Source organism: Typha angustifolia, chromosome 7 (assembly GCF_048772165.1).
Source record: "Typha angustifolia cultivar Huaian chromosome 7, ASM4877216v1, whole genome shotgun sequence".
Classification (NCBI taxonomy): Eukaryota; Viridiplantae; Streptophyta; class Magnoliopsida; order Poales; family Typhaceae; genus Typha; species Typha angustifolia.
The window spans coordinates 13,456,043-13,574,064 of NC_133245.1; the positions used below are offsets into that span (position 1 = coordinate 13,456,043).

The 118,022-nt window shown below is 34.8% G+C and overlaps 10 protein-coding genes across 13 annotated transcripts; 6 read left to right on the forward strand and 4 right to left on the reverse strand.

Moving 5' to 3' along the window:
- The first annotated feature begins 8,809 nt into the window (after nucleotides 1-8,809).
- On the forward strand, nucleotides 8,810-10,762 carry LOC140763359 (cytochrome P450 76A1). Its single transcript, XM_073101515.1, has 2 exons — nucleotides 8,810-9,773; nucleotides 9,976-10,762. The coding sequence occupies exons 1-2, from the start codon at nucleotides 8,877-8,879 to the stop codon at nucleotides 10,615-10,617; spliced, it is 1,539 nt and encodes a 512-aa protein (XP_072957616.1). The 5' UTR covers nucleotides 8,810-8,876; the 3' UTR covers nucleotides 10,618-10,762.
- A 31,483-nt stretch (nucleotides 10,763-42,245) lies between these two features.
- On the reverse strand, nucleotides 42,246-45,138 carry LOC140763613 (uncharacterized). Its single transcript, XM_073101887.1, has 2 exons — nucleotides 44,864-45,138; nucleotides 42,246-44,416 (listed from the first exon to the last, which is right to left on the reverse strand). The coding sequence occupies exon 2, from the start codon at nucleotides 44,212-44,214 to the stop codon at nucleotides 42,433-42,435; it is 1,782 nt and encodes a 593-aa protein (XP_072957988.1). The 5' UTR covers nucleotides 44,215-44,416; nucleotides 44,864-45,138; the 3' UTR covers nucleotides 42,246-42,432.
- Nucleotides 45,139-46,189: 1,051 nt separating this feature from the next.
- LOC140762579 (subtilisin-like protease 4) lies at nucleotides 46,190-48,157 on the forward strand. The gene has a single exon (XM_073100453.1). It carries the CDS (start codon nucleotides 46,190-46,192, stop codon nucleotides 48,155-48,157), a length of 1,968 nt encoding a protein of 655 aa, XP_072956554.1.
- Nucleotides 48,158-52,515: 4,358 nt separating this feature from the next.
- On the reverse strand, nucleotides 52,516-81,412 carry LOC140764011 (UDP-glucose:glycoprotein glucosyltransferase). Its single transcript, XM_073102421.1, has 37 exons — nucleotides 81,041-81,412; nucleotides 80,025-80,438; nucleotides 79,755-79,908; nucleotides 76,332-76,503; nucleotides 74,524-74,597; nucleotides 74,317-74,413; nucleotides 74,058-74,170; nucleotides 73,852-73,967; nucleotides 73,403-73,460; nucleotides 72,966-73,118; nucleotides 72,708-72,806; nucleotides 72,416-72,580; nucleotides 71,346-71,414; nucleotides 69,078-69,166; nucleotides 68,815-68,977; nucleotides 68,116-68,250; nucleotides 67,935-68,040; nucleotides 67,750-67,844; nucleotides 67,550-67,662; nucleotides 67,207-67,417; nucleotides 66,280-66,348; nucleotides 65,973-66,118; nucleotides 61,120-61,221; nucleotides 60,190-60,337; nucleotides 59,774-59,830; nucleotides 59,570-59,700; nucleotides 59,379-59,467; nucleotides 58,961-59,304; nucleotides 58,779-58,874; nucleotides 58,363-58,424; nucleotides 57,250-57,352; nucleotides 56,990-57,148; nucleotides 56,713-56,853; nucleotides 56,546-56,589; nucleotides 55,937-56,051; nucleotides 53,152-53,304; nucleotides 52,516-53,076 (listed from the first exon to the last, which is right to left on the reverse strand). The coding sequence occupies exons 1-37, from the start codon at nucleotides 81,205-81,207 to the stop codon at nucleotides 52,897-52,899; spliced, it is 4,902 nt and encodes a 1,633-aa protein (XP_072958522.1). The 5' UTR covers nucleotides 81,208-81,412; the 3' UTR covers nucleotides 52,516-52,896.
- Nucleotides 81,413-83,449: 2,037 nt separating this feature from the next.
- Nucleotides 83,450-94,104, forward strand: LOC140761917 (pentatricopeptide repeat-containing protein At3g09040, mitochondrial). 3 transcript variants are annotated; one of them, XM_073099450.1, is made up of 7 exons: nucleotides 83,450-86,666; nucleotides 87,292-87,363; nucleotides 87,467-87,641; nucleotides 87,738-87,850; nucleotides 88,052-88,182; nucleotides 88,330-88,452; nucleotides 94,063-94,104. In XM_073099450.1, the coding sequence occupies exon 1, from the start codon at nucleotides 83,492-83,494 to the stop codon at nucleotides 86,636-86,638; it is 3,147 nt and encodes a 1,048-aa protein (XP_072955551.1). In that variant the 5' UTR covers nucleotides 83,450-83,491; the 3' UTR covers nucleotides 86,639-86,666; nucleotides 87,292-87,363; nucleotides 87,467-87,641; nucleotides 87,738-87,850; nucleotides 88,052-88,182; nucleotides 88,330-88,452; nucleotides 94,063-94,104. The 3 variants fall into 3 exon arrangements, with proteins under 3 accessions (XP_072955551.1, XP_072955550.1, XP_072955552.1); XM_073099449.1 differs by lacking the exon at nucleotides 94,063-94,104 and having other exon boundaries at nucleotides 88,330-88,493; XM_073099451.1 differs by lacking the exon at nucleotides 94,063-94,104 and having other exon boundaries at nucleotides 88,052-88,107; nucleotides 88,330-88,493.
- LOC140762580 (succinate--CoA ligase [ADP-forming] subunit beta, mitochondrial-like) lies at nucleotides 87,604-88,482 on the forward strand. Its single transcript, XM_073100454.1, has 4 exons — nucleotides 87,604-87,627; nucleotides 87,738-87,897; nucleotides 88,052-88,107; nucleotides 88,330-88,482. The coding sequence occupies exons 1-4, from the start codon at nucleotides 87,604-87,606 to the stop codon at nucleotides 88,480-88,482; spliced, it is 393 nt and encodes a 130-aa protein (XP_072956555.1).
- Nucleotides 88,643-93,457, reverse strand: LOC140761918 (beta-glucosidase 18-like). Its single transcript, XM_073099452.1, has 12 exons — nucleotides 92,990-93,457; nucleotides 92,812-92,878; nucleotides 91,089-91,147; nucleotides 90,933-91,008; nucleotides 90,756-90,830; nucleotides 90,576-90,663; nucleotides 90,192-90,444; nucleotides 89,985-90,100; nucleotides 89,634-89,886; nucleotides 89,439-89,541; nucleotides 89,249-89,357; nucleotides 88,643-89,087 (listed from the first exon to the last, which is right to left on the reverse strand). Exons 1-12 carry the CDS (start codon nucleotides 93,113-93,115, stop codon nucleotides 88,868-88,870), a joined length of 1,545 nt encoding a protein of 514 aa, XP_072955553.1. The 5' UTR covers nucleotides 93,116-93,457; the 3' UTR covers nucleotides 88,643-88,867.
- Nucleotides 94,105-94,137: 33 nt separating the features above from the next.
- Nucleotides 94,138-99,422, forward strand: LOC140761919 (protein disulfide isomerase pTAC5, chloroplastic). Of its 2 annotated transcripts, none has more exons than XM_073099453.1 (6): nucleotides 94,138-94,760; nucleotides 96,872-96,967; nucleotides 97,117-97,209; nucleotides 97,978-98,218; nucleotides 99,060-99,097; nucleotides 99,190-99,422. In XM_073099453.1, exons 1-6 carry the CDS (start codon nucleotides 94,209-94,211, stop codon nucleotides 99,301-99,303), a joined length of 1,134 nt encoding a protein of 377 aa, XP_072955554.1. In that variant the 5' UTR covers nucleotides 94,138-94,208; the 3' UTR covers nucleotides 99,304-99,422. The 2 variants fall into 2 exon arrangements, with proteins under 2 accessions (XP_072955554.1, XP_072955555.1); XM_073099454.1 differs by having other exon boundaries at nucleotides 94,141-94,760; nucleotides 99,199-99,422.
- Nucleotides 99,423-101,809: 2,387 nt separating this feature from the next.
- LOC140763286 (succinate--CoA ligase [ADP-forming] subunit beta, mitochondrial) lies at nucleotides 101,810-108,247 on the forward strand. Its single transcript, XM_073101406.1, has 12 exons — nucleotides 101,810-102,074; nucleotides 102,311-102,421; nucleotides 103,228-103,339; nucleotides 104,198-104,262; nucleotides 104,851-104,928; nucleotides 105,380-105,454; nucleotides 105,591-105,743; nucleotides 105,862-105,996; nucleotides 106,154-106,318; nucleotides 106,531-106,653; nucleotides 107,793-107,864; nucleotides 107,970-108,247. The coding sequence occupies exons 1-12, from the start codon at nucleotides 101,973-101,975 to the stop codon at nucleotides 108,045-108,047; spliced, it is 1,269 nt and encodes a 422-aa protein (XP_072957507.1). The 5' UTR covers nucleotides 101,810-101,972; the 3' UTR covers nucleotides 108,048-108,247.
- A 2,804-nt stretch (nucleotides 108,248-111,051) lies between these two features.
- Nucleotides 111,052-115,112, reverse strand: LOC140761872 (long-chain-alcohol oxidase FAO2-like). Its single transcript, XM_073099385.1, has 3 exons — nucleotides 114,797-115,112; nucleotides 114,179-114,451; nucleotides 111,052-113,014 (listed from the first exon to the last, which is right to left on the reverse strand). The coding sequence occupies exons 1-3, from the start codon at nucleotides 115,052-115,054 to the stop codon at nucleotides 111,245-111,247; spliced, it is 2,301 nt and encodes a 766-aa protein (XP_072955486.1). The 5' UTR covers nucleotides 115,055-115,112; the 3' UTR covers nucleotides 111,052-111,244.
- Nucleotides 115,113-118,022: the final 2,910 nt, after the last annotated feature.

The window sequence follows — 118,022 nt, forward strand, 5'->3', positions numbered from 1 at the left end:
ACTATAGATGATAGAATTATTTTTGAAGTGCTCCACCATAGTTGTGTATATCCCACCAAATCCTCTTTGGCCGGTGAGGTGGTGCAATAACGAGTGATTGTGGTCTGATAAGCATTCAATTAAATCACTTATTAGCCACCTTTATGACCAAGCTACTAGTATTTTTTATTTTCTTTTGAGATCACTTGCCTTCTATTGTTTGTGCCCTTCCAATTAATTAATTAGGTCTTTAGTTGTGCGGGTTAACTAAGGGAATTAGACTTGTCACAATGGCGTGCTGTCATTGATCATGGAAACAATTATGGTATTTAGGTCCATCTCTCTCGGACCAAATCTGATCTTTTATTGGGTGGATTAAGGGGTCATTAGAAATTTCTATCTTGAATTATCGCAGCATTAAATATGATTCTCACGGATCCGATGATGTAGATTGGATTTTGGGCATGACTTGTTTGGTCGGCCAAAGTTGGCTAGTTCAAGAACTCGGATTTGACTTGGGCTCTTTGTTTGGATTCGGATCTATTTATCGGATCCAAATCTTACAAAAAAAAACTAGTTAGATTTGGGGGATAAATGGAAACCAAATAACCTCCTTAAAGGAGGAAGAAGAAGAAGAAGAAGACAAATGTGATCTCATGAGGTGATCTCTGTCTCTATCTACTTGTTCTTGCTTCAGTTATCATAGAATTCTTTTTGGTATTTTATTCAATGGTACTTTTGACATTTTCATCATTGAAACTAAAGGTCATGATCTAAACAGGCCGAAATGGGCCGACCTAGGGTTTTATTCGGCAGCCGTCTACTAATAATCACTTGGGCCGAGCTAAAATATTTGAGCTTGTTACCATTCGATAACCCTAGAGATATCGAGATGTACTACTCTCAAGCTAATTTGGTGATTACTAAATAAGTTTTTCTTTCTATATCTAAGGTGTGTTGTTTAGTTATAAAATAAATACATTTCCTGTATGTTTTGGTATATAGATAGATTCGAAAGGAAGATAATGAAAAGTTCTACAAATAATGGTCAGTTGAGAAATTGCTTTAGATTTGATGCAATAATTTGCTGCGGCCCCATAACTATGATCCTGAGCTTTTTAGTTGCCAAACGCATGAACTGTGTTTTGAGCTGTTTTTAATTGGAGTGAACTCTCAGAACTTTTCAGTTAGAGTTCTTAATCATGTAAGTAAGATGATAAATAGGATAACATCATCTTCTCCTTTTTTCCACCATATGATCTGCACCCGTTTCCTGGACTTCATTATGATTTGTAGAAAATGGCTCAAGCTTAGACGATTCCTGCATCATATTTCAACATATATTATCAACCCAGTTTCAGAAGGAATTAATGTATGACTTTATTATGATTGTAGAAAATGGCTCAAGCTTGTACTCCCCTAGTTACGGTAGGCATTAGAGATATCTATATATATATAGTTGGAGGGTTCCATTGACTATCAAAGTATCACGTCGAGCTGCAGGTCTTAACTGTGGAATGATACATAATCTCAGTAGGCTTGCCATTTATATTAAAGGAAAAAAGGAAACTGTAGTCATTGCTCATTGCAGTTTTAGTCTTGCAGACAAACTACCTGAAGATGTAATTAATTAATTAATTAACGCTTAATCCTCGACAATTGGGACTTAGTTGATAATTTCACAGATAATATACCAAGAATCTGTTATTAAGAAACAGAAAAATTAAAAATATTTTCTCTACACCTTCTCCTAACGAGAAACGAAACCTGAACTAAAACAACTTTGTAAAGACATTAGGGGTCACTCTATATCAAAGAAGACTAACTCTCGTGATACTTAGTATAAATTTAGCTTACAACCTCATAAACTATTAAAAATATTATCGTACAAATTTGGCAGCCTTGAAATGGGTCTAGAGTAAACACTTTTCGAATTGAAACTCTTATATTCTTGTCTTTTGGTTTTCCATAAGAAGCACATCAATTCAAACGTAGGAATATATATTAGCACTTATGATAATGGAGCTTCTAATTTTTAATAAGAAATTAGGTGTTTAATTTTTTATTACTACTGTTTTTTAGGAGTAAGATCGGATGAGAAAGTAGTGTGATTGGATATTCTGACTTCTCGAGTGTAGGCTTTTATAATTTAATTGTATTTAATTATTTAAATTAATATGGAAAACTGAGTGTATATTTTGAGATAGTTGACGTAGATTTTATTATATAAAAATACAAATAATTTATATTTACAATACATATTAAAGTTTATAATTATAAATAAAAAAAATTAAATGCAACTGAAAATAGAAAAGCAACCCTTATGTGTTTTGAGATTCCCAGCATTTTACAGCCTACTAAATGATGTATTATGTGTGGTAAGTACTTCAAGCTTGATCATCTGTACTCAATAACTAATACAAAAACGTGTGGTTAGTAAATCAAATTGTACCTTTATATCTATCACTGAGTTTTTGACCAAACTTGTCATTTAAGTGTTTTATTTTTTATTTTAAAGAAAAAGATAATTTTATAGATTAGCAACTATTAAAAAAAAATTATGTTAAAATCAGAGACTAAAATAGACATAGATCAGGAGAAAAACTCCCATCCCATCTACACTCATACCCTAAATATATACCCATATTGGCGAGCCACTTAGCAGCGAAATTAGCCTCGTCAAAAATTATGATATAATTGATAGTTAAATTTAAGACATCATCACTGATGGATTCCATCATCTAGAGGCTTAGAGAAATACCCTTGATAATATTGATTACAACTAAAGAATTAGACTCCAAGTAAATATGGTTCAAATATGGTGAAATTTGTATCCTTCAAAAATAAGAGTGTCTCTTTTACAGTAGCAGTCCTAGCTATCAAAATCGACTCGTACTTGTCAAATTTAACCCCTACAAGAATAGGGGGCAGTTAGCATGTGTAATTAATAAATCTCCTCCCCCACCCTTCAAGTTTTGATCGATCTATAAAGGATCCATCCGAATTGAATTTAATCCGGTCCGAGGGCAAAAACTCTCATGGGATAAGAATACCTAACATGGGGCATTTATGGAACCAACAAAAAGATTTTGAAAATAATCATTAGTTAGAGATAAGGAGTAACTCCAAACCTTTCTAATATATTTTGGCTTATTTTTGAAAACCATATTATTACGATATTTTTAGAGGGTAACCGTAATAAGAGCTCTCGACCAAGATTTAGTCTTATATTATCACCTCAAGAAGCCAAGAAATCATTGAGCCACTCATTCGAAAAGTTGAGATTAATGCCTGGATTTACTCTCAAAAGATCCAATAAGATAATGACCACTCTACAGAAGAAAAATAAGTGAGGAATGATGTTATATATCAAATTGGATGCAACTCAAACTTTAACCCTAAGAATAATCTATTTTATTATAATCATCAATAAAATGATAAATTTGTTAACATTTTATTTTAAAAGAATACTAATAAATTCAGCATCTTCTTAGGATCTAAAATTACTGAGCATCTCATCTATTAATATTGTATAAAATTTTTAAAAATAAAACACTAATAACTTTAGTGATTTACATATATAAACTACAATAAGATTAGCATTTAATTTCTACCACTTACATATGTAAACGATGGTCCGCCGAACTTTTACAATGAGATTTTATTTTTGGACGACTTCTAATTTCGAGTTAAAGCATTCAAACGGCCTCAACACATTGCAGGCCGAGAACAACCTCTATATCTTATCATCTCTATTGATTCCCTACCTAACCACCCACCCCATTATCTTAATTACACCAGAGGGTCAAATCTTATAAAGAACATGACAAAAAATTAAGATATCATAAAAATATTGCATAGTAAAAAAGATATGAGCTAGGATTTAGATATTATATGAGGTTGAATTATAACACCCTTATATATATATATATATATATGTATATGCATCTCATTTTATTACTGTAATTTGTGTTAAAAAATACTATATATATTTAGATTTATTTTAATTTATGTTTAATTATAAATTCAATGGTTTCTCGTTATTTATATAAATGCTATTATTGCTCGGTGATATATATAAAGAAAAAGAGCCTCCAATACTTTATTATGGTTATATTTATTTTAGAAATAATTAGGATTAATTTTAGAATAGATATTTTTTTATTATTTTTAAAATAAGATATTTATTTTAGGAATGATTATTTTTATGTTCATTTATATTCTAAAATAAAAATGTAATAATTACCTTTGATGTAATATAAAATGAAGAAAATATGTTTTATTTTTTGTGAAAGTATTATGAATGTTTTTTAATTTGATATGAAGTTGGTTGATGGGAAGGGTAATGAGTTAATATGTAGGATAATATATAATTTTAATGAATCATATTTTTAAAGACTAACCTTATCACGTGCGTGCGTTGGTGTCACAGCGTGCTACATTTAATATTTGAACACGTGGACGGTAGGTGTTCATTATGCAGACCATGACCACTAACCCTTTTTCTCTAGGGGGACACGTGTGAGGATTCGAGCAGCAAAACCTCATTTGCATTATTTCCTCAAACATCCAGAAAGAAGGAAGAAGGACCGAAGTCACGGCGTCTTCCATTTAGCTGAGGGCTTAATAATAATAATCCTGAAGAAGAGGGGGAAAAGAAGAAAGTCTGACAAAAAAATACTGAACTGCTATCGACTAGGAAGCAGCCCACATGCATCATCGTACTTAGCGAATCCTAACCTGACAGAACCAATTAATTTGTATATTGAATTACAAATCAAGAATGAACAACCAACCAACTCTACTAGTGTTGATAGTATCTTGTGAGTTTAACTCTAACCCTAAATAATATTATAAAAAAATTATTTAGTGGTTGGTGGTCTGGTGACTTGGCTCGATTCGGTTGATGGCTCGGTAGTGCGGTTAGCTTGGAAGAACAGCTTAACAACGCAGCGGCTTGGAGCAGGTCTCAACGGCATTTGGTTCGAAGTAATTATTCGGCGACGCATATGGCTTGAAGCCTAGACTAGACAACTAAAAACTCGGTGGAGCTTAAAAATACCTCTATATTTAGGGAGGGTTGGCACGGTCATCCAATCCAAACGACTTTCTCCAATAACTGGACTACATCTTGGAGTTTCCTTTTACCAATTTACTATGTTTTTTCTTTTAATTTTAATTCAATTTTTAGGATAATGTCTCACAAAAAAAATGCGGTTATTTTTTTTATACCTATGCACATAACGATTATAGTAAATAATTAAAAACTATAAAAGAAAGGATAAATAATTATTAAATTAATAAAGTCTAGACTTTTGAATTATTTTTTATAAAAGTCATCTTAGTTATTTGTTACACCTTAACCCCGTTTACTTTAGTAATAATTTATTCTTATTTTAAAATATAATTTTTTATTTTAGAAAAATACTGAACATTATAATAATCTCGTTCTAGAATATAAATACTATTATTACATCTGGTTCAATTACTAAATTACTTTTGATATCAATCACATCGGTCGCTATAGATTAGATTTTGGAGATCACCGGTTGGTAGAAAAGATACTCTAGCAGTACAACGCCAACCATTACTACCAAAGCTATTGTTCGATTCACAGGTTAGAGCTTGAGAGGATCGTTATATAAAATCAAATAGCATTCATAGTAATTTTATTAAAAACATGCAAACACCTTTTTCACATCTTTTTCTTCGTTTTATATTACATTAAAAGTAATTATTACACTTCTATTTTAGAATAGAAGCGAATATAAGAATAGTTATTCTTAGAATAAAGATCTCATTCTCGAAATAACAAAGATAAACGGATCTTAACTCCTAATACTTCTCACCTATAACGATATTAACTAAAATATTAAAATGATCTCTAATGGACTTTAAATTAATCGTGTGACTGACGTTCACATAGTATTTTTTTCCAATAAAATTTTTAATAGACACTCAATGAAATAAGTATTCAGAAATTTTAAATAGCTAAAGAGGTAAACGTGCGATAAAAACAATAAGGGGAATCTGAAAATAGATAACGGTGGATGATATGCTGAGTTCTATTTTTATCTCCTAACAACTAGGACTCCAGTATTCCATAGAGAATCTATTCGATTTCCAAAGTATCCCCCACACATAGCATAAATAAAATGCATATTTTTATTTAAATATTACGAAAGATTATATCCACATATTCATCTGGGCCCCTCTCCCCTAATAATAAATTCGGGCCAATTGCCCCCAATTAACTCTATAAGTGATTTAAAAGAAGAAAAAAAACTCTATAAATGATTTTAAGTGCAACTGCAATTAGACTAACTGTAACCCAACAGATTTCGTACTTACAACCAACTATCTATTATGCTTATTAATCTTTTTTTTTTTTTTATATCATGTCTTACCTCTTTCACATAAAGTTCTTATAACATGAGATAAATAGAACTGCATTATTAAAAAATAAATAAATCCTGCAGTGGTTGAAGGCCACTCCTCTTAGTTTTATACTAATAATGCAACACTATAAATAAATAATACTATATTTTATTAATATCACTATTGCGGCTCCCCACTTTGATGTAACATTTATTTCACATATTATTAGTTTCCATAAAAAAATCTATTTAAATTTCGAAAAATAGGGCCCATATAGTATAAACTAAATTCACATTTTACTAATGTTATATTTATTTGGTCCCTCTTCCCTGTTAATAAATACTGGCCAATTTCCCCCAACCAACTCTATAAGTTGCAATTGGACCCGTTGGCCCCAAAATAAGAGTAGCAACACATGCCAATATATATGTTAGGTACACATTTATGTTCTCAAGAACTTCCACAACAAATGTGAGACATTAATGAGACTATATATTAGGATTTTAGTTTTAAAGTACTAGTCCAGCTTTAACCATTGGTTTAGGGTTACACTATCTTCTCAATGTGTGGGTAATACAGGAGCTTAGGAGCTAAATCGGCGTTAAAACTTCTATCAAAACACCAAAATAATTCCCCTGCAAAACAAAAGTGTTACAGTGTATTAGGATTGCTGGACTTGAATAACTATCATTGTCTTAGATATTTGCCAAAATTTCAATGTCACGCTTATATGCCGACTTCATATTATAAAGAGTTAAATATATATATTTTATCCTGTGTATTTATGCTTATAATTATTTTATTCTCCTATATAATATTTTTACTAAAGAAATTCCTCTAGACTAAAATGAAATGGTTAGTTTTTTGTCATCATTTATTGGAGCGTCACTCAAACCATCAAACAGCCCATATTATATTTGACAAATAACCCGGACGGAGAGAAGAATAATTTAGGCATTTTAATAATTTTTTATATTTTATTATAACAATATATTTTTACTACCGTCATAAGTATAATACAAGGTTTTATTTATAATGAAATTTGGTAGTCACACCCTATACCTTTTCAACTTTATTATTCATATTGTCTTTAAGGATTTTATAACAAGACCTCTCATTGTTTTTCCTATGAGAGAGGATGAGCTAGTTATGGCAAAGGATTAGATTGGAGAGGAAAGAGAGGGAAGAGGAAGATGAGGGAATGGCGCTGCAAAACTAGTTGGATCTAAGAGGGATGGATGGGGTTGATAAATTTGCTGGGGATGAGGGAAAGCTCAGTGCGGGCAAAAAACGGCTAGGTTGAGCTGACCGATGAGTCTTGCTAATCCCCCACATGGGTTCTAAAGGTTGATATCATGATAGTGCCAACTAGATGGGAATAGAGGATGAGAGGGGGCAGTTTAGGTATTCTAGTAGTTTGAAAAGTAGAGCTCTATAAACCATATTACAGAGAGTTAATGTTTGTTAATCAAAGTAACATCATGATATTAAATAAAAATTATAGCAAAAAAGAAAGGATTAGTTATAAAATTTTCACCTATATATTATATTTTTGAGCTAAGTCAATGTGAGCTTATTATCTATTCATATTAAACTAAGAAAAAGACAATCAAAATTAATTTGATATAGTTGAAGTCATGCGGGCTTTGCTCGCATCTTTGCCAACTGTAACTCCTATTTGTTAAGGGTTAGCAAAACTGGAGCGGTTGATGAGGATCTTTCGATCTGTTCGATGGGATGCTCAATATAAATAAAATGTTAGCCTTAAAGGAAGGTTTGGCGAAAGAAAGATGGGGACAAGTCGTTACCACTAGCATAGCAATGACTTCCTCCCATTTTCATCCTCTATTCCAACTATCATAATAAATATCATATTAACTTCTATTTTCTTTATAAAAAAAAATAATAATAATCTTTATTTCAGCACCTATCATTGTTTTTACAACAAAACACTAAAGTATAACTAGAAAAATCATCAACGCGACCTACCCAAGTTGGCGAGCTTCTTTGAACCGTCATGGTGGAGCAATGCTCCATTGATCTTGAATGACCAAAAATGAGTCTTGACGATGAAGGAGGAGGAGGAGGAGGAGAACACAGCGGGCTAAGAGTTTGATTTGTACATTGAATGTTACATTAGAAACTTAGGATTTGGAACCTTAAATTGATAAATATATTGAGCCTATAAGCCGAGCCTGAACTTGCCGGCTACATCTTAGGATTAGCTCGAAATGCAAATGGAGCCTAAAATTAAGGCTTAGGCTTGGCTCAATTTTAGCACGCGTATATATATCTATATAAAACCTAACATGAGCGAGGCAAGTCTTGCAAGTGTGTGAATAAATTATTTATGATTTTGATGAAAGGGAAATAAAAAAAACCATGTGCACATTCAATTAGCAGAGACAGCTGTTGTATCGCCCCCTTTAAATCCATGTATCTTTCTCGTAGAACCAAGAAGTAGCTAGTAACATCTCACTCACGCTTAAGTGTTGAGAGTGAGGGAGAGCTAAAAGAGAATGGAGTTTATACTAGTAGCTTTGCTAGTTGCACTAATGCTCTGCACCTTCTCACTACTCCACAGGCGTCTTCTCCACCTCACAAACCAATCCACTCACTTCCGCCTCCCTCCCGGACCTAAACCATTACCCATCCTAGGCAACCTCCTACAACTCGGCTACCGCCCCCACTGGACGCTAGCCCAAATGGCACGGTCCTACGGCCCCGTCATGTTGGTCAGCCTCGGCAACATGCGGACCGTCGTCGTCTCCTCCAGCGCGGCCGCGCGGGAGATGTTCAGGGACCACGACGCCGCCCTCGCCGGTCGCATGGTCTACGAGGCTATGCGGTTCGAGTCTACCAACGAGGGCTCCATCATCACGGCCCAGCTCGGCGTCGAGTGGCGCATGCTGAGGCGCCTCTGCACCACCGGCTTCTTCGCCACCGCGCGCCTCGACGCCATGGCTAACGTGCGTTGCCGGTGCGTCGAAGGGCTCGTGCGCCGCGTGGCGGACGCGCCGCACGTGGACCTCGGGCGGCTGCTGTTCCTCACGTCGTTCAACCACACGGGCAACCTCGTGATGTCGAGGGATTTGTTAGATTCCAAGGAGGGGACGTTGCTCTTCCACCACGCGGGTCGGATAATGGAGCTTGTCGGGAAACCTAACGTGTCGGATTTCATCCCCGCTTTGAGGAGATTCGACCCGCAAGGGGTAAGGAAGGGGATGGATCATCACATCCAGAGCGCGTTGAACGTCGTGTCCGGGTTTTTAAAGGAGAGGGTGGCGAGGAGGGAGAGAGAAGGGAGTGGAGAGGATAAGAAGAAGGATCTCTTGGACGTGTTGTTGGATTTCGAAGGTGATGGCGTGGAGGAGCCTAAAAAGTTGTCTTCCGAGACAATTGTCAAAGTCATTCTGGTAGGTTTAATTCCAGTACATTATTGGTTTATTATCGAAGCACTATATATAGTAAGTTACGTTTAATTTTCTTCTAGTCCAATACAAGCAAATAAATATCTAGACGTCTATATATATATATATATATATGTTTGTGAAATAATTACTCGTTTTACTAATGAAATGTACTACTCATCATCATCATCATCATCATCATCAACAGGAGATATTTATCGCGGGAATCGACACGACGGCCGGCACAATGGAGTGGGCAATGGCGGAGCTCATCAACCACCCGGAAGTGATGAGGAAAGCGCAAGCCGAGCTAAGGGGAAGCATAGCAACGAACAAGGAGCATCTCGAGGAGAGAGACGTCCTCAATCTACCATATTTAAAAGGAGTCATCAACGAGACCTTAAGACTTCACCCACCCCTCCCATTCTTAGTCCCACACAAGGCACTCAAGCCATGCACGCTGCTCGGCTACCACGTGCCACAAGATACCCAAATCTTCGTCAACGTGTGGGGGATCGGAAGAGACCCCAACTCGTGGGTAAACCCGGACGAGTTCAAACCCGAGAGGTTCGTGGAAATGGAAGGGAATAACCAGGTGGAGTACAAGGGCCACCACTTCGAGTTCTTGCCATTTGGGTCCGGGAGACGAAAATGCCCCGCGATCCCGCTCGTGTCTCGCTTGCTTCCTCTGGTGATAGGCTCGCTCTTGTACTTCTTTGACTGGGAGTTGCCTAATGGACAGGATCCGACTCGGATGGACATGAGGGAAAGTATGGGGATTTCACTCAGGAAGGATGTTTCGTTGAGTGTTGTGGCAGTGCCTCATGGAGATCTTATGTCTGGTAAATAAATGTTCTCAGGAATTTGGATGTATTATTATTAGGCATGTGTCTTGATATTACGTAGAAGTTTCCATCTAGTATGCACGGTTGGTGTTACTTCGCATCTTTTGTGTACTTACTAAATATGAATAAAGAGCTCAGACTCAGCTTACCTAATAACTCTCATAAATCTTGTAGATCTTGTTTCTTTTTTCTCTCTCTCTAAAAGAAAATATTATTACGGTTCTCTATACTCTTGAATTTCGATCAAAAACTAATAATATCTAGACATTTTTAATTTGAAAATTTATCACTAGGTTGAATAATTTTTTTTTTCGGGTAAGGTGATAGTCCCAAAAATAATTTCATCCTATTTAATTGGAAAGCTTTGGTGGGGAATCTAATTTTATAACCTAAAAAATAAACTTGAATAAATTTAACTATTTTTTGCCCGATAATCTATTTATGATCATGTGATCTATTTAATAAGTGGATCGTATTAATCTTTAGAATTTTGACACGTTTAATAAAACATGCCGTGTTCATATTTGTATTATCATGACTCAGTCCGAATTTAACTAATCGTCAAGCTGTCCTCTATCTCTATCGCCCTCCTTTAGTGAGTGTTCGCGATCTATATCTCAATCGCTATTGGTCACTTTAATCAACTGTGCAATCAATCAATCTCTATGTGGTGCGCCATATCTGTAGTTAATCTTTTTCTGTATTTTATCATCTTTTTGTCCCGATTAAAGAGTAGATCTTGTGCTTCTTCTTTTCTTTCCCGAACCTGAAGATCGAAGTCCTCAGATCGAAGTTTTCTGACCTTATTGCCATCCCTACATCTATGACAATTATTGTTATACAAGTCTAGCAATCCTAATACGCTGTTAACATGTTTTGCTTAATTTGCAAGGTAATTAAACTTTATATTAGAGTTTTGGTAAATGTTTGAACACCGATAGCTTTAGCTCTATTAAACCTATGCGTTAAAGCGAGACTAATACTCTCATAAATGCCTCAAAATATATATATATATATATATATATATATATATATATATTCTAAGTTGGTGAGTATAGTGGCCAAAGTTGTGCCACCGAACTTAGTAGTTAAACATCACGTGTAGACTGGGAGATCTGACCACGTACAATAACTATGGTCTGGGATAATGTCTGCTACACTGCAATTGGAGATTCAGGGAAGAAGGCTCCATAAAATTGTATTAAGAGAAATCACGTGATGGAGTATATATAAAGAGATATAATAAAATTATGTCTATTTTTTAAGTAAATTTTTTTTATTACAGTTAATATATTTATTCATAGTTTAGCGATATATATATATATATATATATATATATATATATATATATATATATATATATATATATATATTTAAGAAAATTATTACTATTCAAGACTAAATAATAAAATATAAATAGAATTATATTTGAAAAATGTGCATAATAAAAATGTACAATAACTGTACATTGAGATCTGGGATCTTGTGTATGCCACATTTAAATTCAATGATAGGAGTTGTTGGCGGACAATTGATTGGCTCCTGGCATGGCTAGATGGACGTTTTAAGTTTTTGAAATCACAGAACAAAACTAATGCCTAAGCTCAAATATTTTTCCTGCTTAATAGTTTCAAAGATATCAAAACGATCAGCTCAAGGGAAAATTTAGTGAATAACAAATGATTTCTCTAAAATAGCAATCAAATAAAATTATCTTACTATATTATATATTCTTTATAGAACTAAAGTGTTTAATGGCCTCTGGAATACTTTGAGTATCTCCACAAAGGTGGTTGTTGTGAAGACAAAATTTTAATTTGATTGATGGAGACAGACTCAACTCTAAATGACAAACATCCAAACTCTAAACCAGCCAAGCGCTTAAGGGTATCGTAGATTGGCAGCCAAGGAGCTTGGTCGTCGCCACTGGTTCTCAATCACTGCACTATCGCCTTCTCAATCCCTGCACTATCGCCACGAATAATATTTGAGTGATTACTTTGCCAAGTGCTTAGCTATATATTTTTTTCAATTGTGCAAGTGATAAAGAATTGGAAGTTCATCCGTAACATCCCTTAAAAAAAGATTTTTTGGGCGCGCATATCCTGAACACAAGGGAGATGAGAAGTCTAGGTTGAGCTTGGAGAGAAAAAAGATTGACGAAGAAAAAGAAATGGATCGAGGGAGAATGAAGTCGGCTTAGGCTAGGAGGACAATGATGAGGTGGACATTAGTGAGGACAAAACAAGTATTGAGGAGATAGACGACAGAGTAAGCAAGGTAGATGAGGGAGAGGACAACAACCGAAGAAGGAGAGATGGATGTGTAACCAGCGAGGCTGAAAAAGGGTGAAAGGAGAGGTTTTCGAAGGGAGGCATAAATATAAACTCTTTATTCCAGAATAACAGCTAAACATCATACTATTTTTATTCTAGAAAAACTTTAGGTTCAGAAACTATATATATATATATATATATATATATAGTCATAGCTTGGTGTTCAATCATGCCTATTTGGTGTAAGAGTAGAACATGTTCAGTGAAATAGCAACAATATCTCATATAATTGAATAACTAATATACCATTACAACATATTGCTATAGTTATATTAATTATATATATTCAAAATAAAACGGTAGTGTCGCCCATGAACATGCAGAAACAAAATTTAAGGGTATTCATAACACCAACTCCTAATCGGAATATGTCGAGCAATTTTGGCTTCTACTGTTGTGCAAAATAAGGTGCATCGCAAAGAACGTGTGAGGAAAAAAATTAATTCAAACTAAGGGATCTTAAAAAGCTAACCCTTAAAAAATTGATGAAGGCATCTCTACTATTATATGTGTAAGGTATATGTAATTGATAATATGTTTCTCTCTCTCTATATATATCATATTTACACCAGATTATTTAAATGAACTACGTCCAAGAGTTATTGAGACGAGAGGATTAACCTAAAGAATTAGATGTTAGAAAATTGCTCACAGGAAATAGTATCACGGAGTCCAATACATTACAAAATGAGTTATAGAGATTGATGAATGATCCAAGTCTCAAAGTTTCAATCCGTAAATTTTTTTACTAGTTTGAAGTTTCCTCCATGATAAGTTTGTTTGTGTCTGAGTTTACCTATTTATACTTTTAATTTCCGCATTTTATTACATCGATATAGCACGTCGTATTCAATCTATCTCCTTCCCCCAATAATGTCGTGATTGATATGCAGATTGATCTGACATTAATTAAACATACTCAAAATAAACTGCTCGTGTCACACATGAGCATGCAGAAAATAAAAAAATATGTATGATGGTACTCATAACAGCAACTCCTACTCAGGACGTGTCGATCAATTTTGGCTTCTAGTGGTGTACAAAATAAGGTATAAGAACGTGGTAGGCGAAAACTTATTCAAACTAAGAGATCCTCTGAAGTTGACTAACCCTTAAAAAAAATTAAAGATAATTTTGTATGCAAACAGCAGATCGGATCTAACTATAAATAACGTTGTGATCGATCCAATGTATCACTCAGTCTTACATTAATCGTACCACCCGGTGACCGATAAACTTGGAAATTCCAACCACCTGAACAGCTCAGGAGGTTAATATCTCTCTCTCATTCACTTAATTAAACCACTAGTTGTTACCTAATTAATACAAAGTTTCTTTAATCACCCGAACAAACAAATTAACGGCCACTATTAGCCTAGTTGAATCTATAACTGCACAAGTTCTGATGATATAACCTTTTATATCCTTGCCAATCTTCTTTGGGTTGGAAGATACATATAAGTAAGGGGAGAGTCAAAACACTGTCAACCGAGGGCACAGTTGGACCAGTCAATCCAATATAATTTAATCCTATAATATTAACAGCTTACCCCTAGGGCACCCTTGAATATTAGTTTAGCTTTCCCCATTACTCTTCATGAATCCGAGGCGTCGAAATCTTAAACGATGACGACGACTTCTACTGTAGACTCTTGCGCTCCATGGATAGTTCCACGTAGCTTGCTTTCCACGAGTTCTTGCAGGGCTTGTCACTCGTGAGTCACGACCATGAGAGTCGGTGAGATCTCTCTTGGAGTTTGTAGCTTTCTTTATAATAGTGCGGGTCGTACATAACTCTTTATCTTTTCCGTTTCTATATATATATATATATATATATGCATTAAATACATTGTATGTTGTTTTTTAAGAACCTAATAAATGACTTCAGTTAGGAAGTAAACAACCCAAGGAAAGAGTATGGAAACCCTGGATGCCTGAGTAGCAGGATATGGTCGAGAAGATGAACTTGCAGAGCTTTTCAAGTGAGCATGCACGTGGTCGCAGGAACATGGAATTGCAAAACCCTCGTTAAATATGACGTACTAGAAAAATTGCTCAAACTCAATATTTTACTAAACAACTGACAAGTAGCAAAAGATGGTGAAGTTTATTGTGTGATGCAAATTGGATCAGATCGAATCATATTAAAAAGATATTAGATTTAATAGATCGACTCTATTTATTTTATTTGATTTCATAGCTTAGTTATAGTAGATTAGAATTTTATTAGTTAAATTCAACTCTGCGTAATTTTTAAAAAATATTCACAGGATATTTAACAAACGTTTAAATAATATGAAACCAATTGGAGAAGATTAAGTGACATCCGAACTTTCTTATTAAACGTTTCCTCATATTTAGAATCTATCAGTATCCTTAAGAAGCACTAATCCAAGCTAGATAATTAAGACTAATTTAGCCAAGTCATATTTATCTCTATTTTATGTATATCTCTAATATAAGCTCTTAAGGCATATCCTTGTATGAGTCAATCCTAGTATGAGTCAATTTTAGACTACCCTTTAGAATATATGTTGAGTGCAACCCTAATTAAAGAAATCAATGAGTTAAGTAAGAAGGATTAATAAAGGATTATTTGTTTAGTGCCCCTTATCTCTTTTTATCTCTCTAGGCCATGGGCCACCATCTTCCTCCTCCCTCATAGCCAACTGCACTACCATTTTTTGTTGGATCAGTCTCTACTAGCCTCTAGTCTCTCTTTTCTTATTTTCAACTTCTCCTTCAATCTATATCCCCTAGTATCCATTAAATAGAGAATTAATCTTTGCTCTAATCTAGCCATTAAGGGCTAAGGGCAACCAAGGCGCAATAGATCCAAGTAGATACAATCTTGATTAATCAGGTTGTATTACCCTTCGACTTTCATCCATATTATTGAAGATATCTTCTAATCTAGCTATCTGATTAGTGTGAAATTAGATTCATTGGAAATCTCTATTTGAAGGCCATAATATTTCAAGATTTCATGTCGATCCAACAGCTAGATTCTATGAAATTTTTTGTCCAAAACCGATTACGAGACGGATCAAATATTTTCAAGTGCAGATTGTATCAATTTAGTATCAAAGTAGTTGAACCTCAGACCATCCATGGGTGGGCTGGACCAGTCAAGGCGAGGTTAGTCTCCATGGACTTGCTCCGCTTGATTGAGGAGATGTAGGCGGATCGAGAAAAAATACTAGCTGATTTAGAAAAGTGTGGGCTGATCAAGAAGCAGCTATGACATCATAAGAGAGGATGATGACAATCCTAGCCAATGCTATGAGAGCAAAGATCACTACACCGAGCCTCTACCTACATCCATCACGGTGGAAACATCAACCAAGTCCAAGTGAACCTACCGAACTAGATCTAGTCACTACATCAACGGCTGAACCGACACTAGCGATGGCTCGTGGAATGCCATCACCACCTCCAACCTATCCACACCGACGACCACCGCCACTTGTCATCCAACCATAGGCCAAAAAATGGCCACCACTAGCAAAGCCTGCCCATCACAAGCCACATCCCGAGCCACCAATCATTGAAGATCTAAAAGATTTTGATGATCCAATGCCTCGATTTTTCGATCCTATGGTCATGGTTGCCTACCATGTTCTCTGCCGATCTGATTGGTAGACTCCTTTGACACTAGACATGCCAAAGACCCTACGAGACAACCTGCATGGGTGGCTTGTGCCAAACCCGAGTCCACCTGGACTATAGGTGAGTCTAGTCATAGTGTTGGGCTAATTGGTTGAGCACCAAGCATCGGAATACATTGGGCTATACTTGGCCGAGCCATAGCCTCCTCCACAACTCTTGCACTCTTGGATTCATCTTAGACATCGGAGAAAATGATTTGACAAATAAGGAAAGTTTGGAAACCACCATTGACACATCTTGAGGATAAGGTGGTTGGAAACGTGATTGGTTGATGCGAATCAGGTCAGTCAAGGGGCCATTGTGCTCAATGGATTAAGTCTATTTAATTTATCTATATTTATAGTTTAGTTAGAATTTTAGTATGTTAGAATTTTATTAGCTAAATCCAACTCTATGCAGTTTTCAAAAAGTATTTGTAGGACATTCAACAAACAATTCCATAATATGAAACAAATTGGAAAAGATTGGTGACATCCTAATATAATACTTTAATATTTAGTGTTTCCTCAGATTCATAATCTGTCTACTACCTTACGAAGCACTAATCCAAGCTATATAGATAATGAAGACCAACTTAGATTAGTCATGTTTACCTCTATTTTATATTTATCTCAAATGTAAACCCTAGTATGAGTTAATTTAAAACTAGCCTCTCTATATATACGTGGAGTGTACCCGTATTTAAAGAAATCAATGAATTAAGTATGAAGAATTAATGAAGGATTATTTGTTTGTCGCCCCTTATCTCTGTTTATCTTTAGGTTGCCGGCCACCATCTTCCTCTTCCCTCATTGCCAACTGCATCACCATCTTTTGTTGGATCAATCTCTACTAGCTTCTAGTCTCCATCTTCTTATCCTCTATTTTTTGTTTAATTTTATATTCCTTAATATCCATTACAAAGCAAGTTAATTTCTACACTAATCCAACTATTAAGGGCAACCAAGGTATAATAGGTCCAAGTAGATACAATCTTGATTAAATAGGGTTGTACCACCCTCCTACCTTCATCCAAAGTCTTCGAAGATTCATCGGAAAGCTCTAAGGGCTACAACATACTAAAATTTTATAGATTCGCCGTAAATTCTCTCAAAAATTCGGTCCAAATTTATATGCAGAACCGGTTACTAGATGGATCAAATTTTTTCGAGGAGAAATCATATTACTCTGGTTGTATTATTATCTTCTTCTTTTTTTTCTTTGTTTTTTTCGAGGGGAGTTAGTAAGATTCATCTAGATTAATCATTTTTTAAGCAGATACCCTTACAGGCGTTTGATGTGACTGGGCTATTAAAATAACTCATAGTCTTAAAGATTGCCTCTGAAATGAGCTGACTCATAAAATAGACTTAAAAATAATTTCGAGCCAAACTTAATTATAAGCTAGCTCTATCAAATCAGTTGAATAAAACTCGAACTATTAATAATATATATTATATGAGTAATTTGAATGGTTAAATCAAAGATCTATTAGTTTTATGTTTTTACAGTTGAATCAACTCAAACTTGATCGTACTTGAAATTAATTAAAACTTAAGATTATTTGTTAATCAGCTTGTTGATCTGATATTTGGGTTTGAAAAATGCCTATTGATTAGCTTATTTAGACTCGTTCAACTCAATCTCAAAATTAGCTTAATTAATTCATACTTGATGGATTATCTAGATTCAAAATTAATTTCAATTCCGATCCAAGCGATCAAGCTATGCTCGATTACGCCCCCTATCTTATTTTTCAGCGAAGTATGTATTGCATACCTACGAGTATACGAGTTAATTTTTATTTATTATTTTTTACTTTTATCTACTCTTATATTACATCAAAAATAATTACTATATTCTTACTTTAGTTTATAAATAAACGCTCTACTACGCTAGACTAGAGATATAATTTTAATAATAAGAAATAAGAATAGCTAGAGTAGTGAAACCAAATGGGGGCGTAAAGAAAAAAAATTGCATTATACATTTATGCTTCTTACTCTCCCTAACTTTATTATCTACATGAAAAAAGCTTTAATATCTACATGGCAGTAGCGATTCTCTTGAAATAATATAATTAAGGGCAAGTTATAATTTATCCCTTGCAGTTTGGCCTTATTTAATTTACCTTGTTTAGTTCAAACTTAAGCATTTGACTCCCCATATTCATACTAAATTGCTAAATTTTAGGATTTTTTTTTATTATAATTGCCATGAAAAACTTTTAAAATATCATAATTAGAAATTATTGTGCTCTTCTAAAATATCATTTTGAAAGTTTAATCCGACTAATCATAATTAAAATGAAAGTTAGATTAAAAGACTATTTTATACTTATATAAATTATTTAAAAGTTTATCCAATATCATAGTACATAAAAAATATATCTTTTTTCATACGAGACAAAAGTCATTCATAACATTTTAACACTCTAAACTTTAAAAAACATATATATATATTTTAGTCATTTATAAACTATTTGCTAATTTTAATAATAATATATTATATTTTTGAGTTAATCCACCCGTTATCGAGTCAGACGGGTTATTGGTTCAACTTCTAGCTCAGCCAGCTGAACCACTGATATATCTAGAAATACTTTGGAATATTTAAATAATATATAGATAACTCTAAATAAAAACCAAAAAACTATAGAAGCAATATAGTTATATCTCTTCTATTATTTAGCCATTCTTTTTAACCGGCCTTTATTGCATTAAGTACACAAGATAGTGCGTTTATCGAAGTGAACTAAATTGTTTCAAGTAAAGTCGCTTCTAAAAAGTAATAGTGATTTATTAGTATTTAATAAAAATTGAAAGTGGATAGGTATGATAATTACTGGTCACAAGCATAATATAAAAAATAATAGCGAAGGTCTCTCTATTCTAGGGTTGTAGAAAACCTTACTAATGCAAGGCTTGTGAGGTCGACTTAAACTCTAACACGAGCCGAGCCAAGCTAAAGCCGGCTCGTACAAACTCAACTCGAACCATAAATAAGCTGAGCCAAATTAGAGCCAGCTCATTGCTCGGCCGGAATTAGTTTATATATATATATATATAATATTTAATCTAAGTATTTTATCTAAAAGTTATTCTAACACAATTGATGAAAGTACTTTTCTATGAAGTGGTCTTTATAGCTAGCTCTTAAGCACGCTAAAATTCTTCTCTTATTCAGTCATTATAGCTGCCTCTTAAATTAAGTTATATATAATATTCTAATCGCGAGCCACACGAGTCGAATTGAGCTAAGTTAACTCAGTACTTGGGCGAGCCGTGCTGAGCTGAGCTCAGGTTGTTCGAACTCGCCAATTCACACTCTTAAAGAAAAAAATATTTCCTTTGTGTTTTTGTCTATCAACTAAACACACCCAAACCTTAACTTCATTTTCTACCCTTTAACATAATTTTGAGTTAGTAAAAAAGCAGTATTAACTCATACAACTGTCTAGCTTATTTATTAAACTTTAATAAATATGGTAGCTTAAATCAGTTTTGACTAATATCGGTGTTTGATTGTAAACTATTTAATGATGTCATAACTATACTTAAAATTGCTTTGGCAATTGATAAGTATATTTTGCCAATTGACCATAATACCATTTTGCGGATAGATGAACTACATCTACGTAACAATAATTATATTGCCCTTTGACTTGTATTAGCACTTAACTTGGTGGTCTGAAGTAAATTTAAGTAAACATGTTATTAAACTAATTTTGAGATAAAATACTGTTTAAAATATTAAACCAATTTGGCACTCACTAAACTGATTCGAAGTTATGCCTATCCCACACCCAAACAAGGGTTTGGCCGTAAGTTTGCACTCTTTGTTAGTGATAAGATAGGTTGTGAATATTAAATCCGAATAATAGAGGACAATTTCTTTGTTACAAAATAGAAAGTTTAAACTTTCAAACAAGTAAAATTGATGTTGATTGTTTTCCACCTTTTAGTTAAGGATATATAAAAAGAATCCAAATTCTAATGAGTAGACGACATATGTAAATCGAGAAACACACATTCAATTTTAAACTTAATTGCACCTTTGAGGCTTTGACACAAGGTAGATACTAATTAGAATCAAAGAATATACATGCATTATGACTGTATAAAGATAAATCACAAAGCATTCAGGTACTATTAGATATGTAAATGTAAATTGAGTATTTACACTTGCATATCTTTTAGTACTACTAGATATGCAAATGTAAATTGAATATTTACATCATACATATCTAGAAATTTTCACACATTCACTTTGAATCATATTAAAATTTGACACAACATCAACATTGAAGTAGACATACATCCACATTCTAATAGTCACTCACATGCAAATTGAGTATTTATATATTTTAAGGAGTATTTATTCACCAATTACTAATAAGCTATTATAGCACGGTAATTTTATACTTTATAGTTTAAGACTCCTCATTGCTAAGCTTGAGACATATTGATAGACCAGCAAAGTATATTTGACTTGAATGTCTGGAGGTTAATTATTTTAAACAGCACATAAGCTTGAAATAAATCGAACTTAAAACATGTTCTTCGATAACATATTAATCCATCAACTGCTTTAAAGGCTTCAGCGGTTAGAGAATGGTGAGTTTTATATTCTATATTCTAATTAAAAGAGTATTCACACATTCATTTTTTAAGTTAATTCTACATTGGACACAACAATATACAATGAAGTAGGGACAAATAATTCTATTCAAACTCAAGCCTTAGGGAGTAGCTTGATAGCAGTAATTGAGCTGAATTTAAATTATCTTTTATTATTTTAAATTGACCTAGACTGACATGTCAAGCTTGAATTGGCCTTACTAAGTCAAGCTAATTCATCAAGCTTGTATGAAAACCAAGTTTGATTTTTATCAAGCAAAAATATGGTCCCTAATTCAAATTTTATGGTGGCATAATATGTTAGATAGTATGGACTAATGTACACCCATCTCTAAAACACAAACATATCCACGGATATGGCTCGGATAAGCGCCTGATATATATTGAAAGCATATCTCTAAATAACAGATACTGCATAGGCACCCCTTGAAATACCTCACTTAGCCATTTAAGATAATTGTTTAAGAACTTAAAACCAACTAGAATTTACCTCGTGTGGTGAGCAATAAGATTTCACTTGATCTAATAACTGATTCATTGAAGATGATAATAACCTATCTAAGTCCTTAATCAAAATCAAACACTTGACAAAAAGAGATAACTCTTACTAGAAAACTCAAACTGATGTACAAGAAGTGAATTCATACCGTGTAATGTGCAAGATGACATCCTGGAGAGTATGGCAGTGCCCAGCATGTTCTCATTAAAGTTCCTATGATCTCATATGAGCATACATCATCTTTCAAGGATGCACCAAAGGTCAATGTAACCACAGCAAGCAAAGTTTAAGATAATTGTTTAGGAACCTCATAGGCACAAGTTAAAGTACCTTAGCCATTAAGATAATCGTTAAGAAGTTAAAATTAACTATAATTTTACCACCTGTGGTGAAGAATACGATTTCAATCCATCTATTAACTTCAGAATTAAACCATTGAAGACCATAATAACCTAACTAAGCCCTTAATCGAAATCAAACACTTGACAAAAAAAGATAGCTTTTGCTAGAAAACTCAAACTGATCAAGATAAGTGAATTCATACCGTATGATGCACAAGATGGCATCCTGGATAGTCTGAAAGTGCGTTGCATGTTTCCGTTTTCTTTGATCTCATATGGACATACATCACCTTTTGAGGATGCACCAACCAATAAATGGCCTGATGAAATACTTCTATGCAAAAGGTCAATGTAATCATAAAAATAAAAATTGTTATAATATAACAAAGAGGTCAGTAGCGGCAAACAAGAGTTTTATTGAACGTAAAAGATTTTGAATGATAATAGCTGACACATATTGTACCAAATCTCAATAAAGAACACCAAAATATTGTATCACATACGAACCAAAGCTAAGGAACGCATGCTTCAGTTCATAGGACACCATCTATACATAAAAATAACGACTACATCAAGTTATTAACAAAGATCTTTAATTTTCATAACTTTCTGACTGAATTTAAACAATTGTCACTAGAAAACAATGACAAATCACCTCATTGGACAAAGTCACCTCTCAAAAACAAACTTTTAGCTAATAATGAAGACTATTTGACAAAGCTAACTTCATTTAAACATCCCTTATCCTTCTTATCATTTTGTTATTCAATTTGGCAGTTCAAATCTGGAAAAACATTGCCAAATGACTACATCAAAAAGATAAAACGGACCAGAGTAAAATCACCTATTTATAGTATGTAGGAAATCTTTAATACTAAATCTAAAATAGTTCCACTATGACTCTATGAGACAAACACAATCAATAGAAAGTTCATATTTTTGGAGTTAGTATCCTATAAATTTATTCAAAAGATCAGGATGACCTTTTATCATCTGATCACTTAATTCTGGAAAAAGAAAGTTTCTTGCTAACCCATTTTTGTTTCCACCATTTGCTAGTACTTGACTTTACCATCAGGAAATCCATTACAATTAAAGATTGTATATACAAATATAATTCATGCGAGTCGCAGGGAAAACAGTTGAACCTAACACAGTGCTGAGAAATGAATTCTCAGACTTGAGAAGCAGAGGTTTATCCCATCCTAATTATCAGGAGTTAAGCAGGTCATCCAGTGCTGCATGGCATCCAGCATTTAATTACTTTAAGAGGAAAAAGATACAATAAGTTACCAACGGAATGCATAAACAAGACAAGAAGCTCTATTTCACCTGCAAAGTCACCAGCTTCCCACAAATAAAATAGACAGATAATCTTCTTTTCTTTTTTTGTTTCTGAGATAGCAGTAAAGATCAGCATAGTTTTGGAAACATCAAAATCGGCTATGAACATTATAAATCTTTGAAAGGAAGGCAATGAATCATAACAAATTACATAATGTATTTGGTGCCATTTACTTGAAGTTTACTAGTGTAAAAATATAATGTGATAAACACAGACCTTTTGCATCACATGGCAACATATGACAAGTAGTAAGATGGAAGGAAGTTTTGGTCATATAAAGACACCTAAAAAGCACATTCACACACACACACAAAATTAAAAATATGCTTTAAGAAGACAAACAGGAAATCATAACCAAAAGAGAATCCAAAAGAAAGTAATTGATAGACAACAGGAAGACAAACATAAAAAAGTTTAAAAATCATAAGATGCAAAGTAATAATTGAATAGAACATTTGAACTAGAAAACAAAAGCTTTAAGAAGAGACCAAAAGAGAAAATAATGCTAACAAAGTGAATGGAATATACTTAAAATGAGCTCAGCAAAGGCACGTAAAGAAGTAAAATTGCAGAAAGAGAATGCACAAATATAAAACTTCATACAAAGAGCAAAAGAACCATACATAATGAGACAAGGGCCATTTTGATTTCATGTATTTATAGATGCTGCATCTGCAGCTCTAAATGACTAAGCTGAGCATAATACTTATATATTCTTCCTTCTTTTGATCTTGCTAAAGGTTGAGAAATCATGTCTCGACACCCACTTAATTTGAATGGGCGTCAAGAGGCACATATGAACCCAACTTAGCACTTGGAAACTGATTTTTCATATATCACATATGAAGAATACGTGCAGTTTTTCGAGATACATGAAACCAAACATCTCCAAAGTGGAAGATGAATAGAACATTGAAATAGAAGTTTCAAGAATTTTTGAAAGTGAAATCGTACATTTGACATAAAATATAACATAGAAATAGAAGAGAAATGCAAAAAAGAAAGAATTCAAAAGAAGGAACAAAGGTACAAATAGAAAAATAAGAAACAAATAAAAAGAAAAGACGAGTGGAAGCAAATAAACAAAATAAAAGAAGAAAATGTTAAAATGATTAAAAGATGGCAGCCAAAATAATGAGAGAAGCTCAATAGCATAAGAAAATAAAGAGATAAAAGAAAGATATTGCTTTTTACTAAATTCAAGCATTAAAAAAGTCAATCAATTGGCATTGCCAAAAGACTGTACTAAGATAATAATTCCTTAAAATAACAGCACTCCGTAATTTGGATGACATAAGAACAAGTATAATCAATGAAATTCCATCAAAGATTGAAATTAAACATGAATGGAAAAATTCTCATATAAAAATAATAAAATATTAGAATGATGGAATAAAAATGATAAAAAGAGGAAGGTAAGTTCCAGTAGAAAAGAAAATATGATAACAAAAGGTTGGAAAAATAATACATCAGCACCAAAGAAATAAGAAAGAGAAGAAAATATGAAACTTAAAAAGAGAATAAATATGTTCATGAAGAGAGAAATAAAGAAATCAAATAAAATTTTGACGTTAGAGTGTTTGATTTTCTTTGTTCAAACCAACTATTGATGTTCATAATAATAAGTTAAAAAAACCAATTATTAACATCCATATAAGAGTAGCCACCAAGATGATGACAAGAAGAGGTATAGCCCTATGCACAATAAAAAGTGAGACTAATATTCAGCGTCAACCGATGGCATAAGATATCACATGTAAAAAAGGTAAATTATCAAAGTACTACCCAATATAGGCATCACGTCTCACAACAAATGTTTGAGTAGCATGGCTAGTGTTGCTCGATACAAAATTCAAGTTTCAAAATAAAACATTAATAAATATATAAGTAGAAACATAAGAGGACAATATATACATGTACCAAACATGAAATTAAAATATAAAATAAATCAAAAAGGTAATAATAGGACAATAAATTAGTAAAAATCAGGTAAAGCAAGAAATGATATAGCAAGGAAAAAATCTTAAAAAAATCTAGATAGCAATGCCATTAAATATATACAAAAGGTAGATGTGAATAGAACAAAGAAACCACAAAATGTAATACTAAATAATATAAAGAATTAAATTTGTACAATTGTTATGAACACATGCACAACTAAAAAACGAAAAAGATAAAAATAAGGAAAATCATAAAGAAAAAAGGAACAAAAAGTTAGAAAGAAATAAACAAGATTTACAAAATAATAAATAGAAAAAAACCAACTACGTCTCAATATGAACAGCCACCAAAATGAGTGGCAAAAAGAGGTATAATTTAATACACAATAAAATGTTGGATTAGCACTGAGCGCTAATAGATGACACGATAAAACATACGTTTAAAAGTTAAATTGTCGAGATACTACCCAATATAGGCATCACAATTTACAACGAGTGTTGAATAGCAAAGCTAGTGCTGCTCGATACAATGCTATTGCTGCTCGATACAAATTCTAGTTTTAAAATATAACATCAATAAATATAAAAACAGAAACATAAAAAGAAAATATATACATATATCAAACATGGCATTGAAATATAAATTAAAATAAAAAAATATAAAAATTGGGCAACAAATTAGTGAAAAGTTAGATAAACTAAGAAAATGATAAACTAAGAAAATGATAAATCAAGAAATTTTTTTGAACAAAACTAGATAAACATAGCCATAAAATAAATACGAAAAAGTAGATATGAAATAGATAAAAGAAACCACAAAATCTAGTACTAAATAATATAAGCAATTAAATTTATATGAGAACCAAAAAAAAAAGGTTAGAGAGAGAAGGGTGCACGTGCAACCCCTTTCCCTCTCCGGCATGCGATGAGGCGCATCGGATATCTCGCCGAATCCAAATCAAATTAGATTTGAATTTTTAAGCTATAAATTAAACCATAATTCTCTCTCCCTCTCCTTAACACCCCCCCCCTAAGCCTCCTTCTCCCTTTTCTTCTTCTTCTCCTTCATTTTTCTTTCTCACCGTCAGAGTCACGCCGTGAAATCAGCCTGCCAGAGTGTTGCCGGAGCCATCGGAGACTACCACGTGACTCCTTGGTAAGACCTCTCCCACCCCTTAATCTTAATTTTAGTTTAATAGGTTAAAATAAAAATACCTAATTTGTGAGATTTCGGCTTCGCCGGCAAGTCGCGCCGGCTGGCGGCTTTGGGTCGCTGCCTCTCCACCACTAAAAGCCTCTTACCGTTGGCCTCGTGTCGTGGGTGTTTGCCTCTGGAGCCCTCATGGCTCCAGTAGCCGTCGGCTATTGAGTTGATTGTCCATTGTGGGTTCTCTTCCACCTCGTGAGGATGACGACGTCGAGGGGATTGAGGTGTGGTCGTTGAACCGTCGGCGACATTGAGACAAATGATAGTATAAATATTGGAAAGATATTAATATGTTGAAACTATGCAAGGTTACAAGTTATGACTCTCTATTGTTATCATTGTCATTATTTAAAAGCATGCCTATTGCAAATTGTTATGTATATCGTTGATCTTAGATTTTATTCAACACTAATAAATTTTAGAATTTATTTAGTTTTCGAGTGGATTCCACTCACTGAGTTATAGTGGTTGGCTCATGGATTTCTTTTTTTTTTTATCTCAAGTAATAGTCAGCGTGGCGACTGAGCGAGACGTACCCGGACTCCATCTCCACTTAGGATCCACCTATCTACCTTTCTGCTCTCTTGGATTTTATGCTTTAGATTAAATGTTAGATTTATTTCGTTTAGAGACTCAAAAATAATGACATTTTTTTATATTTATTGTAATTAGTTTAAATTTAATAAAGCAGATCTTCATTTATTTATTCTTGCCATTGTACACTTAGGAAGTATTAGTAAGGCTTCGTGTATTTCAAGTATATTGAGGTGTATGGCCGGTTATAATTTCTATCTCAGGTCGTGACAATGTTGGTATCAGAGCCTAAATTTTACTCATCCTAAATCACTCTTAGAGTTGTGTGGAGGTCTGGTGGCATAAGCTCAAGTTCGTTACGAAATTTTTGTTATATTCAGTAAAATTATTCTTATCTCATTTATAAATCTTGAAGGGGCAATATGTATACATGTCGTCTTCGACGAGGAGCTGCAGCCCAGAGTTTATCTCCTGACGTGAGTAGGGAGCAAGAGCCGGCTCCTGCTTAAGCACTAGCTCTTGCACCAACTGCTATTCCTGGTTTGGGATCGAAAACTGCTCCTACTCCTATCCAAACTCCTACCCTTGCCCAGATCCCCACTCCTGCCTCAGTTCCTATTACCCATAAAGTGATATTAGTGCTACAGACCCTTCTTCAGGCCATTGGAGGACAGTCATCGCAGGCTCTGGCTATATCAGAGTCAAGGACCCTTAGTTTAGATAGGGGTACAGTGTTTAAGAAATTTTTGAAGGCATCTCCACCTGCCTTTAGAGGGACTACTGATCCGATCGAAGCAGAGGCATGGCTGCTACGGATCGAGAAGATATTGCGAGTATTGGATTATTCAGATGATCAAAGGGTTGCTTTGACGACCTATATGTTTGAGGATCGGGCAGAGCATTGGTGGCAGATGATTGAGCACCAATTCATTGGATGGGAGAAGGAGTTGACTTGGGGAAACCTTAAGAGGATTTTCTTCGAGAAATACTATCCTTGGGCCTTAAAGAAGAAGAATTATGATGAGTTCTTTGAGCTGAGACAGGGAGGGATGTCTGTGGTGGACTTTGAGGCGAGGTTCACTGAGCTGTTGCAATTTGTTCCACATATAACAGCGAGCGAGGATGAGAAAGCTAGCTTCTTCGAGGGTAAGTTGCGGCTAGCCATCAGAGATAGGATATCACTATTCCAGTGCCAGACACTTTCAGAAATGGTATCTAAGGCACTCCTCGCCGAGAGAAACATTAAGAAGCTTCGCCAAGAACGAGACAGTAGCATCCACAGAAGAAGTAGAGGAGATACCAGGAGCAAAAAAGAGGAGATGGTTAGTCGATTGGACAGCCTTTGAGGGTCGGGAGCGGACCAAACCCTTCTGGGGGTGGTCCCAAATAGAGTCAACTCAAAAATTGTACGAGGTGTGGATGCTCCCATTCGTCTAGTGTTGGGTGCAATGGAGTACCGCGAAGCTAATACAACTGTAGAAGATCCGACCACTTGGCAAGAGACTGCAGAGCACCTCTTGGGGGATGGCATCCAACCTCTCAGCAGGATCAACAGCATCGACCATCTCAGTCTGGCACAGCGAACGATAGACCTCCAGCAAGTAGCGGGAATCCAGGAACGAGGCTAGAGAATAAAAGAAATATTTATACTTTGACACAGGAAGAGGCTGAGCACTCACCATCCGTGATGCAAGGTACATTATCTATTTCTTTTATACCAGCTAAAGTCCTTATAGACTCTGAAGCCTCACACTCTTTTGATTCACCTAATTTTTTTTTCTTATTACCTATTGCACCTGAGACTATGAAATCATATTTAGCAGTGACTGCACCCATAGGGAGGACCATATTTTTAAATCTTATTTGCAGATCTTATTTAGTAAAGATAGATGATCAGAAACTTCTAGTAGATCTTATTTGTCTAGACATGCATGATTTTGACGTTATACTAGGTATGGATTGGCTATTCACATATCATGCTATAGAAGATTGTAGAATAAAAAGGGTTATATTTTCTATGCCGGAGAAGCCTATCTCAGCACTTCAAACAAACCGATTAATGAAGAAATGATGCCTAGGCTTTTTCGCATCTGTAGTGAGCGTGGAGCGTGTAGTGCAGGAGATTTATGAACTTCAAATGGTAAATGAATTTCCAGATGTTTTTCCTGAAAATCTACCTGGTCTTCCACCTGATAGAGAGATAGACTTCACCATAAACCTGCTCCTTGGCACTAAACCAATATCGAAGGCACCCTACAGGATGGCACCAGCAGAACTTAGAGAGTTGTAGACCCAACTTCAAGAGTTGCTGGATTTGAGTTTTATTCGTCTGAATGTATCACCTTGGGGAGCACCAGTTTTATTTGTAAAGAAGGAAGATGGATCGATGCGTCTTTACATTGATTATCAGGAGTTAAAAAAAGTCACAGTGAAGAACAGGTATCCACCACCCCGGATCGATGATCTTTTTTATCAGTTGCAACGCTCTCAGGTCTTCTCAAAAATCGATTTAAGATATGGCTATCACCAATTGAAGATAAAAAATGAAGACATTGCAAAGACAACATTTAGGACTCGTTATAACCATTAGGAGTTCTTAGTAATGTCTTTCGGCCTCACAAATGCACTTGCAGCTTTTATGGACTTAATAAACCGGGTCTTCAAAACCTTCTTGGACCGGTTTGTTGTGATATTCATTGACGATATATTGATCTATTCCAAGAGCAGAGAAAAGCATAAGGAACATTTAAGGACAATACTTCAAACTCTTCGTGAGAAAATACTTTATGCAAAGTTTAAGAAGTGTGAGTTTTGGTTGGATGAGGTGGCTTTCTTAGGACATAGCAAGGATGGAGTCAAGGTGGATCAAAAGAAGATTAAGGCTATTAGCAAATGGCCGAGGCCTACTTCAGTATTTGAAGTACGCAATTTCCTTGGATTGGCAGGCTACTATAGAAGGTTTGTGGAGGGATTTTCACGAATTGCCTTGCCACTTACTCACCTCACCAAAAAAGGGGTGGGATTTGAGTGGTCAGATGATTGTGAAAATAGCTTCTAAGAGCTCAAGCAGAGATTGATCTCAGAGCCTTGCCACTTTATAATTTATAGTGATACATCCCGACAAGGTCTTGGTTGTGTTTTGATGCAGCATGGAAATGTGATAGCTTATGCATCTAGACAACTTAAGATTCATGAGAAGAACTATCGACTTTGAGTTGGCTGCGGTGGTTTTTGCACTAAAGATTTGACGTCACTATCTTTATGGAGAATCTTGTAAAATTTTCACTGATCACAAGAGCCTCAAATACATCTTCACTCAGAAAAAACTTAACTTGGGGCAGCGCAGGTGGCTAGAATTAATCAAGAATTATGATGTTATTATCAATTACCATCCTGGGAAGGCAAATGTGGCAGTCGATGCTTTGAGGAGAAAATCATTAGAGGGGCACTTATTAGCACTTACTTGTCAGCAGTGTATTATTGAAGAATTCAGACGCTTGAAGATTGAAGTAACGTCAAATTCAGAGAGAGAAACGTCAGAGTAATTCTTCGTGTCAATGAGCGGCATGAGACAGCATACGCTTAAAATGTAAATTATCGAGATATTACTCATTATTAGCATTACAATTTATAACGAGTGTTGGGCAATATTGCTAGTGCCACTCAGAATAAAATTTTAATTTCAAAATAAAACATCAACCAACATAAAATTAGAAATATAAAAAGGCAATATATATATTCATCAAACATGACATTGAATTATAAAATAAAATAAAAAGGTAATAATAAGAAAATAAATTATTAAAAAATCACGTAAAATAACAACATTATAAATCATAGAAAATGTTGAATAAAACTAGATAGTAAACCTATAAAATATATACATAAATGTAGATATAAAATAAAACAAATAAACCACAAAATCTTGTAATAACTAATATAAGCAATTAAATTTATAAAATAGTTACAAAAATATCTACCACTTAATTTTTTTCTTAAAAATAAAAAAAATAGAAAAAATTAATTGAGATAATACCTAGGATAAGCATTCACAATTAATAACTAGTGTTGGGCAATATAGCTAGTGCCACTCGTTATAAAATTCTGATTACAAAATAAAACGTTAACAAATATAGAATTAGAAATATAAAAAGGCAATACATATATATATCAAACATGACATTGAAATATAAAATAAAATAAAAAAGGTAATAATAAAGTAAATTTATAAATGAAAGAAAATTTTGAATAAAACTAGTACATAAATGTAGATATGAAATAAAAACAAAATTTTGTACTAAATAATATAAGCAATTATCTTTTATTTTCTTAAAATTATCAAAAAAATAGGAAAAATCATCGAGGTAATACCCAGTATAAGCATTTACAATTTGTAACTAACGTTGGGCAATATAGCTAGTGCCACTCGGTATAAAATTCTAATTTCAAAATAAAATATCAACAAACATATCTGTATTTGAAAAAAAAAATATTTCAAAATGATCAAGTAAATAGAAATATCATAAAGAAAAACTAAGAAACAATACATTGCAAAAAGAAATAAAAAATATTTATAAAATATTAAATTAAAAAAACTACAATGTCTCATTTTGACGAGCCATTAGAATAGGCGGTAAGGCAAGGCATAACCTTATGCACAATAAAAACTCGGAGTAGAGCTTCACGCCAATGAGCGACATTAGGCAACACACGCGTAAAATATAAATTATCGAGATATTACTCAGTATAAGCATTATAATTTATAATGAGTTTTGGGCAATATTGCTAGTGCCACTCAAAATAAAATTTTAATTTCAAAATAAAACATCGGCCAACATAAAACTAGAAACACCAAAGGGCAATATATACATATATATCAAACATTGCATTAAAATATAAAATAAAATAAAAAAGGTAATAAAAACAAAATAAATTATTTAAAAATCACATAAAGTAAGAACATTATAAATAATAGAAAAATGTTAAATAAAACTAAATAGTAAAGCTATAAAATATATACATAAATGTAGATATAAAATAAAACAAAAAATAAAATTTATAATGAGTGTTGGGCAATATTGCTAGTGCCACTCGTAATAAAATTTTAATTTCAAAATAAAACGTCAATCAACATAAAAAGACAATATATACATATATCAAACATTTCATTGAAATATAAAATAAAAAAAGTAATAATAAGAAAATAAATTATTAAAAAATCACATAAAGTAAGAACACTATAAATGGTAGAAAAATGTTGAATAAAACTAGATAGTAAAACTATAAAATATATACAAATGTAGATATAAAATAAAACAAATAAATCATAGAATTTTATACTAAATAATATAAGCAATTAGATTTATAAAATGATTATATCAACCAATAAAATTTTTCTTAAAAATATCAAAAAAATAAAAAAACATCGAGATAATACCTAGTAAATTCATAATTTATTACTATCTTTGGGCAATATAGCTAGTGCTACTCGGAATAAAATTCTGATCTCAAACATATCTGTATCTGAAAAAAAAAATTTGAAATTTATTAAATAAATAGAAATATCATAAAGAAAATTGAGAAATAATAAATTGCAGAAAGAAATAAAAATATTTAAAAATATTAAACAACACACTCTTAAAATTTAAATTATCGAAATATTATTTAGTATAAGCATTAAATTTATAATGAGTGTTGGACAATATTGTTAGTGCCACTCGGAATAAAATTTTAATTTCAAAATAAAACGTCAACCAACATAAAATTACAAACATAAAAAAGATATATATACATATATCACATTGCACTGAAATATAAAATAAAAAAATAATAATAAGAAAATAAATTATTGAAAAATCAAATAAAGTAAGAACAGATAAATGATAGAAAAATTTTAAATAAAACTAGATAGTAAAACTATAAAATATATACATAAATGTAGATATAAAATAAAACAAATAAGCCACAAAATCCTGTAGTAAATAATATAAGCAATTAGATTTATAAAATAGTTATGAACATATTTACGACTTAAAATTTTTTCTTTAAAATATTAAAAAAATAGAAAAAATCATCGAGATAATACTCATTATAAGCATTCACAATTAATAACTAGTGTTGGAAAATATAGTTAGTGCCGCTCGATATAAAATTCTAATTTTAAAATAAAACATTAACAAATATAGAATTAGAAATATAAAAAAGCAATAAATACATATATCAAACATGTCATTGAAATATAAAATAAAATAAAAAAGGTAATAATAAGAAAATAAATTATTGAAAAATCACGTAAAGTAATAATATTATAAATCAAAGAAAAATATTGAATAAAACTAGATAGTAAAACTATAAAATTTATACATAAATGTAGATATAAAATAAAACAAATAAATCACAGAATTTTGTACTAAATAATATAAGCAATTAGATTTATAAAATAAATATATCTACCAATAAAAAATTTCTTAAAAATTTCAAGAAAATAAGAAAAAGCATCGAGATAATAACCAGTATGAGAATTTAAAATTTATTACTAACGTTGGGCAATATAGCTAGTGCCACCCGGAATAAAATTTGGATTTCAAAATAAAATATCAACAAACATATTTGTATCTGAAAAAAAAAATATTTCAAAATCATCAAGTAAATAGAAATGTCATAATGAAAAATTGAGAAATAATAAATTGCAAAAACAAATAAAAATATTTACAAAATATTAAATTAAAAAAAACCTACTAATGTCTCATTTTGATGAGCTATTAAAATAGGCGGCAAGGCGAGGCACAGCCTTATGCACAATAAAAGGTCGGAATAGTGCTTTGGGCAATATTACTAGTGCCACTCGAAATAAAATTTTAATTTCAAAATAAAACATCAACCAACATAAAATTAAAAACATAAAAGTGCAATACATACATATATAAACATGACACTGAGATATAAAATAAAATAAAAAAGGTAATAATAAGAAAATAAATTATTAAAAAATCACATAAAATAAGAACATTAAAAATCAAAGAAAAATGTTGAATAAAACTAGATAATAAAGCTATAAAATATATACATAAATGTAGATATGAAATAAAACAAATAAATCACAAAATCTTGAACTGAATAATATAAGCAATTAGATTTATAAAATGAACATATCTACCAATAAATTTTTTCTTAAAAATATCAATTAAATAGGAAAAATTATCGAGATAATACCCAGTATAAGCATTCACAATTTATAACTAATGTTGGGTAATATAACTAGTGCCACTCGATATAAAATTTTGATTTCAAAAAAAAAATATTAACAAACATATCTGTATTTGAAAAACAAAAATTTTTTTTAAAAGAAAAAATAAATAGAAATATTATAAAGAAAAACTAAGAAACGATAAGTTGTAAAAGCATTACAATTTATAATGAGTGTTGGGCAATATTATTAGTGCCACTCGGAATAAAATTTTAGTTTCAAAATAAAACATCAACCAACATAAAATTAGAAACATAAAAGGGCAATACATACATATATCAAACATGACATTGAAATATAAAATAAAATAAAAAAGGTGGTAATAAGAAAATAAATTATTGAAAAATCATATAAAGTAAGAATATTATAAATCTAATAAAAATGTTGAATAAAACTAGATAGTAATGCTATAAAAAATATAAATAAATGTAGATATGAAATAAAATAGAGAAACCACAAAATATTATACTAAATAATATAAGCAATTAGATTTATAAAATAGTTATAAATAATATAAGCATTCACAATTTATAATGAGTATTGGGCAATATAACTAGTGCCACTCAATATAAAATTCTGATTTCAAAATAAAACATCAACAAAATATATCTGTATTTGAAAAACAAAAATATTTCAAAAAAGATAAAGAAAAATTATTATAAAAAAATCTAAGAAACAATAAATTACAATAAGAAATAAAAAATATTACAAATATTGAGTTAAAAAAAATTACTAATGTCTCATTTTGAGTAGCTATCAAAATAAGCTGCAATGAGAGACACAATAAAATGTCGGAATAGTGCTTAGCGTCAATGAGCGGCATTAGATAACAGATGTTTAAAATATAAATTATTGAAATACTATCTAGTATAAATATCACAACTAGTGTTAGGTAATATGGCTAGTGCCACTCGGTATAAAATTATAATTTTAAAATAAAATATTAACAAATATTGACATAGAAATATATAAGGGCAATACATACATATATAAAACATAATATTGAAATATAAAATAAAATAAAAAAGGTAACAATAAGACAACAAATTATTGAAAAATCATGTAAAGTAAGAACATTATAAATAAAAGGAAAATGTTGAATAAAACTAGATAGTAAAGCCATAAACTATACATAAATGTTGGTATAAAATGAAACAAATAAACCACAAAATCTTGTACTAAATAATATAACAATTAAATTTATACAATAGTAATGAACATATTCACCACTAAATTTTTTAAATATCAAGAAAATAAGAAAAATCAACGAGATACTACCTAATATAAGCATTCACAATTTATAACTACTATTGGGCAATATGGCTAGTGTCACTCGATATAAAATTCTAATTTCAAAATAAAACATCAACAGATATATCTGTATTTGAAAAACAAAAAATATTTCAAAAAGATCAAATAAATAGATATATCATAAAGAAAAACTAAGAAACAATAAGTTGCAATAAAAAATAAAAAATATTTATAAAATATTGAGTTAAAAAAATAACTACTAATATCTCATTTTGAGGAGCCATCAATATAGGCCGCAAGGAGAGGCATAGCCCTATGCACAATAAAAGATCCGAGTAGTGCTTAGCACCAATGAGCGGCATTAGACAACACACGTTTAAAATGTAAATAATCGAGATATTGCCAAGTATAAGCATCACAATTGATAACTAGTGTTGGGTAATATGGCTAATGCCACTCTGTATAAAATTTTAATTTCAAAATAAAACATCAACAAACATAGAATTAAACATAAAACGACAATATATACATATATCAAACATGACATTGAAATATAAAATAAAATAAAAAAGGTAATAATATGACAACAAATTATTGAAAAATCACGTAAAGTAAGAACTTAAAATATATACCTAAATGTAGATATGAACTAGAACCAAGAAACCACAAAATCTTGTATTAAATATCATACTTATGAAAGTCAAAAGAAATAATGAACTTGAAACAGACCTAACAAATGAATTGCATGAAAACTATATAAGTAGTGAAGTTTTACCTCATTTCATTAGCATGGGAAGAACGGCTCATTCTTGATTCTTTCCAAATTCTTGTAATGTAATTTTAACCAGCATTTGAGGATACTTATAAAAAAACAAATAAACAAGTGCAAAAAATTCATACCAGGTAGTTGTATTTTCCAAGGTTAAAAAAATTGGGATCGGAATCGGGGTCGGCCTTCCAAAAAAACGATACATATCAACCGAATCGGCTATATCGACCGTATCGGTCACCTAGATCGGATCAGACTTTTTAATTACATAAGATTCTAAATATTATTTAAAAATGTAGGAAAACTTCTTAAAATTTAGAAAAAAAAAAAGCTTACCAAAATAAGAAAAGAAAAAAGAAAAACTATGGTGCAATAAAAATTGAAAAAAATAAGAGATTAGAAAGAGTGTGATTGGAAGAAAATCAAACAAAAAAAAACCATGATGCAGTAAAGAAGAAGAAAAAGAAGAAGAAAAGAGAAAAAAAAGGGAGAGAGCAGAAGAAATGAAAAAAATGAGAGAAAAATAAAAAAATTAATTAAAAACTTATATACCAAAGTTTGTCGGAGTCTATCGGAGTTCGTTGGAGTTTAGCAGAGTTAGATCTCTCCATAAGGTCTATTCCACTAATATGTGGGAAACAAGTTCTACCGATCCAAAGGTATATTTAGTTATTTACTCCAAGGCTAGCAAAAAGAGTAAAAGCTTATAGAAGTTTTAAAGCTTCAAGAACTTTTAGATAATGTGATCTCGACTCAACCATTTGTTAGCCATAGACCTTCCCGTAAGCAACCCCACTACAACATTCTAACATTAGGGAAGCAAAGTTATTCTCATTTTTGTAAAAGTCAAAAGCAAAAGTGAACTTGAAATAGACCAACAAATAATATATGCAGACTATGTATGCAGTGAAACTTTACGTTACAGTAGTTAGCGTGAGTAGAACTACTCATTCTTGGTTCCTTCCAAATTCTTGCAATGGAAAATTATCCAGTAACTCAGGATTCTCAGAAAGAAAACACAAATCTAATACAAGAGAAAATAAACAAGCACAAGAATTTCTTACCAGGTGATTGCACAGTTCAGGGACACTTCATTTCAACTATGATTCAATAACTTCTTCAGAGGAAGACTTTCTTATAGTATCTCATAATTTATACTGGATAAACTGTAAAGTAGTGAAATTCCCAGAGCAGAAAACACTAACTATATAACTACTTTTCTTAAATTAGAAAAGTAACCTAGGAAGAAATTATTTCAAACTTAGAGATACTTGTTATTTAACTTCAATTTGATAACTTACAGTTGCTCAATGGTCGCGGGAGCAGTCACGTCTACAGTTGTTACCAAGATGGCATCACTTGGACAAGCAGCTTGTGCAGAAGCAGCAACCATTATTGTTTCGACGTTCTTCTGTTTTCTCTGTGATCATCAATTCACTTGAGATATCTTAACCTTCATAAAGATTTAGTTTACTGGATCAATCTGAGAACCCTTTGCATGCGATATATATGAGAGCTACTGATGTTTTTGATGTTTAGATTTTACCATGTAGTAGAGGAAAATATTTACAACAACATCAGCATTCAGATCCATAAGCAACTAAAAATCTTAGAAGCAATGATAGAGAATAATATGCATTTGAACCAAAGTTTGCCAACAGTAGTCGCCTATAAACCATCCTTTTTCATATGTCCTGAATCATGTTTCAATACAAAGTTATTTGACTATGCAGCTGCAAATGACCTTTTACGAACTTAGTTGTCTTCTAATTTTGATGTAACTCTAGAGATTGCAATGAAGAGATTTGCTTCCCCAAAATATTTCACAATAAATAACCGAACAAAACCAAGAGATATTGATGGATGGAAATATGGATTTCAGCCCTCTACTTTTCTTTTTGATTGTGAAAAATAAATATGATAGAGAAGTAGGGTTTAGCCATTCTCTTTTCATTCAATCTTCATATAGAGATTTTTTTTATTACTATTGTTGATAGAGTAGAAACAAGCCTCCCCCTATTAGGGTTTTTAGCCATCAAGTTTACTTTTCCCACTTAATACATGAGTAACTAATCAAATAATCTAGCATGTATAAAAATAAGTGATCTATCAAATCACATATATGGGCTGTAAGTATTTGAAAAGCACCTAGGTAAATGTAGAAAGAAATCTCTCTTCTACTCTGTCATGCATTAGGTTCAAAACTTCAAATATTAGCAGCATTACTTCAAGTAGAGCAAGAGAGAAAGAGAGATCAATGTGAATCCACCGATCATGATATGATTGCAAAATAAAAAATCATATGAGTTGTCTAATTTCTGATCAACAAGATGGCATATGCCTGATGTTAAGAAGAGTAACTAGAATTGCACTACGATATCATGGTAAAAGTTTCAGTGGTTCTGTGTAAGATCAGACCATCTGAATGCTCTCATTTCCCCTTTTGTGTCAAGACAAAGCCCTAGACTTATCCCATGGTCATCATCATGCATTCCCTTCTCTTACTATTTTATACCACCTTTACCCAATGCGACCACTTAACCCACGAGCAACAATCTATCATTACAAGGCCATGGTGACGATAATAATAGCAACAAAGAGCATTTAAGCAAGTAATAGATGCAAAAAACAAGAGGTGAGAAACTTTTAACTTGGGTATATGGTTTGGTGCAAAGATATAGAGCATCTCTTAAGATATGGGGCTTTGGAATATTCTAGCATTTATGATATTGGGAATATGGTTTGGTGTTTGATATTAAGAAGAAATAAAAGAAGAATGGAGGAGTTGAAAAGAAAACGACTGTAATGCAGAGATCAAGAAGGTGGTGATATCTATGTGAAGAAGTGGTATCACCTCTTCTGACATTTCCGAAAAAAAAATGATTTCTAAGGGAGTGGTCTTCTGTTCATTGTTTATGTCTCTTTGTTCTCTTTCTGATTTCACTAAGAGAGCACAAATAACATAATTACCTTGAGAGCGAGAGGCTTTGTCCACTTAGGTGAAAGATAACATTTTGCTTTCAAGATTAATGACAATTGGGCCATTATGTATCACAACATGGCAGGAACAGTAAAGAAAAAACACATTAACAAAATTGGTTCCTCTGTCCCCATTTCTGTCCTGGGTGGCTGGGCATCAACAAAGAAGATGATCCAGATGCTTATTAAATCAGCCTTTTGCGAAGTATAACTAAGTTTTTTCTACCCTCAAATTTGAAATTATAAGGATCTAGTAAGGAATCCAATTTAAGTAGGATATCAAGTAAGAGAGTTCCAAGAAAGATATCAAGTAAAAGAAGGTCGGGAAGGTGGATAACCAGAACAGCAAAACGTTTTAAAAGGTAACGATAAAAATTTCCTTTTGGTCAGAGAAGTATAGAAGGCAACAAATTCATATCCCCCATCATTGCACCAATCAAACGACAACAGAACAGCACAAACTAGAACTCCTATTCAAGAACAAACTAGTAAATATATTGTAATTGCAAAAATGTTATTGAGGGGATAAACAACATTGATCAAACAGCAGAAGAAAAAAAAAAAATCACCAAATTAAACAAGAAAATGCATAACCATTTCAGGGCATTGTTTTATCTAAGAGCAAAATGACGTTAAAAAAACTTGATGATAAACAGAAATTTTAATGTGAAATCATTCCCAGATCGATGCCAGAGATAAAGAATTCACGCACAAAAGCCCAAGAAAACTATTAAAGGAAGAAAAGAGTAGTATGATCTAGAATTGTAACCTTATATAGTGATCAGATGAGTATCCAAGCCTCGATCACACCTATATAAGCAAGGAGAAGAAGATTGCTCGCAGTTCTTGAAGGTGGATGAGGGTTTCCCTTGGATTCCGGAAAGGAACGAGAACGCTCTTCTCATCCATGGAAGGAATCCTTAGGGTTTCAGGAGAGCAGAGGAGAGAAGAGAAGGAAAGAGAAGAAGAGCTCGTTTCAAGAATGCCGTTGCAAAAAATGAAAGCCGGGGCGCGGGCGTAAGGTTATATATAGAGATCGGTTAAGCTGGAAGGTTAAAATCGTAATAACAAGACAGCTGCTGGCCACACTATTACGGTTTTACCCCTCTTCAAATGAAAATGGAAATTCTAAAGCATCCACGTAATGTTTTAGGTACGTTGCGTCCGACTGGTATCAAAGGTTAAGATTGTAATACGCAGAAGAGATGTTCCAAAGGTACGATCTTACCCCTACTAAATGCTAAAAGAGCAAATCATACAACCTATAGCTTGTAGCAAATCCAATGCCCCTTGCTTATTAAATCTATAAAACGAGAGCAGTGCATTCTGTTACTTTCCAAGAAGTTCCTTCTAGCTAGCTTTCCATTGCCAAGAACTGCCATTAAATTTTCAACTATGATTCTGTAACTTCTTGGGAAAATATAAGAGACCAAACGAACTCCATAAGAAGTTCATAGGTCAGAAGAGGAAGAATTTGCATCTAGTCCCAAGATGCTCTTAATAATCATGGATGAGTGTGAGACCATACCTATTGCAGCACTGATGCTATAATGCTTGCTAAAATATAATCAGAGGAAAAGATTAGGAACCAATCTAAGCCCTCAATTCATCCACTGTTTGAAAGCCCAAATCTTATGCTATTTCCCTCACCCTAAATTCCCTTGCGACATCCTTCTCGAGATGACGGCGGAGGACAGCGAAGACAGAGGAGGATGAAGATGACGGAGGCTGGCAATGGCGAAAGGTGGCAGCTTTTTCCTCTCTCTCTCTCTGCTTGGTTCGTGCGTTTGTGTTTAAGAGTGAATGCGAATATGTGTAAATTATTTATATGCTAGTGCTTGGATGTGCCGTATGTTGAGAAGTGGAAGTGCCATGTGTTTGAGTGCTACAAAATCGCTGTGGCTTTGGATATATATATTGAGCTGTGGTTTAGATATATATTGAGCGATGATTCCATACTAACCGGTTAGCTATTGAAAATAATTTTCATCCCTCAAAAAATTAAAGGGTATATAAGATATTTTACATATGTGATTAAATTAATTAATAAAAAATTATAATTTAAGTATTTTTTATTACTTATTTTTATAACTGTTTCCTTAATAATAAAACTGTAAACTTCTACTAATTTATTATTAATTTTATTTTTTATAAAGAAAAAATGGATAGCTAGTGGAGAAATAAAATATAACTAATTCACTTTTACAATTTAGAAAAGTGACCCATACTTCTTGTTAATATGACGGATATTTCCGATTAATTTTATTTGGTATCATTTAATCTCAACCATCCGATTAGAAAAAAAAATTAATAGTTCTTATTGAATCATTTAGTATATATATTAGCAATTTATCATCTTACATATATCAATACACTATATATATATATATATTTTAATTAATCGTATCATATCGTACTTCGGTATATTGTCATATTACTATATTAGCATCCCATAGCTGATTGTGTATCATCTTTGCTGCTTCCAATAGAAGTTTTCTAGAAAACCCTAAATGCTTTCCTATATCACAGTTCATGATTTTCACTGAATTTCTACTCCTATAAAAAAGAAATTACAATTAATAGGGAAGAAAACGAACTGTTGTGATATATACAGTTTGTACATAAGGCTCTTTTTAGAGAAGAAGTTATTTTTAGGTACTTCAAGAAACTAAAAGTTATTTGAGATATAATAACATCCAATAATATAACAAATGTAATAGTTTACAGCAGTACGTACTTGAGCGACGGATATACTAGCCACAACTGAAGTTTGGCAGGCATCAGTTTACAGCATATCAAACATAGAGATAACCTGCTTCTTGGAGAATGTCGTTATTGTAGCTAGTACTTCCTCAAGGAAAACTAACACTGAAGCAGGAAGAAGAAGCACACATGGAATTAGTTCTATAATCCATTTTCTAGATGTAAAAAGCGCTTCAGTTCATCAGCCATCTAAAAATGAAGACCTCAGTCTTACACTCTTAGACAGAACAGACAAAGTATCAGCCAGAAAAACAGAGAAAAACTTCCATTCGCGATACAACACCCTTATGCTTTTCTTGCATATATAAGCACAGAAAAAGTGTCAGATCTGCAAAGTGCATTTCTTTTGAGAATGTCCTAATAAATGACAGCGGCCACACTGAACAACTCTTTTTGGCCGTTTTAAACTTTCAATGCGAAGAACCTTCTTTTTGGGACGGCCAGGTGGCCTTCGAATTTTAGGTGGGCGTACTATGATATCCGCTTTGCCACCTCCGCCTTCCATCCCAGAAGCTGATTCCTTCCAAATATTTCTATCTGGAATTGGATATATTATTTCTGAATAGGCCTCTCTGTACTTCCTAATGCTGAAGCATTCCTGTGCATAGAGACGGACATCTTCGCCACAAGACAAGAGTGCAGCAGCAGCATGTGCACATGGAATGCCATACATTTGCCACCGACGACATGAACAGCACCTTGTTTGTATATCTACAATATTTGTTCGCTCAGATGATACAATCTCGAACTCCACTTTATTTGCACGAAGAACTTGATAACAGCGCGAATCAGCAATAGCTTCTGAAATAACCTTCTCTGCAGAGGGAACAAGAACTGAGGTCCATGACATTGCCATATTGCGACGATCAGTAAACCAATAGGTTAGTTCATGCCGGATATGTTCCATCATTTGCACTATAGGAAGCTCATGGCAATCAAGTGCCCACTTATACAACACCTCTGTGATTCCTAGACTAAAATGACCGTATCGCACGCCCTCAAAGTATGCAACAGCCCAAAGGTTTGGTGGAAAGAGATGAAACCATGGCATGACATCTTGAACTTCCATCATCTCAGCTACTTTTGAATCAAATTCAGCTGGTGTGAGAGCATAAACAGCATTCCAGAAGAGGTTGACTAATTTTGAATTCTTAAATTCATCACGGAAATTCTCGCTCACATAACGCAAGCAAAATCCATGAAAAGCAGTCGGGAAATGGGTTTCAACTGCCTCTACAATTCCTTTTTGTCTTTCAGACAATATTGTCAAGATGGGCATTTTGTCTGTATTAACTCCAAGAAGCTTCCGCAATTCTGATAGAAACCATATCCAATTATCATCACTCTCAGCATCCACAATGCCAAATGCCAATGGAAACAAAGTGTGATCTGCATCAACAGCTGAGGCACAAAGTAAAGTTCCAAGATATTTTCCTTTAAGTTGTGCTCTATCAAGTTCCAAAAGCGGTCTGCAAGCATGCAGGAAACCATAAATTGATGCACGATAGGAAATAAACAGACGGTGAAAACAGTTCTCTGGCCCAGTTGCATAAACTAATGCAATGCTCCCAGGATTTGTTCTCCTAATTTGCTCACAATATGCTGGAAGAAGGCGGTATCCATCCTCAAGAGTGCCATGTACTGCAGCCATACTTCGCTCTTTCCCACGCCATGCTTGCATATAGGATACGGCAACACCATGCTGTTCTCGGATGTCTTGCAATATCTCCTTTGGTTTGTACTGTGGATTGTCTCTAAGACGAGACTCCACAGACCTGGCAACCCAGCCAACACTAGCTTGCTGGTGGTGAAGATTACGAACTCCCTCGCAGGTATGCTCTCCGTGCAACGTCCTGATTGAGAAGGTAGGTACACCAGGACACTTTGCCACATGGACACGCCAGGGACATCCTTCCTTTGAACACTTGGCTATGAACCGGCTGCGGTCAGATTTCACAATTCTAAGCTCGAAATGCAAAGCAATAGCAATATCTTTAAGTGTCCTTCTGCAAGCCTCCACATCTGGGAACTCTTGTCCAATGACCAGAGAATGGTCTGACAGAACAAGATTCTGTTCTTGCTGAACTAAGGCTTGGCTAGCCATAAAACAGCTAAAAATAAGCTTATTCTTCGTATCTCATCCAGATCAGGAAGCACAAAAAAATGAGCTCAAACTTCACGAATCAGCCGTTTCGTGAGCAAATCCCAACAGTATTGCATGCAAAGAAAGCTAGTCATATTTGTCGAGGCATCTTATATATTAGAATTACCCGCTAATTGCAGTCATCAACTTTAAACCAAGCCACCTGCCAAAATGGCAAAACGTAAGGTATGAGAAAGAACTTGAGAACTGAGAAGTATACTTAGAGCCTAAAGCAGTAAGGAAGAGAGAATAATTTATATTGATAATTTCCTGAGTTCATTTTTGCAGCAATCCGTGTCCAAAAATTATTTTTACGACAAGCTTAAATTTTTTCTTTTTTGTTCGAATACAAGCTTAGAGCTTCACAACAAGAACCTAATCAGAACAATGACAAACAGGATAAAAGTACAAAATTAGCTAAAGATTTCACCTTTGAGAAACATATCACCTAAACCCAGCTCAAATATAGAAAATGATAAATCTATTACTGTATATTATCGCAAGGCGACCACAGAACGTAAGTACAACCGCCACAGATACGGACACCAACAAGATTTTGAGTTCACGGAAAATAACCAAAAGCTTAAACGAAAGCTAGAAAAAGACATACCTAGAAAGAGGACCGCCTAACTAAGGCGAGATCGACGCAGAGAGAATCCACCAAGAGGAAATCTTTCGCGGAAAACTTGACCTGCAATTGAAGCGCTTACCAAGATGGGAAATTTCGCTTAATTGAGGGTTGAAGTCTTCAATTTGGGGTCGTTTCTCTTAAGTTTTATCGTCGCCGCCGAGCGATCGAGGACGGCTCGAGAGAGATGGGAGAAGGGAAGGGGAAAGGGGAGGGAGGAAACGGGTGGAGAGGGGGAGACCCGATCACGTTAATTACAGGAATGCCCTTTGCTTCCAGTATTTACTATTTACTACAGTCCGGATCAGGATGTGTACCCATTAACTCGCCTAGAGGAAAAGCGAACTGGAAAACCCGATGCGACCCATTTGAGAAACGGGTTCAAATAGAAGATGGATAATGACAACGAATTTGGATAATAAATGGAAAAGCCCCTATTCTTCTTAGATTCCATTCCAGTACGAATCCTAGGAACCCAATTAATTAATAGAAAATTCTCAAATAACTAGTTCAACATTTCACTGATTTTGTGATTAGGACTCATCTTTGAGCTATTTGTAATCCAACCTTTTTTTTTCTATAATTTTTATATCGCACCTTGAATTAATAGTTGGATATTAAATTTATATCTTAAAATACTTAAAATGCACTTGTCTTCTTTTTTTATGGGTACAAGTATTTTAACATAATTATGGCCAGTTATGACGTTGTTAATTAATAATTTTGCTTTCATCCAGCTGCTCCATTATTTGTTGTAACTAGTGGCAGTGTACTCACTCTATTAGTCCACTTGAGTACTAATTTCCCTGCTAAAAGGAAATTTCCTCTCCCAAATTATAGAGAAGTCCTGGAAGAGAATTTGCAGTGTCTCGATGTCAATGATAGCTGCATGCTTTCATCATTTCTCTCAATCCTTCCTAACTATATCTTACCTCATCTATCCTCCCATCCTTTCCATCACTCTTGATCAATAGAATTCTAATGAAGATCACCAACTTCTTCTTCTTCTTCTTCTCCTTCTTTCTCTTCTTCTTCTCCTTCCAATCTTCTCTTCCCACAACCAACTGCCAACTCTTGCCCATTCCTATCGATATTAGTGGCCATGGGAACACCCAACAAGATACGTACATCGTCCACGTCCAAAAGCCCAAGAATACGGAACTCCAAAGCACCGAAGACCATCTTAGATTATACCAATCCTTCCTCCCATCCACAATTCTAGCCTCAGGCGAGCCAAGGATTGTATACTCCTACCAAAACGCCATCACTGGATTCGCCGCCAAACTAACCCACGAAGAGCTGAAAGCCATGCAAAAGATCGATGGATTCATGCACGCCTACCCCGACAAGAGACTCGACCTACACTCGACTCACATCTCCGACTTCTTGGGCATGAACAGCGGTTATAATTGTCTGCTGAAGGATACCAATTTGGGTAAGGGGGTGATCATAGGATTACTCGACACTGGGATTTTACCAGAACACCCTTCGTTCAAAGACGAGGGGATGCCGCACCCCCCGGCCAAATGGAAGGGCCATTGCGACTTTAAGCCGTCCGTGTGCAGTGGTAAGGTGATCGGAGCTAAGGCTTTCAGGAAAGGGTGCAAGGATATGCCGGTCGACATCGACGGCCACGGCACACACGTGGCGAGCGTCGCCGCGGGGAGCGTAGTCAAGAACGCCGACGTTCTTGGGAATGCGCGGGGCACGGCTACCGGGATCGCGGCTGGCGCGCACGTGGCGGTTTACAAGGTCTGCCACGGCGGCGGGTGCTTCGCGAGCGACGTGCTGGCCGGGATCGACCAAGCGATTGGCGACGGCGTCGACGTGCTGTCGGTGTCGCTCGGCGGCGGGGCGGGGCCGTTCTACGAGGATAGCGTGGCTATCGGAGCAATGGCGGCAGTGGAGAAGGGGATATTTGTCAGTTGCTCGGCGGGAAACGGTGGGCCGGCGAGGGGAACGGTGGAGAACGACGCGCCGTGGGTCATGACGGTCGGCGCGAGCGGGATGGATCGGGCGATGAGGGCGACGGTGAGGTTAGGGAGCGGCGATGAGTTCAATGGGGAGTCGGCGTACCAGCCCGGTGGGTTTACTGCCCTCCTCCTCCCAGTGGTGTACCCCGGCATGAGGGGCGGCGTACGCGTGAAGGCTTGCAGCGATGGATCCTTGAAAAGGATCAACGTTAAAGGGAAGGTGGTGGTTTGCCACAACGGTGGATCGAATAGTACCGTCGAGAAAGGCGTCGTCGTTAAGGCCGCCGGCGGCGCCGCCATGATAGTCGTGAACGATGAGAAGGAGGGCTTCACAGCAGCCGCCGGAGCGCACGTCCTCCCGACGTCTCACGTCAGCTACTCCGATGGGGCCAAGATCATCGCCTATGTTAAATCATCGTCGAACCCCACGGCGGCGATCGACTTCAAAGGTACGTTATACCGCGCCTCGCCGTCTCCGGCGGTGGCCGCGTTCTCCTCGAGAGGCCCGAGCGTCGTAAACGACGGCATCCTAAAGCCCGACGTCATCGCCCCCGGCGTAAACGTGTTAGGCGCGTGGCCGTCCCCGGTCGGGCCGCTGTCGCTCGACGCGACGATTAATACAACCTCGTGGTTTAACGTCATCTCCGGCACGTCGACGTCTGCCTCTCTACTAGCCGGAATTGCCTCACTAGTAAAGCTCTCGCACCCCGACTGGTCACCCGCCGCAATTAAATCAGCGATCATGACTTCGTCCGATATCCTAGACGGCGACGGTAAGCCAATCACCGACGAAACATGGAACGCCGCCGGATTCTTCAGCATGGGAGCCGGGCATGTGAATCCATCGAGAGCCAACGATCCAGGCCTAGTCTATGATATCCAACCAAGTGACTACTTAGGTTACCTTTGTGGTTTAGGCTACACTGACAAGCAAGTCTCCGCCGTCGCTCGCCATTGGACGGAGTGTTCGACAGTCGACCCCACAACTGCTGAGGAGTTGAACTATCCGTCCATCTCAGTGACATTGGAGACGAACTCAGAGAAGACCATCACACGTATAGTGAGGAACGTAGGGGACGAGGACTCCATCTACGCAGTGCAGGTGAATGCACCAGAAGGAGTTGAGGTGAAAGTTTATCCTGAGAAGCTGGAGTTCAGTGAGATGAATCAGAACATGAGCTTCAACGTCTATTTTAGTGCCAAAGATACTGGTGGAAAGCAAGGGGGCATATCTGAAGGGCAACTGAGGTGGGTCTCAAACAGGTACGTTGTTAGAAGTCCCATATCTGTGACCTTCGTCTGAGCTTTTAAAAGTTTTGGTTGAGGAATTACCGATAGTTACATTGTTTTGTTTGCTTGTAAGTTTTGTTAACTATTTGCGTCGTAAAAATGTGAGTAATAAAGTTGGATGTATGTTTCCCTTCCGCCCTGCATAGATGGGAACCCATACAATTGATAATTTTTATTTTTATTTGGGATCCATCAAAAGGGAGCAACAACTAATAATAACATACATAGATTATAGATTGGTCATTTGAAGTATAATAGAACTCTTCAAAATCTAGCAACAAATGAAGGGGATACCAAAGGAAATAACAGGGCAGAATTGTATTTGCGAATTTAGCCTTTCTCAGAGGACAAATAACAGCGCAGGCAAAATATCATTACATGACTAAAATATCATCACGTAAATATTCATGGGAAGATGAAAGAGAAGTCTTACCAAACAAAAACAAAATTTCCTTCTCGTACGATATACTTCAACTCCGATATTCTACAGGAGCTGCCAAAAATTCTCAAGTAGCGAAGCTATTTATCTCTAGCACAAATCCCTACATCATAAAATTATTATAAATTTCACTAGCTCCACAGGGGCGCACCAAAATATTTTAACTGAGATAGACTTTTATGAGGGATTGACAGGAGGATTCAGATTTATCTTTGCTTTGTAAATTCAGCACGGAATAAAGCATATATAGTAAATAAGTATTGATACAACTAACTAAGAGCATCTCCAATGCTTCCAAATATGGAACCAAAAATGGAGCAAGAGCCCGGTGCACTCCAATGCACCGGGCTCCATATATATTATAATAATAATATAATATATATTATTATATTAGTTATTTTAAATTGCTTAATAGATCATCTTAGCATTATTATTTTTTATTAAAAAATATATGGTTAGAAAACTCTCATCGAGATCTTTAAAATAAGATTAATATTCAATAGTTTTAGAAGTAATTTTAAATTACTAATTTTTTAATTAAACGCATCGAAATTACATTACAAGAAATAAACATTGAAATAAGCATTACATGTCATTAACTAAAAATATCAAAATTACATTACCTAAAATAAGCAGAAATTAACCAAACATAATAAAAGCAATAAATGTTTAATATTCTGGTAAGTCATCTCCGTAGCGACCGGTTTCGGTTCCGTAGCCACCGGTTCCGGTTTCGTAGCCACCTTCTCTTTCTTGACTATGTCCACCTTCTTGCGATAAACCTCCGACTTGAAAATGAATATTGCTTCTTCTACAAATTTCTTGTCTATAAATTTTAATGTAATTTTTATTTAATGTATTTCATTTTTAATGTATTTCATGTTTGATGTATTTCATATCTAATGTATTTTAATTTTTAATATTTACATTGGGGATAATTTTGAGTAATTATATTTTAGGATACATAATTTATTAGACTCATTTTTATAAATAATAAAAAAATTTAAATTTAAATTAACTCAAAAATAATTTAATATTAGACTCATTTTTATAAATAATAAAAAAATTAAAATTAAAATTAACTCAAAAGTAATTTAATATTAGACTCATTTTAAAGGTCTCGATGAGACCTTTCCAATAGTATTATTTTTGTTAAAAACCGATTAGTAAAACTAATTATATACTTAGTTTAACTAACTAAATTATTTAACAAAGGATACAAATAGAATTAAAATTATTGAATATAACACTTATTGGGCAGTTTTGGTATTTTCAAAAAATTGATGTGACAAATGGAGCCCGGCTCCATTTTCATGGTGGGGCTCCAAATTTGGAGCCCCACTATTCATGGCTCCAAATTTGGAGCCCCATATAGAGCCCGGTTGGAGCTCCACCGGGCCCCAAATTTGGAGTTTTGAAGTTTTGGAGCCCGGTTGGAGATACTCTAATTGACAAAATCCATCAGTGACTAGGGGTGGCAATCAGGTCGGGTTAAGCGGGTTCGGGTCGGGTCAACATCTCCCTAACACGAACACGACCCAATTATTAAACGGGTTGTATTTAGTAAACACGAACACGACCCGTTTATTAAACGGGTAACACGACAACCCGTGTAACCCGTTTATTAAATGGGTCAGGTTAAAACAACACAACCCGTGTAACCCGTTTAAAAAATGGGTCGTATTAACACGACCCGAATAATACAATAATATTTAATTATTTACTATTTAACCCCATATAAAAATTAATATTTACTAATTTACACTATATAAATAATACATTATACAATAATATCTTTTCAACTCAAAATTTATACAACATAAAAATAATAATTATAAGTATTAAGCCATTAACCGTGCATTCAAACAGAATTTATCATACAATTGACTGGGCTAACACAAATAGAATCTTTTATACAATAAACTCTCAGTTATACAAGCCATTAACCCACAAATCCTAACACAAATCCTTAATTACAACTATAAGTCGGTAACAAATCCAACTCCTCAATGATAGAGATCGGAGACTGACGGCGATGGCGTGGTAGATCAATCGACCGACAGTGACGGCGATGGGGCGGGCGGGCAGGCGTGCAAGAAGGATGGTGATCCGTCGGAGATCTAAGGAGAGAAGGGTGACGGTGGAGGCAAGGCCTCGAGAAGGAGGATCGGAGAAGATCGGGCCTTAGGATTTCCGTCGAAAGTCTGAGGAGAGGCAAGGCTGCAAGAGAGCGGGAGACCCGTCGGAGATGAGGAGAGAAGGCTGCGGTGGCGACGAGAGCTTACCATTGGCGACGGTGGAGGTGAGAGGGAGGAGGGGAAGAGATGATGGGATTTCGAAGAAGAAGGGATCTAATGGAAGAAGACCATTAAGCCAATCTAATGGAAGCAAGAGCTTACCGTTGTCTCCACCACCGCCGCGGCCATCATTGCCCTCTCGGTCGCTGCACCATTAAGCCGATCTAATGGAAGAAGACGACGAGGAGACGGTTGCGAGCATGGGTAAGGGCCAATGGGCGACGACTGCGAGCATGGGTAAGGGCCAAGGGGCAACAGTTACGGGCATGGGTAAGGGCCAAGGGGCGATGGTTGCGGGCATGGGTAAAGGCCGAGGTGCGACGGCTGCGGGATCGGGATTTGGCCGATTTGGGGACTCACTCAACTAGTGTTGAGTATTAGGGTTAGGGTTAAAAACTTATATATATATATATATATATATATGGCGGGTTTGCGGGTCGACCCGACCCAACCCGACCCGTTTACTTAAACAGGTTAAACGGGTCAAGCGGGTCAGTGGTATAAACCCGAACACGACCCGATTAATAATCGGGTTAGGCGGGTTAACCCGTTTATGACCCGAACCCGATTAGACTAAACCCAAATCCGATTAACAGTCGGGTTGTCGTGTCGGGTTATCGGGTCGGGTCAATTTTTGCCACCCCTACTGTCGACCGTATTTTCTCTCAAAGACTAGATGCGAAGTTGTTTCCTGCTATCCTCACTATCTCCTGAAAAATTCTCTTCTTCCTCCTCTCTGTAACATTTTCTTGTGTATTTCTAACTTTTAGTAATTAAAACTGGGCTTCTCAGAAAAGGGATAGACGTGTTATCATACGTACAAGAATCAACTGGCAAAATTCTTCAGGTTTTTATCACAAAGGCATTTATGTTTCTTGTGGACAGTAATCAGATCGCAGCAACAATGTCAATTGCAACAAGAAACCACATGCCTTTGCTCCCGAAAACTGAACTTTTAACCAAAAAAACTGACAACCTCAATTTGCTAAAACCCTTGCACTTCTTATTATAATTAATGTCCAATCTGCTTGTTCTATGGAAGATAGAGATAAATATCAATTGTACAACAGACTTAATGGGATTCAGAATACCAAGGAAATCTAACCAACAGATAAATGAGTGATCATATTAAAGTATCTATTCTTACAAAGATTAAAAATTTCAAAAGTAAGCAGCATGAAGAAATTCCAATGGCCAAAGAGGACTTAATGTGATTCTAGAAATCTATCATAGGAATAGTGTATGGCCATGCATTGCTAGTGCCAGAGCTGCAAATTTGTGAGTAAAATAACATCAGTTTAAAAGATCACAGCATAAGGATTTTACAGATTTCCAGAACCAATGATGCACCAGCATCATGTCTACTACAAATTGGTTCATGTAAGTGTTATTAAAGTCTTAAGTCTCTAGCCAAAGTCTTTATACCTAACATCTTTTTTTTTTCTTTGCTAACACTGCCAAGAATGGTGTGAGAAGTCCATGATGTACCCTATCACATCCAGGGGACAATACATGGAACTATCCTACCTTTTGCTTGTTGCTATGCAGATGCAAACCTGTCACATGTTTAAGTCACCTAATGAAACCTTCCTTTCTTGGTCTTGGAGTTGCACAACACAGCATGGACAACCAGAGTTTGTTAATTGCTTTATGTTATATTTCAATAATAAAAAAGCACCGTTACAGAAGAAAAATAAAAAATAAGAGGGAAAAAAGGTACCCAGCATTCAGATTTAGACGTTAAACATGGACCAAAATTTTCTTATACATAGTCAGAAAATTCTTATACAGAAACAGTCACAAAAGAAGAATGAAATGTTTACTGGGCATTCTGCCAAGAAATTGGTCACAAATAGATAGATAAGTAAAACTTGCCGAGACTGATAATTATACCTGCACTTTAGCTCTCCCAATCCATTTAAATTAGAAGAAGCGCCACATTTCTATGACCTTGAAGAAACCCAAGGAACAGAATTTTCAGTAGATCTATTCAACTTGAGCAAAAGTGTGTGAAGCTCATAACTCAGACAGGGATTCTGTATCTTCATTTTTATGATCACTCGATGAACTAGCAGGCTCTGATAATGTAGGAGGAGCTGATTCTGGGGATTCTAGCTGCTCCCCTAATATTCTTCCTGTCACTTGTCTAGCTTCCGCATCAAGATCAACCCACTCCGATACAATTCTTTTAGCACCCTTATAAATAGAAAGAAAACACAATCATTATGCTCTATAGGTTAATGTAAATATAATGGTTCCAGAAAGAAATACCTGTAGCTTTGGTTCCTTTGTCATTGGATTGTTGCAGAGATCAATGGTCTTTGCTTTTGACTTTGTGGCATTTCCGCACCAAGATTCACACCATAACCATTCTTGGGGAAGAGAGAATATAGGCACTGTGTGTTGAGCATAGTTTGGAAGATCCTGCATATGACAGAAGTAATATCATCATTAATGAATCAATCATAAATCTTCATCACTGTTGTCATTGTGTAAGAATTATCTATCGAATTCACATCTCATTGCATTGCAGGTTGTTTGCAGTTCATTCCAGGCAAAGCCACTCCTTCACTATTTCAGTAACCTAAGGGTTTTATTAGTTGATATAGAGGAAAGAAAGTAACGAATGTTTCTAATAGAGTCACTTTTAATCATGGTTCCTAAAATCAGTCAATCCCTTTGGTCTGGGATCGGCCAGTTTCAGCCATATCAGCCGAAACTATTTTTTTTTAATATTTAGGTCGAATCTAAAATAGATCTAACTAGGAAATATTAGTAATTAGTATCCCTATTTTTTTTTTTTTTGAAGTTTTAGTTTTTACCTTCTATCTCTCACACGCTCTCCTGCCACCCCTCACAATTCACCAAGCTCATCTGATGAGTCCCTCCAGTTATTATGCACTCTGGTGAACTAGGGTAAGTTCTTTTTTCTTTTTTGTTTTCTTTTCCTCATTCTCTTATATTTCCTGCCCACCTTTTAACTCTTATTTTTTTATTGCTATGGAACACAAATGAAAGAGAGAGAGATCTTTATTTTATTTCTTCAGTAGTAATTTACAAACAATTTACCAAATGCAGTTTAGAATTCATCATGATTTTGAGTGAGTTTTTCTTTAATTTTAGGCTTTATATATTAATATTTTTTATTTTTTATTTTTTTATTATTTTTCTAAAGTTTTATAAATTTTCATGCATTTTAATATTTAAAATTTTAGATAATTAAAAAATAATTTGATCTGATACGGATAGCAAATACGACCGATACAACTGATATGACCAATATAACCAATACATATCATTTATTAAGAAAAGAAGATACATATAAAATGCTTAAAAGTTAAGTGTTTTATTGTAAAAAATACTAAATTATTCAACGTTGAACTACTCATTTTCGTAGATTATAACTTCCTAACCGATAGCCCATTTTGGGCATATGATATGTCGTTATAAAGATGAAAGAAAAAGAATGTAATTATTTTGATCTAAGCTTAATCGAACCTCAAACAAAAAAAATATAGATAAAAATATAAAGATAAAATATAGATAAAACTATCCATTTTAGTCATAAAATATATCATTGTGGAGATAAAGAAAAAATCTATAAGTTAATAGGGTTCAGTTAATAGGCCTTAGGATCTGATTTAGATTTTTTTCATACTCAAATTCCAATTTAATCTTTTCATTCTTCCCCCTCCAAGGAGCCTAAGCTTCCTGCCCTCCTTCTCTCCCTAGATTTGGTTTCATTGGTATAGCAGCACTGCAAGATTCTAATGTAACACCGTCAGTACATGATGTGCTACCTGGTAGAACAATATCGTGCAACATTTAAGATCCTTGATGCCCAGCCAGATTATGTGTGTACATTTCTTTCCCAGAGAGCATGTCTTGTTATGGGATTCATTTCAGGTTCAGCAGATCCAGCTTAGTCAACAAGTTGCCCATCTCTAAGTCGAATTATAGTTTATGAAAACATTTAAGCAAAATCAATAAGTTACTTTGACAATTTCCCAATGAATTCCAGACTTCCTATTTTTCACTCATATATTCATAAGACAATACATTCGATGCATTAGGTAAATAAACAAAACAACCCTTTCTCTTTCGCTGCCTTGAAGAAAACCCTCATTAGACATGATCAAATGGCCCAGCCCGCCCGTGCCCGGCCCGACCCGGCCCGGTTTGGACCGGGCTAAGCCCGGCCCGGACCCGGTTTAGGCCCGGCCCGGCCCGAGCCCGAACTACCCATGGGCGGCACGGGCCAGCTCTTTGCCCGCCCGACCCGGCCCGAAAGCCCGCCCGTTTGGCCCGCAACTAGGCCCGCCCGTCTGCTACAGTACTTTGCCCTTCTGCTACAGTAATGTTACCACTGCTACAGTAAAAATATTTTGGTATTATACCGTTTTGCATTATTTTAAGCACACATTTAAAAAATTAATTTTTTTTAATTTTTTTAAAATAGAGGAATATAAATATATATTTTTTAAAATAAGCTAATAGTTAAAAAAATTCTAAAAATAGCTAAAATATGGGTTGGGCTGAGTGATTGGTGGGTCGGGCCGGCCCGGCCCGACCGGTTAGCCCGATCTCTCACGGGCCAACGGGCGGTAACGGGCTAGACTATTCTAGCCCGGCCCGAACCCGGCCCGGCCCGAGTGATTGGTGGGTCGGGCCATGGACAAATACTTAAGCCCGGTTGGCCCGAAAAGCTCGGCCCGAACCCGGCCCGGCCCGCCCGATGATCCTGTCTAACCCTCATAAGTTTCCAGTTGACTAATGTCATGGAATAATACCAACCTAGGCAGTTCAACATCTGTACCCCAGTTTGACAGGTCATAAAATTAATATCCTTCACTTTTTAAATAAGATATAAGAAATATAATTCTACAGTTTTTGCAATAAAACTAGCATTCACAAATGGAATACATTTTGGCCACAACTGATGTATTAATGTATCTATCCATTATCTCTTCTTTGTAATTCAAATTGAAGACTGAAAAAGAAAAACAGGTGACATTTACTTCTATTTGAAAAGCAAATCATCAGTGAAGAGCATCACCTGATCAAGATTGGAGAGACTGTTGGGATCCTTGCTAAGAGTTTCATAATAAACTCTAAGTGTATCTCCAGCAGCAGTTTGCCGAAATTTGGCCAAATCAACAACATACAAAGCACTGCAAGAGTGTCCAATAGACAAAATATTAGAATACTGACAATGAGCGAGCTGGCTTGTTTTTTTTTTTTTTTTTTAAATTATATATTTACTTTTTAGCTATAATATTTTGAGGGTTAGATACATATAAAGATGATTCCTAACCCTTCATTTCCTGATGTGGGACTAAATGTCATCCAACCAATTTATAAAAATTAATATTTTACATGTAAAATCTAGGATCGGAACCCATATCATCCAATTTGAGATTAAAGTGCATTACCAACTGTGCTATAACATATTACTATAGATATTTAGACGGATAATAGATATTACAATATATTAAAAAATATATATATATATCAAGCTAATTCAAGCAAAACTCGAGCAAGCTAACTTTAGCTCGGCTCGGCTCGACTCATTTAGAGCTCGAGCCGAGTTTGAGCTAAGCTCACAAGCCTCGCGAGCTGACAAACATTTTTGACAGCCCTTGCTATAAGACAGAACAGTGCCTACCTGATATGGTAAGGCTTTCCTCGTAAATGATCCTTCCAGAAACCCTTCAACGAGAATATAGAAAATTAGAAATTCATTATGCAGCTCTATAACCAAATTGAATGAAAATATTCGACATATTGGTACCAAAATCTCCAAAAGTCCAATATTAGGAAAAGGGCACTAACTTGTCTCCAAAACCGATAGCCATCCATCTCCTTATTGTTGTCACAAAATGGTGTATATGCAAGAGGTCTTCCCTTTAGATCCATGTCATAGAGTTCTCCCATGTCTGCTCTAACAATTTGATCTGCATCAACAAAAATTACCTGCACGATGTTTCAAAAGAAAATCATATAAAAAATCATCAATGTTTATGTAAGGAGATGAGTTAGTCCCCTGAGATTTTCAGAAAAAAGGAAAATGAATAACAAAGAACGATGATATGAGAGATCATGAAAAAACCTTCTTGAGTGAAAGCGGAAAAATAACATCAAGGAACAATATTTTGTAAGCCCAGATTATACGCTGCTTCTCTTTCTGCTTGTGCAACCATGTAGGCCACTTGTAGGTAATAAGCTCATATTCAAATCCATACTCTTGTGCCATAAACGGTACAACATCCTGCAAATCAGGTTTAAAATTTATAAATACAAGTATTCAACATGAGAAAGGCACAACATTTGACTGCAAAAGTGAATGCACTGGAAAGATTAAAAATATACCTTGAACTGCGGAGAAAGATAATTTTTAATAAACCAAAATTTTACTGGTCTTTGAGTGTTCTTGAGAACACTCAGTATCATGATCTTGAGGAAGCGCTCATACCTAAAAACAAATAAATTCATGAAGTCCAAATCATAAACCTTTTCTTTTTTAAATATATTCAAAACATTTATTGTACTGTTGTACATACAAGAATTCACAGACATTGTTGTGCATTCACTTTCTTGACAGTGATAATTGCATGAAATTTTGTGCTGCAACTTTTGTAGTACATGAACCGAAAAACTATGGGTAAAGAGTTACAAAAAATTCTAATTCCAAGACTGCAAAGGTAAAGATAGTACAGGTGATTCTAAATGACTGTACAGAAAAAGAAAATGTACAGATTTGAGATTATGCAGTTGCTCAAATATATCATCATCAGTCATTTTTCTGAGTGAAGCATAGAAGAGAACTATCAACCTTATATTCAATACAATAATTGTATGCAGTTTCTAGAGTTGCTTGTGTACACATGTAGAGCATGCCAGTACAATGCCAATTATGTGACAACCACATGAGAGGGCCTTACTTCAGATAGTGATGTACTCTTAACTGCATTGTTAGTTCTTATACTCTACCGAGTGGCATAAACTTGTACAACTATACAAGTTACCAAGTTGACCTCTGACCTGTAGTACCAGCATGATATGTACAAACTGCTATGTCAAGCAGATACTATTCAGCTTTTCTCATTGCAAGCTGATATAAAATGATTATCATGAAAGAAAAAGGGTGTTTCAAAAATTGTGATGGTTTCTTGACATCCACAGCATTACATCACAATTGTGGGAATGATATATCATAACAATTGTAGACCCTTGGGCCCCAAAAATTTGAAGTTAGTAGTGAGTTAGTTACACACCTCATCATTACAGGAAAAATCAAGGGAAGCTTTTACTAATTTAGAACAAATGTGGTAGCATCCAAAGCTTGATATTCTTCAAGTTGGTATAGTAATTACGAGTATGCCCCTTGAAATGATCATTCGGTACAAAAACAGATCAAAGAGATATATGCTCAACTGATTTTGAGAATATAGAACCTTAGAGTAAATGTGCTTATTCACTTACAGGTGTCCAGAAGCAACAGAAAAGATATTTATCATTTCTCCATGTCTTCCACCCTTTTGATCCTGAAATGCAAGTTCATAAAGTATCATTGGCAACAAGAGTTTGATAAGATAAAATACGTCCAAATATCTCCACTACTACATATTAATGAAGTGCAATCGCTGCACCTAAAAGAAACGCTAATGGGGAACAGCCAAGGGTATGGAGCAGGGTAGGAAATACCAGCAAGCATCTCTTCAGAGCATACTATATTGTAATGATAATGTCCAATTTAGTAGCTATAAGACAATGGCAAACAAGTGTGGCACTTCAGACACAAGTTTGGTCTCTCTAAATTGTAACATAGGCAACAAATGATATATTACATTAGAAGCAGTTATTCACTAAGGATAAAAGAAAAGGGAAAAAAGCCTTACCTGTGTTGTCCTGGCTTGATTTCTTGACAAGCCATTACCGCCAATAAAACCAGATGCCCACTTAAATATTTTTGTATTCCAGTGGTTATGGTTATCCTGTGGAAAGGCTATGCCCATGAAAAAGGCACAAAATGTATATATCTTAAAATTTGGTTTAACATAAAGTACACAGAATAACATACTCTCTTCTCTTCCTGCAATTGTGTATCATCAGAAGTGTTCAATAATTCCTCATGCTCTTTTCCCCTTCTCTTTTCTACTTGTAAGTGTATAAGCTTACCCCTCAAGTCATCTATAGTAATAAGTTTGGAAGAAGGATAATCTATACTTCCACTTTCCTTCAAAACATACAGATCTGAGCTTCGACCAGAAGCAAGCTGTAGGTACCACACCCCAGGAGAAACTTTCATTTGCCAGTAACCCAAATTGGCCATGACAAGTGTATCCACCAGGTGAGGCCTTTGTTTGGTACCAAGAATAAACTGAAGTCCTCGTGGTGGATCATGATCCTTTTCCGAACAATGACCTGAAAGGTAGTAATTTCTTTCAATACAAACTACCAGAAAGAACCAGCATATGCCTCAGAAAACAATTATTCACCTGTCAATAGCAGTGCTTCCAGCTCAAACACTGCCTGCAATGTTCTCTCATCACCAAGATTCTCCAACAGCATATTGTCCAGGTCATGGCTAAAAGAAGTCAAACGACCATATCCAGTTATTTCTATGGAATGATGTCTGATTTTGGCATACTTAAATAATAAAAAATTATTCAAGCAGAAAGCAACTTACATGGCAACAACTGGCTCGACAAGCCATGGCTCAGGGACATCAAGATTCATAGTTAGGGTTTTCGACAATGGCATGTTTGAAAAAAATGCTTTAGGGCCATTTATTGAATAATCAATGCTGCTGAAATCATCCTACAAATTGACATTTTGTTAAAATGATAGCATAATACAAGAGTTTGTAATTCTCAAAAATATGCTGTTATACCACTGTGGGAAGAACAAATCTATAGTAGTTTTTCAGTGGAAGATCCGCAAGAGAGCTCTGCAAAATATTATAGAAACAGTTAAATACAGAAGTTTATAAGCATCTAAATTCTTCATTTGGAACTTTAAACTTATAAAGTTCTCCTGAACTTCCAATTTGCGCGACTAGAAAAACAAAATGATTTCATCTCTACAAAATGAAAAAGATAATTGAAAAATAATTTGAATAACATATTTTAAATGTTTAAAGATGGATGGTACTGCTAAGGTAGCATAGAACTCTACCAGTTTATAATATGTTGTAGTCAACCATAACAAGTAGTCTGGTGGTTTACCAATAAGTGGTGTCCTTCAATTGGATAAATATGTGAATCTTATATAATAAAAAGCATGATTGAGATCACAGTAATAACTTACAATTGGATTCAGTACAATTCTCATGCTTGGCTGAACACGCTTCCAGAGTATACGAAGAAGTGGAGATAGCTTTTGTCCCACGGGGCTCAGCGGATCAATAACAGCATCAATATGTATACTTGAATTCACATTATCCAGAATGACGGCGCTAACGAATAAAAGGACTATGAGAAGAACTAAAAAGATCATGGATTTGTATCCAAAACGAGGACAGTATAGCTCTAGCTATTACAATTCAAAACTAAAGCCAAATAAACTAGCAACTGTAGGTATTGTTCTGAAATTGGTAATGCAGGTTGCCATGATGTTTTAGGCCTCCTTGTTACAGCATGTACTTTCTTCTTTAAATGTTGACCAAGCTCCTGTCTTTTGACTGGTGAATCAAATCTTTTTTTGCTCTAGAGTTTAGACTAAAGAGGGTTATGCAAGTCATAGCAGTTAATAATTTAAGTGCAACTTAATATAACAAAATATACTATATTGGAAGGAATTAAGGAAGAGTTTATCATACCATATCAAATATACAACCTTGGTTCTTCCCAAAATAGAGTATCATGACACTTGTCACCCAAAAGACGAAGACAGTGGAAAGGAACCATAGCCCTTAATTCTCAACTATTACATTAGAAGAACTACAGAATCAGATATCAGGTTAGGCATATTCCCGCAATACTACCGATGACTAAATTATGCTTAATTATCCCATTAATGTTATCCTAATCAATAAACTATACATAACAGAAGCCGCATAAATACCAAGATATATCCCAAACCTAGACCAATATTCAATGGAAGATATCAGGAAACAAAACATGAAGGTAGAACTGCAAATTTCATCCGTTAGCGCGGAGTAGCATCTGACAAGTTCAAAGAGCATCAATCTAGAACAAGGATGCACTGATTCTCTACTCAATTTAAGTAAATATTTACCTGTGTTTTGCATTCAAAATTTCAAAATTGGCTCTATCAGAACTGCGTTCACGCGTCGACATTGAAGATGAAACCAGCATGACGAGATCACTAAAAAATGTGCTGCAAACAGTACATCAAAGTCAACTGTGCTGCCATACAAGTGAATATAAGTAATAGATCTCTGGAAATATGGAGCATAATAATGATATCACAAAGCTACAAGGGTAGGTAAACAGAAATCTTCTTACCAAATAACTCCAAAATAGAGAACATTCTAGTCATGCAATTTGAATTAAACTCTTCTATATTTATTTTTTTAAATGTAAACTGCAATTTTCAAAATCGTACGGACGGTATATTATAGTCATGCAACATGAAAGATAAGAGTATCTCAAAGGAATGGGGCTGACGGTATGTACAGAATTTATGAGATAATTAATCATACAATGCAGATCTCACATTATAGAAAAAGAGAGGCTTTCCAGATTTATAAGCATATAAATGATAAACATACAAACATATGTTACTTACAACAGAACATGTACTGGGGTAAAAGGGCACCAATTAAGTTCAATATACCTCAAATAAGTAAATAAATAATTAGACCGATTGTTCACATGGATTTGTTCGTCAAGAAGTAGAATAAAAGGAAAAAAGGGCTGGATCTATATGGAAGCCTGGGCATAAAGTGTGAAAAAGGGAGTAAATTAATAAAATTGAATCCCAACTTAAAAAGGCAATTCAACTCATCGCCATTGTTGGAATAAGAGTTCAAGCCATGCAAACAACGTGGAAAAAGTAACTCTGAAAGGATAAAACATCCTATAATAATAATACCATCAGCAAGGAACAAGACATACTAACTCAATATCTTAAAACAATTGATACCAAAAGAACATAGCATGCTAGTAAATAGTAATACAATACATAGCAAGAAAATTACTCTATATAGAAGGCATGAACTAATTTTTTACTTCAATAGCATACTTACATGCTGGTGTATAAGATAGCTCTGTTGAGAACATCTATATATACCTATAAAAAAAAAGAAATCTTTTGGATGCGCAAGTTCTCATCCTTCACACCCCCCACCCACCCCCCCCTCCTCCTCCTCGTAGATATGCAATGAGAGAGTAGCCGTAGGATTGGCCACTCCAAATCCAAGTCAGATAAAACCTACCCTATAAATCAAAAACCTAACTCTATTATTTTTCCCATTACGTCATTCTCTCTCTTTTTAAACCTATCAAAATTTATGGAGTGAAATTGGACTGCTAGAGCATCATTGGAGCAATCAGAGACCACCTCACGACTCACTAATCAGCCATCTCCCACCTCTCAAATTTAATTTAAGTTTAATAAGTTAAAATAGAAGTACCTAATTTTGTGGGGTTGCAGCTTAGTTGAGGAATCGCGCCGAACAGTGGCTTCAAGTCACTATCGCTCCTTCATCGAAAGCTTCGTGTCGTCGGCCTCGTGTTGTGAATGCTCTTTTTAGAGCCATTGTGGCTCAGATCACCGTCGGCCATGAAGAGAGAAAGGTCATTGGTAGCTGCTACTCTTGACAACTTTCCTCCACCTTGTGAGGTTGGCCGTGCCGGTAGCTGATGATTGTCGATGGCTCTCTCTCTCTCTCCATCTCCTCGATGAAGAAGATGAAGTTAAGCTCGAGCTTAGCGCGAGCCAATCAACTTAAATTTGGGTGGATTTGGATTTCGAATCCAACAGACCTGACACAAATAGTATTAATTGATTTTAGCCCAATCCATTTAAGTGGATTTATGAGGTGGTTATGTGCCAACTGCAACTTAGCCCAATCCTTTTCGGGTTAAATTAGTCAATTTAGCCCTTTTATTAGTTTTAAATTTTAGAAATTATGATATGGGTTAAATTAAATTTATTTTTATTTTGTTATTTATTTTTTTATTAAAGATGATGATTTTTAACACATGGACTAGAGATTTCGGTCATTTCACTTAGATTTTGGTGAATGGGTTCATTCACATATTTATTCGTTTTATACTTCATGTTATTTATCAGATCACGTATTTCTTTGTATGCAAATAAAACATCATATTTCTGTGTGTAATTTAATTATTAAATTTCAACATACAAAAATATATGACTCAGTGTATTGTTATACTTTGTGCAAATTAGCAATTTTAATAATCATTAACATAAACGGAAAAACATAATTGATGTGTGGTATAAATTACTTGTGATTTTCCATGGTGACTTAAGTCTACCTAAAATCTAGGAGAAAGTTTTATTTTAAACGGTGACTTAGGGAACAGTCTTATATTAGATTAAAAGACTTCCAGTAGTGACTCTAATATCTCGTAACAGTTAGTGAAAAAGATATGGTGAGTTTATCACATAGTAACACCTCCTAGTAACTCTTAAGAGAAGAGACGGGGTGTGTTTATCACACAACAACACCTCCTGATGATCCTAACCAGATCAGCAATGAGAAAAAGATTCGAGCATCATCTCGATGTGACTTCTAGTTAATATGAATCCACAGGGTGTTGACCTAATTGAGATATATGTCATTATTAATATTGAGAGAATTTCAACATATTGACACGAAGCATGACATGAGTTATGATTTATGTCATTATTATCTGTGCTATTATTATTACTGTTGTTATAAACATGCTTAGTAAAATTGTTATTTTTATATCGTTGGAATTGGATTTATTTAAAATTATAAATTATAAATTTATTTAGCTTTTGAATGGATCCCACTCACTGAGCTATAGTTATTAGCTCATAGGATTCTCTTTCTAACATTTCAAATATTAGTCAACATGGCAACTGAGCGAGATGCACCAGGATTTTACCTCCACTTAGGATCTACGTCTATTATCTTTCAGTTCTATTGGTCTTTATATTTTAAACTATTTGTTAATTCAGTTCGGTTAGAGACACATTAGCAGTAACATTGGTTATTTTCATTTGACTAAATTTATTACAGTCATATTTTCATATTGATTCTTGTCATTGTGGGCTTAGATATTTATTTTTAAGCTTCATGTATTTCAAGTATATTGAAGTCCACGGTCGGTCAAGATTCTAATTTTGGCTCATGACAAAAACACAATGTTATAATGTTAGTGTATAGTTGGAAATAGATAAATCACCTAGATATTATGGTAATTACTTTCATAGAGTTTCACAAAGTATTTCAAAATCGCATATCATCATCTCTATAGTTAATTTCTAACATTAGGGTATGTATAAACCCCAAAACAAGATTTGTGTACAATTCTGCATGTGTGTGTATCTATGGCTGACTTTCTCTACAATGGTCAAAGATTCACCCAATGCAGGATAGTAGTTGTGAAAACTAAGCCAATAACTCATTGATCAAGACTAAAATTTGCAAGCAAGGATTTCTTTGCCTCCGGCAAAGGGCGTGACAATTGGTGATTGGCATGGCATAACCCCATGCCAATGGCGAAGGAAGAACAAAAAGGAGCAGACATGGACAGATTGAGAGAGAGGGAATGAAAGACAGGAAGCCTAATCGTGTGTTGGCGGTGATACTCCCACTTCGGATGATGCCCTAGCCACCTGCATGCACGGAAGAAGATGATACTTCAATAGGATCATGAAAGATCCAATTCAATGAATCCTTTATTAAGCAAATCCTCTTTCAGCGGATTGTCTTATGAAAGAAGATCCTCAAAAGCATGACTGTTTTTCTTCCTCGATTGATCCCCCACCAGCAATATCTCCCTCACATTGTTCACCACCACCACTAGAGATGATTCCTCGCATCTGCTGCCTTAAATCAAGAAGGTGTACCACTGCTAGGGGTCCCCACTAAGAGGCGATCCAACCAACAGACAGCGGTTATAAAGAGAATTTGGGGGTACCATCGACACCCCCATGCAACGTGCAGGTACTAAGTCAGCACAACTATCCTTGATTGCAAGATTGTGGACTTTGACACTATCGGCTGAAACCAATCCTTTTTTTTTTCATTTTCTTCCTAGGGCTCGAATCCGAAACGAACTTCAAAACATTATTGCATAAATGCCATACAATACTAAAAGAATGTACTATTAAAATAACTAATGTAGTTATTTTAATATAGAGAACTAATATAGTTAAAAAAAAATAAAGCAGGAAAAATCGAGCTGCAAGGTCAAATAAGATGTTGGCAGATGTTCCCTAAGATATGAAAAGCTTCCAAGGATACATTGCTTGAAAATATAGAGATGAATCCAAAAGGAGCAAGATTAGATGGAAGGAACAGGACGGTATTAGCAAAGTCATCTAGATAGGCAGTAGTAAGAATCTAAGTAGTATAAGAACATAACTAAAGATAATGGCAAGTTAAACTATGCTTGATAGCAATGTTCTTGTGGTCCACTTGAAAAGTTCCCTTTTTAATCGAAATTTTTTGAAGGTAAGCATAATAAACAACCTTAAAAAGATGAATATGTTATTCCCATGGGGTTGGTGATAGGGCATAGAATGACAATATTGAATTTTAGAAACAGTAACAGAGTAACTTGTATTCTAGATTCCAAAAGGTAGGCAGATCAGAAAGAAGTACTAGGACAACATACTGACAGAGAAAGAAGAATTACTCAACATACTCCAATAGTTTGCATGACTTGATCAATTAAAGGTTACTCATTAGCTGAAAAATATATGAATCGCCTTTTCAATTATTTATTCATGCATTATGAAATCACTTGCTTAAAGCACTTCCTAATCAAAGATAAGTACATACAAATTAATTCTTAAAGAAGAAAAGTGTACATAACAAGGAACATGTGAAAAGAAAAGAGTTATTATTGCACAAAGGCCATAAGAGCAAGCTTGTCTACGTAGACAGAAAGAACTGAGATGCTTGCCTTGTCAAGCCATCAGGATCGATGCCTACCCACTCCACTTCTTCAATAATTTCTAAAACATATTTTGTTCTTCGATCATACTCGACGGTTTCTAGAAGGCCAAGATCGTCACTTAGAAATGAATCCCCATCTTTCAAGATAAAAATCTGTGGAGAGTCTAAAAAGATTTAAATCTATATGCATATTTCTCAAGAAAACCAATAATAAACTTTTATAACTACATGGAAGGTGCTCAAGAGCTTTCAAATTGACAGAAAACATGGTTGCAGTAAAGGTCTAAGCTGGATTCCTGAATCACATAACTCACCCGACCATTGGTAATCACAGCATTATTGCCAAATTCAAGACCAATTTGCCCAAACAGAAAGTTTAAAACCTGCATAATGACATAGACAAATAAAATATATATTTAAAAATTTAGAGAAGTGTTACATAATTTTTTGCAAGAAGTAATGGACCACTTCACGATCATAATTACAATTAACCATTTCAAAGAAAACTCATTTCCATATAACGGTCGTGCAGCATTCACACAAGAATGCAACAGACTACGATGAACAAAGAAATGGCGAACACTATCAGTGACATATACGAGAGTAATAGTGTTATTTAGCTGTGTCATCTGATTATCCTAAGTCTAGAACACAATATGACATAAACAAATCAACATTTCCTGGAAAAAAACTAAAAAATATTAACATCTATTACCTGAAAAGGTAAAGATAACTTGAAACTTGAAAGTTGAAACCTTTATAAGTATTATTCATTTTAACTAATTTAAGACTAGATTCTAGCATAGAAATACTGTAGTAGAATGCAGACTTTAGAATATCAAAACAGAAGATATTCAGTGTCTCACCATTTCTGAACTCTCGGATCATTTAGGGTCAAAGAAGACAAGAAAAGCCAAATAATTCTATATAACACAGATATTTGAACTTTGGACTTATGTCAAGGATCTAAATAGTTAAAATTTATAAGATGAACAAAAGCACAGTAAATCTATTCTAGCATTGAGCATTTGTTACTTCAAGAAACTGCTTGACAAGAAGTATCCAAGACCATATAATTATAAAAGAAAGAGTCATTAGAAGGAAACTACTCATGATGCAAATTGAGATAATAAAATAAAAAAATAAATTAAGATCCAAGAAAAAAAAGAAAATGACAAACAAAAAAAATGAAGGGAAACACCAAATGAAGAGCTTGAAAGGAGTTAGAATCATGTAAGTACCTTATCCATTCTTTTCTGAACCTTATCAACAGAAAAGCAAGTAAATATTGCTCTATAATCATCAGTTGGCAGGCCATATTCCCCAGAAAGTTCATAAACTTTGTCCATAATTATGGTTAACTTGTCAGAATCCATCGATGATGTAGACATGTATAGGCTTTCATAGAATGTGCACAGTTCATACAGAAAGTCCAAGAATTTCTCCTTGTTACTTGAACCAAATGATCGATTGAGCAGGCCACAAAAAAGTTGAACCAATGTTAATCTCTATATGTAATGGAGTATAAAACATAGTTATAACAAATTATTCGCATTCATAAAGAATTACGTAGATGCAACACACCTAAATGATGAAGCAGTCTTTTCAAAAATCTCCTCTAAAAGCAAAGCAGGTGAAGAAGAATTACTGCTGGTGTAGAGTAGCAAACCAATACGAGCTCTTTCAGAACCTTCCATCTAAATCAAGCCAAGGAAAGAAATAATTATAGTCATGTAACAACAAATGTAGGCAAAAGGAAATATTAATTCAGGAAGAGATTATACTAGGTAGCGTAATCCTTCTTGTAGCAATTTCATTCCAGCCCTTGAAGCTGTGTTAACAGCAAGAAAATGCGTCACTGGCTTCAATTTATCCACAGCTGCAATAGATTGTGAAGGCATGAGTTACATAATTTGCATTGGAACTGAAAGTACAACAGAGTTGCAATCCAGTATGAAAAAGAACTTACTTCCACGAGGGTGTAAGTAGCTAATATCACGAAGTATGGATTCTTTATCAGTATATGATGCAAAGAGTGAGGCAAACTTTTTCTTGCCTTTACCTTCTTCAACAATCTGTACATGACATTTGTTAGATTATCTGATGAAGTATATTGAAGATCAGATTCTTGATATGTATAGTTTACTCACAGAAGGATTATAGCGTTTATAACCACCCTCTGAAAGAAATTTTTCCAGTACATCTGTACGAGAGTTGATATGCCCATAGTAAACTTGTTCTTGAATTCTGGGGAGCTCCCCATTCATAGCGTTCATAGTTGAATCCTAAACAAGAGCATGTAAATAATATGCATTAGCTGATTTAGTATAGCCGGTGGCACTATAATACTAAGCATCAAACCTTAGCATTAAGACATAAACCATCAAAATAAAGTCATAAAACCATGATACATATCATGTTTAGAATACCAATGTCTTGGGTTTTCGTTTTCAGAATTCTTTTGCAACTTAATTTTCAAAGTTAATATAGGCAGAGGTCGGCTCCATCAGCAAGGGTCACCAATTAAATGTTCACTCACATTGACAATTGGCTACTACCCAATATCAATTAAAAATTGACACCAGAAACCAGAACAATGACAATTGAAACTTAAAATTATTACCAGACAATTGAAAACTCAAATTATCACCGGCCAATTGAAACTTCAAATTATCACCAGATAAATGAAACTTCAAATTCAAACAGATTCCAAATTTCCAACTGCATATCACCATGCAACATCTGATCTTTTTAGCTAAGATATAAATAACAATACAATGGAAATATTGATGGCTGCATGATTTTACATGAAAATACAAAATGCGAAATTCAACCATATAAAATTTTACCTCACTTGATTCATGCACAAGGCCATTCATCAAAAGACAACACTGAAGCTTAGACAACCCAAGCTTAAAAACAAAAAGTGAGCTCCCTTCAGCCGCCTCCTTATATTTTGATTCCTTTTCTAGCTTTAGTAACACATCTTGAGGAGGAGATTTAGCCTTTGATCTGCAAAATATCATATTCAGCAATACACTATCGAAATGCCTAATCTGGATTAAAAGTAAGCAGCTCCAATTGAGATAAAGTGTCATGCCTGCCTACTTACAATAAAGAATCCACAAATGCTCCTTCAACATGATGTGCTTCAAGGGTCTCGTCATTAAAATCATCAGTAGCACTCCACAATTTGTTTATCTTTCACAAATAAGAATTCAAAGGGTAAGTTTCACTAAAATTTTGTGACAATCTCAACAATAAAATCTGCAACACATTTGAACATACAATTAGAAAGTTGCATTGCACTAAAACTAATGGTTCATATACATACTTAATTTTTAATATTTTCTTCTCAAGAGTTCATGCCAGAGGACAAAAAATTAGGCATGCAACATATAAAATCTGATATATCTTTATACTAAAGGACAGTAAAGAAAAAAATATATATAAGCGGCTGATAATCAAACATTCCAAAATTAACAACTGATGAACCTGAATATCTCCTAGGCAATCATCCTTCTCTACATATGAAGCTTAACATGGAGATAAAAATCTAACTTTGAGACGAAAATGACAGTTCCCAGTATAAGTTCTAAAACGAAATATCACTTTTAGATTCTTTTCCTTTTTCCCATACTACACCTGTATATTTCAGAATCTTAGATGATACGCCCAGTAATCTAGTATTAAGTGGCACCATTCCACAAAAGGAAAAAGCAAATGCAGATATGAAGCACCATGACACAATTGAAAATAAAAAATGTAAAAGATAAGACAATTAGAACTTTACAAACTAGCATAATACTTTAAGTCGCTAACAGTAAGTAGATAACTAAATAATATCTGGTCTGGAGAATGTAAATAATTGCTATCCAATATGATTGTGACTACTCTGTCCAAATAGAATTTCCAAAAAAAAGCATCAACATATAATACTATAATCTAACATGAAAGGTGTCTTACATATGAAAGAAGACCTAATTTCAATTCTTTTATGTGTAGATAAGAGATTCATTTCTTAAACAATGAGAATGTTTGTTAAATATATTAGGCATTCTCTCTTCTCTGCAGTGAAATGTAAGATTAAAAGAAAACGATCAAGTGCTTCCGTTGATACCTACTCAAATTAGACCAATCAAACAAGTAGCGTTATATGCAGTTGGCAAGATTCCTTCCTCCTATATTTGCCCTTTTTAGGAAGATTACCTTTCCATAATCATTTAGGACCTAAAGAAAGTAATTAGTAAATTAAAGAACTAGAATCCAGGAAAAATATTTTCCACTGTGGAACACCAAACAAGCTCGTATGTCTACTTTTTTGTTTGCTAAATTCTCAACTTACTATGGTCCTACAGATGCCCCCACCAGATGAACCACAAAAACAAAGGAACATCTGAATCCTTGCAATCTGTATCTTAAAATTAGCCCCATACACCTATATGATATTACATGTATATTTTTGTGAGAAATGTATCTTTTCAATATTACTTCCCGAAATTTAGAATTTCCCCTATAACTAAAATGTGAATTGGAAGAATGTATGATATCCTGGAAGGAGAACAAAGGCCTGATAAGCATTCCCAAAAAAACAAATTATTTCTTGAAAGAGGCAAAGACACCTTGCTGCTTTGAATACAGTGATAGAAAGAAACTATCTAATGTATATCTTGCTGCATTGTAACAACATGCTGCAGAATGTTAGTAATTTCATTATGAAGCCAATACTAATTGCATCCATGAAGTGTTTAGTAAAGCTCATGTACACAGAATCAAACTTCTGTTACTTGCACAATAAAATTCGTTATGAAGCCGATACTTTTGCATCCATAATATTTTTAATGAAGCTCACATACATGGTGTCAAATTTCTGTTAATTATGTCATATCGAAACTCTACCACGCACAGAAAGAAAAAAAAGTAATATCGTACTGATGCGATAGTATCATCAGAACACAGTTGATTGGCTTGGTTGCTCAGATGAATAAAACATGTTATGCTAATATAAGAAAATTGGACAACAGAAATGTCATTAGCCGCAGAAGAAAAAATTTTACAAATATGTAATATGACATTTGACATGCAAGCAAGAGAATTCAATTTTGTCAATTGTCAATTATCCATTATGAGAGAAATGCTTCTTTTGCATGTGAAAGAAAAAAGATAATAGAAGTTCCTTAATTAAAATGCAAACAGAAGTCATACCATTTAGTTCTAATGATCAATAACAAGACATCAGGGAAAAGACCTAAATGGACCAAAAAGTAATGAAAATAATAAGACGTAAAGGTGCATCCTTCTTATTTGATGGAACTTAGCAGTTACCCCATGTTAAAAATAATAAGAATTCATAATTGTTCAACTCTCTAAGAAGACGTACATTGCTTAGAAACTGGAAAGCCAACTGAGTAGTGTATTCTTCCTTGATGTAGAGGAATAACCGTAGTATCTGCAGAACAAAGAAAAACAAAGACTGCTCACTGGAAAACATGAAGTCACAATTCCCAGAGCATATTAAAAAAAAAAAATAGGACACCAAGAAAATAACATATTTCAATTTTGAAGCCTAGTTTCATATAGATAAAGACGTGAATCGAAAGTCCTTTTCCCAACAACATTCCAGTTGCAATTCAAAACATCAAACACTTTATAATCATAGAAATCCAGAAGGACCAAAACCCTAAGGTGGACCTCACATGGAAGGGTATACTTAGCTTAGTCAGCAAAACAGAGTTAGAATAATTGCATTGCTTCTATTCTAAGAAGTCAAACCGACAAGATGTCAAATGTTAAATAATTTCCTGATGACGCTCTAAGTCGCTGTTTAAACTTTATTAAAAAATATGAAAGCTTCAGAATAGTCAAACATATATAAACAGTTTATACTTTATATTTTTGACAAAAGAATTATTAGGTTACCCTCATCCCAGGGTGATTATTACTAGGAAACTAGTCATGGTTATAAAATATAATACCAATCATAGCCCTATTAGAATAAAGCAATTCCACCTTTCTTTCACTTATACTGGGTGAGGGCCCTCCAACATTTAAAATCTCAACCTAGCCTCCAAAGTTCTGAAAAATGTAGCTCCATTTGGTGGAAAGTATTATAAAGGTCACTTTTTTAATATTCGTTTTACAACAAGAAAATTTTTTAGACTCAATTATATGTTGAAAAGTTCAAATAGTGTACCAACTGGTGTTCCTGAATATTCTTCACATCCAATAAATTTCAACTTCTAGTTCATGTCCAACTACCTCCAGTTTCAAGTATTGCATTCCGTTAGATAATATAGAGCAGAAAACACATAATATCTGCTGTGCATCAGAGATGACACCTTTGGCATCCGACATATGCCAAGTTGTCAATCATTAGCTTATATGAATTACACATTCTAACTACAGTCCAACACAACAAACTCAAAAAGTATTGGTAAGAAAGAGAGATACCAAACTGGAAATATCTTCACCACTTTTAGTGTGACTGCCCACTGAAGATGAGGGAAGATTGCCATCATTTTCTTTGATAACATCAACAAGCCTTGAAGAATAGAGTATCACCCCAAATCTCATTGGAACACTATTTTGATAGAGAGACAGAATCATGTCGATGGTCTACAAAGTTGAGGAAGAAGAAAGCCAACAAAAACATATCAGCATTCTCAGGGCCAACACAAATTAATAATGCATGAAACTTGAAAGCAGAAACTAAGAAGAATATTGAAGTCAGCAAGAGCCACACCTCAGCACCACAAATTGTAGCAGGATCCAGTACATAAACAGCATGAAATAAATTTTTCCGTATGTAACGAAGTTGACCAGGAAAGACTGGCATTAATATCTAAACAGGAGAAAAAAAAAGAGTCAAATGAAAGGATGACAAGAGAAATGAACAATGCATGCAGAGTACATTGAATACAACTATATGCTTACTATTGCAGCATTTCAATTTAACCAAAGAGGATAAGATATAAATAATAAACATAGAACTATATAAAACCTCATTAATGTTGCTTCGCCACCGTTTGTACATGGCATCTTCCTCCAAGTTATTAAGATAATGAACATAAGAAGAACGGAAGTCGACACGAAATGCATTAGATTCGGTTGGTGGTGGTGCTGACAACAGCTTCCGAATGGCATTTTGAGGAAGCTGAAATAGATAGAGAATTGGTCAGCACTGGACTTACAAGCTCAATTATAGATGAATATCCATAAAGCACAAACAACAATATATATAGGTACGAATATATGATCCAAAACTGATACACTTATACAACACCTCGAACTCAGAGAATAAGATACAACAAGAATATGACAAGAAAAACAAGCCGCTAATCCCAACAAACAGGTACAAGATCGCTTTATAAAAATCTCATCAAGAAACTGGCTATCATGAGGGTTTCATAGAGAAAACTTTCAAAAAGAATAGATCACCTTCAGTTTTGAAAACTGATCAGCCATTGATAACTCTTCATGAACCAGATCCACTAGCCTACAATCATGAAAGTCAAGTGGATAATGCATATATTAACAGTACAAATTCCTGACAAAATGGCACATATAACAAATATATAAAGGACTTTTTGGAGGACTACAGAATCCTTGACAAACAATTTACACAAGGCAAAACCAGCATCTCGTTAGAAAGAGATTGGCTGCAAAAGTAAAAAAATGAGACCTTTTTGCTTGCATGCTGTTTCAGAACTATAAATAACAATATAGAAATTTGCCTTGCTGAAAAAAGTAGTGTCCATAGAAGCACCAAGGATGCTATCCTAATTTGCAATTAGGCTTGATAACCCTAAAAATATAGAAAGCCATGCTTTGACTATCTCCAAATTAAGATATGGATATATCACAAGCAGATAATTTTGGAGTATTACAGGTAAAGATCAATATCCTCGATATTGATTAATGCGCCATTCAAAGCCATTAAAGACTTGCCAGGAGGAACCATCCGCTGGTTTGCAAGTATTTCATCCTTAATAGGGTCATCAAGCTGCACAAAAAGCAAAGCATCTGAGCTGCAAAATCCGACACCAATATCATCTAATAAGACTTACAGAGATTTCTAGCAGAAGCCTTTCACCTTCATGCGAGATAGCGAAGAAACTACACTCGGAAAGTTTTGACTGATTTCCTGCATTGACTGCAATGGGTCTGATGCATGAACTATTCTCTGTGCAGTTTGATGACCCAAATCTGCAAAGAGAGGAAGTTGTATGAATTTTATAACAATGGAATGAACTTCACCCTTAAAGTTGCATAAAGTTAGCAACAGGAAAGATGATAAGATAGTTGATATCCTGGATAAATCAGAAGTTCAGAACATTCCAGTGCATAAGTACCCTTTAGTTCCCAAACTTCTAGTGCATCTGATATTGTTGATGACAACAAATAATCCCGGAAAGCCATTATCTCTGTTGTCAGCTCTGGTTTGCGTTCCTACACATCAAGATTAAAAGAGAATGGAGCATAAGGTTCAGTTCGTTTCACCATATATCCCTATTAACTAAACCTCAGTATTTAAGCTCATTGGGACCGTTGGAACAAACCAATATTTTGGAAAATATGAATCCTCTAACTTCTTGACTGAGGTCTTCAACCCTAGGATCTTCGAGTGTAACACCTGCAGTTTGCATGTTGTGAGTATCTCCACGACACATATCTGTAAAAACTGATGACAATGGCAAATAATAGATAAAAACTAAAACCTTTGGTATAATCAATTTCAAACTACTTAATCTGGTGGGAGATACACAGCTCAATAAGTGATGAAAGAGTCATGCTTGACAAATCACAAAAGTAAACTAGCACCATCAAATCATAAACTAATATGAAACTTACCATGATACCTGGAGTGGCTCTACATAAAGATGACACAGCTGCAAAACCTTTTTATATCCATTATTTTCAACATATAGACCAAAAAAGGAAAAACATATGTCGGAAACATATCAGAGAGTTCAACTGCAAGACTCCCAACTTTACTTAAAAACTAGCTCAATGAAGACTGTTTGGACTTTCTATAGTAGTCCATAGAGCACGATATTTTCTAAACTTGACCTTGCATGTTTCCAAGTTAATGCTTCTAGTAGCTTAAGTCATATACAAATTTTTAGAGAGATATGAAAAAAGAACAGCACAGCCAACTTCCAAGCTTGTAGTGGCCAACCATTTGATTAGATATATGAATACTTTCCTCTTTTCAACTCTACCTACTGCAAGGTTCTCTATCAGATCAAGTGCTAACTTGCTTTTCTTGGTAGTTGCTTACTTCCTCCCATGTTGTCTTTGGTCTTCTCCTCCCTCTCCAAGAACCTTCTACTTGAATAATGTTATTATTAGATAAATAATGCTTATGTCAAGTAAGAATTTTAGCATGTATCAAGGTTTTATGTGCCACTTGGAACTATGTGTGCACAACAGTCACGGTGCAAACAAAAAAAGGGAGGAGGCCCAAATAAAGAAGAGGCAACCAATGGAGGCGAAAAAGCTATAGAGAGGCGGGAGAGCACAAGCAAGGTCTGCAGTGAAGGGTTCACTACTCATATGATATAGGGTTGAGAGGAAGAAGAAAGGCCTCTATTGTTGATTTTCGGACTTGAAAAGGCTCAGAACCCGACCAAGAAGCCCCTTTAATTTAAGTTGACTCAAGTATATGGTTTCAGATTCGAATCCCAAGTTGGGTCAGTCATAAATCCTCCTACAAAACCTTTTTCCTCCTCCCTAACCTATATCCTATGAATCGACACCCCTGCATCGCCACCTTTTGGCCTCTTCTCCTCATTGACCCTCTCACCCTCCCTATCCCTTCTCGACCTCCCACCAATGTCCTTGGTTGGCGCGTCACTTCCCGGACAGCAGGACAGCACATTCCAGCAAGCTTGCACACGAGATTGAGCTAGAAGTAAAAACCGGGCATGTATTACATCATTATCAGCACAATTACAATTTAAGATAGTCTAGTATCACAGCAACTAAGATGCTTCCGAACTAAATTGTCATATTGCATAAGAGTAACATACCAGAAGATAATTCATCATATTACACAAATCATGAATGCGTGAGGGTCTTCAAATAACTTGAAATAGAATTTCACTTAGCAACCCATAATTATCAGCTAAATGTGCATGCAACTAATGATGCCTGATGAATGTGAAATCTAACTTTAATAAATTTAATCAAACTAAGCATGATGAAACTGGAACATGATGTACACTTGTAGAGAATCAAGTAAAATTGGTGAAGATCAACTCTAACATTAAAATAACATCATCACAACGACTGAAAGAAGACATAGGTTAGTAAGATGATATTGAAGGAAGAGAAAAAAAAAACAAATCAGGGATCAGTGAATAACCTTTCTTTACTGCACTATCATCCATAGCCTTGTACTCCATGTTCTTTAACGCAAGTTCTACCCCATAACCACCCAAAGTTACTGCATCTACAGAACCAACAATGCTACAATAGCTGCTTGTAGGATGGCATGCAGATGGCAACACAGGTCGCACCGCATATCTAACTTTTCCCTAATAAAAACAGATATTCATTTAGATAAGTTAGATCAAAATAAAGGTATATATGTGTGTGTGGCTATATATAACGACTAGTGGAGCAAATGGCAAAGTTGTGTAAAAGCATAGTTGAATGCTACGACTACTATTAGGCTTAATTACTTGGTTAAAGCTTTGCGTAATTTTATTTTTAAAACTATTTTGATTGATTTTGGTTTTAACAGTTTAGTTTATACTTGGTGTAACAATAGACATGGTAATGATAATTCCAGTTAACCCGGATCATGTTTTCGACAATGATGCCTTAATTTCTATGTTATCTAAAAGTGCATGTTCTTTATTTTTCCCGTGTAGCTTCTGATCATGCTCCTTTAGTCATATCCTTCAATAATGAGATTCAGAGCCATAGACCTCCCTTTAGGTTTGAATGGTTTTGATTTAATTATCCTGAGGTAAGGGATATTATTTTGGTCTGCTCCTGACCCTAGTTTGAATTCAAACCCCCCCCCCCCCCCCCTCCGCTTTCCAAAAATCCTCTCCCAGATTATAAAATTCTTGTTTATACTCGAACAAGCATTATTTGGTAGATTGGAAGCTAATTTGACTAACGGCAAATCCCTCATTTCTAATCTTGAGCGCAAAGAGTTTTCCAACCCTCTCTGTGCTGAGGATAGTTGACACCTTGTTGTTCTTATCCGCAAGTCTCGGTCCTTGCTTAGGCAAATTAGTATAAAGTGGCATAGCAAATCTAGGGTTAGTTGGCTTAAGGGACGGAATGAAAATTTTGCCTTTTTCCATTTGACCACTAAGATCTATCGCCATAAGAATTGCATTACCTCGTTACTGGCCAAAGTGGTAGCATGATCACTAGTTGCTAGGGTATTGAATTTGTTTTTGTGGTCTTTTAGAGGGATCTTTGGTGCAATCATAATGAGGGGACAAACTCCTTAGCTGGCTGGCCAACCACCCTTGTTTGATAGCTGTCTGCAATGATGATTTTCTCAAAGTTATTAGCTTGTGTAAGATGAAAGACATCATTTGCTCTATGTCGATTAGGAAAGCTCCCGGTCATATGATTTCCATCATAGTTCATCAGATCGGCCGATCCCAATCCAAGCCTAAACTGAACTCTCTCTTTCTCTTTCTGTTTCACTCTTTTCTTCTCACTCTTTCTCTTACTCTCTTTCTCTTTTTCACTCTTTTTTCTCTCCTTATCATATAATCATTATTTCTCTTACGGAGGGATTCTCCGGCAAACTCCGACAAACTTCGACAAACTCCGACAAACTCATGTATATAATTTTTTTATTTTTTTATTTCTCTCTCAACTTTTTCATTTCTTCCACTCTCTCCTTTTTTCTTCTCTTTTCTTCTTCTTCTTCTACTTCTTCTCCTTCTTCACTACACCTTGGTTTTTCTTTCATTTGTTTAATTTTCTTTCACTCACTCTCTTCCTATTCTCTTTTTCCTTTCAATATTTATTGCACCATAATTTTTCTTTTTTTATTTTCTTAATTTTGGTAAACTATTTTCTAAATTTTTAGAAGTTTTCCTGTAATTTTAAATATTATTTAGAATTTTACCTAATTAAAAAGTCTGATTCGATCTAAGCGACCAATCATGAAAAAGACCGATCCTGATTTTTCAAACTTTGGTTTCCATGCCAGATTTTATAGCAAATATTGGGATATTCTTGGTAAGTTCCTTAGTTCATTTTCAACACTCCTCTACCATTCAATGGACATAGGGGTAGACTTTAGTCACCTTTATTCCTAAGAAGAATAATCGTGCCAAGGTTATAGACTTTAGGCCTATTTTCCTCTACAATATTAATTACAGAATTTTGGCTAAGATCCTTGCTAACAAGATTAAGCTAGTCCTAACCTCACTAGTTGGGTATGAGCAAATAGCTTTCATCACTAGTAGGCACATTCATGATAACATATATTTAACCGAGGAAATTACTCACTCCATCAATTCCCCTAACTTTGGAGACAATATGATTATGATTAAAATTAGGGGTGACAAAAATTGACCTAACTCAATAACCCAACACGGTAACCCGACTTTTAAACAAGGTTTAGGTTTAATCTAATCGAGCTTGGGTCATAAATTAGTTGTATTCATATTTATTACATCAATCCAATTAACCCATTTATGACTTGACTCACCAACCCATTTATGACTCGCCAACCCATTTATAAGACAATGACACGTTTATGACCTGACTAATCCAATTATAACCTAGATCCTTCCAGTCCGATTTTGACCAATATCGACTTGTATCAACTGGTTTCAGCCAATTTCGGCCGATCCGTCTTGGCCGTGCCGGCTAAAAATAACAATATCGATTGAAATTAATTTTTGTTAAGATTTAGGTCAAATCTAAAATGTATCTAACCTAAGAGACATTAATAGTTAATGTGAATTGTGGATGTGTACGGTTTACCAGTCATTTGCAAGGGTTAGAAACTAATAAACTTATAATGAAAAATTCTTCTCCTGTTTCACTTCGTAACATAATCATAATAGTTGGTTAGGTCTATCATGGCTTACTATTGGCATTCTTTACGATGCACATATACATACAAACAATGAGGACACTATGATACTACTTCTAAAATTAACGAAGGTTCATGACTATCTAAAAGAATTTGGTTATAATATAGTCATGTAAAAGGAATGGAAACTTATAGTTAAATAAGTTTACCTTTGTATTGAATTTAGTTTGATACTATTTACTCACCAAAACTGATCAATGGTATTGGATTACTTACTAGTTTTTAGGTTTTTTAGGAACAATAAGTAGGGTGTACAATACCATAATCCTAATGTACAAATTTAAGGATTAAACCATAAAGTACATCAAAAACAAATGTTATCCTCAAGTTCCACAGATACATAGCACTTTTGCGCCCATTTAGCTAAGTTAGCTCATTAGCTACATAAATTAGCAGTGATAAACAGAACAAAATCAATCTACATAAGATGTAACTTCAACATTAGTAGTACTACATAACATTCATAAAATGAAACTAAAATGAAATAAGAAGAAACTTCGCAAGTCAAGATTGTAATATCATATCATCTATACTTCCTTTAACTACCATAAAATTTATACCAGAACAGGTCAAATCTATAATTCAAGGACATGATATTATTTATAAGTTAATGACACATAGAAATGTTATATTTTTCCAATCGATAAAAATCTCAATTTGCGGTTTGTAAAGTATGACAAAACATTTGTATAATTACTATGAAACCTTTTCAGATGCCTCAGCCAAGACAACATGAAGTTCTTTGAAGCAGTCCGTCCCAAGAGCCCCATACAGTATAGCAACTGGACCAGAAATACTTGAACTAGGATATATGTGGTCAAATTCAAAAAGCTCAGGCTGCTCAGAAGAGTCAACAGCTCTGTCCATGCATGCAACATTTGTTTCAAGTTACATTGGCTCATTCAAAAAGATATTAAAAAAGTTACAGAAATAGGCACAAAGGCATAATACTTTAACAAAAAAGGAGGCACTTACTGTTTGGCTGAGTTGTTAATCCAAAAGAGAAGTTCAGTAACATTAACAAGCAATGCACTACCCGTATCTACCCAACAACAAATTCCTCCAGAACTCTTGGGATCCATGGCTTTGAGAGAAATCTCCCTATTAGCTTCACTAGTACCTAGTACTGATATGTCATCATCTAAAGGAAATGCAGATAAAGAGTCTTCAGCCAACTGCCTGTAAAGCACTAATCTAGGTGATGCAGATCGAAGAGTAAGAGAAAATTCAAAAATTGATCCCAGGTGTTCGCTTAGAAATGAACGGCCATCCTCAACAATTCTCTGAAGGCAACATTTGGCTGTCTGACACTCAGAACCCTTATCTGGTTGTAGCCAAAGATCAGTGAAGTCCCAAAATAAGTTCTTCCATTCTCTAGAGAGCAATTCACTGTTGGGCAATAATGAAATAACTTCTAGTTATGATCAATGTTCATTCTTTACATAGATAAATGTATATATCAAAAAGTAAAGTTACTCAGCAAGTAATCCTGAGTGAAAACAAGAGACACCATAATTAGCTCATGCTGTGCAGCTATAAATTGCATTGAAAGTAATCTCATCAAATGCAGAGGAACAGAAGAAAATAGCAGTAGTTTGTGTACAAAATACTTATTCTTGAGGTATGTATTTGGAAGGCCATTTCAAAATCATAGCTTTTAACTTTACAAAGCAAAACACAAACTAAATATCCCTCCTAACAGAATCTCCACTTTTATATAAAACACAAGCAACCAATGCATCATTGTCTGCATGCACTGAAGGTAATATATTGCAGTAAATAAGAAACATTTTCTTCTTCCAATAGTACCATGAATAAGGTCAAAACATCTTCTGTATTTCAAGAAGAGATCTCTCCGTTCTATTCTACACATAGAAACACAACTACACAACCAATACGGAGGAGCGAGTTTCGATTCAAAAATTTTCACACTAAAGTAGTGTCACGTTACACTTTAGGATCTAACAAAGGAAGCACAAAACCAAACACACCTGGCTTCCTGCAACAATGGAGTTCCAGGCCACTTCGCTCGAAGCGAGACTTGCACGTTCTTAGGCCGCGAGGTCCCGGCAACGCACAATATCTCAGCAGAGCTCAAGAGTAGCAGCGAGATCAATAACCTTAAAGAAACCCTAGATCGGAGGCGGAGCTCCTCCATCGGAGGATCCTTGACTGAAACTTTCGGTTACTAGCGCGATCGATCCAAGATTCAATGGAAAATATTATGAGATTCCATTCAGGATTCCGGACAGGCCTACGGTTTCGATCTCCGCTCGCCGATCCCGGAAGGATCCAACAGTAGTGGACTTCACCGTCGACTTGGTGGCCGCGCTAAGCCCAGGCGAAGGGGGGTATTTAAGCGAATTGGAATATAGAAGGAATCAAAGTTTATCTGAAGTAATTAATGCTTTGGATCGGTGTACACATTCTAATTGCGAATGCTATCACACGGCTTAGATTGGTTACGTGCTTTGTGAACGACCAAGATCACTCGAAAGCACGTGGCTGTTACTTAGTGGAGCACTTATATGTGCCGCAATGTTACCAAGTACGGTCGCTTAGACTCACTACGTCTTTAAAAATATAAAAATAAAAATAAAAATAAAAATATATATTTTAAAGTAAATTCACTTTGACTAATATGGAAAATTTGTCGCTTAAACTATTTATAACTATCAGACATATATCAAGTTAGCTATTGTTCAAACTCATAAAATGCCACTATATATGCATGCACATGTTTCATATACATACTTTCTTATGAATATGTCTAATGTCATCATGTTTTGAGACAAATAACATGATGTATGTACATATATATTTCCATCTTAGCTAGAAAGTTGATAGTCCCATTTTCAAATAGTTGTTCATCTTCTGCAATTTACCCCGACCTCCAAGAAACTATCTTGGAGTTCTCTTTTACGTCTCATAATTTCCAAATCCAAAATGTGGCCTTATAATGACTAGAAATTGTCAATAAAGTTTTGTTTGTTTTGAATTTAAGATTTTTTTTTAAATTAATTCAGTGATCAAATATTCTTTTATCTTTTTTATATCCATTTAAGGTTACTCTTAAAAAAATTAAGATTAAAAATTAAGATAAACTAATCTGAGTTCGGGAACCAAACAAGGTCTAAGTGATCATGCATAGTAAGTAACCCCTCACATCAGCACATTGCCTATGAGCTCTTCAAAATTTAGCATTCCATTATTATCATCTTGAAAGAGGCTAATGAAGTTTGTATTTTATATTTTATAGTGAAACTTTTAACTATTTTGGTTGTCAAACTTTGTGTTTACCTTCTTCTATCCTATCCTTATCATCAAGCCAATCCTTCACTTTTGAGTGTATGTCTCACCTCCTTGTGCATAACCTTACTTCAGTTCAAATAATTAATTTGTGCATCACTAGATTATGCACCGTGATTTAATTATCACTTACCATTCTCATCGGTGAACATAGGAAGACTGTTATATCTTTGCATGATGTGGGAAACCGTCTTCTCAATGCCATCAGGAGCAACATAAAAGGTTGGCATTGCAGTCTATAAACAAAGAACTAAGATGATGAATAATTTTGCACAATGTTATTTTGAGTTCATATGAAAATTATGCATATTGAATTCTATGTATATTAATAGGATAATTGGATTTGATTCATATCTCACCATGTTTAATATGTATCTATGAAATCTTAATTCTTTTAGATAACTCTAGGGTTGTTATTAGAAATTGAAAGTTACTTTTTTCTTAAATCCATTGGAATTAATGAAGCACGACAGAGCAACAAAATTGTGAGCAGATTGCTTCTAGTAAAATGAGTAAATTAATTGCCAGCAATGTGATGAGGTGCCAGATTTACTATTGTTATTTTTAAATCAAGCAGAGTCTACTCATTTCCTAAGTTAAAATTTAGGAATAATTGTAATCAGAGTCAGTGAACTATTACTATTTTCTGTACACAATTTTTAAATTTTTTTTTTACCACATATATCCCTTAGATTCATAATTTGTTTGTTTAGTTCGGTATAGTTATTTTTTGTCTAGTCTAAGGAGGTACAAGTAAATATTTATAGTAAAGCGGGTATACATGGGTAATAAAAAAGTTTATGTGTATATATGAAAAACGCCAACAGTTCAAAATTTATAAGACAAATATAAATTAAAAAAAATCAAATCAAAACTAATTTTTTTGTCTAATAAACACGAAGGATATTTGTGTTATTTAAGCACGCTCCATTAATTTTCATAGAAAAATTAATAGTTTTAATTTAGTAGTAAGTATATAGATTAATTTAAGACTTTTTAAATTGTATAGATTAATTTTAAGAATAAATATAGGGGAAAAATATATTTAACAACTTATATGGATAAAATGTTTGTTCAGCTCTGCTCTTTGTTGTCATTTGCAGTTCCTTAGTAGCATGTAAAAGGCACGTCAAATGTCCACGACCCATCATTTGAAGCGATTTCTTGGATCCAAACTAAAGCCCGGAAACGGGCCAACAACCTTCTCCCTTCTCTCCTCCTCTTCCGCTTCCTCTCTTACCACTTCCTCCCCATTACTTCAACAAGAACCACTCCCTCAATACCATTTGCACACTATTCCTTCTGATCCTTACATCTATACTAATATACTAATCTCATACTCAAAACAGTGCCTTCAAGATCTCGCCCACTACCCGTTTGACGAAAAGCCCGACAGAGCACAAACCTCCCAAAGTTGCAGGACATTGCACGCCAGAACACTGAGGCTCGGCTTCCATTTGTCCATCAAGCTTGGGCACGCCCTTATAGACCTGTATGCCAAGTCTGGCGATTTGGGTTATGCCCAGAAGGCCTTCGACCACCTCGAGGAACGCAATGGAACTGTTTGTAATTCAATCCTGTCTGGCCACTCAAGGTGGGGTTCTCCAATTGAGGTCGTATGTGCTTTCCGATCCATCCGGTGTTCTGGTGATTGGCCTGACCAGTTTGGCTTTGCCATGGTTCTCTCTGGGTCTGCAAGATTGGTTTCTCTTGATTTTGGCAGGCAGGTTCATTGCGATGTTATCAAAACTGGGTTTGATTCCAATTCATTCTGTGAGGCATCTCTGATTGATATGTACTTCAAATGCGGTCATGTTTTTGATGCTCGTCGTGTTTTTGCTGGGATAAGTAATCCTGATACAATCTCTTGGACTAATATGATTGCTGGTTACACGCGGCTTGGCATGTTTGATGAAGCATTGGAGTTATTTTCAATAATGGAGGAAACAGGTGGAAAGCCAGACCAAGTGACCTATGGGACTGTCATTTCTGCTTGCATTAGTTTGAAAAGACTTGAGGATGCAAAAACTTTCTTTTTGAAGATGCCTTCCCCAAATACTGTTGCCTGGAATGCCATTATTTCAGGGCATGCTCAGAATGGCCTTGATGCTGATGCTCTTTGTTTCTATAAGGAAATGAAAAGCAGGGGTCTGAGGCCCACTCGGTCTACTCTAGGAAGTCTGCTGAGTGCTGTCGCCAATCTAGCAGCCATTGATGAAGGCCGGCAAGTACATTCTGAAGCAATTAGGCTTGGGCTGGATTCAAATGTTTTTGTGGGGAGTTCCTTAATTAACATGTATGCTAAATGCAGCGAGATAAGAGATGCTAGTAAAGTGTTCTACTTTTGTTGTGAACGGAATATTGTTACATGGAATGCGATGCTTGGCTGTCTTGTTCAGAATGAACAACCAGAATACGCCATCGAATTGTTCCTGGAGATGAAGCGACTTGGGCTTGAGATGGATGAGTTCACTTATGTTAGTGTTTTTGGTGCATGTGCTTCCTTGGAGAGTCTAGATTTGGGAAGGCAGTTGCATTCTGTCATAATACGGATTAATTATGATTCGAGTTTGTTTGTTGGAAACGCAGTATTGGATATGTATGCCAAGTCCGGTGAGTTGAATGATGCCAAGGCACAGTTGGAGCTCATTCCCAATAGGGATTGTGTTACCTGGAATGCCATCATAGTTGGACTTGTACATAATGAAGATGAGTTGGAAGCATTGAATATGCTGAAGAAGATGCGGTTGGAAGCAACAGATCCCGATGAGATATCCTTTGCTAGTCTTGTTAGTGCTTGTTCTAACATACATGCAATTGAGTTAGGAAAGCAAATTCACTGCTTGGCCCTCAAGTTCGATTTGAGTTCAAATCACTTTGTTGGTAGCTCCTTAATTGATTTATATGCAAAATTTGGGGATATGGAGGCTGCCAAGAAGGTTTTCTTAAAGATGCCTGAAAGGGGTGTAGTCCCAAGAAATGCTCTGATTGCAGGTCATGTCCAAAATGATAGTGAAGTTGATGCTTTTCGCTTGTTTAGACAAATGCAAGCAGATGGCATATGCCCATCTAACTTCACTTTTGCAAGCATTCTTCCTGCTTGTACTGGGCATCTTGGATTCGTGATAGGAAAACAAGTACATTGTTACACAGTAAAATCTTGTCTTTTATATGCTGATGCCTTCTTAATGGTCTCACTTCTAGGCATGTATATGAAGTCTGAAATGCTTGAGGATGCTAATAAGCTTTTCGTTGAGATGCCCGAGAACAAGGGCTTGGTTTTATGGACAGCCTTCATTTCAGGACATGCTCAGATTGGTTGCAGTAATGAAGCATTGTTGTTGTTCTGGAAAATGCGCAGTTGTAATCTCCACCCAGATGAGGCCACTTTTGCCAGTGTTCTAAAAGCTTGTGCTGACTTAGCTGCTTTAAGTGATGGCAAAGAGATTCACAGCCTCATCACAAAGGCTGGCTTTAGTTCTTATGAAGCCGCAAGCACTGCGCTCATGGACATGTATTCGAAATGTGGGGACATTAGTTGTTCTTTTGAAGTCTTCAAAGGATTGAAGAATAAAGAAAATGTAATCTCATGGAATTCTATGATCTCTGGGTTTGCGCAAAATGGTTATGCAGAGGAAGCACTTTCTACATTTCAAAAGATGCAAGAGTCACCGGTAAAGCCTGATGATATTACTTTCCTTGGTGTTCTCACTGCTTGTACTCATGCAGGTTTAGTCCTTGAAGGTCATCATTTTTTTGACTCCATGACCAGAGAATATAGAATAACTCCTAGGGTGGATCATTATGCTTGTCTCATTGATCTCCTTGGTCGTGTTGGCTATCTTAAAGAGGCTCAGAAACTCATTGATGGACTACCCTTTGAACCCGACAGTGTGATCTGGTCTACATTTCTTGCAGCTTGCAGAATGCACAGGGATGAAATAAGGGGGAAGCTTGCAGCAGCAAAGCTCATTGAGCTGGAACCAGATAACTCTTCACATTATGTATTGCTTTCTAATTTATATGCTGCATCTGGTAATTGGGTTGAGGCTAAGATTGTCAGGGAAGCAATGCGAGAAAGAGGGGTCAAGAAGTCACCAGGTCGTAGTTGGATTACAGTGGAGAATAAAACTAGCTCATTCATAGCAGGAGACAAATTCCATGATGATGCCAATGACATCTATGAAGTTCTGAAGGATTTGACTGGCACAATGAAAAAATGTGGCCATATTGTTGAACATGATTTAGTCTTGCTGGATGAACTTGTTTTAGATCTTTGATAGTTCCATTGCCTACCCATTTTAGAAGGTGCGCTTGGAAAAACTGTTCTGAAGAACTTCCTCTGATAGAAAATATTTATTTGAATGAATAGAAGTATTAATACGGCATTTCGGATATTTGATGTTCAACTCATTTCTTATATCAATTTGTTTTCTAGTTGAACTAGTCATTTCTTTTTAGGTCAAGAGCCTAGCCTTTTTGGTTTCATGCAGTTTCTTTATTTCTTGAAGATTCACTTGCTCATATTTTTGGTTTCTTCTAGCATGAGATATATGTTAATGTTGTCGGTTATAAGTATATGCAATTTTACCATAACAATGGAAAAGAAAGCTGATGCTGTCTTAGTCATTTTTTTATGAACTTTTGGTAAACTTGGATATTGTTGCAGTGTACATTAATTGCTTTTTTTTGCTTCTGTCTATGTTCACCTTGTTTCTTATTGTAGTTAATGTTGATTTTGCCAAGTATTCACCTTGTTAGTGTTACTATGTTGTATGAAGCATGCACATTATGAAATTAATCACTTATTGTTAACCATGAGATCATTTAAAATTTTAAATACTCATTTTGTTTTCCTCAAATTATGAAATTAATCACTCATTGTGCGTTCCTTTTTATTTTCGTTTAGCTTAGTACTCTGCCTTTTTTTCAGCTCATAATAGCTTGTAGAAAGGGGAGAGCTAGCATCGAAGACCTTGAGAAGTTACCAAATATGATTTTTAAGGTAATATGTACATAGTTTCTTCATTTCTTAGGGAAATATCTTCATGACATGATTATCTGGTTAAGTTGATTCTGAAAATTCCATTATTTGTATAATTTCGTAGGTGACATCTTGACCTTCAGAATCCTTCAGAACTTCATAGATGTTTTCAATCACGAAGAAGATGCAGCATAAGTTGTCGATGGCTTTGCACTGAAGTAGCAGACAGAAATTCTTCAATGTAACAAGTGAAGAAGTTATATGAACTTTATTGCAAATGTGACTGTACACTATTAGAGGTAATCCACTTAGAAACTTATTCAACTTGCAATTCTTTCTATTGGCTGTCTAAGATAAATCTGCTAATTCTCCTGCTTGCCTTCCTAACCTATTAGATAAAGCCAATTGCTGAGATATCTGATAAGCAGCTAGTACTGGCTGATGCAAAGTTCAACTTTGACAATAATGCTGCTTTTAGGCGGAAGGAAATATTTGCTCTCTGTGAGAGGTACAACATTGATTATGGTCTTTCTAATGAACTTGTTGACTTAATTTGTACTTTTGTTGGTTGAATGTTTGTGAGCAAAACAATATCCTCTTTTTTTTTTCACTGTATGACTTAGAAGCTTTCACTTCTGATTTTCCCGCTTTTCAATTTTACCAAATATTTCATTGATATTTAATATTTACTTCCTGTTTTCTTTTGCAGATTCCTGCTGCCAAAGCAGTTTTCTTGATGTTGGTCAGGATGCATCAGAAGGCCAGGTATATATTGCATTTGAACATCTAGGTGCTCTTTGCTGTATGGTTGCCTAATCAAGGTTTCCGTCAAATGACCATGTGAGTACAGGCATGAAAAATTGGAGTTGTGACGGTGAAAAATCGTCTACGGAAACATCTTGATTTGAGATTTCTTCATATATTTGTCCCTTATAACATCCAAGATTTCTTGTGAATGCTAACTTCTATTATATGATTCTTGCTCAGGTCGTGGAAGCATTTAAAACATTAACATCTGATGACAGAGTGAAGGCTATTTTGGTTAACATTTTTGGAGGAATCGTGAAATGTGATGTGATAGCAAGTGGAATTATCAATGCAGCTAAACAGGTTTATAGTTTATATTATGCTTATTTCTAGTTCAACATGCAACCACTATTATCACTTTTACTAATTATATCTATCAGAAAATTTCTAAAGTTTTCTTGTTATTTAAAGTATTAAAGTAAATTCACTTTGACTAATATAGGAAATTTGCCATTTAAACTATTTATTACTATTAGATATATGTCAAGTTAGCTACTGCTCAAACTCATATACATACATAATTTCTTAAGAATGTGTTACATATACAGATTGGAAAGAAAAGAAAATGCCACTATATATACATATACATGTTTCATACTTTCATAAACATGTTTCATACTTTCATAAACATACTTTCTTATGAATATGTCTCACATACGGAGTGCATCATGTTATGAGATAGTAACATGATGTGTATATATATATAATTCCATCTTAGCTAGAATGTCGATCGCCCCATTTTCATATAATTGCTCATCTTCTGCAATTTATTCTTACCTCCAAGAAACTTTTTGTACCATTTTGCAGATAATTTTGGAGTCCTTTCTAGCGTCTCATAATTCACATGATAGAGCCCAAATCTTAGAGTGTAGCCATATAACCACTCAAAATTGTCGATGAGAGACCATATGAAGTAGCCCCTCACATCAGCACCTTGCCTACAAGCCGATCAAATTTAGCATTCCGTTATTATCATCATCAATATTTCCTCCATCCATATTAGATGATACTCTCTCTTGAAAGAGACAACTAATGAAATATAAATCTTATAATTTATAGTGAAAATTTTAAATACTTTCATATCAAACTTTCCATTTACCTCATGGCAGTAGCCAAAGATGTGAGGTAGCTACTAAGGAATTCTATCCTATCCTTATCATCAAGCCAATCCTTCACTGAAGTGTATCTCTCACCTCCTTGCGCATAACCTAATTCAGTTCAAATAAGCATTTTAAGCACAATAATTTGTACATCGCTAGAGTTTACACCATGATTTAATTATCACTTACCATTCTCAGTGATGAACATAGGAAGATTGTTATATCTTTGCATGATGTAGGAAACCATCTTCTCCATGCCATCGGGAGCAACATAAAAGGTTGGCATTGCAGTCTACAAACAAAGATCTAAGATAATGAATAATTTTGCACAATATTATTTTCAGTTCCTATGAAAGTTATGCATGTAATATTTTTTTTCTGTACCGGTGTGCCGATGGGAAGCCCATTTCGTTCTCCAGTGGTGAAAACAAACGCACTCCCTTGATTAGAATCTCCTATTCTGCATGGGGAAAACATGCAGTCTTTTGCATACAAAGTGGTATAGTGATTAACTCCAATGAAGTCCAACTTATACTTCAACTTCCTTCGATCCTCAAAAGAGAACGTTGGTAAATTTGAGCCCAATACCTGACGCATTTCTGGGGGATAGTCTCCGTAAATTATGGGATCAAGAAACCTGCAATTCAAGCAATATTATCATGTAAACGAGCAATTCTTAACCTCTTACAAACTATATCTGTAAATCCAAATACAGAAACGCTACATAGTATTTACCATGGACAATCAAATGACAGAGCTCGCTGAGCTGCTAATCGATCATTTGGTATATCTCGAAGGGGCTCGAACCACACAGCTGACAGTACAATGCCGATTGAGCCTCCTTGTTTCACCTACGAAGCCAAAGATTCATAGTCTAAGAGCTATAGATAGATGTTAGATGTTAAAAATACTGATACATTCTCTTGCAGTGTAGTTATCTACCTGATATTTCTCTTTATATATTTCAGCAGCAGTTGCATGAGATAATATTACATTGTGCGCAGCAACATATGGCTCTGTATCGGAATCGCCATTAGGGCAAGTGCCAAATGGCTTTGAGCAATGGTTCGGAGGAAAGTTTCCCCTTAAATAGCCACGTTTCACGAAAACATTTGGCTCGTTAAATGTGCTCCAATATTTTACTCTGTCACCAAATGCTTTGAAGCACACTTCTGCATAGTATCCAAAGTCTTCCCTGCATAAGAAAAGAATGAAATGAGGATGTCAAGCTCTTGTACGAGTCTTTCTCAAATTATGATACTAACTTAGCATGCATGAATATATAGGTCGATACAACATGTGTGAGGTGAAGTAAAGAAAATATACTGTATCTCTGAATTCAGCCATGCGCCATATCGAACTTCGAGTTCTTGCGGAATATCATAGTGATTTAGTGTAACAAATGGTTGTATTCCTGATCGAATTAAACAGCAACACAAAAATATTTAGTAACTTAGTTTCTACATATTTATTTTTATGCAGTGATAGCTAGAAGATAGGTGGTACCTTTGAGCACTAATGCATCAATTAGTTTATCGTAAAATCGGATGCCTATTGAATTTATCTCCCCAAACCTACCTCCTGTTCATTCCATATAATTTCCTCCATAAATCTGAATCAAAATTTGCACGAATAATATAAAAGATAGCATATATTATTACCACATCATGAGCAATAACTCACTTGGTAGAACTCTAGACCATGATATGGAGAACCTATAGGAGTTCACCCCAAGGGAATGCATCAATTCAATGTCTTCCTGTTAGTGAATCAGATAAAGTCAATTTTCCACCTATATTCATGCCAGTAGTACAACTCTAACATGAATAATTTGCTCACCATGTAACGATGATAATGGTCATCGGCAATATCTCCATTGTCACCTTCCTCGATGTTACCTTTAGTTTTTTTATAAAAAAAATGAAAAAGAAAAAAAAAGAGAAGATAATTGAAAAAGAAATGATTTAACTTTATAACCTTGCAAAAAGAATATAATTAAAGTCGGGAGTTATAAAAGAAACGAGAGAAATCAACAGAGGTAGGGGTGAAAATGGATCGGATACGGATCGGATGGTGTTCAACCCATATTCGGATCCGTATTTTTAGTTGATATTGGACGGATAGCAAAATTTAAAACCATATCCTAACTAAACGGATACGGATAATTTTCGGATAAAAGATTGGATCTTAAACGGATATTAATTAAATTTAAAATAATTATAATTTTTTATTTAAATATAATTAACATAAATTTATTAAGAGTTTTACAACAAATAAATTTTTTGTACGTCAAATATATAAAATTAGAGAAATTAATCTCTATAAATAATATATAATGTATTATTAGTAATAATATTAATACTTACTATTTAAATAAGCAAACTAAAAATTGTAAATCATTTAAAAAAATATGCGAGTAAACGGATATCCGATATCCGTATCCGAATCCGAAAAATTTATCCGACCCGTATCCGAATTCCTATCCGAATTTTTTTTAAAAATTCTATCCGTATCCGTATCCGAATCCGAGTCGGATAGAAATTTGTTATCCAAATCCGATCCGAGTCGGATCGGATAGTGGGTCGGGTCGGAGTTAATCCGACCGTTTTCACCCCTAAACAGAGGGCATCTGATTGCAATTGACATAAGCGTTTCGTGCGCAGTAAACTTGTTTATTTTCCGTGATTGGTAGGACAAAGTTAGGTATATAATTAGACAGATAGGAATTGACATCTCATATTTATTCTATGAACTACATATTACACGTTTCATATTATTAGTCATGATCTCAGCATAGATATTTATTTCTTGGTTTTGTTGTCGATTTTTTATTCCTCAGACGTTGTAGCAAAATATTGCATAATTAATACCTTTTTATATTCTCATGTGTTAGGCTTTCATCTTAGCTAATATTCACTATCTTTCTATATATATTATTTCTTATGCCATACACAAGTAATTATATATTAGAACTATTAGAAAAATATTTCACTTAATTTAGGATAGTTAAGAGCTAAGCCCCGAGCTTAATTAATTATTCTTATTTTATGGTCTTAATTTTTTTAAGAGTCAACTTGGTTAAATATATATAAAAAAAAGGTGTTTAGATATTATACCGGATTAGAGATTTTTGAACCAGAAACCCTCGTAAGATTAAAAAAAGAAGAAAAAGAGACTAGCTGGTAGTTATTCACTTATTTGGATCCCTAATTAATTTATTGTCTGTTCCTTTTGACAGTTGTACATAGGCTTTTATTGACGTTATACCTTGACTTTTGGTCCTTCTGGCTGTTGCAGACATTAAAGTCAAATAAGTAATCGGTTCCTTCTGGCCGGAAGGAAAAGGGACTTCGTAATTTAATGACATTAAATTTTTATTTAGTTTATAATAATAGATTTAGTATGCATTATTTATATAAATTACGTGTATTATATTATAATAAAATATGCTTCAATTTAATATATATATATATATATGCGACTAAATCAACACAGAACCCCTTAAAAAAGTTGTTTTTTTTCTCCTGAGAAGAAAACTATACACAAGTGATTAGACACTTACCTGGAATGTGGGTGAACACGTCCCAATTGCTTAAGCTTTTGTTACCTTCTAAATATGCACCTTCAATCTAATATTCATAATGCACTCATATTAGTTTAAAGAAAATCGAAAACTCTCTCTCTCTCTCTCTCTCTCTCTCTTGCATACATGATGAAGAAGATATAGTGAATGAATCTACCTGATAAGAGGAAGTCGACGTCCCAAAAAGAAACAATGGAGGAAAGTCGCTTCTTTCTATGGCAGCAACCAAGGAGAGCACACCAAGCAACACAGCAAGCGCCATGTAATACTTCTTACTCTCCATATCTTATCCTTAAGATGTCTCAGAAACGGAAAGTAGAGGAGAGAGAGAGAGAGAGAGAGAGAGAGAGAAGAGAGATGAACGACGTCCTTCTCTTTGTTCTCATTTATAGAGAAGAGGTGGTCTGAAATAGTTTGTTTAGAATCCCTATCACGGAAGATAAAAGAATCTTACCTAGCTCACGGGTTAGACCACCCATTTTATCACGGAAGATAAAAACATCTTACCTAGCTCACGGGATAGACCACCCATTTTTGCCACGTGTGCTAATGTTTCATCTCCCGGCGATGTGAAAATAAGTCAGCGGTGGTTGCTTCCTCCAAGGAAGTTAAAGAGGTTTGATGAGTTATGTCGGAGTTGTACGTGGAACCTACGAGCCACATGTTTAGGGGGATACATATAGAGATAGTCAGTACTTATCCGTGATATTTATTCCTGGTCTACTAATCTAGATGGATAACTTATAAGTTTGTAATCTACATATGTTTCCCGTGGATTCTCGTGCTACACGGTGTGACTTAGATGGCATCCCTCTACCTAATTCGAAATATGTCGTGAAAGGAGCCGTTTGACCGGATTGGATCTCCTTAAAATATTATTTATTATATAAGTTTGCTTATTAATTTTACTATTAAAGAGAGTTTAGCTAAAACGTTCAACCGTTTATTTCTAATATTAATCATATAGAGAAAAAGAAAAATCTTACGTCTCTATCTCAGTTACTCAAGAGTTACTGTTTTATTTAGCTTTCCATAGACTGTAGAATTGTTGAATTATTTAACAATTTATTATTTATATAAATTGTTGAATAATTTAGTAATTTTATCTGAATTAATTCAAACAGATTTTTTTTAATAATAAATTTGATGAATAAACTAGAACGGTAAATAGTTTATTATGGAGGCTTATATGGGTACAATTATATTTGATTCTCATTTTTGTGAATATAGCTAAATGAAGGGGCTTATTTATAAATATGCACAAAGAGGACGGTTTTATAGTAAGATGAAAATTCTGGACGCGATATGCAAAAAGGACAACTAAATATCCGTTCTCCTATCTCTCCCTCCCCGCCACTTCTCTTAAACGTTCCCAAATGGCCTCGACGCTTCCTCTCCATCGTTCCAACCCCGCACTCCTCTCCGGACTCCACCGCCCACCCCTCAAATCCCATTTCGCCATTCCACTTCGCGTGCGCAGAAACCCTAGCTTCTCCCTCAAATCCCCCATCTCCGCCTCTTCCTCCTCCTCCTCCTCCTCTCCGTCTTCCTGGGAGCGGGAGGAAGCACGATGGCTCCGCGAGGAGCAGAGATGGATCCGCGAGGAGAAGAGATGGCTCCGCGAGGAATCCCGATGGGTATCGGAGCGGGAGACCCTCCTCGCCGAGATCGCCGCCCTACGGCTTCGAATCGAGGCGTTGGAGCGCGACCGCCCGGGGATTGAAGCGGTGGTGAAGAAGCAGGGAAGTATTGCGGCGGCGGAGTCTAGACTGGCACTGGTGGAGGAGGCTGATGTGAAGGAGATGGTGCTTGAGGAAGTTAGGGTTTCAGAAGTGGCGGAGGAGAGGAAAGAGGAGGTTGGGGAGAGGCAAGTTGAGCGGAGGATGCTGAGGACGGGAGCGGAAGGGGAGGACGTTCGAGCAATGCAGGTTAGGCTGTTAGTACAGTTGCATGATATTGGTTTTGTTTTGATTTTTAAATCGGATAAGCTTGCATTTTCTATTTCACCAATTTAGTTTACTAGTTGAAACTGATGAGAACATTGGAGTTTGTTACCTTTACGAATTGCTGGAATGATCGATAACTTATCATATAAAGAAGCTGGCCTCTTTGAGGATATTCGGACTGTCATTTTCTTTAACAAATTAAAGTAAACGCTATTTCATCTGATATTGATTCTTATAAGCCATAATTGGAGGATCCTTAGAAAAGTTTATGATCCGGTCATCAATTATTGTACTGCATTACTTAATAATGACTCCATCTAAAGCTTTGCATTCTCTAAGTTATATTGCTTGTAGGGTCATAATATTCTGATAAATTAGAGGATCGCTGCTTTTACAAGAAAAACCAGAATGAACAGCACCTCTTTGAAGCATATTTGATCAATCATATTTTTCCAGTCGTACGCTACACAGGATTAAGAAGTTATAACTCATAAGGGCTTCCCTGTTTCTGCAAAAAGATGTAATAGATCTGGGGAAAAGATGTCAGTCGTTGGTCATAAGAAGAATACTAAACATAATATTTTATTCAGACTAGGTCATGAGACTCTGGTCAGCTATTAGTTGTTTGTTCATTAATGATTTGCAGCATTTTGAAGTACAAATTATAAAGAAATATTATGGTTAAAAGTATACAATGTATATCAAACTTATATCTTACATAAGATAACTATGCTGACGGTAAATCTAAAATGTTAGACATGAGAAGTGCAGATGCCAAAACTAGCCCAGACAGTAGGGCATTCCACTCTGTTGAAGTTCTTGGACATCAGGATATCGCAGTAAGGAAGCCCAATGATATGCTTCCTACGCACTAAGTGACCATATGTTACGAACCGACTTAATCCAATTCATAACAGTTCTGACAATGCTGGTTGATTTAATCATTGGAACAGGCTAAGATTCTGATATGTTGTTTCTCTGAAAGTAAGAAATTTAACACAATTAAAATCTTATCGATCGGATGAGTAGATTAGAAGTTATGTTGGGTACAACGACCAAAGGTCAGTGGTGGTGGGATGGACGTGAACGGTGGATTAGTTTAGAATTTGAAGTGCTCTTGGTTATAGACTAGCGAGTAGAGATTGAGGAGGAAGAAGATGGCTCGGTAGTGGGAGATGGTTTGGTTGGCGACCAAGAGAAGATAGAGAAGAGATTAGGGGTGATAAGACTTTGCCGAATAATCTTTGCTTAATGATTGATTCCTAACTTAGAGTTGCACTCCACAAATATATGGAGGCTAGTCCTAATCTGACTCGTATTAAGATTTGTCTTATAACTTACATTAGAGGTAAGCATGAATTGGAGATAATATGACTTAGCTAAATTAATCTTTTTTATTCTTTTTGGATTAGTTCTTTATTCGGCCATCTATAGAATCTGAAGAGACTTTGAATATAGAAGTTGTAGATCATGACATCTCGATTTTATCTAAGTGGTTTCATAATATTCAGACATTTGACGAATATCTTTTGAATATTTCAAAACTGTGCAAAATTGAATTAAACTGAACTTAGCTAATTAATTAAATTTTAAAATACAAAAACTCTAATAAATTACATAAGCAGAATAAATGAGATAACTAGATTCGATCCATCGAGCCCAATATTTTTATGATGTGATTCGAGCTAACCCAGTTCGCATCACCATTTTTAGTCATAAGTCATAACAATTGACAAAATTATAGAACTTCTCTCTTTTGAACAAAAGCTTAAATGAATGCGCACCATGTTATCTCTATTTAACTTGAAGGCAAAAATATACAAACACATTTAAATTCGTTACATTATCTTTGAAATTTCTTCTTGTTTATACCTACTTGGGATATCACAGCTTTCTCTATGATTTTCAGACCTATATTAATGAATATGAAAATCAAGATCTTGCTGGATGCTTGTTATACATTTAGGGTAGCTGGACGCTGATGGTGAATTTGTCTAATTAGGACCAAGTTTGCAAACAGCTTTTTCTGGTTGTACCATTTCTACGTGGAACCATCTTAAAAAACTTATGGCTTTCTAATGGCTGTTGGGCAGGAAGCATTGGAAAGTCTGGGCTTTTATTCAGGTGAAGAAGATATGGAATACTCTTACTTCTCAAGTGGGACTGAACGTGCAGTGAAAACTTGGCAGGTTTGTGGTTTTTCATATTTTTAGTGAACCAATTTCAAGAGTAATTGATAGCTATATTTCATAATTTCTATGGAAAATAAAATTTGTGTATGCTTTGTTTACAGTCTTATACACCAGCATGACATGAGAGTAACGCATTCATTTTGCAGGCTGCATTAGGGACCCCAGAGGATGGGATTATGACATCAGAGCTACTTGAAAAGTTATTTATGGAGCAGAGGATGAAAGGTTCCAGCTTGAATGTAAATGCTGCAAGTCGTATTTCTTTGTGTTGCTTCAATTTACCAAAAAAAAAAAAATTACTGCACTTTTGCATTAGGTCGGATGCTTCCAGGATATTATCTGGTTTTCACTATTGGAATCCTTCACAAATTTTATTAATATCCAAAGTCCTTTTTTCTTTTTTTTCATCAAGCATATTAGCTACAGACCATAGTTTAAATCCCCAAAATGTTTGATCAGTTATTGACAACTTGATCAAATTTTATGAGTGGTTACTGACATAACAATCAGACCTATACGATTTTATAGTAACTAGTCAAGGCAAACTCAGATGCAATCGTGAAAGAGCGGTGTGGCCTGAACCTATAAGACCAGTTGTAACTTAGGAATTCTTGCCTGATTGGTTGCAATATGAGCTCATGCAACCGAGCAGTAGCCATCTAAAATTTGTGCATCTTAGAAAGAGGCTAACAAGAAAGAATTTGAGTTTTGCTTAATATGGAGATACTGTAGTTTCAATTTGTTGTGCAGCACTTTGAAGTTTAAACTAAGTGCCATCCAATTAGCACAGTTAGTTTTATCTTACAAGTTATTAGTTCACTATCTTGCGACACATCAAACCAAAATGTTTGCTTCCTACATGAAAATACTGTAAATTTAGGATTGTCATTACTTTAGGGCATTCACGTCTTTTATTGCATCTTCTTGTAGATACTTCACATGTTAAATCGGTAATATTACCATTTATGGGTGAAAATTCTAATGGAAAAAGTTGAATTTTCTGGTAGGTTGGTGAAAATGGAGCTGCAGTTGCTTCTGTAACAGAAGTTGCAGAGATTCAGCAAACTGTTGTGAAGGAAACTGGTGATTTAGAAGTTGAGGTATCCCAAAACAGAGTGTTTCTTCTAGGTGAAAACAGGTGGGAAGAGCCATCCAGGCTATCGCAGAAGAATAAACCCATCAGCAGAAGTAATGTGTCTGCTACAAAGTGCCTCACTTGTCGTGGAGAAGGGCGTCTAATGTGCACAGGTACTAAAGCATATACAGTGCTTATATTCTTTTGCATCTGTGCCCTTGGAAATCATTCATCACAACTCTTGAGGCAGTTATTTTGGATTACAAGAAAACTTAATTTAATGCGTCTGTATTCCCTTAGAAGAATAATTGTGAAATACTATGTTCACAATACCATGCTTTCATATACTTTTAGCTATAAACTACATCACAGTTGGTGCTGTATGACATTTCATCTTACATACTTACCTTCAGACCCTGTTTTGGTACAGCAACAAGGTTAAGATAAATATTTTTATCCACACACATCCACCAAACATTCTTTTGCTATCTTTTCTAGGTTAGGAAATTAGGATTGCATATTAGTTTTTGAACTTTGTCGGGATACAATTCCTTGAATTCTAATTTATGATTAAGTTACCGGTCCCTATGTGATTGTTGATGATTAAAATCTCTTAGGAACTGTATACATATCAAGAGGGTGCCACAAATTCAAGATAGTGTGTCAGAACCAGTTCTGACATTTTAGATTCGTTCCTTATGACCAGTGTTAATTCAGTACACAACCTTCCTCTTAGATCTCTCAATGTTCTTGTGAACTGGACCTTTAAATTTCCATGTTATGCAGGTTAACTACAGCTCTCACCTTCAGTTGGGGAAATGTGTTTTCTGACATCTGTGTTCTCTTAGAGAACCAGTAAAACATGTCATTGTTTAACTCCTTGTATAGTCAAATTTCATCAGTAGTATATTTGAATCATATGCTTACTCTGGACCATTTTGTCACATCATCTGAACACAATTATTAATCCTTTAGAAAACACTAGGCTTATTGAAAAAAATTATTTTCCTACAGAATGTGATGGATCTGGTGAACCCAACATTGAGCCACAGGTCAGTTTCTATTCTATATTAGAGAACTTATACTCCCACTATTTCCTTCTTTTCTTCATATATCTGCTCTTTCTCATTATTGAGCACCAAAGTTCTTGCAGTTTTTGGAGTGGGTTGATGAAGGAACTAAATGTCCATATTGTGAAGGCCTGGGTTACACAATCTGTGATGTTTGTGAAGGGAGGAAGACTGCTATTGAGAATTAGTTGGAAGTTGCTGTAAATATCACACCATTTTTGTGTTATTGCTTAAGAAAACAGATTAATAGTAAGAATTTAGAAATGAGTTGGACTTCAAATATATGAAAATGTCATATTGGTACTTCCATTTATTCAAAATAAATGAGTTAGATTTTCAAGCAGAGAGAGTTTTTCACCAGTTCTTCCAAGCGCACATTCTAAAATGGTAGGCAATGGAACAATCAAAGATCTCAAACAAGTTCAACCAGCAAGAGTAAATCATATTCAACAAGATGGCCATACTTTTTCATTGTGCCAATCAAACCCTTCAGAACTTCACAGATGTCATTGGCATTGTTGTGGAATTTGTCTCCTGCTATGAATGAGCTAGTTGTATCTTCCACTGTAACCCAACAACAACCAGGTAACTTCTTGATCCCTCTTTCTTGCATTGCTTCCCTATATTAGCCTCAACCCAATTACCAGATGCAGCATATAAATTAGAAAGCAATACATAATGCGAAGAGTTGTCTGGTTCCAATTTATTGAGCTTTGCTGCTGCAAGTTTCCACCTTATTTCATCCCTGTGCATTCTGCAAGCTGCAAGAAATGTAGACCAGGTCATGCTGTCGGATTCAAAGGCTAGTTCATCAATGAGTTCCTGAGCCTCTTTAAGATAGCCAACACGACCAAGGAGATCAATCAGACAGGCATAATGATCCACCCTAGAAGCTATTCTATATTATCTGGTCATGGCATCAAAGAAACGCCTTCAGAGACTAAACCTGCATGAGTACAAGCAGCAAGAACATCTAGAAAAGTAATATCACCAGGCTTTTTCAGTGACAATTGCATCTTTTGAAATGTGGAAAAGTAATAACATCTTTTTCAGTAATATCATCGGAACACCGGATGGATCGGAAAGCACATACCATCTCAGTGGGAGAACCCCACCTTGAATGGCCAGCCAGTATCGAATTTGCAAGCAGTAACATTGCTTTCCTCAAGGTAGTCGAAGGCCTTCTGGGCATAACCCAAAACGCCAGATTTGGCGTAGATGTCGATAAGGGCGTTCCCAGCTTGTTGGACAAATGGAAACCAAGACTCAATGTTCTGGCGTGCAATGTCTTGCAGCTTTGGGAGGTTTGTGCTCTTAGAGGCTTAACGTGTAGGCGAGATTTTGAAGGCATTGTTTTGGGTATGAGACTAGTAGATTAGTATAGATATAAGGATCTGGAGGAATAGTGTGCAAATGGAGCTGAGGGAGTGGTTCTGGTTGAAGAAACGGGGAGGAAGTGGCAAGAGAGGAACAGGGAAGACTAAGAGGAGGAGAAAAGGGCGACGCTTGACCAAACTATGACATGTTTCCCAAATTTAATATTAAAATACGTGTATTTTACTTTAAATTATTTAACATTTTATCTAAATAAAGTAAAACGTTAAACTGTTAGTTAAAAATACTGAACTATTCAATTATTATTAAGATACTTAACTACTCATAGATCATAACTTTATAATTTTCTAATTAATAATTTATTAGACATATAATATATTATTATAAAAATAAAAAAAATGAATATAATAATTTAGATTGAAGTTTAATCAAATCCTAAACGAAGAAAATATAGATAAAATTATAAAGAAAAAATTTATAAAATTCTTGTAGAATCTTAATCCTCCAAAATTTTACTTTTACTTTTTTCTAAATTTTTTCTAGTAAAACACTTAACTTTTTAGCATTTTTTAAATATAAAATATTAAATAATTGAGTATTTTATAAAATAAATTTTTTAACATTTCTATGTAAAGGCTAAATGTTGAAATTACCAAAGGCTACAGTGCCACCCAACCATTTTAGTATTAAATTTAGTTATTATTTATTTAGATAAATAAAATATAAAAAGGGTTAGTTTGGTATTAAAAAAAAAAAAACTCCAGTGGAGTAATGCAAATAAAGTTTAGAGACATAAGGATAAAAAAGAAACCCTTTCTTAAAATTTTAACTTTGATTCCTTGACGTTCTAGACCTTATTACAATATTTCTTTTTTCCAAAGACAATAAATTTTCCTATTTTCTACTACCTTTACATTTTTCTCCTCATTTTCTCTCTAATTTAGATATTTTACAGATCTCCATTTTTGTGTCAATATAATTTTTAAATTATTTGGTCGCCTAGTAAATCTCAAAGGCGGCTGTCGTGCTTCTAACTTTTCAAAGTCCAACTCGACCCAACAGGCCAACTGGAAGGTCAAGATTCTCTTCCCATAAATTTTCCTTTTTCTTCCTTAAATTTTTTTTATTCAATAACTGACCATTTAACACGGTGAGTAAGATCACACTAACATAAGGCTTGTTAATTTAATTAGTTCTGTTAATCAATCATAAGAGCCTTCTAAGCTAAAATAAAAATAGGGGGAAAATACAAAAGAAAACTTGAAAAGAAGAAGAAAAAAAGGGATGGATCCAATTATAGACAAGTCGAGGGTTATTATTAGAAAGTGAAAATTCCCTTTTTCTTTCGATTAAATCCATTGCTTGCAATATTCTTTCAGCAGTAAAATTAGAGAGACGGGACGCAGCGAAGAGAGCCAAGGCAAACCTTTTTAGGGTTCTCTCCTCCTCCCCTGTTCTTAAGGATTCTCCTCGATTCTAGGGTTTCAGATTGGTTACTGTGATCGACCTCGCTAGAGGAGGAATGGTGAGGGGATCGATTGGAAAGCTCGTATCTCGATCTCTCTCCCTCGCGGGGAGATGGCAACAGCAGCAGCTGCGGCGCCTCAACATCCACGAGTACCAGGTCGCGATCCGATCCCTCTCTTTGAGCCTATGCCTTTCTGGATTCACTTATCGAAAATTTAGGGGAAATAGGTTTTAAAAAGAGAATAAAATAAGTATGTGCTATTTCTCTCTTGTATGCTTCCTTCGTGTAGTCTGATGTCTCTAGACTGTTGATCTGACATTTTTTTAATGTTTTTTGGATTTTATTTATTATGTCGGTGTATAGTGTTAATTTGTGTAGCCTTTCGGGGGCAGGGTGCTGAATTGATGGGCAAATATGGGGTAAACGTTCCAAGAGGAGTTGCCGTCTCGTCTGTTGAAGAGGCTAAGGATGCCATCAAGAGTATGTTTCCTAATGAAAAGGAGGTATACTTTTCTTTTTCCTTTTTTTTTTCTGTAGATTATGATATTTACCTTAGTTATGACATTAGGCAAGTAATTTGTTAGTCAGTACTATTATCTTCTTTTTTATAGTTGATAAATACATTAATTTCCAAATGGTAAGTATGGAGAATGAAGCACAACAAAGCAACAACACTGTGAGCAGATTGCTTGTTGTAATGTGATTAAATTGATTGCCAACAATGTGATGAGATACCAGATTTACTGTTAATTGTTTCTAAATCAAGCCTGTACTTATTCCCTAGGTTATCTCTGGGAGTAGCTTGAATGGTTTGCTGGGAGAACAACTTATGAATCAGATGTTTGTTCAGCTCTCATCTTTTTGTTGTCATTTGCAGTTCCATAGTAGCCTGTAAAATGCATGAAATAGAAAAGCTTCATCCATCACTTGTTCCAGATTAATGAGTTTCTTAAAGTTCAGATATTCTTTGTATGCTCTGGTTTGTTGTCCCAGCCCAGCTGAAAAATGGTTTTATATCATTTAATTGCTAAGAAAAAAAAAATTAAATGTATGAGAGGAAAAATATTATCTACTCACTCTATTATTAGTTTCTTGGCGTTAGGAAATAGGAAACATATAATAAGCAGTAGCAAAGCAAAGGAGTTGGATGGAACACTTTTATGCTATCACATCTTTTATGCGACAAGAGTTCATAAAGTTTTCTCTTCTTCATCCAGCAATTTCTCTAAATTGGATGTTACACTCTTTTCATATTCGTTGATGTAATCATATTCCTTGAGTCTGACTCATCTTAGAGATGACTGTGCAGATTGTTGTTAAAAGCCAAATTCTTGCTGGTGGAAGAGGCCTGGGAACCTTCAAAAGTGGACTAAAGGGTGGAGTGCATATTGTTAAGTCTGAGGAGGTGGAAGACATAGCAGGTTCAAGAGATCTTGTAACTCTATATTTATCTGCATTCTATTTATCATAGTTCAAAGTTTCAGTTTTGGCTTAGTTAAAAAACGAAACATCTCAGTCAGGTTCGATCGGTTTCAATTCTAGCTTCATTGTATTCTTTTCAGACTCTTTTTGATAAATAGTCTTCTTTATTTTATTTTTCAATGTATCACACAAAATCTATAACATTTAAGCAATAATTTTGATATTGCGTATAGGTTTCTTATGAGGAAGTGGGAACATTAAGTAGAGTATGTATTTAGGATTCAATGATGGAAAGGAAGACTAAGATTTTTTTTAGTTTTAATGTTAGCACAAAAATTTGAAAATTGCATTACTCATTCCTCTCTTTTCTGCAAAGGGACCTTTGAGTAGCCAAGAAACATATTTACAATTTTTATTAATTACTGATGTTTTATCACATAGAAAAAGAGGCCGTTCTCATACTACATGGCCAGTCTGTGCAGATATTTACTAAAGTATGCATTAGCATGGTATATTTTTTCAGTAAAAAAGTGTATATTATATTCATAACTGTGAAAGTTTCTTTCAGTATTGTCTAAGCACTGACTCAACTTGTAGTATAGTAAAGTCTCCTGAAAGATAATGGTCTAAAATTGTTTAAGAAATTTATAATTTCTCTCAAAGTAGATCTAATGATCTATATGTTTGAAATTTGGTTTAATGAATGTTGTTAGCGCACTTCAATTTGGGTTGCTAAACTTGCTTAGCTTGTTCATTTTGTCTACTTGTAAGCTATTGCTGAAAAAATAATTTTGAATATTCACATACAAGAATTGTAATATCAATGTTTTTAGTTAGCCTGCTCATTTCCTTTACAGGTAAAATGCTTGGCCAGATTCTTGTCACCAAACAAACTGGCCCACAAGGGAAGATTGTGAGCAAGGTTAGTGTTTACTGATATATGGACATTGTTGTTGTAACTAAATTGTTGTTTCTCCTTGTTATAGCCATGAAAGTTTCTCCTACAAGACATACTGTATGAGTTGTATACTTTGATTTTCTGACAAAATATACACAGTTTATTTATCCTATAAAACATTCTCCCATTCATGCTTGAGAAAGATCCCCAATTATAATTTAACCACGACATTCTGTTAGCTTCGGTAGACACGGTAGAGGAAGAATGAAGCAGAAAAACGTGAGGATAGAAAATGAGAAAACCATTTTGGGTTTGTAAATTTTATGTATAGTAAACAAATGGAACACAGGGTTTTAGTACCATTACACTAGTGTTTTTAGGCTTAGCAGTAGTTTTGGTCAGGAGTTGTTTTAAAGAGAATAAAAGATGTTTCATTTGCAAAAAGCACATATTTGGCTGGAGATGTGCATAAAAATGTTGGTTTCATGTTGCTAATGTAGCACTAGGTGTATGTCATCATATGCACTATGCTTTAGTACTTGTTTAGTAATTTTCTTTTAGCATTTAAGTGTTACAATGCTTAGAATCACTTTGTTTTGTTTTTTTTTGCAGGTCTACTTGTGTGAGAAGTTATCACTTGTTAATGAGATGTACTTTGCCATCACCCTTGATAGAAAGACTGCCGGCCCGGTATGTTGTTAGATCAAGAGCCTGCCTTTCTTATTTCATGCAGCTTCTTTGTTTCTTGAAGATCACTTGCTTATATTTTTGGTTTATTCTAGAATGTGTTATTTGTTGATTTTGTTGGTGTATAATGTAACTGCAATTTTACCATAACAGTGGAAAAGAGAGTTCCTTTTTATTTTTCTTTATCTACATTTATTTTATGAACTTTTGGTAAACTTAAATATTGTTGCAGTGTACATTGATGCTGTATGAAGCATACACGTTGATTTTTGCATTGTATTCACTGTCTTATTATTACATTGTAATAACTAATAAGCATACTCATAAGAAATGTTACCCCTGAAATCATTTAAATACTCACTCTGTTTTCCTCAAATTATGGAATTAATTACTCATTAGTCATTATGCATTCTTTTTCTTCATCTTTTAGCTTACTGCTCTGCCTTTATTTCAGCTCATAATAGCTTGCAGAAAGGGGGGAACTAGCATTGAAGACCTTGCGGAGAAGTTCCCAGATATGATTATTAAGGTAATATATACGTAGTTTCTTCATTTCTCAGGAAATATCTTCATGACATGGCTAGCTGGTTCAGTTCATTCTGAGAGTTCCATTATTTTTATAATTTCATAGATGACATCTTAACCTTCCTTCTTTCTATGGCAAGGTTCCAATTGATGTGTTCAAGGGAATAACAGATGAAGATGCAGCTAAAGTTGTTGATGGTTTGGAACCGAAAGTAGCGGACAGAAATTCTTCAATAGAACAAGTGAAGAAGTTATATGAACTTTTTTGCAAATGTGACTGCACACAATTAGAGGCAATCCACTTAGAAACTTGTTCAACTCTCAATTCTTTCTGTTAGCTGTTTAACACAAATCTTGCTAATTCTTCTGTTTGTCTTCCTAACCTATTAGTATGATTACTTCTGTTCTTAGATAAATCCAATTGCTGAGACATCTGATAACCAGCTAGTAGCGGCTGATGCGAAGTTAAACTTTGATGACAATGCTGCTTTTAGGCAGAAGGAAATATTTGCTCTCCGTGATGCATCACAAGAAGACCCTAGAGAGGTACAACATCGGTTATGGTCTTCCTGATGAACTTGTTAACTGTTTGCTTGTATGTATGTCTAGAAAGGCTACTTGTTGACTTAATGATTTTCCCACTTTTCAATTTCTCCAAAAATTTCATTGATATTTAATTCTCACTTCCTGTTTTCTTTTGCAGGTTGCTGCTGCCAAAGCAGATTTGAACTATATTGGGTTGGATGGGGAAATTGGATGCATGGTGAATGGTGCAGGACTTGCCATGGCCACTATGGATATTATAAAGTTGCATGGCGGAACACCTGCCAATTTTCTTGATGTTGGTGGCAATGCATCTGAAGGGCAGGTATATATTGCATTTGAACATCTAACTGCTCTTTGGTGTATGGTTGCCTGCTCAAAGTTTATGTGAGATATAGGCATGAAAAAAAACAGTGTTGTGACGATGAAAAATCATCTAAGGAAAAATCTTGATTGTAGTCTTCTTCAGATATTTGTCCATTATGACATCCAAGATTTCTTGTGAATGCTAATTTATATTATATGATTCTTGCTCAGGTTGTGGAAGCATTTAAAATATTAACATCTGATGACAGAGTGAAGGCTATTTTGGTTAACATTTTTGGAGGAATCATGAAATGTGACGTGATAGCAAGTGGAATTGTCAACGCAGCTAAACAGGTTTATACTTTATGTTATGTTTATTTCTGGTTCAACAACCAACCACATTTATCACTTTGATTATATCTATCAGAACATTTCTAAAGTCCTCTTGTTATCGTGACTGCATGGGATACTAATTATGCTAATTAAATGTGGTTGTGGTAGATAAGTGCTGATAACCTTAGGTCTCAATAAGGAGTCAAATGAGGTAAATTAAGAACAGTAGTACATTCTTTTCTTCAAGTAACTTCTTCTAGAAGGAATTGTTCTTAAAAGACAAATTCTTAACACGGTTCTGCACACTCTGTATTATTTCCTTTGTAGCCTTTTTGTCAGACTGGATTTTTGTTAACCTCTTTTGGGTCTGTCAGCTATTGTATTTACTTTTATATATTTCATGTGACTTTTACTTATGGTTGCAAACTTGCAATCACGATAGGGAGCTAAATGCATTCTATCCTTTAGTCGTGGACTTAAATGTCAGTGGGTTTTAAATTTGGCTGAAATATTAGGAATTGATGCCCTAGGAGATGGAATTATTACGTACTTCACCACTTCTAGTTCTTCATCCCTGCATGTCATGTGCTTACTGTGCTACCTTTCATCAGCTGGTCTCAAGCCCCCAGATACAACTGGAAAGTTATGTTAGGTTAGCAGTCAAAATAAAGTTTCTGCCACAAAACTATGAAAGTAGATTGGAAAAAGATGAATGCTGAAAAAATATTCAAATAGCCAACCCAAAATAGTTGGGACTAGAGGCTTGGTTCTTGTACTTTTCCTGGATATTTGTTGGCAATGGGTGTCACAGAAATTCTTTTATCATGTAATCTGTTAATTTTGAACCAGAAATATCCAACATCTTCTGTCAGACTTCTGTTGTGTGTTCCAGATTCTGTTGCTCAAATTGATTTGACCATGTGGAAAGGATCCCAATCATGACTGGGTTTATGGTGGGTTTGCTTTGAGATGTCTTCCTGTCATATGGGTTCCATATAAAACATGCTCTAGCTCAATAAGCATAGTTTTTGTAACCTTATTTTCTTATCTAAAGTTATTTCTTATTAATGACAATGACATTTTTTTTGGGTTGAATTGTAATTCTAATTCCACCATTACAACTAAATAACTTTGTTCTCTTTCTTCACTATATTTCTCAGGTTTCATTGAAAGTCCCTGTTGTCGTTCGCTTGGAAGGCACCAATGTTGATCAAGGCAAAAGAATTCTGAAGGTAAGGATTCTATGATGTGGTTCTTGCTCATCCTCGTTGAGCTCCTATACCCCTGAAACGAAGAAGCCAATATAACATCGTTTGATGATATTTGTGTTACTATAGGAGAGCGGGATGGCCTTGATCACAGCAGAGGATCTGGATGATGCTGCAGAGAAAGCTGTGAAGGCAGCCACAAACTAGAATTTGTGGCCGATGTCATTCTTGGATATTTTTTTTATAAAAACAAACCCATGCTGTGATAGATCATGGGAGCATGAACTACAAATTTTGGGCATCAAATTATTTCTAGCAAATTTCTGTTGAGTTTGATTGTTGGAATAATGTAATTGAACACAAGTTTTCAGCCTCCACCATCGTCAAATGGATGACTCTTTGAATTATCTTGTTGCCCATTCTGGTGCGTCGTTCACAAATCCAAAGTTCTCGTGATGTAAAAATTCTATCCAAAATGAATGTTCGCAAACAAACATATACTTTTCCAGAAAATGAATTTAATTGGATAGAATAAAACAGCTTGTGATAATGATTGGCACAAGGCCAGAAACGTGGTTTAGCTTTGCCGTAACGACTTCATTGCAAGAGTCCTCCGTTAAGCTAACGCTATTAGAACTATTATCTAAAATAACTTGTAGAATTGTTGCTAATAGCTTCACTGTAATGTGGTCATAAATGATAAAATTAACCTTAATAAATGAGTCTCCCACCTACGCATGGTCCAAGAGTACGGAGTTTCGCAGCCAATATAAATAGGTACATCTTCATTGATTCAAATTTTCAAATACTTAATATCAAAAAAAAAAAAAAATCAAATAGTAACAACCAAGTCAGTGAGACAGATATTAGTAGGTACATTTAAGTACTGTAGCACTAAGGTTATGCTTGGATAGAGTGAACTGGATAGAAAAGGAGGAGGAGGTTATGGTTGGATAGAGTGAATTGGATAGAAAAGAAGAGGAGGTTATGTTTGGGTAGAGGGAATAAGATATAAAGGAAGAGGAGGGGAGTGGAAAAAAAAACAGAGAAGTGAAAAATAGAGGAAATAATTTATATTCTTTCGCTTGAATATATAAGAAAGAGAGAGAAAAAAAAAGGAGAAAATATAGTTTTCTTTTCCTTTCTATTTCTTTTCATCTTTGCAGAGAGAAAAAAGTAACTGTTCGTGAACTTTTTCTTTACTTTTTTCCTTGCTCCTAAAATTTTCTATCTCCTCTTGTTTTATTTTCTCTTCTTTTCTCTTCCATTCTCTAAAGGTGTAAATGCAGTCCTCTGATTCAGATATCGGTAGGTACGTTCAATACATAGCGTGAATATTAACACACGAAAATGGAGAAATGAAGGAAGAACATATCTATATTAGCGAGCCAGATCAACCTCAACTTGCAAAGTTCCCAGCTTATAGCGACAAGATAAAGTAGTTGAATGCAATTAAGGAAAGATATCAAGCTTGTGATAAAAAATTTCCCGTTTAGGGCAAGTGGATATACCCATTCCACCATCAACCACACCGTCTTGAAGCTATTTATTAGTTCGATAATTTCGATCGAGACTGGAAGGCATTTCAAACAATGGACTTGAGAAGCAGACCAAATACATAGATCATTAATTACAGCCAGTACTAGCCCTTTTCTCTTTGAGGTGAATACTTCTCTTTGGCATTAATTGTGAGACCTTCCAATTGCACCTAGCGAAGAAACTGCTGAGAGCTCTTTCAAAGAACTTGATGGGCATCCATGGCTAGAATCCAAAATTTAGGCAGTGGCCTTATGCAATCAATGCTTTTAGCTGCATCTCTCCATATCACAACCCAATTGGCTTTGCCCATTTGAGAGGCCTTGGATACCATGTCATTAAAGCTATTTGTTTCACATTGGTGCACGTCACAATCTGAAGCAATTGTTTGCGTAAAAGTGGTCACACAGCCGTGTCAAAGTCATGCAATTGGTGAAGGTTAGCTTTTAGATCATTTAGTTTTTTGATATAGCATTAAAGCTGGTTTTCCCAGATGCAACTTTTATAACCCGACATGATAGATCATTATCAAAAAATGTACATGTTTATATTATTTTTGAACATCATCTTGTGGTTCTCAATTCTCAAAATCATGTCCATAAATTATCCACGTCGCACGTCGCTGATCATCATTTACGTGGGCCTCGTTTGGCAATGGGATAAGAAAAGGTTGTTATTGAGATAAAATGACGACTTATGTTAGGATAAAGAAAATTTTTATCCTAATTTAGTTCTAGATGTTTGGTTGGAAATTGGGATAACCGTTGGATAATACTATGAGATAAGATGGTGTTTGATTGTGATAATTAGGATAAGAAATAAAATTTGATTAAATTGACCTTATTACTGTTTTCCAGATCTAATGTAAATAAATATTTTTTTATGAAATGATAAGAATTAGATTTCAAATTAAATAGAAATTATAATTTTTTTACAACAATTATTATCATATAATGATTATTTTTAGAACTTTTGGCCAAAAAATAATGTAATAATTTACATAATATAGATATCTTCATAATTAATGTCTACTATCAAAACATATTCACTACAAACGTAGTGTACTAATATATTCTAATTATTATAAATATACAGATAATTTGAATTGTTGAGAAAGTTAAATTGGTAATTTAGTCTTTTGGGATAAAGAGGTGGGATATCTCAATCTTTTATCCATGAAAACAAGTAATGCACGTTGGCAATTTGGACCCTCAAGAGCTAGGATAAAGATATCCTTGGTTTCTTTTTCATCTCACCTCCTTGTCACTTATTTGACAAGATATATATATATATATATATATATATATATATATATATATATATATATATATATATATATATATATATATATATATATATATATTAAATAAAAGAGAGATTATTTTGGATAAAGACCCTTCTACTCCAAACGGGACCATAATTATGCCCCCATCACAACTTTAGGATGTTGTTATGGGAGTAGAGCCTTCATTCTTTCATACAATTAATTAAGTGTCAGAATGGAATGATAATGAATGAATGGATGAGAGAAGACCTGTAAAAATCCCATGGCGTATAAGGGCAGATTTACAAATATAATATATGTTGACAGCTAATCCAAGAAAAATTATACTGAAAAGACAGCTCCATAAAGAAATAGACATTTGGCATTATTCTCTATTTAAACATAGACTGATTGAATTAAGATTTTACGGCGTTACTTGGGTATTTGAGATGTAAAATATTTAATACCCAATTTTTTATTTTATTTTTTTCGTTTTCATCTGATTTCAAATAGTACACAGATTGTCCATACTTCTTCAAGGACTAATGGTCCTTGAACAACATTAATGAGTACAGATCTTCTTTGTTTGTTTTGAGCAATTGTCTCACTGAGACTCTCCCTTCAGGGACTCTGCTACCCCTTGGGAGAGACAGTAAGCAGTGGATAGAATAGTGATCATAGGATTAATGCCGACTGCAGTAGGCAGCACACTGCCATCACAAACAAACAACCCCTCTGCCTCCCAGCTCTCACCCTTCTCATCAACTGCACTCTCCTGCTCACTAACTCCCATCCTGCAACTACCAATCTGATGAGCAGAGCAGTAGGTGCTCCACACCTCACCCTTGGACATTGGCCCTCCTGGAATGTTAACACCATCCAAGAACTCCTCCAATTCACTTTCCTTGATGCCTTTGCACTTGATCCGCTGCCCATCACTCCGGTGCGTGCCGACCTCTACCGCCCCGGCCGCGACCAGAATTCTCAACGCCCTTCTTAGTCCTTCCCTCATATTCTCTTTGTCTGATGCATCTAGTCTGTACTTAATCTTTCCTTCGCCTACTATTGTCCCTGAACCATGGTCTCTGATTAATGCGAAGATATGCGCAGTTCGGCTATACTTCGCCATCCTCTCCTTCATGTCTTCTCCCGACACCCATGGGAGAAGCGTCGCGCATGCCCCAGGCCCCAGCGATGGCGTCTCTATGATTGCTCGATGTCTAAAGTGCGAATTCTCGGATTCTTGCACTTTGTGTATCGACGTTATGATGCCTCCCTCGTAAACCTTGCCTTTTAGATCAGATACAGACTCCGGGAAGTAGCCCCATGCAAAGACTACGGGGTGGAGGTGAAGATTCTTGCCGATATTTGGATTTCTGAGTCCACTCGCCATCATTAATGGTGGCGTCAGGAGAGAACCACACGCAGATATTGTTACTTTTGCTTCAATTTTTAGTCTCTTTGTAACTGCTGGACTCAAGCTCTTTGCCATTAATCCGATACATTTCTTCTTCTTCTTCTTCTTCTTCTTCTTCTTCTTCTTGCCTTCCTCGTTATCTATAAATAAAAACTTCTCAGCCTTGCATCCTGATAAGATCACAGCTCCACAATTGACAGCATCAACCAACCAAGTAGTATCAGTGCCGCGCTTATCCCCGGTTCTGCAACCATAGCCACAACTACCACAGAAGTGACTCTCTGAACTATTTCGCGACACGGAGTCCACTAGGAGGCCGAGTTTCTCACAACCTTTGCGGAGAATTTTGTTCTGAAGTCCTTCTTCTCTGCAGTTAGGTGTTACTCCGATCCTTCTACAGACGACGTCCATTGCAGAAGAATAGTCTGAACTCCGAAAGAGAGGAATCTTGTGCTCTTCTGTCCATTCCTTGAGGATATAGTCAGGTGTCTTGATGCAAGCGGACCAATTCACGGCAGAGCCACCTCCGACCGTCGAACCTGCCAAGATCATCATTTTCACGTCCATAGTACTTAGAATTCCACCAGACTCGTATAGCTGTTCCATGGAAGGAGCTTCTATGGAGGTGTAGTCTTTGGACGTGAAGTAGTTTCCTTTCTCAATGACAACCACCTTGAGACCAGAGCTTGCAAGTACTGCTGCAGCAACTCCACCACCACATCCAGAACCTACTACCACAGCATCACATTCAATCTTGTAAATGTTTTCTTTGGAGTCTTGAGTGACTGTTAGGCCTTTCTGTTTAAGGGATTGGAGCAGGGATGAATCATCTTGGTTAATGGTCTCGATGATCCCGTTATCAAGAGGCCTCTCCTTTTGATCTGGTGTAGTGCTTCCATCAGAGGGTAGGCTGTAACCAATTGCACTCCATGAAGGGTTCTCTGAATTCTCATCAATCTGGGATGACAAGTCAAACGAATCCATATTGCAATGTATCATTATCACAGAAACTAATTACTACTAGTAGTTTTCTACTTTTGATAACTTGCCACAAAAATATAATAAAAGCAACTTAGCAGTATGATAACTTGCCACAAAATATATGACCATCTTTCAGATGGAAGAACATTATTAATTTCATTACACTATTACAGTCCCAGATCTGAACCAAAATAAATCATGTGTCTTGTTATACTTATCTTAAGTATCAAAAAAGTCCTTGGAAAAAAAAAGGAATAGCATGAAAACACCTCCAGAAAAGAAGCTAAAAGGCCGGTGAGTTTGTTGAAGTTTTCCAGCAGCTAAAATTGACTAGAATAAGATCGGAAAAAAGAACTCAGAAGGTCCTCATCTATCAATCAACACTTTCTTAACCAATGAGAAACAAAGACTGGTCCCCATCCTAGTATAAGACTATGATTTAACATGCCTAAATCTATTATTCTCCAAAAAATTATGCCTGAAACGTTGGCCCTGTAGATTGTGGACTAATTATCTATAGTACTGGTCTCACTTTTGGTGTGGAGGTTTCTCCTACCATCCATATGGTAGTAACATACTTGATAGCAAATGTACTTGGGATGTTTAAGAATACTTTTATTATCTATTACAATTACAGGATCACGCTATACCTTTGTATTTCTACATAATCAAACAAATGGTTATTGTATTGTCGAAGCTGCCATACATAATGATATGTTGGCAAAGGACAAGAGTGTAGCTGTAGCAATGACTTAAATTTCTTTGAGAGCCCTCATAATGGAGGGCGGTAACGCTTGAAATTAGTGTGAAATCCATATCAGAATCAGACCTTTTGTCTCCTTGACAATGGTGGCCTGTCCTTTCGACAACTACCCCACAAGACTAGTGATACTTCAGTTAGAAAAAAAAGGTATTCCTCAAGAACAAACTATTGTCCTGGATCAGACCTGAAACCAACTTTAGAAATGGGGTAAGGCATGATCATTCATGACCTTCTTATATCACCTACATCTAATATAAGCAAGTAGGTTTTCCAGTAATCCTTCTAATTCTCTGCTCATAGCTAGCAATAGGAAAAATATATGAAGTCATAAATGTATGCAATCTTGAATTCTTCAAAGAAGAGGGTAGGAGTTATACCATTGAGTAGAAGATGAAGTGGCACAATATCTTGACTGCCACAAAAACCACTCTTAGAGGATAGAGTAGCTTCTCCCTGCTCCATCTCTTCAATACCTCCTCTCTTTTATCCAGCGGCATATCTGAGAATTTGTTTATGAAAGGGAAACCCCAAGATAAACAAAGAGTCCCACAAAGCCCTAGTGTCCCTAGCCTGGTAGTGAGGAGCCATAGAACTACTCTGATCAGAATGACAGCCTCCCTGAGGCATCTCTTCACCATGAGCTCTGCAACCTGCTCAAATATCTTAAATGCTTCATGGAGGTACAAGGAACAAGAAGCCAGGGACAATAAATACAATCATGATGCTAATATTACTAAATTAAAGACAAGGCCAGGCAAAATGGAAAATGTAACTATTTTACATAGCTCTACGTGCTCTCATCTAACTTCATTAGCACAAATTAATCAGAGAAAAAGATAAATGAAAAGTTGGCCCATCACTGACTTTTAGAACATAAGTAAAACGGTGGGAAGGAAAGAAAAAAAATATATCAAAGAGGAATAAGGAATCAAGTTAATACTCCACTGATATTTTTTAGAACACCAAAAAGAAGAAGTTAGAAGAGAAAAGAAGACCTCATCTGGTACAGAGGATTCGGAACCAGAAGCCAGGTAGAAAGCCTGAAGGGTCTTGCTTGGAGGGTCCTCCTTCCCACTGCTGAAGTGGCCATGCTCCATTGGCAGAGAAGGTATGAAGGCCTCACAGATGGCAGACAGTGATCGGATTTGGGAGAAAGATAAGCCATGGGTGAAATCTCTTTTCCCTCCATTCCTCCTCCCTCCTCTCAGAAGAGGGTGGCCTTGACTTCTCTTCTCGTCTCCCTCTCTCTCCATAATTCAAGAGAAGACTCTACGAAAGGTCAAAGGTATGCTTTGTTTTGTTTGCTTTGGAACGAAGGTTTGGTTTTATTTATACTAATATAGTAGTCCAAAAGGGGGGAGAGAGAGAGAGAGAGAGAGAGAGAGAGAGAATAATTGTTGTTAGATATTACATCTGGATTGGAATGGATCTTTCAAACCTTTGTTATTTTATCCTTTGTCCGTAACTAACCCGTGAAGATTGGCACGATGCCAACGATACGTGTGTGTATATATATATATATATATATATATATATAACAGTATTTTTATAGAATTCCAAAAGCAAGGTTGGCGGTGGCCCATCCACAAGAGTTGGGCTAGATGTACATTAGATTATGGAAAAAGTACTAACTAATGTGATTAAGATGCTTCTCGTTAATATAAAGATACATTTTGCGGTTTTTACCTTACTCTTAAACTTTTATTTAAATTGCAATTACAAATGTTATTAACATAAATTGCCAAAATGAGTTGAATAGTTTTGCTTTTATTAAATAAATATGAGTGCTTTTTCAGTGCCTTAACCCTGAGTGTTTATCAATATGTGATTGCAAAAATATTAAAAGATATTACTAGTTTAATAAATAATTATTTATGTTTAAAATATATTACCCTACATGTTATCTTTTGATAGTAATATTATCATACTAATTTATCAAATAAAAGATCTATATATCCTTAACTTACAGTATATATATATATATATATATATATATATATATATATATATAAAATAATAAGAGTATTAATATTTTTTTGTATAATTAACTTGATTAAAGTTCAATTAAATTCTATCTCTTCAATTATTTTAAATTATTTATATGTATCTTTCATTAGTTTAAAATTAATTTAAACTAAAATTTGACAATACATACAAATAGAGACGGAGATAGAAAATTAAATTTAAATTAAAGTCTATCTCCTATGAAGGTAAAAAATTAAAATTAAATTATTTAGTATTAAATAATATCTTTTATAATTAATATCTAATCATATCTATTGCAATCGTATTTAAGAGAAAAATTTTAATAAAAGAAAAGAATGTGTAATCTAAAAGTTAAGCATATTATTCTGGACTAATTTTAACATAGTATGGTTTTAAAACTGGTATATGTATGAAAACTAGTTAGTATAGTTGTTTGATTATGATTATAAATTTTAGAGAAATATTAAAGTATTTACCAATAAATATATTTAGAAAGAAGGTTTACGATGATTTAGTGATAAAAAAATAAATAATAGGATAATTCCAATATATATTTTTAATAATACTAACATTATTAATTTTAAAGCCCAACGATTAGAAGTACCTATGGACCCATAACCTATAAATAAAAGGAGGAGCCAAAGATTTTTCTATAGGGGAGGGCCGGACATTAATACATATAAACATGCAAACTCTAAGAATAAAAAATAAATACAAAACACATGCAAATTTAAATATTAAATTTAACTATTAATAATGAACTTCTCTATCTTTTAGGATTCTTGTGCCATAGCTTCATCGTCTGAAGTTATACTAAATTGGAATTTTATTAAAATAAACAACAATATTGGCCTCACCATATTCATGAGTAATTAATAAATAACTAAGAATACTATAAAGAAATGATATACATGGTAATTTATAGTTTCAATCAAATTGGATATTCAAAATTTAGATAATAAAGATGATAGACGTATTAATAAGAGAGAGCTAGAGGGAGAGTCGAGAGAGGATAATTACGTATAAGACTTCAGATTAATTAGTCTTCTCGTCGTTCTTATTTCTTTAAGCGCTAAGTAGCAAAATCAATAGATGAGATAATATATAGAATGAAAAAATATATTGCAAATTATAGTAGTTTTATATTAATAGCCTAATTCGAGCATGCTAGTTAAACTCAGTGAGATTTAAGAGGAGGCTAAATTGCAAATGGCCCACATAGTTAAAACTATGTAGCTCGGCCTTTTAATAAGTAAACAGTAGTAGGAGCATCTTTTGAGTTGTGTACCAAAAAGGGTCTCCTTAAAATACTATTTACTATTCTCATTTGGGTTGTACTGGCTAGCTCAACTGTCATCTAATGTAGAGCACACAACTATTAAGTGGAAAGTACCTTTTTTTTTTCTTTAATAAAAAGATAAATTATTGGTCATTTTTCTTAGCCGTAAAACTGCTGAATAGTTATTTTAATAGCTAAGAGCATCTCCAATGCTCCAAATACGGAGCAAGAGCCCGGTGCACTCCATATATATTATAATAATAATATAATATATATTATTATATTAGTTATTTTAAATTATTTAATAGATCATCTTAGCGTTATTATTTTTTATTAAAAAATATATGGTTAGAAAACTCTCATCGAGATCTTTAAAATAAGATTAATATTCAATAGTTTTACAAGTAATTTTAAATTACTAATTTTTTAATTAAACGTATCGAAATTACATTACACGATTCCTTGCGTGATATAGGAAGATCCAAGATAGAGAGGCTCATTTTGAGCTTCGAAATGCACTAATTAAACACTTATGGAAGAGGCACGGGAATGAAGGAATATAAATTTTAATGTAATTTTTATTTAATGTATTTCATTTTTAATGTATTTCATGTTTGATGTATTTCATATCTAATATATTTTAATTTTTTATATTTACATTGGGGATAATTTTGAGTAATTATATTTTAGGCACATGATTTATTAGACTCATTTTTATAAATAATAAAAAAATTTAAATTTAAATTAACTCAAAAATAATTTAATATTAGACTCATTTTTATAAATAATAAAAAAATTAAAATTAAAATTAACTCAAAAGTAATTTAATATTAGACTCATTTTAAAGGTCTCGATGAGACCTTTCCAATGGTATTATTTTTATTAAAAACCGATTAGTAAAACTAATTATATACTTAGCTTAACTAATTAAATTATTTAATAAAGGATACAAATGG

Bases quoted from the DNA above. Each gene is read 5' to 3' on its own strand.
- LOC140763359 (XM_073101515.1), top strand. From the start codon at position 8,877: ATGGAGTTTATACTAGTAGCTTTGCTAGTTGCACTAATGCTCTGCACC. The intron at 9,774-9,975 runs GTAGGTTTAATT...CATCATCAACAG, and splicing joins CAATTGTCAAAGTCATTCTG to GAGATATTTATCGCGGGAAT.
- LOC140763613 (XM_073101887.1), bottom strand. From the start codon at position 44,214: ATGGCTAGCCAAGCCTTAGTTCAGCAAGAACAGAATCTTGTTCTGTCA.
- LOC140762579 (XM_073100453.1), top strand. From the start codon at position 46,190: ATGCAAAAGATCGATGGATTCATGCACGCCTACCCCGACAAGAGACTC.
- LOC140764011 (XM_073102421.1), bottom strand. From the start codon at position 81,207: ATGGAGGAGCTCCGCCTCCGATCTAGGGTTTCTTTAAGGTTATTGATC. The intron at 59,701-59,773 runs GTATAACAGCAT...GTCAATTTGTAG, and splicing joins GATTTGTTCTTCCCACAGTG to GATGATTTCAGCAGCATTGA. The intron at 59,468-59,569 runs GTAAGTTGCTTT...GACTTCTTTTAG, and splicing joins GTCGAGCCAGTTGTTGCCAT to CCATGACCTGGACAATATGC.
- LOC140761917 (XM_073099450.1), top strand. From the start codon at position 83,492: ATGTCCACGACCCATCATTTGAAGCGATTTCTTGGATCCAAACTAAAG.
- LOC140762580 (XM_073100454.1), top strand. From the start codon at position 87,604: ATGAACTTTATTGCAAATGTGACT. The intron at 87,628-87,737 runs GTACACTATTAG...CTAACCTATTAG, and splicing joins ACTTTATTGCAAATGTGACT to ATAAAGCCAATTGCTGAGAT. The intron at 87,898-88,051 runs GTACTTTTGTTG...TTTCTTTTGCAG, and splicing joins TGAACTTGTTGACTTAATTT to ATTCCTGCTGCCAAAGCAGT.
- LOC140761918 (XM_073099452.1), bottom strand. From the start codon at position 93,115: ATGGAGAGTAAGAAGTATTACATGGCGCTTGCTGTGTTGCTTGGTGTG. The intron at 89,887-89,984 runs GTAAATACTATG...CTTGAATTGCAG, and splicing joins CTGTCATTTGATTGTCCATG to GTTTCTTGATCCCATAATTT. The intron at 89,088-89,248 runs GTAAATGGAAAG...ATCGGCTTGTAG, and splicing joins TCTTTGGCTACTGCCATGAG to GCAAGGTGCTGATGTGAGGG.
- LOC140761919 (XM_073099453.1), top strand. From the start codon at position 94,209: ATGGCCTCGACGCTTCCTCTCCATCGTTCCAACCCCGCACTCCTCTCC. The intron at 98,219-99,059 runs GTACTAAAGCAT...ATTTTCCTACAG, and splicing joins AGGGCGTCTAATGTGCACAG to AATGTGATGGATCTGGTGAA. The intron at 99,098-99,189 runs GTCAGTTTCTAT...TGAGCACCAAAG, and splicing joins AACCCAACATTGAGCCACAG to TTCTTGCAGTTTTTGGAGTG.
- LOC140763286 (XM_073101406.1), top strand. From the start codon at position 101,973: ATGGTGAGGGGATCGATTGGAAAGCTCGTATCTCGATCTCTCTCCCTC. The intron at 102,075-102,310 runs GTCGCGATCCGA...TTTCGGGGGCAG, and splicing joins TCAACATCCACGAGTACCAG to GGTGCTGAATTGATGGGCAA. The intron at 104,263-104,850 runs GTTAGTGTTTAC...TTTTTTTTGCAG, and splicing joins AAGGGAAGATTGTGAGCAAG to GTCTACTTGTGTGAGAAGTT.
- LOC140761872 (XM_073099385.1), bottom strand. From the start codon at position 115,054: ATGGAGAGAGAGGGAGACGAGAAGAGAAGTCAAGGCCACCCTCTTCTG. The intron at 114,452-114,796 runs GTCTTCTTTTCT...ATATTTGAGCAG, and splicing joins AATCCTCTGTACCAGATGAG to GTTGCAGAGCTCATGGTGAA. The intron at 113,015-114,178 runs GTATAACTCCTA...TTGTCATCCCAG, and splicing joins ACTTCATCTTCTACTCAATG to ATTGATGAGAATTCAGAGAA.